Source organism: Pelodiscus sinensis, chromosome 14 (assembly GCF_052426305.1).
Source record: "Pelodiscus sinensis isolate ZL-2025 chromosome 14, ASM5242630v1, whole genome shotgun sequence".
In the NCBI taxonomy this organism is placed as follows: domain Eukaryota; kingdom Metazoa; phylum Chordata; order Testudines; family Trionychidae; genus Pelodiscus; species Pelodiscus sinensis.
In genome coordinates this window covers 21,596,024-21,717,117 of record NC_143065.1, presented here as the reverse complement: position 1 = coordinate 21,717,117, position 121,094 = coordinate 21,596,024, and the positions used below count along the sequence as shown (strand labels likewise).

The 121,094-nt window shown below is 42.8% G+C and overlaps 2 protein-coding genes across 5 annotated transcripts; both read left to right on the top strand.

Moving 5' to 3' along the window:
- Positions 1 to 2,828: 2,828 nt before the first annotated feature.
- LOC102444907 (tropomodulin-3) lies at positions 2,829 to 56,787 on the top strand. Of its 3 annotated transcripts, XM_089782030.1 has the most exons (11): positions 2,841 to 2,977; positions 22,320 to 22,508; positions 24,166 to 24,322; positions 37,927 to 38,049; positions 38,938 to 39,027; positions 42,521 to 42,651; positions 43,485 to 43,592; positions 45,347 to 45,490; positions 48,030 to 48,174; positions 51,313 to 51,451; positions 53,515 to 56,787. In XM_089782030.1, the coding sequence occupies exons 2-10, from the start codon at positions 22,383 to 22,385 to the stop codon at positions 51,366 to 51,368; spliced, it is 1,080 nt and encodes a 359-aa protein (XP_089638156.1). In that variant the 5' UTR covers positions 2,841 to 2,977; positions 22,320 to 22,382; the 3' UTR covers positions 51,369 to 51,451; positions 53,515 to 56,787. The 3 variants fall into 3 exon arrangements, with proteins under 3 accessions (XP_075753365.1, XP_089638156.1, XP_075753364.1); XM_075897250.2 differs by lacking the exon at positions 51,313 to 51,451 and having other exon boundaries at positions 2,829 to 2,969; XM_075897249.2 differs by lacking the exon at positions 51,313 to 51,451 and having other exon boundaries at positions 2,842 to 2,977.
- Positions 56,788 to 72,715: 15,928 nt separating this feature from the next.
- Positions 72,716 to 104,513, top strand: LEO1 (LEO1 component of Paf1/RNA polymerase II complex). 2 transcript variants are annotated; one of them, XR_012895763.2, is made up of 13 exons: positions 72,716 to 72,903; positions 75,935 to 76,729; positions 77,235 to 77,339; positions 78,091 to 78,185; positions 79,585 to 79,730; positions 83,485 to 83,569; positions 83,693 to 83,787; positions 84,063 to 84,197; positions 85,562 to 85,697; positions 88,484 to 88,670; positions 89,286 to 89,383; positions 101,929 to 102,096; positions 102,727 to 104,513. XR_012895763.2 is itself a non-coding variant. In XM_075897251.2 (12 exons), exons 1-12 carry the CDS (start codon positions 72,846 to 72,848, stop codon positions 102,025 to 102,027), a joined length of 2,034 nt encoding a protein of 677 aa, XP_075753366.2. In that variant the 5' UTR covers positions 72,717 to 72,845; the 3' UTR covers positions 102,028 to 102,182. The 2 variants fall into 2 exon arrangements, 1 of the variants encoding a protein (XP_075753366.2); XM_075897251.2 differs by lacking the exon at positions 102,727 to 104,513 and having other exon boundaries at positions 72,717 to 72,903; positions 101,929 to 102,182.
- Positions 104,514 to 121,094: the final 16,581 nt, after the last annotated feature.

The window sequence follows — 121,094 nt, the reverse complement described above, 5'->3', positions numbered from 1 at the left end:
TAGTGACAGATGGCAGAACAAGGAGCAATGGTCTCAAGTTGTGGTGGGAGAGATCCAGGTTGGATATTAGGAAAAACTATTTCACTAGGAAGGTGGTGATGCACTGGAATGGATTACTTAAGGAAGTAGTGGAGTCTCCATCCCTAGAGGTGTTTAAGTCTCGGCTTGACAAAGACCTGACCGGGTTGATTTAGTTGGGATTGGTCCTGCCTAGAGCAGGGGGCTGGACTTGATGACCTTCCGAGGTCTCTTCCAGCTCTATGGTTCTATGATTCTATGATTTTAATCCCTATACAAATCAGTGCAACTTTTCTACCATTCACAAAAAGATAACGGACTACTGTTTTTCTACATTTTGTTCCTCCAGTTTCCCGAGCAACGCTGGGTAACTCCAGCTAGTTTAAAATAAGCTATTGCAAAATAGATTTGAAATAAGAAACACAATTTGCGCTATGCAAATTGTTTATCTTATTTCAAGTTTCGGGTGCTGTGCAGATGCACCCTAAGTTCGTTATTAACTGCATAGCTGTGGAGCAACCTATTTAGTGCTGTGCTGGTGCTCAGGGAACCCACCCAGCGGAGAGGCTGGATGACTCCAGCCCTGACTCAGACCTGTTGTGGCCTGGGCACCTGAACTCAATCATGGCCAGGCTGCTTTTCCCCTGGCTCAGACACAGCCACGGCTAGGGCATCTCTCCTCCGCCCCAAATTCACCATAGTCTGGGCCTCCCACAGCCTATCACAGGACTCCAGCCCCCGAGCTGCCACAATGGGGAGAGGTGCTTTCCCTCCACCAGCCCAAGTGCTGCTGTGGAGAGAGAGAGCTTGGGGGAGTCTCTTCTCCTGACATAACCCTGGAGCAGCCTCCTGCACCCAAAACCTGTCATCAATGACCCTATCCCAGAGTCTGCACCTAACCCTCTGCTGCATCCCGCTGAACCCCTCAACCCCAGCTGCACCACAGAGCCTGCACCCACAGTGAAAGTAACTTAAATTTCTCACAGATACTGTTCTATCACAGCAGGAGTTGTGATACCTATCCCTGTGATACCTGGGATGGAGTAGGCAGGGTTCAGGGCACAGAGTTAGGGTGTGGGAGGCTGCAGGAGTTAGGCTTGTGGTATAAGAGGGGCTCAGGGCAGGGGGTTGGGATGTGTGGGAGGGTGCAGAAGGCAGGGCAGGAGGCTGGTGATGAGGAGGCAAAGTATGTGGGTAGCTCTGGGGCTGGGTTACTTTACCTGGCTGGGGCCATGCACTCACACAGCTGTGGCTGGACTATCACATAAAAAGTCATATGTGGGGCCTGCAGCTCAACAGGCTAAGATGGAAATTTCTATCCTAGTTGTACACAGTCTGGTAACCTTGTACCCTGCAAACACAAACAGCAACTGGGCCTTGTCAACTTTAACCTATGCCTTGAGCTGGGAGACTACTAAGCGGTAAACAAATCTGACCTCGGTCTCAGCTCATAAGGGTGATAAGAATGGTGTTGAGTCAGTATGCACTCACCCGGTAAACAACTTTAGTATAATTAGTGTAGGGAGTCCCTTGCCTGGTGAGTCTCACGAGGGACCTAGATCTTGGAGGGTGCCCTGGATTCCCCCAGCTGGAGCCACTTCCACTCTGGCCTGGTACAAGGTGACAGGAATGGGATTCCCCACAGATTGAAAGGGTGTAAGCATTTCTAAGTGCCTGTTATTCTCTTATGCATGGCTCTGCCTTTGCTTATTGATGTGTCACTTTGCAGTAGCTGTGTAACCATTTGGCAGTATTAAGCCTGTAATAGTAGTGACATAGTGAGATTAATAAAAGCAACTATCCCTAATCAACTCTGTTGTGAAGTGAATCCATAATCCTGTTTGGCTGTGCCCCTGTGAATTGACATGGATGAGGAGCCAGGGCCATATATGGGCTACCGCAGACAGATGGGGGCCAGGCCCAGGTCACCACAGCCAGATGGGGGCCATCTCCAGCCCCTCCCATGGGAGATAGAGGCCGGATCATGAGGCCTACCCTAGATAGGGGCCAGGGACAGGTCACCACAGCTAGATCAGGGCTGGGCCCAGATCAGGTCTATAGCAGCTCGACGGAGGCCCGGCTGGGCCATTGCAGTCGCATGGGGTCTGGGCCAGGATCACCATGGCTGGACAGGGGCCAGTTCCACCCCCCACTACGGCAGGAGCAGGGCTGGAGCCAGGCCACCGCAGACAGATGGGGGCCACTGCAAGCTCTTCGCAGTAGCCCAGATGGAAGTGTGTTCATGCCTCCCCTACAGCGCACCCACAGCTGACCCCTTTAACCTGCCTGCCTCCTGGCTGCTGTTGCCAGCGCCAGCCAGCCTGCAGCAGAGCAGAGTGCCTCAGCTGGCTCAAGCACCCCAGTTGGTTCTTGCTAGAGTGCAGCTGGTTCTTACCAGAACAGCGCACCAGGGCACATAGCTTTACTTTCATCTGTGCCTGCACCTTATTCTGCTCCATCCCTGAGCTCATCTCAAGTTCCAAACCCCTCAACCCCACCCCCACTGCTTGAATTTTATAAGTGCCAATACGAAGGTGCAGTGTTGCACATCACCTCCATACTGGTGCACATAACAAAATTCATTCTGCACATGGCAGGGGGGAAGACTGGTTGGCAAACCTAATTTTTGCATTTATCTCCCACATTTCCACTGTGAAAGTTTCCAACTATGGTTCTACAGGGACATCTTTTCGAGTGTAGACAAGGCCTGAGCGTGTCCACACGGTGATGGAGGGGAGGAGGCTGCATCGCTTTCACGCGACGTGTAGAATGCAAAGGGAGACAACGTCCGGCTGCCCCGAACGGCGAGTCCGCACCCTTAGGACTACAACTCCCGTGATGCTTGGGGCTGCCCTGGGCTCAGAGAGAGGGCGCGCAGGCGCAATGACCGGGTGGCGGAGCCTGAGGAAGCAGCTTCGCTGAGGAGCGGCGGAGGACGCTGGGTGCCTGCGGTGCCGGGGTGAGTCTGTGGGGCAGGTGGCGGCGGGCGCGGGTTGTTTGTGGGCTGGGCCCGGCCCTGGTGGGGAGGGGCCCAGCTGGGGGCAGCGGACAGAGCCCCCCGGCGCTGGAGACGCGGGGTGGGCAGCGCCGAGCCTCGGGCGCGGCTCTCGGGCGGGAGCGGCGCGCCCCGCAGGCCGGGGCAGGAGGAGCGTCTCGGGGCGTCCCCACAGGCGGGGGAAGGGTTAGGTCGGGCGGGGGAGCTGCCCCTTCGCTGGGCTCCGGCAGCGTCACCGCTCCACGCCCCGGGGAACTTCCTCCTTCCTTTGTCAGTGCGCCCAGCCCCGCGGGGAGTCCCTGCCGCGCTGCCTTATCTGCCCCCCGGCTCCTCCGCCTGCCCCGGCCACTGGATTTCCTCTGGCGCTGGCAGCGCAGCAACGTGCCCGCTCTCTCCTCCTCCCGCCCCTGCCCAGCCCTCTGCGGCTCGCCTTGTAACTTGCTCTTGTTCGAACATGCAGCCTTGAGGAGCCCGGGGTTGTGCTGTGTGCTCGTTTCTGAAGCCACTCGGGCCCTCTCCTGGCCTCGGATGTCTTCAGGCACGGCCCCCTGGTCTGCTGCTTTCAGATCTGCTGCTGAGTTCTGTTAGCTAGTGGGAAATAAACGTCCTGTCTGCAAAGTTTCTCCAGGTTGATAAGTTTCTAGCGAGGTAGCCAGCACCGTTAGCCTTGTTTCGGTGAAAACAACAAGGAGTCTGAAGGCACCTAAAAGACTAACAAATAGTCTTTAAGATGCCACTAGATTCCTTGATGTTTCATGTTGATTATCAAATACTCAATAAACCAGGATATGTGCAAAACTGACGGGGGGGGGGGGGGCGGGAATCATGAAGTTCCTGTGTCATTCACACCTGCATTTTGGAAGTGTATTGCTTTTGTGTACTAGTCTTGGATGCATGTGTGTGTTACTTACAAATGTAATAAAATAATCATTACAGGTCAAAACATTAGGCTTGTGCTTGGTGTAATATTTTCCTGAGATGTAAAGAAGGCCTTGAAATGACTTTTGTGAGAGAAGTTTGTGGGGTGACTTTTAAATTTTTTTTCTTTAGAAAAATTTGAGTCCTGTTTAGCTTAACTCCTTTTTCATGGTGCTCTGAAATCTTGGTGTTTTAAAATATCTATTTAGCTTAGTAGCATTTTGAAGAAAGTAAGCCTTGGTTAAAAAATTAGGCCTCCTCCATCCCTTCAAGTCAATCATTGGAAGCTAAACAATGTCTTGAGCCACTTGTCCACCAAAACTATGGAAAGGGCATATCACAATTTTTAAAAATACTCTTTAGATTATATTTAATATATGTGAGTACCAGTACTGAAGTTAGCTTTCTTATTGTTTTGAAGACCTGAATTCAAACACTTATTTTTCTGCCTTCCCAAATAGCAGGTATGTGTTACCCTTCTGTCAGTAGTCCGACTGATGGTATAAAATCATTACAATTTACACACCCATAGTACAGAGGTTCCAGTATCTAGGAACACCTGTAGTACGAAGGAGGAAGCAGCTCTGCCCGTTGTTGCCATCTCCCAGTTGAAGGAATAGTATGGTGCAGAGCTGCTTCTATAGTCGGGGGGGAGGGGGAGGCAGAGGCAGAGTGGGACAGTGCCCAGGGGTGTTGGGGGATGCAGCACCGCATCTGCCCCAGAAGCAGTGTGTCAGGTTAGCACCTTACCCCCTCAAGCTCAGACTCTGCAGTTTTCCCCTAAAGACCTGGCAAAATCTTAAATCTGGTATACTGTAGTATTTCCTTGGGTTGCCAGATTAAAGAGGTTTAAGTGTTCTTGATAAAAGTTGGCCTGCAGAATCAGAACTTTCCAAACTTGTTTTGTACATGTTCTATGATTTAAAAACTACGCTTATAGTTACTTTTTAGAAGGCTGTTTTCCAGTGAATGCTTTTCTGGAATACTCATGACTAACAAAAGGTTAGGTACTATGTAGAGTGTCAATGTAAGTCTTCCTGCAACGAAAACTTAGTCTCATGAGGCTGTGTTCAAACAGGAAATAGGTCCATTATAAAGGTATGTTTACATCAAGACAAACTTGAATGACAAGGCTCAGTGGGCCCCTTTGCTGTGTAAATGTACATATGTGTTTCTGTATGCTCTAATATTCTCATGAACAAAATTTACTGTGTTGGCTTCCAAAAGATAAAATGTGACCTTTAATATATACTGAAACATGCTATTAAGTTTGTTAGAAAAAAATAATTCTAGAGGAAGGCAAAAATAAATATTTAAGATTTTTTTTTTAAACAATTGTCGTGTGGCAAAGTTTGATGATATTTGGGTAATCCTAGAATGTCATTTAAAGCTGGAAAAGAGAGAGTAAAAAATTCAGGTAGTAGTATTCAAACAGCTGTGTTTACAATACCTTGTTGCAATAGAAACGAGAAAAGAGTATCTGGGGAAACAAACATTATTCTAGAAGAGGTAATTTCACAATGATATGCCTTAGAGCAAATTTACTTGAATGCTGTTAATGTATCTTATACCATTACATTTTGCGAACTGTGTATATAGATTTTTGATATACGGAAGCCTTAATGGGATGGATAATTTGGCATGAGCTAGTCCTTTAGAATTTGAAAGGCATCGTCTTTTGCTTTTCATTCTGTTGTTGGGCTACTAAGCATGTAGGATGAATTTTAAATAGTTTGGTAACTGCTAAAACTTGTCTTGATATTCTAGATGAAAAGATAAAAAGGGAGCTTCTTAAAATGAATTTCCTTCCCTCCCTCCTTTTTTTTTTTTTCAGGCTGTGTGTGAATTGTCAACACTAAATAAAAAGGAAAATACAATATAATGTCTGTCTGGAGAATGAAAACTAAAGCATAGTGTCTTTTCTGTTTTTGTTAGAGGATAACATTGCTTCTGAAAATGCTACAGTATATGAGCAGGAAGTCTTTAAGTGTGTTACACACCTGTAACCTTAGCATGGGATTTCTGTCACAGGTGCTCCTACCTTCACAGGGCAGTTGGTAGCTGCAGGATTTTAGGTAGTTTTGTGTCAGGGCTTTTAAGGAAAAATTTCTGGTATGCTTATCTTTCTATTCCCCAGTTCAATGTCTGGCATTTATCTATGATCATACCTTTGCCCTTTGGCTAACAAAGGCTTACAAATCTGGAAATTTGTAGTGGGTTGTGCTGAAGAGCACAGCTCCTTCACTTGCTTTCTCCAGAAGCTGTGTGTGTGTCATTTCTATAGTGTTTTCAGCCCAATAAAGGAAACCCAGACTACGTCTAGACTGCCCCCTCTTGTGCAATAAAATGCTAATGAGGCAAAGCATGGAATATCGCCACGTCTCATTTGCATAGATAATGAGTCTCTGTTTTTGCACAAGAGGCTTTTGCGCAAAAAGGAGCCGTCTAGATGAAGTTGTGTAGACGGCTCCTTCCTGCTCAAAAGCCTCTTGCGCAAAAAAGACCCCAATTAATTATGCAAATGAGGCACGGTGATATTCTACGCTTTGCCTCATTTGCGTATTTTTTGCACTAGAGGGGGCAGTCTAGACATAGCCCCAGTGTTCTTGAAGCAGTCTTCTGTGGGACTTTTCATATCTGTAATGCTATCTGCTAGGTTATTTTGCTGTTCCGTCCTATTTATATGATTCTATGGAATGGGTGATTGCATTTTTAAGAAATAAGCGTCCAGGTATAGGATCTTATTGGACAAAATTATCTGAATTATGTAAAACAACCCAGTACTGTGCTCACTTGACATCTTTATTAATGCTGTGTATTTATGGACTGAAAACACAAGCACAAAGGCTACGTCTAGACTGGCATGATTTTCCAGAAATGCTTTTAACGGAAAACATTTCCGTTAAAAGCATTTTCGGAAAAGCACGTCTAGTTTGGCCACGGACGCTTTTCCGCAAAAAAGCCCCGATCACCATTTTCACGATTGGGGCTTTTTTGCGGAAAACAAATCTCAGCTGTTTACACTGGCCATTTTGTGCAAAAGTTTTGCCCAAACGGGACTTTTGCCCAAACGGAAACAGCATAGTATTTCCTCAAAAAGCACTGATTTCTTACAGTAGGAAGTCAGTGCTTTTGCGGAAATTCAAGCGGCCAGTGTAGACAGCTGGCAAGTTTTTCTGGAAAAGCGGCTGATCTTCCGGAAAAACTGGCCAGTCTAGACACAGCCAAAAAGTAAAAAGTGTTATGCTGAAGAGCCAGTAGCTCTTATTAATGCACAGAAATAAATAGCAGCTGTTGGGCAATACAGATGGTTCCAAATGTAATCTTTGGTGGAAATTAATGTGCCACAGGACTACTTGTTAGTAAAATTACAGACTGACATGGCTACCCCTCAGAGTTTTTGTAACATCTGAGTTTGCGATTACATGTGAGGGATTCCATTTGCTTACAAAGGTATCTGTTAGTTTGAACAAAGATGTATATACTCTTGCCTGAGGTCATTTGACAGGATCGATGGCATAATGTGTGTAAGTTTCATTATAAGGTGAATTGCATTTTCTTCAACTATGTCAAAATTTTGAATGAGAAAAACCCCAACTTGCACTGTAGACAAACTAGAGTGCTATAATCCAATCTGGGAATCCATCTAATGCAGGGCTACTCAACACATGGCCCATTTGTTTGCAGCCCGTAGTGTGGCTTGGGTTTACACGGCTCAAGACGCGGCCCTCAGGTGGGAGCCAAAACAAAAAAAATAGCCATTATAATGGTTTTCTGTTGACATGTGTTTTAATAGTTAAATTCCTGGACTATTATTTCCTATTAAAAGTGCAGTCATATGGGTGGAAATCAAGTAAATATTGCATTTTATTAATATAAGCAGAATTGACCTTAAATGGGGGCCTGTGTGTTGTGTAGTCTTGCCTTAATCTTTGTATTCGTGCCGGTCAGTGTGAAAGAAGCTATTTGCATGTACAGGCAGTCCCCGAGTTACGCGGATCCGACTTATGTCGGATCCGTAGTTACGAACGGGGCTTTTCTCGCCGCGGAGGACTGGAGCGGCGGGACGCCCAGATGAGCCGCGGTCCTGCTGCCCGTGTCCTCCAGGGCGAGAAAAGCTGCTCCCCATCTCCCTGGTCTGCTGGTCAGCAAAGCCTCAGAGGACGCCCACAGCGGGACAGCCGTGGCATGTCTGGGCTGTCCCGCTGCAGGCGTCCTCCGCGACTTTGCTCCGCGTCTCCCTGGTCTGCTGGGGGGGAGGGGTGCAGCTAGTGCCGCCTCACCCCCAGCAGACCAGGCTTTTCTGCCCACGACGCCTGGGGTAGAGCAGCTGGGGCGCTGCTGGGTTGGTCCCACAGCACTGCTCCTCGGCACTACTGGACCAACCCGGCAACACCCCAGCTGTTCTGCCCCAGGTGTCCTGATTCAGCCACTGCTGGTCAGTTTCAGCAGCGGCTGAATCAGGACACTTGGGGCAGAGCAGCTTGGGTGCTGCTGGGTTGCTCCAGTAGCGCCGAGGAGCGGTGCTACTGGAGCAACCCAGCAGTTATGCCCCGGGCGTCCCCAAGTCAGCCGCTGCTGAAACTGACCAGCGGCTGATTACAGGAAGCCTGAGGCAGAGTTGCTCTGCCCCCGGCTTTCTGGAATCAGCCGCTGATCAGTTTCAGCAGCAGCTGACTTGGGGACGCCTGGGGTTCTTAAGTTGAATCTGTATGTAAGTCAGAACTGGCATCCAGATTCAGCCGCTGTTGAAACTGATCAGTTTCAGCAGCTGCTGAATCTGGATGCCGGTTCCGACTTGCATACAGATTCAACTTAGGGACTGTAGGTTTGTTCTTATCTTGTACATAACCCGGGGACTGCCTGTATATGCAACCACATTTAAGTTGCAGCCCTCGGCATGTGTTGTGAGTATCATTGAGCCCCCAGGGCTTCCAAATTTGAGTAGCCCTGATCTAATGGATATATATCTCTTCAGACCTTTAAGTGATTCTGGATTGGACTGGCAATGAAGAGAAAATGATTGCCATTTTGGGGCAGGGCACGTGAAAAACATTGGTTGACAGTTTAATTCTTAGTAATAGTAAGTGGTTCTATCACAATCATATATTTACCATAACTCTCCAAAAAATGGCATTCTGGATGATTCAGCTGAAAGGCTAAGGCTTGAATGGCTCTAAGTAATAGTACATAGTACTATTAATGAGGGATCACACAACGAGAATCTTCAACTAAGAATGTGCTGGAATTCATATTGCCCTTATGTCACTTTAAAATAGACTTCTTGTTTCTTCTAGTTTTGCAAATGAAGAAGTTAATAAATTTTGTTTAAAGAGTTAATGTGGCGTTCATAAATGGTTATGCGTATTCGGTATTCCTATGTGTTGAGAGTTAAAGTTGCTGGTATTGTAAGATTTCCATGGGGAAAAACTTTAGATTAGGCTCCATTAAGCAGCTGGAAATTATTTCAGTCTCTGATTGATGGTGGAATGCTGATAAACTCTGCATGTGAACCTCCCTCTTCCTGGCAATTTAGATTGTCCAGGGGCTGATTTGGAAGAAGACTCTGGAGTAAAGTGAACTCTGCAAGCTTGCTGGCCAAATCCAGCCCTGTTTGTTTTTGTGTTACTTCTTCTATTTTAAAATCTGAGCTTAAAAAAAATAGTGGACTTCAGTAAAGCTTCAGATTTAATTTTCAACTCACCCTCACAAAACTCTGATTAGTTTCTCAGGGCCCTAATATTTTTCTATCTTTAAAGGTACTGGAAGTAAATTTCTCTTGTTTTTCTTTGAAGGAAAAACAAAATATAAGGTCTTGTTAAGCATTTTGTTCCAATCCACACTTAACGAGAATACACTTGAAGAATAATTCACATGTTGATGTGAAAGTGGCTGAAAGTCCTTCAGAGGTTGATGACTCCACTAATTAAAGTAGTATAACAAGAATATTTCTCTCCAGTACTTATTTCTGTTGTTGCTCATCAATCTCCAGGGCTAGATTAAGGCATAGGCATGCCATCAGGTGCCCCAACCTATGGGGGGCACCTGATGGCAGTTGTAAGAGGTGCGCAGCGCCCCTTATAGCTGCCATCAGGCGCTGTGCACCCGGCGCCCGGATTGTGAGCTGCAGCGGCTCCCAGCAGCCACCCGGGGTGGGGGCTGCGTTAACCCCCTCAGCGCCGGCCAGCAGCGCCCTTCCCCACTCGACTGCAGGGCCCTGCACGGCTAGGCTTGGCCCGGCCCGCCCCAGGCTGAGCGCCAGTGGCGGTAGTTGGGCCGGGCCGGGCATGTAAGTCCTGCCGCCACCAGTTCCGCGTGCCCTCCACCACATGCTAGCACGGGAGTGGGGCCGCGCATGTGCCCTCCCCCAACCCAGGGCACAATTAAACTGTCTCGCCGGGGCCAGGGCCACATTATGACTTTCGTGGGCCCTAGGCACTTTTGCCTTCGTGGGCCTCTCCCACCATAATAATATCAATATTAAAAATTATTTTTGATACAACATTAAATACTTCAACATTTTATTATTTTCTGTTTTAGGCAAAATTTAGTAGATTTTCGTGGGCCCTAAAAGTTTTGTTTTATTTCTGATGTGGGAAAAAAAATTAAAACATTTCCTTCAACCCTAAAAGTTCTTTTTTTTTTTTTTTTTCTTCTGATTTTAAAAGAAATTAAAACATTTTCGTGGACCTCTAAAAGTATTGTGGGCCCTAGGCACTGTGCCTAATGGATAAGTCGGCCCTGCCCAGGGCGCCGGAATGGCTCTGTCCGGCCTTGTCAATCTCCAAGGCAGTAGCAGAGTGGCCTGATTCTTCTCTCTTTCGCTCCTGTCCATAATGTTCTAACCAGTTTCACATTTTAACTCTCCTAATGCTTAGTAAATCTATGTGCAGCAGAGGAGACATTGAGAGTTGTCTAAATTGAGACTAGGACAAGCAGTATATTAATTCACATTTGAAATGTAATACTTTTAGTGATGAATGCTAAAAATTATTTTTAAATGAAAGATTTAATTTGTCAAAAATCATGCTTTGTTCCTTCTCCTCCTTCTCCACTGCCACCTCCAACTTAAGTTTCCTACTTGACTGGCAAACGGGAGAATAAATTACTCAAGTCCAGCCTGTTCTGTCTAGTATCTTAGTTATATACTTTTGGGATAGTGACCTTGCAGACTTCTACGTGCAAAGTTTAAGCTGTAAATTATAAAGTTAGATCCCTAGATAACAGGGGAACTTTGAGATGTGATCTGGAATGATTAATTTTAATAACAATGGCATTAACATCACTGTAGTTCAGAGCTTTTGTGAAAATGAAGTTATTTACTGTAGTAAGTTTGGATGCTGCTGTGCAGAAAAGGGCACTATGTGCCCCAAAGAGCTTATAGTCTAAATACTTCTGTGATGGAGTGGGAATTTTTTGTAATATGTTGATTGAATATGGTGTGTATTTCAGTTTTCCCTATATTCTATATTATTAACTAGATGTCAGGAAAAGATTGTGTACTCTTCAGAGGTACAGGTGTGACAATGGATTCCCAGGAACAAGAACAAAGGACTGGAGATGTGGGTGGGGGCTTGTGTGTGGGCTGCTGGAACTAAGGCAAAAGAGAGGCTCTGAGCTGACTAAGATGGTACCATGTTTAACTTTCTGTTCTCCTTGCTAACTAAGGACTTTCTACACTGTTCCAGACAGCTAATTAGCTTTACTGCTTTTACAATGGCAGCTAAGAGTTGCTGAAGTTGGGGGTGCATTGCTCCCTTTGGCTGTTCATGCATTCTTGTTAGTCTTTAAAGTGCTACATAGTCCTGTTTTTTGTTTTGGCTGTTCAGTCTGCTTTAACTCTGCTGCCATCAGTGTACGTGCCCAGGCTGAGAAGAGTGGATGGGCAGGGGAAAGTTATGGGCTCCTTCTGTTAAGAAGGTGGTGGAACCCAAGTGGTTTTTCCTAGTGAAAGAGTGAGACCCTAAGGGGCTCTGGAACTCTGAAGGGATTCTCTCAGGGACTGTTCCAGAGCCCTAGACTTAGGGCTCTGTGACACCTTCTCACAAAATTCTGTAGTGAATCAAATAGGAATATTAGATAGCGTGTAATTGAATAGTGGTGTAACTGCATCAAATTTTAGTGGTTATACAACTATTTGATAGTTGCTGGGGGTGGAGCCAGCAGCCAGTGTGCTCCCAGCCCCACTCCCAGGGAGCCCCCTGTTATCCCGCACTGCTGCCTCTCTATCAGAAGCAGCAGTGTGGGGTGGCAGCAGCCCCTGTCTCTGGGGAGCTAGGACGCCCATGGACAGAGGCTGTTGCCACGGAGCGGTCTCTGTTCATAGTGAGCCCAGCTCCACTGTAGACAGACCCCCACCTAGCACTGGCTCCTGCATGCCCCTGCCCTGCTGCCTTTGTAGGGAGAGGGGAGGGGGGCAGGCAGGAGGGTCCATGGAGCTGGCACGTGAGAGAGCTGACTTAAAAGCTGGCTCCCATCTGCCCCCTCCCTTACCTTCCGTGTTGCTGCCTCTCTGTCAGAGGCAGCAGCGTGGATGGGGGCCTCTGGCTTCTGACCCCCTCCACATGGGGGAATGTGTATAGTAAACAGGATTGACCAGTAAACCCAGGCTTATCGGTTAATGGTGTAGTCCTCTATATGTTGACATCCCTAGAATCAAATAGCACATAAACACCTTTTCAAAAACTAGTTGGTTGTATTGAACAATGGAAAGCAAATGAGTGCTTTTAAAAGTAAATGTCTATATGTAGAAAAAAGCTTTTTCTGCCACACGACAGAATGACATCATCAGCATATATGATGCCATCAGTGTACATATCCAGGCTGAGAAGAGTGGATGGACAGGGGAAGCTAAGATGGTCCCCTCTCTTACTCAGGGGACAGCATGTGAAGTCAGCGACTCTCTCCCACAAAACCATCTTGTTAGTCTTTAAAGTGCTACATTGTCCTGCATTTTGCCACAAACCCAGACAGCGAGACTGGGCAGGGGAAGATGAGGTTTTGACACAACTCCAGGACATGCTGGGTGGCCCCATATGGAAAAGAGGTGGGTGGCTGGTCCCTTCCCCACTGATACCCCAGGTGGGCGGGGCATGTTTGACTGTGTCTCCCCTTGCCCCTCCCCCCGACCTGGGACATCCGTTCTCTGTTGGGTTCCGTGCCAGAAGCCCTCTCTTGGATCCTGCTGATACCTGTGTGCAGCAGTCCCCTGCCCCGAGCTCAGTTCGTCCCGCTCCCTCTGGCCTGGATTTGTAGCTGGGTTGGAGTCTTATCTGGGCCTTGGAGAATCTATCTGAGCCAGCCAGCAAACCAGCACCCCCTGCTGGCTGGACCACCATCGGTCTGCTCAGGCAGCCACTCAGCGTCGTTCTTCCTCTCACAGAAATAGCACTGGCAGGAGGGGAGGGGCAGGAGCAGGAAGAGTGTGGCGTGGGGGGAGAACTGAATGGTGATTGAAGGGTACAAGCAGGCAGGATGAGCCGTGAGCATTTGGATAGAGAGGCCTGTCCAGAGGTGTAGTGGGCCAGGAGCGGAGAAGGGTCCAAGTGACTTGGGGCCATGGAGAGTGCAGCCAGGTTTTGCTCTTGGCTGTAAATTACAACGCGGGAAGGGTGTCTGTAATTGTGTGTGTGTAATGATGTCATCAGTTAACTGTGCAGAATGTTTATTGAATTGAGCGGCACTATAAAATGTCTATAGACAGAGTATTATTCGATGTAATGAATGAAGACCGGGTGGAGAGTAGAAGAGGGAGAAATTGTCATCTTAATTTAATGGAGGAAGAATGAAGAGAGCAGCAGAGAGAATAATGAATGTGGTAGCAAAGGCATAGAGAACAAGTTTTGGCAAGAAAGTGTGTGGAAAACTTGGGTGAAGAACATGTGTAGTATGAATGGAAATGACGTAGTGTAGAAAACTTGAGTGAAGATCAAGTGGCTGAATGGCATGCTTCTGACAGATGGGGCAGTCAGACTGTTAATCGAGTGTAGACAAAATTTATTCCTTGGCTCAGTGTCTACTTCACTCAAAACCATTGAGATTTTTTTATATTGGTGACATATAGACAAGCATCACATAGCTGCTGTCATGGCAGTACGGTATGGCTACCCCTCTTACTGATTAATTGAAGGAGTTACAGCAATTATTCTTCCGAGCATGTGCTCTTGGCATGCATTTTTGCAGTAGTATTGATGTGTATGACAATGCTTATGCTTTCACATCATTTAATGCCAAGAACGCTGATATTACAAGAAGGAACTGTACGCCATGTGGGTCATAGGGGAAGCTTCACTTCAAGCTACTACATCTTGTTTGTTGCCTGTGTCTGATTTCAAGGTACGTCAGATCTATTTTTGATAATGACGAGGCCTCTAATTACCAGTTATGAAGCAGGAAATTCAGGACATAACAAACTTCATAATGGCCACAAATCCATATATGAGAGCCTACAAACGTAGTTAGAGATACCAGGCTTTCTGGCCGCAAAAGCGGCCAGTGAGAGGGGGGTTGGCAAGTGTAGCAAGCGGGGTGTGCAGCCCCCTACTAGCTCCTTAATGTAGTTATTGAAGAGCTCTCATTTAGCAGAAATAACCGAATAGAGATGTTCTTTGGCCTGTCGTAAGAGTACTGGAAACCCTGCCAGCTTTTTGGAGCTGAATATGTTTTGTATAGATACAGATTTTCTTTTGCAGACCACATTCTTCTGCAGGCCATTATGATGGTGAGGAACTCCTTTTCTTAATTTTTCCACAGTACCTAACATGGAGTCCTAGTCCATGAGTAGTATAAACAATTAATTGTCACAACAATCAGTGTTACAGTCTTGGTAATCTTTTATTGAAGATGCCTTTTATTAAAATTAAAGCATTCTTTTAAAACTTGTCTAATACTGCTCCATAGATATTTACATAACCTCAGAACAGTTTTAAATGCTAGCTTCATCCCAAATCTTAGGCGGACTCTTACTTGTCTTAAGCAAGAGTGTGTCACTTAACATGCTGAGAGAGATTCATGATTCTACTCAAGTGTTCTACTTCCCCATTTTATTTTAGTATGTTTTTTAAGTGTATTTTATTCCAAATCCTGTATGCTAGTAGGTGCAACTATGATACTAAATCTGCAGTAGGTTGGGCAGGTGTTCTCCCACTGTGTTCTTTAATGGGTCTCTGTAGTGTTCTACAAATGGATGAAAAGTTTTACATCTCTTCCGTATGCTGAAAACCTTTTGGTCTCTCAGATGACCTACTCACTTGTGAACATTGATTGATTCAGTGATATACTAGCAATAGAGCCATCAGGCTAGCTAGAACAGTTTCTGAGATCCATATAATGATTATATAGCATCTTATATAAGACAGTGGGGTCCATGGACTGCAAGTAGAATCTTGAGACCTACTATATATTTGAGAAAGTTTGTGTGTTTTTGGCTGTTCCTCTGTCCATCTGGGAGTCTGTTAGTTCAAGAACTCCTCCTAAATGGTAAGTGCTAGAACCACCAAATTTGGTGTGCAGCTTCCTCGTAACTAAAAGTAAAGTAAGGATTTGGTTGTGTCAGGACAATGGGATGTGTGTGGAATGTGATTTTTCTCATCAAATGGAAAGGGAGGAGTGTGATAGCAGGGACACTTATACTCCAGAAAGACTGCAGGGAGCAGCCAGACAGCACTCTCTCCTCCCCTGATTTCTCCCCCCACCTCTCAGCCCTCTCCTGCCATGAAGGACCTAAACAACACCAGGTAAACCATCTCATATTACCAATATTTGTAATGATATGTGGGCATTCTGGAGTATGACTGTCCAGCTTACTTTCTCCAGGTGTAAGAATTAAACATAGTAGATAGTAGGGAATTACGAGAGACTGCTTGCAAGTATCACAAAGCCTAGAAGTGGATCACATTGTTTTGGTGGAGGAGTTAGTTACTGAGCAATGAGCACATCAGGATATTGTTTAATGGATTTGAATCAATGAGAGCATTGTAGAATATTTCAAATTATAAATTTCTTGTGATATTTGAGTAAACTTGGCACTCTGAACATGCAGCTTGTTGGCTGACAATGCTGTGGAATTAGTTGCAGGAAATGTTTTCTTTTAAGATATAATAGTTAATGGCTTAAATTGAAAGCAAGGGGGAAAGCTTTCCTGTTACAGAGACAGAAGTTTATATGCATATTGTGTGAGTTCTAAGGATGTTAAGTAACGGTTAATTTACTAGTCAAGTAGTCGATGGAATTTCCATTGACTACTTGACTAGTCAATAGGCATTTCCGCATTCCTCCTTTGAAAGATACAAGAGCCCCAGAAAGGCCCTTTCTGGGGCTCTTGTACCTTTCAAAGGGATAAGGCAGAACTCTGTGTGCAGCCCGAGACCAGTGGGAAGTCCCACCGACTCTGGGCTGCACACAGGTGCCAGCTTTGAAATGTACAAGAGTCCCCAGTGGGGCCTCTTGTGCGTTTCAAAGTGGCAGCTCCGCATAGACTCGGTAGGGGACTCAGAGTCCCCTGTTGTCCCTGGGCTCCATGCTGTGCTGCTGATTTGAAATGCCACACAGAGCCTGGGATCAGTGGCGGAGTCCCAGGTTCCGCTGGGCATTTCCCCAGAACCCAGGGTTAGTGGGGGAGTCCCCAGCTGATCCTGGGTTCCATGGAAATGCCGCAGGGAACCCCGGGGTTAGCAGAATAATCCCTAGCTGACCCCAGGCTCCATGTGTGGCAGCACCACACGTCTGATCCCGGCTCAGCTGTGCGGTGCTGTCCCTTTCAGATGCCAAGGCAGTGTTTCAAAGGGACAGCACTGCACAGCTTATCCTGGGCTCAGCTGTGCAGCGCTGCCACTTTGAAGTCCCCTTTTTCCGCCACCTCTATCTGATAAAGGCAGCAAGGGGAGGAGGCGGATCAACTAGTCGACTGACTATCTGATAAGCATTTGCTTATCGGATAGTCGACTAGTCCTTAACATCCCTAGTGAGTTCCACTATAGTTGCATTTATTTACTCTGCAAATACTATGAATCCTTTACAAAACATTTCATAAATATCATAAGGCTATGACAGTGGAAGCAGTCTGTGGTAGAATATGGATGTTAAATTTAAATTGATTAATAAAATAGTTGATGGTATTTCCATTAACTATTTGATTAGTCTATAAGGGCACCTCTGCCTTTGAACTGTAGCAGAGCCCTACTGGGCTCTTGCTACAGTTCAGAAGTGGAAGCCTCACAGGGAGCTGAGGGCTGGCCCCACACTCCCTGCTGCACATGAGCCTTTGAAAGGAAAGCCCCTGTGCTCCCTGCAGGGCTTCTCCTTTTGAAATAACTGTGGATAACATCAACTTAGGTTAATTTTGCATTACCATTTTTAAGCACATACAGACATAAACCTGTACTTTCATAGAAATATAGGGCTGGCAAGTTACCTCAAGAAATCCATTCCCTCCTCCTACACTGAGGCAGGACCAAGTAAACTTAGATGACAGGTGCTTGATTCAACCTACTCTTAAAAACCTCCACAACCTCCTTTGTTAAGCCTATTCCAGAGCTTAACTACCCTTACGTTTTTCCAAATATCAAACATAAATCTCCCTGTGGCAGATGAAGATCATTTATTTCTTGTCCTACCTTCAGTGAACTTGGAGAACAATTGATCATGGTTATCTTTAGAATAGCTCTTAATGCATTTGAAGACTGTTACTAGCAATCCCCCTCTTCACCTGTAGTCTTTTCTCAAGACTAAACATTCCCTGGTTTTTTTTAACCTTTCCTTGTAGGTCAGAATTTCTAACCATTTACCATTAGCTATGTCTATACTACATGGATGTTTTGGAAAAAGGTACACAAATTTTGCCCCCCCCCCTTTTTTTTATAGTTCTTTCAGAAGAGGCTTTTCCAAAATTTGGCCCATCTACACTGGGACAATTTTAATTTTAATAAAGCGAGATCACTCAGAGTAGTTGTCGTAAGTATTTAAAGCAGCATGTATCTTTGTTTCATTAGACTAGGTTGGTAGCAATCAAAAAGAAAATCTGACTTAACAGAACTTGCTTGTAGTACTATTGTGGACTATTCTCTAAATATATGAAACGTACATTGAAATTTTAGCTTACATTCCCATTGTTTGCTTAGTCTGTGAGTGAAAAACAGCATACTAACAGCGACACTTGCAGTGATCAAATAGTCAGCAGGAGACTTCCCTTACTGTAGACCAGTGGTCACCAACTGTGACAGGTCACCAACCTGTCAAAGGCACCAAAGGTAAATCTTTGAGCCTTTGACAGGTGATCCTGACTGGTTTGGCCAAGAGGATATCAAGTGCCAGCACTTCAGCTGCCTCTCCCTCCACTGCTGCTCATCTCCTGCCCTTTGCCTCATAGCTGCCTTTCTCCCTGGGGAGCCTCCTGTTTGCTGTGCAGGGCAGAAGAGGGAGAAGAAGGGGCACTGATGTCTGGGTGCCCCCTCCCACTCTGTATCCTTTCTCCACAGAGAAGAGATGGGGCACACCAGGACGTGGGAGGGAGTTGCTAGCTGCTTTAGGGAGTGCTCCAGGGCTAGAGTGGGGGTGAGCCTGCCTTAGTCCCACTGCATCACCACCCAGCAGCCACCTGAGGTAAGCAGTGCCCAGCTGGAGCCCACATCTTGAAACCCTACCCCAGTCATGAACCCCTTCCTCTCCCCAAGCACCCCTGTATCCAAACATGGTCCCAGAATCTGCACCTAGAACCCCCTTCTACATCCCAACCGCCTGCCCCAAGAACAGATCAGAGCCCCTCGCATACTCCAGAACCCTTAATCCAAGACCAAAGCCTGTACTCAACCCTCTGCCCCAGCCTGAGGAAAGTGAGTGAGTGGGGCAGGACCTCAGAGAAGGAGAGGAAAGGAGGAGGGGCAAGGGTATTTATATTTGAGGTAGATCTTGGATTGCACTTAAATTCAAAAAGTGATCTCGTGCTTAAAAAGGTTGGAGACCCCTGCTATAGACAAATGAGATGGAGTTCAGTAAACAGAGCTGTAGACTAGCCAGGAGAGTGGTTTGTTTTTTGTTTTTTTAATGTTGGTTAGTATCGTGTGGGGAAACAATGACATATTGGCCTGCCAAAGATCATGTGGCCTGGAAATGACTTTAATTGCAGAAATGAAATAATGAATGCAGTGTGTTATGCAAGCTCCTGCAACAACACTTTGTGCTTGCATTGGATAAATAAAACCAACATTGACAGGTTGACTCTGGTCACTTGCACAACTTGTTCATAGATCATTCCTACTAGAAGCAGCAGTGGGGTTCATGTTGGGCCAGTGGGTTTTGGTCCTATTCCCAAAGTCTGCTATGGTAGTGGTTCTCAACTAGGGGTCCAGTGCTCCCTTTGGGGATGCAAGCAAGTTTCAGGGGGTCCACCAATTAGGGCCAGCATTAGACTCCCTGTGGCTCTTGGCAGAAAGCTGAAGCCCCACTGCATGGGACTGAAGCTCAAGTTCCTGAAACCCACCACCCAGGGCGGAAGACAAAGCCTGAATAGCTTAACTTCCAGGGGTCCCTCTGGCATGAGGCCCTGGGCAATTGCTCTGCTTTTTGGTTGCTACCTTAATGCCTATCTTCCCTGGCTTTGATATGCAGAAAAGTAGTTGTTGTATCACAGAGTTTTTATAGGGTGTTGCGGGGAGGAAAGAGAAAGGTTGAGAACCCCTGTACTATCAACTCTATTGGAAAAAAATCAAGTAGAATGCCCCTTTCCTTCCACCTTCAGTTGTGTGTGCGTGCGCACAGCTGGAACCAAGAATTTGGCCAAAAGATAGCAACATCCAGGGCATCCTTTTAGTTTATTTCCCTTTAAAAATGTTTTAATTTTACCCCTTTTATATTCCTTAATGCCCTGAAAAAAACTTGGACTCCAGAATATGTGGGTATGTCTACTTTAGAATGCTACAGGGACCCTGTTGCTGCACTGTTGTCATGTATACACTTAGTACAGAGGTAGAAAGGGTTCATCTGTCACTGTGGTTCAGCTGAGCTGTGGGGCTGTGGTGGGGAGCTGGGGACCAGTGTTTAGCTCAGCTGAGCTGCAGCAGGTGGGAGGAAGTCTGATGGGTGGCAAAGGATGGAGCCAGAGGTGGGGGAGGAGGAAGAGGGGAATGACCATCCCGATTGGCAAAATCCCTCATCCAGGACCAGTTCAATCCTGAGGATGCCATACCAGGGAGGTGCAACCTGTAGGCTCCCACCCAACCTAGCAGTATTTACATTGAGGAGTAGGTTGGCTTTATATTGCATAAGGTATGAAATTTTCACAGCCCCGAGGGATATAGTTAAGATGACCTCATTTTGTCATGTAGACCAGACATATCTCATAAACAAGTTTTATATTTATATTTCATAAACTATGGTTCCTTATTGTATGAGGTACTCAGTAACTCTCACTAGTTAGAATGGACAGGTCTGTAGCCTGTTCAAAAAACCTCATGTTTTCAGAATATGAATAGAGAATGTCATCTCTTGTATGTAATTTGTTCAGATTATGTACTACAGGCAGTCCCCGGGTTACATCCAAGATAGGGACTATAGGTTTGTTCTTAAGTTAAATTTGTATGTAAGTCGGAACTGGCTCCAGATTCAGCCGCTGCTGCTGAAACTGACCAGGGGCTGACTTCAGGAAGCTGGAGGCAGAATTGCACTGCCCCCAGCTTCCTGGAGTCAGCCACTGATCAGTTTCAACAGCGGCTGAATCTCGAGCCTGGGACAGAACATCTGGGCTGCCAGGTAAGTCCCTGCAGGACCAACCCGGCAGCACCCCAGCTGCTCTACCCCAGGGTCCACAACAAAAGCCTGGTCTGCTGGGGGGGGGCGGGGCGCACTAGCTGCGCGCCCCCCCCCCCCCCCAGCAGACCAGGGACACAGGGAGCAAAGCCGCAGCGGCGGCGGGGTGCCACGCCTCTGAGGCTTTGCTCTGTCAAAGCCTCAGAGGCACGGGACCCCGCCGCCGCTGCGGCTTTGCTCCCGGTGCCTCTGGTTTGCTGGGGACCGTCTCCAGCAGACCAGGGACACGGGGAGCAAAGCCGCAGCGACGGCGGAGTCCCGCGCCTCCCCAGCTTTGCCAGAGCAAAGCCTCAGAGGCGCGGGACCCCTCCACCTCCCCAGCTTTGCTCCAGGTGTCCCTGGTCTGCTGGAGACGGTCCCCAGCAGACCAGGGGCACCCGGAGCAGCTTTTCTCGCCCCGGAGGTCGAGGTGGCGGGACCGCTGCGCTCTGGGCGGTCCCGCTGCCTGCGAGCTCCGGGGCGAGAGAGCCCTGTTCGTAAGTGCGGATCCGACATAAGTCGGATCCACGTAACTCGGGGACTGCCTGTATATTAAAGAACATTTTTAACTGTTTTGCTGGACAGATATTTTTTTGTTTTTTACTTACTCTATTTAAACCGTTTACATTTATTTTTAACTAGGGCTTGTATTCATTCCATGGGATTTTTTTTTAATTCACAGATAACACATACTTGAATCAAAATGAAATGAGACAGTTTGTCACCGGGCCTAAATTGGCCTCTGTCAAGTTATAGGAAGTACAAAAGCTGACCCAGGGAATGCTTAATTCCTGATTCTCTCAGTCTCTGGCCTCTGGCAGACACCCAGGAAGTAAATATTGAATGGGCATCTCATGATCCAGCTACTAGTATTTAGGAACTTAAAAAGAAAAAGTTGCTAAGCATTTTGACTATGTATTTGTCTTTAATCTGACAGTCCAATGTTACTTGTCATATATAACTCGCTCAGCAGAAGCAGATGACCAATTTCCTTTGCTGTTATTGCTGACTCATCTCCTTGTTTATTACCCAATTAGTTTGCAATTTTGTGTCCTTTATATAATGCCTCTTCTAATCAAGCTGTAAATATGTCCTTGAACAAAAAAAAATAAAAGATTTAGGTCATTCCTAATGACCTACTGAACACTTTTTTGACTTTAGTTGCTTGCAAAAATTTGTCAACAGGTGGGGCTTAAACTAGAGAAATACTGTTTATAACTATTTTTGCTTTTTCCCTAATCCTTTAGTACTGTAGCTTTCAGTGTCCTATCAATGTCAATGGAATAAGTAAAATTGACACTATCAAATTTATAAGCTGAAACTTGATTTTTTCCGTGATGCAAAGTGGTTTGCTCTGGGGGTTTAGAGATCTCTTTTAAATGGATGCCGATAGCCTAGCCATGCTTAGATAGCACGGTGATGGATGTTGTATTAAAAACTTGAGAGCACTTATGATATGACCTATTGTAGAATAACAAAAATTGATCTGTTCATATGACAAAAGGGAAAATCTTTTCCTGAGGACTTGCACACATGGAAGCTTGAAAATGTGTAGTGATTTTTGAAACTGTCCTTATTTGCGCCTTTCTTTTTAAAATTCTTTTTATAGCTCGATTTAAGAACAGAAGTCAGCCTCTATTAGAAATCTGAAAAGCTTTCTACTATTCAAACCATGACACTTCCATTCCGAAAAGATTTGGACAAGTACAAGGATCTTGATGAGGATGAAATTCTTGGCAAGCTGTCAGAAGAAGAGCTAAAACAACTGGAAACTGTTCTGGATGACCTTGATCCTGAGGTGGGTATTGGGCAGACAACAGCCCTTTTTGGTGGTACTGGTTAGAAACTATGCTAACAAACTAGTGCCTTTTTACTTCATTTTGTACGTACAGAAGTTTTCTAATCTAGTAAAGACACAAAACTAACAATAAAAGAAATCTTATCTCAAAGCTGTTTTTCTTCTTTGCAACTTGAAAACAACCACTATAAAGCAAAATGACCATGAAGGTCTTTTTGGGAATGATTTGTAATTATAGAAAAAAAATACAGTTGGTAGTGTTCCTGAAGGAAATTTTTTGTTTGAACGTATTTCTACCTTTATTATCCCGTTTGCAACATTTATTGATCACAGTCTTTTTCTGTTGCATGTTCTGATGTAATATGATGAGGGAAAGAGAAGGGGACTTCTGCCTCCCATTCCTGTTCTTTAGCTAGATATGGGTTCTAGTCCCAGTTATCAGTTTAGGTTTAAACTTGATATAATCTCTGTAGTCTTATGACACTGTCCATATTATAACACACTATATAGCAGAATATTCTTGTGAGATACTAGTAGTTAAATATATTAGGGATGTTAAATATCGGTTAATTGAGTAGTCGAATAACCTCATGAATTCTTATCGGTTACTCGACTATTCTATAGTCCCTAGGGGTGGGGCTGGCAGCCAGTGCTCTCCAGCCGCACTCCAAAGGAGCCCTCTGCCACTCTGCACTGCTGCCTCTGTATCAGAAGCAGTAGTGCGGGGTGCCAGGCAGGAGCAAGTCCAATTTAAAAACCAGCTCCCCTTGCAGAATGGCTGTCTGTACAGAGACGGGGCTGTCTGGCACAAGCCGGAACTGAGCCGGGATGCCTGCCCACTTGGCTCCTAATACACTTAAAATGCAGAGCTGCAGCGGGGGTAGATCTGGCGTGAGCCGGGCTGCTGGTCAGCCTTCTAAAAAATTTACTATTGGGGAGAGAAAAGGGGAAATGCATGTACTCTATAGCATTAACTGATAAGCTTTCTCAGCTATACTATTACATCCCTAAAATATATATGGTTGCTTACCTCTCACTTTGGTGATGTGCATAATTTTTAACCTTGGGAAAACTGTCAAAATAAGCTTTTAAGAAATGTCCATCAGAAATCTCCCTTTCTTATGTACTGCTTTCTAGCCACATTTTTTTCCTCCACTTTTCCTATGACTTTTCTATATTAGCAGTTGCAGTAGATCTCGAGTAAGATTAAATCTTCTGCACAAAAGTGCCTTCCATGTTGGTTGCTAACTGAGTTAGCTAGAATAGACCATTGTCTTATGAATTTGGAAAGGTCTCATCCTAACTGAGCATCCAACATGTAAGTAGGGTGAGTGTATTTTTACACTTCTCCATGCAAGTGAAGGGGGCATTAATATTGAAAAGGAAATGTGAAATAACTACTGTATGGGTCTAGTACTACAAGCTCTGGTACTTCTCAAGCTTAATTGTTTCAGTAATTTATTTGTGTTTTTAATGCACAATATACAACCTGCTGTATGTAGATTTGGCCTCCAAAAGTATATTAGGCGGAGGTTCAAGATTATCTAAAAAGTACAATAGAATGAATTTGATTTTCAAAAATACTGATTTGAAGCTGGCAACTGTATATATCAGGACCCTCTTCAACTATGTTATAATTCTTCCTTTTGTTTTGTAGAATGCACTTTTGCCAGCAGGCTTCCGACAAAAGGATCAGACTACTAAAAAGTCCGCAGGCCCTTTTAACAGAGAGCAACTCCTTGCTTATTTGGAGAAGCAAGCACTGGAACATAAAGACAGGGAGGATTTTGTTCCTTTTACAGGGGAAAAGAAAGGTAAGAATGTCTTTAGCCAGCATGTTGACATTCATTCAGGAATGTACTTTACTGTTGTAATGTGTGGGCTGTTTTGTCATGCTGGCTATTCCATCAAAAGAAGAAACTCCCCTCAGCCAGTTTATTTGAAGTGTCATTCTCCCTGTCAATAGCTGGAAATGTTGCTGTTGCTTACACAACTGGTGTGCAAGTAATTGCTTCTGGCCGATTCTATTAATAATTTGATATTGCATTAGAACATGACAAAAGAGTTCCATTGAAACAACATGATGTAGTGGTTTAAGCACAGTATCGGGAGTCAGGAAGTCCTGAATTCATGTTCCAGGTCTCCCACGGAACTGCTGGGAACAGCTCTCTGCTTCCCCATCTTTAATACAGGAATGCTTAATAACCACAAAAGGGTGTCCTCATTAGCTATTGTTTGTATAGTGGTCTGAAAATGTGTACCGTATTTTCCGGCGTATAAGACGACTTTTTATGCTAAAAAACATCCCCCAAAAATCGGAGGTCGTCTTATACACCGGGGCTTTTCTCGCCCCGGAGGACACAGACTGCGGGACCTCGCAGTCCCGCCTCCCGTGTACTCCAGGGTGAGAAAAGCTGCTCCGCGTCTCCCTGGTCTGCAGACCAGGAAGACGCGGAGCAAAGCCGCGGAGGGGCTCCGGTAGCGGGGCAGCCCAAGCGCGGCACCCTGCCACCGCTTCGGCTTTGCTCCCGGTGCCTCTGGTCTGCTGGGGACCGTCTCCAGCAGACCAGGGACACCGGGAGCAAAGCCGGGGAGGTATGTCCTGTGGTTGTTGGTAAGAATCATCTTGAGGTTAGGTGGTTGTCTATAGGAGACTATGGGTCTGTCTCCCAGAGCCTCTTGGAGTATGGTATCCTGTTCCAGTATAGGCTGTAGTTTATTGATAATGTGTTGGACAGGTTTAAAATTGGAAAATTAAAATGGAAAATTAGACACCACTCTCTACAGAAAACCCACTGATTCACACAGTTACCTACATGCTTCCAGCTCCCATCCAGAACACACCATACGATCCATCGTCTATAGCCAAGCCCTTCGATACAACCGCATCTGCTCTAATCCCACTGACAGAGACCAGAAGCTTCAGGATCTCTACCAAGCATTTATAAATCTCAACTACCCACCCGGAGAAATAAAAAAGCAAATTGAAAGAGCCAGATGAATACCTAGAAACCATCTACTTCAAGATAGACCCAAGAAAACCAACAATAGAACACCACTTGTCATCACCTACAACCCCCAACTTAAACCTGTTCAACACATTATCAATAAACTACAGCCTATACTCTAATATCATTAACTCACAGACACTTACCTTCCTCCCGCCCCCCCCCCCCCCGCATCCCCCTTCTGTTCTGAAATGTGATTTGTCCTTTTCATATGTGTTCATTTTTTTAATTGTATCCTTTGGTATATATGGTTGTGACTATTTTCTTCCACTATTTGATCTGAGGAAGTGGGTCTGGCCCACGAAAGCTCATCATCTAATAAATCATCTTGTTAGTCTTTAAAGTGCTACATAGTCCTGCATTTTGCTTCAGCTACACCAGACTAACATGGCTACATTTCTATTACTATACTTCACTACACTTTCTAGTGTCTTTACTAGACCCACTAAATTGACCCCCGGGGGATTGATTGCCTCAGCACTGATCTCTCAGTAAGCATAGATCTGTGCTGATTCTTCTGGTTCAAGGTGGAGTGCCAGGGTCAACTGGAGAGTGATCTGCAGTCAATTTAGCAGATCTTCACTAGACTCACTAAATTGATGCCTCCCTCCCCTTTCAGTTCATCAATTGCCAGGACATCAATCCAGCTGTAGTGTAGGCATAGCCTTGGGCTTGATCTATCAACTTACGTCAGTATAGCTACATCACTTGGGATGTGGAAAATCTATACCTTTGAGCCACATCATTGTACTAACCTAATTCCTGGTGTAGGTATTATCTTCACCATGTGCACAATAAGTGTAGGCAAGCCCTCAGAGCAATTTAGAACTTGAGTGAAGTTAGTCTGAATAAATGGAAATTAGGTGTGGGGTGGGGAGGAATGGAAATCTTGCTTTGCTGTTTAGTTAGCCCAGCTTAACAATATTTCCTGCTCATCTTTTGACAAATCATCTTTGTTTAATGTGAAGAAATTCTGATCTGAGCTGCTTCTGTTTTCCTATGTGCTATTTTGCAGGGACAGAGAATTTACTACCAAATACAATAAAATAGAAACAGGTCTGAGCCTTATGTCTAACTCTACACTGTTACATTTTTCCTTAATTATGTGGGAAATCTATGTAGCTCTGTCTCCCAAAAATACAAACCACATCTATCCTATTTTTATATACATCTCCTTTACCTTTGCCAATAAGCTGTCTTGATCATGGGAAGTTTTACAAAAAGCCTATTTTCTATGGGATGCTTATTTTGATGATGCCACCTTGTGCTGTAATCTTAGTGGCTCTTGTAGGTTAAGCAGAGAACATGTGGCCACTCAATGAAATGGTATTGGTGAACCAATCTTGAGTCAGTTCTGAACTGATTTTCAGCATGATTTTATGGGTGTGTCTTGTGATCCTGAGAATTTGAGATTATTCAAGTAGTACACAGTGCGATATGTTAAATACTATAGCTACACACAAACTCTGGTAACTTTTACATGCTGCTTGCCTAAATTCCCCTGTTGTTGGAATTGAATATGGCTCTCTCCTTCTCTTGTATCTGAAATAATTTATGGTTGTGCACGTCTAAACAACTGTGTGATTAACCCCAGGGTTGCTACGTGTTACTATCATGTTATGATTCCTCTACATCTTAGGATCTGTAATTACCTCACTTTCTTGTGAAAGTCAGCTTGAAATTGAATTGTAAAATATTGTGAGTACAGAGAAAAACAGAGCTATAGATGTGTGGTGGATAACAAATCTCATGTAAAATGAGGACAGTATACTCCTTCCAGAGCTTGGCTTTGTTTCTAAAAGCATGCTATCAAATGTACATCACTTCTGAAAAAAAACCAACTTTGTTTCTGACCAGTTTTAAGACCTTTAGTCACATACTGTTCTGATTAAGTTTTGAAACATACAGTAAGCCATTGTTGCCTGAAGAAAAATTATTCAGGCAAAAGATTGATGTAATACATTCTTCTTTCATGAAATGTCACTTTAAAAAGCAGCACAAATTTGAGAGAAATTATCTGTGTGTTTCCCTCCTAAAAGGGCCTTTTGGGAAAACCAGAAGGCTGGTAGTGAGGGGATCTGGGTTTTGTTCCTGGCTCTGAAACTAGTACGTCTTTGGACAAGTCACTTAACCTCTCATTGCCTGCTTCCCTAACTATGAAATTGTGATACTTGCCTACCCTCATGAGGTAATGTGAAGATTAATTTATTAATTCTTGTAGCCCCTCTGAAATCCTCATGTAGAAGCTGCTGTGGTTTTACAAAATATTAACTAAATATTAATTAAATTAGATTTTGCGTCTCAAAGCATTACACTGTTCTAGTCCTTCTCTCCCACCCCTTCCTTCTGCATTGCATTCTTATGATGGCTTCTTCACCTTGTGGATTGGCTGTTCATAAAACATTGTTTCTGCTTTAACATAACAGTAAATGGACTAAAAACTCTATTATTATTATTTATCTGGATTGATCCAGATCATTTGGCTTATTTTAATTTAAAATGAGTGTTGGCAACAAGAGTTATCTTGCAGGAAATTCCCCCAATTGAAGTTATACCCAATTTTGCCTTTTGGACAAATGGCTGGTTTTCAGTAGAAATTTTAGGGAACCATTATGTGAAATGATAGAATAACGAGAATTGATAAGGCACGGTTGTTGGAAGGTCAAGGTATATGACTAAAGATGCTTTGAGGTTAAGAGGAGATGAAAATTTAACAAAATGATACATGGTTAAGTGCTTTTGTACATGAAAGCATCTGCATTTACGTAAAAGCATGAGAAAATAGATTTATGCAGCTATGAATTGAAAAACTGCATAAGTGTCTTTCAGAATTTTATTCTAATGAATTTTATTCTAATGAACAATAAGTAGTAAGTATTGTTTCTGAATGCCCATGGATCTGTGAGGAAGAGATTTATCACCAGTATTTTACAAAACTGGCATTCATTTATGCTCAAAAGACAAGTAAAAGAGAACACTGACAAGCCAAAGCTTTTTTCCATTATGAAAATCAAAGAAAATGGTGGATAGTCTTGAACATTGTTTTGATATATTTAATCTTGGCGGACATGAAGATATGTTCAGTTTTATAGCCCTTATTTTTCTTTGTTCTGCAAAGGAACGGGCAGAAGATAAATACTATTCAATTGTCTTCAGTTCCCAACAGATGCTTTCATCCCTGGATTAGTAGACAACAAAATTGATTTGGAGCCCAATTTTCTTGATTTGCAGTTAGTGGTAATGGACAAATTTCAATGAGTTGATAATGTTTGGTGCCTTAGAGGATTGGCACTTAATGAGTGCACAAATGATAACATTTATAAACTGTTTTAATGTGGTGCACACATTTGAGTATTGATCAATACACTAGTTTAAAAAAACAGAGCAAATATAACATGTCTGGTTTTTGGCTAAGATCAAGTGTAGTCCCCTAAAACCAGGGCAATACACACTCCCTGTGTTCTATGGGTATTTCAAAAAAAAAACACCTGTTGTAATTCTCTCCCTTTCCCTCCCATCATCCACCAGAATTTGTATATGCACTTCACAAGCCAAATATGGCACTACTTGTATATTCTGGGAGATGTGGGCTTATTGTATGCGTGGGTCTCTCCCATGGGGTACATGAGGTAATGTGGCATAAAGGCATGTAATTAGCGCACTGGGCTTGGGCGTCACATTACTGAAATGTAAATTATGTACCTACCCTTCCCCCAAGCCAGAAATCTGTATACTATACTATATACTCCATTGCTGTTAAACTTGTGCTTTAAACTTGCTCACAAACATTCACTTAATAAACTTTGTCAATCTGTTCTATCAGTTTGTAAACTAGAGTATTTGCCATCATGCACACAATTATAGTACATAAAATATGATTAGGTGGCTTGGAGAAGTCTATTAAGATTGAGTTACAACTGATCCTATATGCAATAGAAGGAAACAAAGTAGATTTATTAAGACAACTTTTTATTTAATATTTTTTCAGTGTTGTTCAAGTACTAACAATTTCTGTCTACTGCCTTTTTATATAATATTATTTATTAAATACAGTACTGAAGTATCCTTCTGAGTTCCAAATAAGCGAAGTCTGTCACATTTTGTCATGTGATCAAATCTTTAAAAAACAAAATGTTCCCAAACAGTAAAAGAAATGGTTTTCATAGCCCTCGTAGCTTGTGCAGATGTGTCCTTTTAAAAGTGCTTGTGTTGGTATGTGTATAAAGAAAAAATATCCCCAAAGCTCTCTTGGCAACAGTCCTCTAGTGAGATCATTGTTTCCGAAGACAGAGGTCTTATCCATGAAGTAACTGAACAAGGCACTAAATCGTTTTGAAGTATTTGTTCATTACCTGAACAAAATATAAAGCTGCTTTCACATATTGAGTGTACATGTGAACAGACATGATTACTGATCTTGGCAAGATGAGATTGTTGAAAACATTCTCATAAAGGCTTATACTTGATTTACACCCAAAACTGTTTTTACCACAGTTAAGCCAGATGGAGTGGACTGGACCTAATGCTGAAGCATAAGGAAGAAGCCTGAGGCCTCAAGTAAAGGGCGTGAGGAGTACTGCAGATTTACATTGTTTTTGACCAGTCCAACCTGGCACATCTTTATTTATAAAAAGAGATTTTGTTTTTCACAAACATGTCCCTACTTTCCTATTCCTCCCCTGCTGTAGTAGGGCTCAAGTGGGGTACAGGAGGCATAGAGGGTCATCTTCACCCTCTGCTAGAGTGAATGCCATCATGTGAATCACAAGAGCCAAAGTTTGGGAGGTATAAGGGGAGAATTACAACACTGCATTAAAGGCAGCTAAACTTCCTTTCCTTCTGTTACTCTCCATGTAATTGCTGCAGGGATATAGACATTCATGAAAGTTCAATAAAACCTGTTACTCTGTTAAAGAAATGGTCTAAACCAATGGTTTTCAAACTTTTTTTCCTTACGCCCCAGTTGAAGAAAATTTTTGGTGCTCATGACCCAGCATAATTATATCTTTAAAGTGCAGGGTCTAGAGGGGCAAGAATGATGGGACTGGGGTGCAGGAGAGGACTACAAGTGAGGGGGTCACTCAGGGCTGGGGAAAGGGGTTGATGCTTGTGATTGGGCATGAGCTTATGTCTAGTGGTTCCTGGTCAGTGGTGTAGTAGCCTCTCCTGGCACCACAGACCACGCTGTGCTCCGGAAGCGGTCAGCAGCTGGTCTGGCTCCTCGGCAGAGCCACACAAGCAGCTCTGCACATTCCTCTTGCCTGCAGGCACAGATTTCCCCCCCTCCCCCCCGCTCCACAGTTCCTGTTGGTTAGTGGGAGTGTGGAACTAGTGCTCAGGGTGGGGGCAGTACACGGAGCCCCATGCCACCCTGACTAAGAGCCAGACCTGCTACTGTCCATTTCTGGGATACAGAGTAGTCCCCAATGCCAAGACAGGCAGGAAGCCTGCCTTAGCACTCCTGCTAGTCGCTGTGTCACCCTAATGTTGGGTTATGACCCATAGTTTGAAAACCACTGGTCTAAACTATGGAAGTCTAAGAAACCATGACTTAAGCGATAAGCAAACTAACCAAAGACTGGCCACACACAGGCAAGGGTGCTGGAATAGGGGGAATCAAGAGGCCAAACCTGCATCCCCCCACTTCTTACTGGTTGTGAGGGCCAGTGAGGGGGAAGAGGTGGATCATTGGTGAAGAGTGTCTCAGAGTTGGGGCCTTGGAGAGAGGGGAAGGAGTGGCACAGGGGTGGTGCCATGGCTTGGGCACCTGTTGTGGGACACCTTTAGGGCACTTCCATTGTTCCTGCATGCAGGTGCAATTTCTAGGTTTGTTCTTAAACCTAGTAACAAAAGCCGTTGTTTGTACCTTCATTTAAAAACTTTAATGAAGCATGTTTTCTGAACTTAATAGACACAGAAATGTACATTCACCCCCCCACAAAGCTATTCCATCTCACAAACCTTTATCTGCTTTTCACCCATTTAGGTCAAATCCCTGATTTCTACCTTAAAAAGTAGATGGGAGCGCTGACTTCCAGAGTTTTGTGATAGAACCCAATGGGAAGATTGACAGAGGAACAGTCTATACTGGCAGGTTTCAGAATGTGCAGAATTAAACTTAAATAGTTTTGTAAGCTCGTTTCATATCACCTTACAGCAGGGGTGTCCAAACTTTTTTCAAAGAGGGCCAGATTTGAAGAAGTGAACATGCGTGAGGGCCGTCCCCGCACTCTCAGCCCCAAGGCGGAGGGCCCGCAGGGTCGGAGGCGGGCGGAGAGTGCAGGGCACGCTGGGGGCAGGGCGAACCCGCAGCCGAGCGGGGGAGCGGGGCTGCGGACGTGCCCTACAGGGCAGGCTCTAGGACCGCGGAGGCCATGGGCAGCGGTGGCGGCGCGGCCGGAAGCGGTGCGCTGGGCGCGCCAGTTCAAAAGAGTGCCGGGGAGCCAGGAGAGGAAGCGGGGGCCGTATTAAATCGGAACACGGGCCGCAATTGGCCCGCGGGCCGGACTTTGGACATGCCTGCCTTACATCTATACCATTATGGACTTTTGCACTGATAAAACTGGTTCCAGAATTGAATGAAGCCGTGGCTAGGGATTTAAAATTTTGATTAATCAGCTAATTGGGTAGTTGACTCCACGACTAGTCGCTTACATCTCTAGTCCTGACATGCCCTGGAGATTGTGGGTTTTAGCAGGAAATCATACAGCTCACAGTAAAAACGCACTTAATGAAGGGGGAGAAATTAACAGGAAACCTGCTGACTCTGCAGATCAAATGTGACATGTTTATGCATGCAGACTTCTTTAATAGGCTTGCAGTTGCTTATAAAACAAAATCTTCCTTTTTTTCAGTTTTCACATTTTTCCTTTCTGTATTCTGAAATTCTGAGCCTTATTTACCAATCTGTCAAAGTTATCAAGTTGTGTAATATTAATAAATATTTATGTGAAACAACTGCAAGAGTAGGTATCAGATGCTCTACAAAATCTAGCATATCCTACCCTGGAGGCTCCAGAGGTTACTTAAAGTGTGAACAGGTAAGTGACGCTTGTTTCCATATATCAACATTTATTAGTAGACCAGTACTAACAAACAGTCATTTTGGTTCTCACCATGTGATTCTGACAAAAATCAAATCAGGGGTTTTCCAATATCTAATATCCCTAATCCCCCAAATCTCCTATTCATTCAAAGATTCTGTTCAATATGAATCAGGAATATAACATCACTTTTTGTTGATTGCTCTGTGGGCATCAAGGATCACATGACATCTGTTAGGAGCCAGGAGGAGTGTGTTGCCAATTTCCATCGTGATTATATTCAGTACAGCAATGTAACATGGGTTTGCTTTCTGCTTTCAGATGGGCACAGAACTTACCCTATTGCTCAACTCTCTAAAATGAAGATACTTATGAAAATGCTTCATGATACTGGCATTACAGGTTGGACCTCCCTAATCCAGCACCCTCAGGACCTGATTGGTCCCAGATGAGGGATTTTGCCAGTCCACTGTAGGTCATATTCTCTTCTCCCCCCCCCCCTTCATCCCCAATGTTATCAGCCCTCCAGCCCTTGCCCCACCGCAGGCCCACCCTGCTCTATCAGTCTCCATCCCCCCCTTGCCTGCCATGCTGTGCAGCCCTGCTGGGACGTTCCAGGCAGCCCCACCAGCCAGCCCTGCTGTGGCACTGGCAGCCCCGGAGGGGGGTTCCGGGCCTGGCGAGCAGCCCTGCTGGGGCATGCCTGCCTCCTAGCTCTGTTGGGCAGCCCTGCTGGCCTGCCAGCCCACAGAGCGCTCCACTGGTACTCTCTGGTCCTGGAATATGCATGGTCCTCCTGGATGCTTACAGAGGCTCAACCTGTAGATTGTGTTTTACACCAACTGCAGGTCAGTGGAGGAGAAGCAAAAATAGACAGACTGCTCTTTAACATGTTGCTGTTGTGGTGTATGAATGCATTGTAGAGAGCACAGGAAACAACCATTATTGTCTGTGGCAGTTTTATTGCTGCCCATGTAGTCTGTGGGTTCAGTAATCATGCATTAGATTCTGAACTTTAAAATCAAGATTTTTTTTTTAAATCCCAAAATTCAAAACAAAATTGCCCTAATAATTCCTATGACATTATGTGGTATTTAAAAATTCTAACCATAGCTTTCAACTCAAACAAATTACAAATATTTGAGGAAAATATCTCAGATGTTTGGCTTGTTGACCTAGCTAGCCTGCTGGTGGTGCCCAAAGTGCTGTCATAGTGAAACTGGGACTAGCTAGCATGATTGAGGAATCTGAAAAAAATAACAGATTGAATTAGGCACATATTGCTGATGTAGAATTGAGATTTTTACGGTGGACCATCTAAAACGTATAATCACTGTTTGCAGAAAGGAATTTAGCAGAAAGGCTCCCAATCTTTTTCAGCATATGGACCCCTTTGCAATCTATTAACATTTTACAGACCCCCAAACAATATAGCTGTGCCTGCAGCTTGCATGTCCCTCAGCCCGCGCTACTTCCCAAGCTGTATCCCTCAGCCCGCTTGGGAAACAGCTCTGCCTATCCGCTCCCAACTTTCTGCAAACCCCTAAAGCACTTCTCATCCTAAAGCAATGAAGATACACCTTTAAGATGGAAGGTGGCAACTGTTAAATGCATCATAGCGACTCTACACAAGAGTTTACAACTAGTGAAGAACCATAGTATTTAATCCTGCCAGCAAAGAATATTTTGCAATAGGCAGAATTTAGGCAATTAATCAGCATCTTTTGTCATTCATAAGTGCTTAATTCTCATTTCCTCCTCCCTTGCCTTCAACAACACAAGTTTTGCTACAGCAGATCTGAATGCTGCTTTGTCAGCAGGAGCACTCTCCTGCTGACAAAGCAAAAGCCACGCATGGGGGCTAAAAGTAATCTGTGGACAGAAAATGGCTGTGTTGACGCAGTCTATTGCTAAAAGCTGCATTGTGTAGACGTAGCCTTAGTAATCCAAATAGGAATGTGGCCAAGACATTAGAGCTTTCTCTCTCCTCTTTCTGTGATATGAGGAAAATTCCAAAATTATTATTTCTGTTTTATCGGCAAGGAGTCCTGTGGCACCTTCTAGACTAACCGAAGTGTTGGAGCATAAGCTTTCGTGGGCAAAGACCTACTTCAGACCAAAGCTTATGCTCCAACACTTCGGTTAGTCTAGAAGGTGCCACAGGACTCCTCGCCGCTTTTGCAGATTCAGACTAACACGGCTACCCCTCTGATACTCGATTTCTGTTTTATGTCTCTCCTGGAAAAACTACAGCAGCACACTGCCCCCGTTCATTTTGCTTAGACATTGATTTGTGACTCGGGTGGAAGAATGCCACCAGCTCACTTATGCTACCGTGTTATGGTAAAGAGCCACACATTTAAATTCATAACTTTGCTTGTCACGAAAAATAATGGACTGAATAGAGAGATGCTAGAGTTATGGCATATTACAATAGACTGGGAATGGCTCATTACAATAAATTTTCCACTTCAGGTAAATTCACTTTCTTATCCACATCAACCCTGATGAAATAGCTTTGATGTAACACTCTTGTCTCTGTATCCCTGTTTCTTTCTCTGTTTCTTTTTCTTTCACTTCATCTGATGTAGTGAGTTGTAGCTTATGAAAACTTATACCATAGTAAAATTGTTAGTCTTTAGAATATCACCGGACTCCTTGTTGTTTTTGCTGAAACAGAAGTGTCTACCTCTGAAACCTTACAACAGTCTGCAACCCACTATCAGCTTACCTCCCTGCCCCCTTCCTTTTCTGCTTGTGACTGGAGATGTTAATGGGCCACTTCACCTTGAATGATCCCTTGAAATATGTGTGAACTACTTATGCTGAACAATTGATTCCAAATTGTAGCTAAAAGGTTAATTTTTGTCAGTTATTTTTAGTAAAAGTCACACAGGGGTCATGGGCAATAAACAAATTTATAGAGCAGTGACCAACATGTCCCTGACTATTATGAAAACAGTCGTGGGAGAGAGGGGGGGAAGGCAGAATTATGGGAAAAAGAAAAATGATAGTCCATGCTCCATGGGAAGGGGGGGAAACTGATAGCCCCAGCCCCACTGCTGGGGAGAGGGAGAACTAGGGTGCACATCCCTTGCCAAAGTGGCTGAGAGGGAACAAAAGCTGCTGTTCTGGCTGAAGCTGCAGAATGGGGATGCACTGGCAGTTTCTGGCTGAAGCTGAGAGGTAGGTGAAGCCACAGGATTGGGACGCATGGCTGCTGCTGATAGCTGAAGTCAGTCATGGAGGTCCATGTCCTCCACGACCAAATTATAACCTTAAAAAAACAGTCCCACATAATCAACCCTCCTTTGCGCTGAAAGGAGGGGAATGGGTGGTCAGAACTTGCTGTATTCTACCAGTTTTTTCCACATTATGATGGTTAATGGTTTTTTTTCCATTAATATTTCGGTGGTAAGGAAATATACTCTTGCTAAGTTGTAAAAATAAAGTTTTATATAAATGTTAGAGATGTCCACTCTAGGATTAGTTTTTAAGAATGATTTCAGGTTGGTTAGAAGGAAAAAAATGTCACTGAAGACATAAATCACTATATGTGTTCAAGTTATGTTTGTTTCCTTTTTCATTTAGCTCCAGAAAATTAAATGAACGTCTATATTAAATATTGGCGAGTTGCATTAGGTATATTAATGAGCACTTTAGCCTTTGCACCCTCAAATGTCATGTTCCAAAGAGACTCATTCCTTTTAGGTGTGTGTTTTTTGCTCGGTGTTCTGAAACTGATTAATTCAGTGAAAAGCAATTCAGGCTTAATTTAATGAATGAACAGGTTTGTTTTTTAGTTTGTTTTTTGGTAAAAGCAAAAACAAAGATTTCCAGCATTTTAAGAAAAATTGTGTTTTAACTATGAAAATATTAACTGGCGTTTAGAACTGTACAGTGACAATTTGTGGGTGAGAGCCAACTTCCTTCCAACAAAAAAATGGCTTTTAGATATTATCCTAGTGAATATAAATGACAGCTGCAAGTTGGAGGTAACTTTGTTCAGCACTATCCCATCTTATTTTTTTCTGTCTTGCTATGTATGCAGGAAACAGTGGGAATGACCATACTCTGCTGTTGACTGTACAAAGTAAACAAACTGAAAAATGAGTGTCTTGCACAATTAGTCATTTTAGGTGTAACTTGAAACAAGAGTAGAAAGGCTCAACATAGAAATTCCTTTTCATTTAAAATTGAATGTCTGTTTAAGCATGAACTCTTATAATATATTGTGTGTTTTCCGTAAAGAAACCTTATGGCTGTTAAAGAATATCAACTTTTGCTTACAGTATCCATTTGTGCCTGCTGTCCTGGTTGTCGGGAACTGAGCCCCTTACTTGTCTCTCTAATGTGATAAGCACTGGGTGCCCATAACTCCATCAGAAATCAAGTCCTAAAACTTTGATAAATGTTAGATAAATGTTAGAATAAGATTTGCTGCATTCTTTGATTTCTTAGTTTGACTTGTCAATTACTGATATATTCAAAATGCTGTGTGTACTACCCAGAGTACTAGTTATATTGCATGTCCTCTAAAAATAACTTCTGCCATCTTCTGTCTGCAATAACTGAGAGACTGCGCTATCAGTAGTTGCTTATTTTAACTCCAGTGTATTTTCATTGACTGTTCTACAATGCCTACCTCGGCTTAGAAAAGAGCATCCTTGGGTATGCAAATATCTAACAAATATAGTTTGCCTTTTCTTTCTTCGGAAGCTATTCACGTACATTGCACTTGGTTTGGATAGCTTTTTTTCATTTTAAAGCCCTTCATCCAAAACTGGAAGCAGAATGTATATCACTAAAAATGAAAATGAAAACATTTTAATCCGAATCCTCAAAGAATTGTTTGGTATCTCTCCAACCTGAGGAGTCCAGGTTAGAACTCTTCCAGTAGTGGTGTCTCGTAGTGCAGTTAGTGACCTCAGTCACTGTAAATCCTGAAGCACAGAAAAGTGCATGTAGAGAAAATTTAATATAAATGGATATGTTTACAAAATATTTATCTTGCTTTAAGAGATTAATATTGAGGGTTGGAATACCATATTTCTTACAGACTACTTACCAGATCTTCACATTTGTACTTTCTTCAATGCACACCCTCTTTTTCACCTCCAACCCTCTAAAAACAAATTAGGCAGAAATTAATTCCACCATACTTGACAAAACCAGTCCCTTTGCTATTAGCATTTTTGGATTTGGTGGGCTGATTTCAGTCTCCTAGCTAGTGGTGGTTCATGGTTGGGGGGGATGTTCCAGCTGGAGAGCTAAACCTGTATTTGTATATATGTAATACAGTGAGGTGAGTGAAACTGAATATATAATACAAAGGAATTTCAGACTCTTTATTTCCTTTCTACACAGGGAAAATATTTATCCCCAAGCAGAAGCCTGTACAGTCTTTCATAGAAGAAAAAGTCTCTCTTGATCCAGAACTGGAGGAAGCTTTAACAAGTGCTACAGATACAGAACTGTGTGATCTTGCAGGTTAGTTTTTAAAGCATGGGTGTGTTTGTGCATATTCATAAATACATTGTAATTCTGTAGTAACTATTACTATATCTTTGTCACCTGAAAACTGGTAAAGCCTGAAGGTCTAGTTGTTTTAGAAAGTGAACCATCTCACGTTACACATTTTTGGAGGTTTGCAGAAAAAGCATTGTACAAATTATCTCCCCCATACAAAATTATTCACCATTTTATTGTTCTTGGATGTAAATAAGTAAGAAATGTGTTAAGAGCTCCCCTAAACGGGCTGCCCTTTTTTTTATTATTATTGTTTAAGTAAATGTGTGCTACATCCCTTCCTCAACTGTAGAGATGTGACATTGCGTGCCTTGTAAAACTAGCTTCAGACTGACAAAGCAGCAAAGGGTATGGTTTACACAGGTTGAAACTCTGTAATCCAGGCTTCCCTACTCCAGCAACTCCGTGGGTGCTCTGTGGCTGTAGAACTCCTGGAAGAAAAAACAGCAGGCTGAGGTAGGAGCATTGCCAGACTGGGAAAGACTGAAGCCCCGGACACTGGAGCAGCGGTGACCTGGTGTCCCAGGGGCCAGGGATGAAGCTGGCATTGATGTCCTCTGGTCTGGCAGATTCCCTGGCTTGGGACTGGTGGATTGTGGAATATGGTTTAAACTGCACACTTGACTCTGGGTCATGGTGTCTATTGGTGGGGTTTTGATGATGGTTTTGGAAAAGGGCAGGCTAAATAGAACATTAATTACTTTAATGTTATTAGAATTAGTACACAAATGGTGAATGCTTTTCATTAAACAACTGACATTTTCCAGCCAGATGCAATTATTCATCTCTCAAATATTCTTCAACGTCTGAATTTAAAGAGCAGGGAACAGTAAAATTCTTCTCTTACAGCTATCCTGGGAATGCACAACTTGATACCCAACTCTCAGTTCTGTGATGTAGTAGGAAGCAGTAATGGTGTCAGCAATGAAAGCTTCACAGGTGAGTATAGTCCAGATCCAAATGAAAGCCTGTGTACAATTTCAAGTGTCCAGTCATTTTGCTACTGCAACATGAACTATGTAATATGTTACATTTATATTCTTGATACAGAAAAAGCATTTAATTTTGACTAGGAAACTAAGATTTTTACATCAAATAATAAATTAGATGAGCTGTGGAAAGAGTGGAAATTAATAAAAAGAGATTAAATATATTCACTTTATATAATAGGAGAATGAGTGAACATGGGTGTTTGTGATTGAGTCTGGGTTTTAATATTTCTTCTTTGAGTGCTTGTTCATGGCGATTCCAATCAGGTGTATGCACACCATGTGCATGAGCATCAGAAACTTTTTCCCCCTAGCAACTCCCATTGGGTTGGCTGTGGAGACCCCTAGAATAGCACTGCCATATCAGGGCACATATACCACTGCTGACCCAACCCCTCCCTCAGTTCCTTCTTATCTGTTGCGGCATTAGAACTTTCAAGCCTCTAGTCCCTAGCAGTTGATTGTTGATTTTCATTTTTTCTTCCTAATGGTATTTTTCTTTAAAGAATTCATAGGAGGTGGGCAGTTGCCCACAGAGAGTTAGCCCCTCTGGGCTCTGGGGCATGCCTAATGTCCTAGGGTTTACGTCGTGCACCAAGTAGAAACAGCCTGTGCCCAACAACTATCCACATGGTACATGTCTCTGTTGCTTAGGTGAAGAACATCACACTGAAAAGTGTGAAATCTTTATTGGTTTTAAGCCCTGTACAAGAAAAGACCAGTAGTACCAACTCCAGCAGCTTCTCATGGAGGCAGCATTGAGACCTCCCCAGACAGAGAAGATGGAACCAGGTGCAAGCCTGATGCAGAGTGCCCTGGCCTCTGTGTGCGAGACCACACCAAAAGCAGGTGCTGCTTAAGACTCTTGGTGCCATAGCCCACTGGCTCTGATTGACTTCGCTGACACTGCATAGACTTCAAGAGAGCAGAGGCAGATCACCCCACAAGACATGACCGTGGCAAGACCCGGCACAGCGCAGGCAAACCCCCATGTGTGAGGCCTAGGACTTGCCATCAACTCTGGCCCCAGAAGCGGTGCCTACCTTAACACTTGTAATAGATGCCTCGGGCCTGGAGTGGGGCTCCCACTTGGGGAACCTAAGGACCCAGGGTTTATGGTCCTCTATGGACGTGGCTGTTGACATCAATCTGAAGGAGCTAAGGGCAGTCAGACTGGCCTGCCTGGTATTCTACCTTCAGATGGAGGTTCTCTACATGTTGGTGTGCACAGAAAATACAACCCTGATGTTTATATTAACAAGCAAGGGAGTACAGCGTGTCTCACCTTTTGCCTCGAAGCCCAAAAAAAGGCACAAGATCCACTTGGAGGCTCAGTGCCCCCCGGCCTGCAGAATACGCTTGTAGATGCCTTCAGCAGGACCTTTGTGGTCCACAAGTGGTCGGTCAGAAGAGATGTTTTACACTCAATTTTCTGCGGGTGGGAGACTCCCTGTCTAGACCTATTTACCACATGGAAGAAGAATTGCAAAGACTTCCGCTTCTTCCAGAATCGCAGTCCAGGTTCCACAGTGAATGCATTTGCAATCCATTGGGGGAGGAGGCAACTATTGTATGTATTTCCCCCAATCCTCCTACTGCATCAGGTTCTGCTCAAGGCACACCTGGACAAGGCGTGCATGATCCTACTTGTGCCGGCATGGCCATGTCAGAATTGCTTCTCCATCCTTCTCACCCTGTCAGTGGAGGCCCCAATACCCTTTCCCCTGTACCCAGACCTCCTCGTACAACACCAGGGGCATCTCAGACACCCAGACCTGCACTCACTCAATCTCATGGCATGGAAGCTGGATGGCTCAATCCATTAGAGCTTCAATGCACAACCCAAGTTTGGGAAGTTCTTTTGAGAAGCAGAAAACCCTCTACTAGGAGAGCGTGCTTGGCCAAGTGGAGGGGATTTTCCTTCTGGTACACAGAGCAGGATGCTTCCCCAAGGAAGGCACCCATTCCAGTGGTACTTGATTACCTGTTGCACTTATGAATACAGGGCCTACCACCCTCCTCTGTTAAGGTCCATTTAGTGTCTGTGTCCGCTTTCCACCGAGAGTGCTCCCAATGTTCCCTTTTTTTCACCCAATGGTAACCCATTTTAGGAAAAGGCTGGAAGGGTTGTAGCCATACTCACCTGTATCCGCATGAGAGATTAACTTAGTGCTCAATTTATGGGACCCTCTTTGAATCAATGGCTGAGTGTTCATTGCTTAGTCTGTCCATGAAGGTGGCTTTCCTGGTGGCCATCATGTTGGCAAAGAGGGTATCCAAACTATGAGCTCTTTGATCGGAGCCCCCATACACGGTGTTCCACAAGGACCAAGTGCAGCTGACCTTTTTACCAAAGGTGGTCTCCCAATTCCACCTTGGTCAAGGTATCTTCTTCTCGGTTTTCTACCCAAAACTGCACTCTAGCACTAGGCAATGGGTGTTACACACATTAGATGTGAGAAGGACCCTAGCTTTCTACATAGCCCGCATGAGACCATTTAAAAAAAATGCACTCAGTTCGTAGCAATAGCAGAGCGGATGAAAAGAGATCCAGTCTCCGCGAAGTGTATATCTTCATGGATAGTATGGTGCATACACACCTGGTATGATCTGGCAGGGGTGGTGCCCTCTCCAGTGATGGATCATTGGACTAGGGCACATGCCTCGTCCACTGCGTTTGTAGCACAGGTTCCACTCCAAGAAATATGTAGGGTGGCTGTGTGGTCCTCCATACATACATACATTGATGGCACACTATGCCATTGATAGGCTGTCTAGGGAGGATGCAGCTGTCGGTAGAGCAGTGCTCCATCTGTGATTCCTAACTAACCTCACCTCAATGGGGTAGTGGCTTGGGAGTCACCTGTTTGCAATCGCTGTGAACTAGTACTCAAAGAAGAAAAGACTGTTTCCTGTTCTTGTAACTGGTGTTCTTCGAGATGTGTTGTTCATGTCCATTCCAATACCCACCCTCCTTCCCCACTGTTGAAACCGAGGGAGGGATAGGGTCAGCGGTAGTATAAAAGCACTGATAGTGGTATAAAACCACTCTAGGCATATCCACAGCTTACTCTACGGGAGCTGCTAAGGGAAAAATTTTCCAGTGTTCATACACATGGTGCACATACACCTGATTGGAATGGACGTGAGCAACACATCTTGAACACCAGTTAGGAGAACAGGTAACTGTTTCTTTTGTAATCCAATTCCCCCTTTTTTTTTTTTTTTTTGAACAGCTGTGGATGTGACCAAAGGAGTTATTTTTAAAAAGTTGCTGAGTGAAAGCATGGCTGGAAAAGGACAGCATCATTTTTTTTTTTTTTTTTTGCTTTTTGGCAGGATGGGCAGAGGACAAGTTGACTAGATGTGGCAGATGACTAGATGTAATAACTTAATATATCTGATGGGTTCTCTTGATTCGTGTTCCTCCTCTTATATTTCAGATATTGTAAAAGGTGAAAGGATTATACCAGTTTTAGATGAACCACCAAATCCCACAAATGTGGAGGAGAGTTTGCAAAGAATTAAAGTTAATGACTCTCGCCTTGGTGAAGTTAATCTGAACAATATCAAGGTAACTGTTGGGAAACTACAATAAGTGCATTTTTTCTCACCTAAAAATAACTTTTCAGTGTGTCTTTTGTACAGGTTAAACCTCTGTGGTCTGGCAACATCAGTTGTCTGGCAAGACCACGGATGTCGCTAGACTAGAGAGTCCCAGTCATAGAAGTTCCTGGCAGCTGGGAGCTCAGCCGGCAGGCAGCCTGGAGGGAGGAAACCCACCCAGGCAGCGGCTAGCAGCCAGAGCAGGGCCAGGCAGGGAGCTCCACCAGCTGGGGGGACAGAGCCCCTGTAAGGTGGGGGACATGGATTCGCTGTCAGACGGGGGCAGAGAAGACCCTGCCAGCTGGGAGCGTGGAGCTACCACTGGCCAGACCCTGCTGTCTGGGGAAGTGGAGCCATCACTGGCATGGGGGCAAGGAAGCCTCTGTCAGTTGGGAGTGCAGAACTGCTGCCAGCCAGGGGCAGGGAGACCCTGCAGCCAGAGAAGCAGAGCCCACTGGCTGCTGGAGGAAGGGAACCCCATGGACCAGAGCGAGGCGGCAGCTGAGAAGCCCCACTTTTTACAGATAACTATTCTAGTCTAAATCTAATGTGGCACAGGTTTGAGTACAGTAAAGACATTGTATAGGATAGGTGATTTGAACAGACAGAGTCGAGGATACAGTTTTGCCCTTCATCCACATCCAACCCTGTGCTGTGGGACTTGGTTATTGATATCAGTAAGGTAGACCTGGTATCCCATTATATTTCTATGTAGAATAGGGAGGAGCTTAGTAGAGAAAAAATCACTATAATGTATAAAGTGTAATGTTCAAAAAGTGCACATTTCATCTTTAATTCAAGAACATCCCAATTCCAACGCTGAAAGAATTTGCCAAGGCTTTGGAAACCAACACTCATGTGAAGAATTTCAGCCTTGCAGCCACTAGAAGTAATGACCCTGTTGCTGTTGTAAGTAAGCTCCTCTTTTGGGTTTGGAAGTGGGTTAATTTGAACTGAAAGCTGTTTAAACACCCTTGTAATCCAGATCATGAAAACAGGATGTAAGGGTTAAAAATGAAGTTAAAGAAGCTTTCTGAAAACACTTACTGGAGGACAAGGTGGGTGAGGCAATATATTTTATTGGACCAACTTCTTTAAAAGATAATGCCTCACCCACCTTGCCTCTCTAATATCCTGGACAGACCTAGCTACAGTAACACTGTTTTAAAACTACTAGGTGAATGGGAAGTGGTTCTTCAACTATTTCATTTTAGACCACTTTGAGAGAGAAAGCATGGAGACCTCCTCCCTTCCAAAAAAAAAAAAAGTCTACTGCTGAATAGTTGTCAGTTTCATTCCATCAGTTTCATTTCCTGTATATACCACAGGTTCAAGAACCATTTTATTAAGATGTCTTAGTTCAGGACAACTATACTTTTCCTTGGTCCACCAAGAACTCCCACTCTACGCTTCAGGTTGGCTGCCATCAATCTTGCATTTTCTTCAGGCACTAATAATAAAGTAATTATCCACAGTTATAAGGTACCATACAGCACTTCCAATGCAAGCCTTTTATTTTTAAGGTAAAAACAGTACAGAAAAAAATGTTAAAAAAAAATAAGCTGTAGGTAAGCTTACCAAGATCATTCCCTCCAACATGGCCTTTTGTAGGAGCAGTTCTTCAGAAATTCATCAAAGGGGTTTCCTTGTGGTTTCAAAGTTCATCACAGCTTCAACTCAGAACAAGCATACAAGTCTTATGGGGCCCCAGTCAGCCCAGTCATTCCAGCTCTTCACTAAGGATTTGGGACCCTCATGGACCAAGCAGTTCTGTCCGTTTACTGGACCAAGAAAGCCTGTCCTTGCTATTTGTCCAAATCCTCTTTTTTTTTGTGTGTGGTCTATCCAGTCCCTGGACAATCCAGTTTGAACTAGTTATATGCCTATTTCTGGGAGGAGGTAGCTTCAAAGGACTGATAACTGGAGGGATTACCTTAGCACCCCTTCTTAGAGGAATTGCATACAATTACATCATAACACATACACATCTGCATTTTTAATACAATGGGCTCCAAAGCTCCTAATACACGAAGGTTTAACTTAATGTAATGTTTTGACCTAAATGAAATTCTGTTCCAATTTTTTCTACTTGAAATGTTGTCAAAATAGATGCATTCCTATGGAAAGTTTAATTTTGACAAAATGGCATTTTCCAACCAGCCATCATTTTGTGTACTTCATTGACAGTTGGTGGCTAAAAGCAAGTCTCTTATATTTTACTGTCTGATCAAATGGACAGAAATTATTGGTATTTTGGAAGTCAAATCTGGCTATACATCACCAAAAACTAATTTCACAGGCAAACAAGAAGTCAATTAGTTACCTTTTTAATTTTTACTATTGTATGCTGTGAAGGGTTTTCTGCAAAGGCTTATAAAGTGGATTTGGGCCAGTGTGCTAATTAAAGACAATTTACATTCTATGAAGGTTTTTAGTTTGCAGCAATGTAAGACGCAGGCAGTTTCCTAATTGTGTACTACAGAAATGAAACTTTTTTGCATTAGAAAAGTCTGTCAAATTACATTAAGCATCTATAAAGTGTTGCCAATTTTGGGCCACATTCACAGATGTTATAAATTTGATAGAGCGCTGTCTGGTCCTGTTTAAGTTTATGGTAGTATAATTTGCTCTTTCATTTTAATTATTTTTTTCCTGATTTCAAGGCTTTTGCAGACATGCTGAGAGTGAACAAAACATTGAAAAGTCTAAATATAGAATCCAATTTCATCACCGGAGTTGGCATTCTGACAATGATCGATGCTCTAAAAGAGAATGAAACCCTAACAGAGGTCAAAATCGATAACCAGGTGAGGCTATAATAGAATTATAGCGGAATTACTGTATTCTCATTCTAACTAATTGAACAAACAGATCCACCTTTGAGAAAACAGTTGCTGATTAGTGACAATTTCAAAAATAATAAAAACAAACCAATTTTGTACCTAAATAAATTTGAATGTTAATCTTTTCCCAATCTTTCCTATCCTGGTCACTTACTTCCATTAAAAAAAAAAAGCAGACAAAATGCCTCTTGGGACATGATGGGCTGCTTTTTTTGTCACTTATTCATTATTTTTTGTCATTCAGATAATTTCCCCAGCAAGCAGGAAGAGATGAACTCACGAAAAATAAATCTTCCATTGCTATTTAGTGCATATAATGATAAAGGATGGGGAAAGAGGAAAAATAGAATGTAGACATTAATTTATGTACAATTTTTAAAAAACTGTCTGGAGGTCAGGGCTAGCTAGGTAGAAATCTCCCTGATCACCCAAAATAAAAAGATTAAAGGGAGGCGGGGAATTAGCAATACTTAAAGTAGCTGAGAGATGCTTTTTAAACATAGATGAAATGGAAGAAGTCTGGCATGATCATGGCACACAGCTTCCCTTTCTACATTCCAGTGGGGCTGGTCAAGGTACTTCAGATGGCCATCTCACTGGAGCCAAAGCCTATTTTTTAACATGTATTAACTGGTCAGGGTAAACACTAGAGGCTGGAGTAGTTTGAATCTGTGATTTTCTCTGACCAGCTAAGACTTGTTAAAGTGGTTTTTCTTTCTGTGTTTTTTTTTTTTTTAACCAGACCTTTTTATCCTCCTCTGAGAGGTCCTTGGATATCAGAGCAAGAGATGGGGCTTATTCCTTTTCTGAGGCACAATTTCCTAGGAACTCTTAACCTCTCCAAAACAGGTTACCCAAGAAGGTTCTGGAATCCCTATCATTGGTAATCTTTTAAGAACAGGTTAGATAGAATAGTAATGTATCTGTGTTAGTCTGGTCTAGCTGAAACAAAAAACAGGAATATGTAGCACTTTAAAGACTAACAAGATGGTTTATTAGGTGATGAGCTTTCGTGGGCCAGACCCACTTCCTCAGATTAAATTGTGGAAGAAAATTGGCATGACCATATGTACCAAAGGATACAAACAAAAAAATGAACACATATGAAAAGAACAAATCAAATTTCAGAACAGAAGGGGGATGAGGCGGGGAGGTAAATGTCTGTGAGCTAATGATATTAGAGGTGATAATTGGGGAAGCTATCTTTGTAATGGGTAAGGTAATTAGCGTCCTTGTCAAGACCTATGTGTAAAGTGTCAAATTTAAGCATGAATGACAGTTCAGAGAATCCCTAGGGTTGCCTTATGACTGGTAGACCAGTACTTGGTGCCTTCTGCCTTTTTTTTTTTCTCTCCCTCAACAAACAATCTGGGAACCCTATGTGGTCCTGAAAGCTATCGGTTTTCATTTGTGTGGCCCTTAGTAGGCTTCAAGTTTGACATCCCTGGACTAGATGATCTGTTGAGGCCTCTTCTGGCTTTACATGTCTATGATTTCTGTATTGTTCTATTCATTTAAGAATATACTTCCTTTTCAGGTAACTGCTGAGCTTGACATCCTCAAGTGAGGATCATGGAAAATTGTGGTTAACTGCCCTGTAGATTCCATTGCTTTGAATAAAAAGAACCAAATATTTTTAAATATTTTAGTTTAGAATGTGTTGATGGACTTGTAAACAAGCTTGTATAACTAATAAGCAATATAAAGACTTTAACCATGAAATCTATTCTTCAGTTCCTATATGAAGAGTTTTAGTCCAGAACTGTCCATGTGCCTACGCGGTCTTATAATTTAAATGTTATTACAGCAGAAAAACATAATTTGATATATGCCTTTTTATTTTCATTAAGATGCAAAAACAAAGTCTTTTTTGCTGCTTAAAATTTTGTTGGCATTCTTTCTTGCCAGATTTGCTTAGCATTCTACATAAACAATGAGAGATTCTGACAGAATTTGTTAAATATTGTTAATAATTATGCTCTTACTCAGTGGTGGCAAAGGGAGAAAACTTGCTTTTAATGGGTGAGACTATATAAAACCCTTTAACTGAATTTTCATGCTGATTTAAGTAAGGGATTTTTTAATGTTCCAGTTTACCTTTAAAATGTTAGTCCAGCAGGTCCAGAAATGTCTCTGGCCATTAGTATCAAGCAGACTTGATAGTATTCTGGGGCTGTCCTATTTGCTGTGCTCTAGGATGCACAGTACCTTTTAGGAAACCCAAGAGTGTGGGGAAACTTGCAAGAGTGCTACCATTAGAGACATCAGATAGGCCACACACAATAAAATATACAGGGAACCAACAATGGGGAGGAGGAAAAAAGCATATAACTGAAAGGTATGAAGATGGGTGTTTCAAAGGTTCAATATAATATTCCGGTAGGTAACCACGTGACATTGGTGCCAGGTTAATTTTTGATGATTGGTGCTTTTAAAATAGAAACCAGCCAGTACTCTGAATTTGTCATGTCTTTCAAATCAGTGTTGTAATGTTTGTTAACAGAGGCAGCAGTTGGGAACAGCTGTAGAAATGGAAATTGCCAAAATGCTTGAGGAGAACACAAATATCCTTAAATTTGGATACCATTTCACACAACAGGGACCACGAACCAGGGCAGCTGCAGCTATCACAAAAAACAATGATTTGGGTAAGACCTCTCTGTAGACTGTTCAATGGCACAGCTAATGTTTTTGCTTTGTGTTTTAATTGTGAGATGAAACATGATTAGTGCTCTTTCAGTTTTCTCCTTTACATGAGTCCTATTCTACTTTTTTTCCCCTCTTTTAATTTCCTTCTTTTATTCAATTTTCACAGATTTTTCCATGTTGCCAAGCTAGAGTCTAGAATTCTTCAGTACCCTTTAAAATAGCTGTTGAGAACCTGCAACCTGCTGCTTCATTTCATCTGGCATGCAGCATATCTCCCCACGGTGGGCTGGAAGTCCCAAGCCTTTTTCCCCTCTCACCCATCCCCGGCTGGAGCAGTGAGTGCTTGCTCATCAGCATGTCCCTGAAGGCCCCCAGGCAGAAGGGTAATCAGGGAAATGCCATGTGCTGCTCCCCACTCCCAGACTGGCTCTGCAGCTTCCATTTACTGGGAATTACAGCCAATAGGATCTGTGGGGGCAGTGCTTGTTGGTTATGCGCAGCTTGCCTATGAGCCTGACCTGGCAGATGCTTCTGGGAGCAGAGCAGAAGCAGGAAAGGTGGGGAGCCTGCCTAGCCTTGCTGTGTCATTGACCAGTAGACATCTGAGGTAAGCATCACCTTCCTGCTTCTTAATCCCCTGCTTCAGGTTGGAACCCCCTCGCAAGCTCAATTCCCTTCCAGATCCTGCACCCTCACCCCAACCCTGAGCCCCTTTCTGAACCCAAACTCCCTCCCAGAGCCCACACCCCATGACATACCCCAGTCCTGAGCCTGTTCTACACTCCAAACCCCTGGACCTCAGCCAAGAGCCCCTTCTTGCACCCTGAACCCCTCATTTCAACCCCTGCCCCAGAGCCCATAATGCCAGCCCAGAGCCCTCATGCACTCCTGCACCTTCCACCCCTCATTTCTGGCCCCAAACCAGAATCTAGGGAGAAGCCCCAATATGGTGCACACTCTCCCCCACAGGTCTCTATGTGGCCCATGACACGTGCGTGTGCGTTTGCGTGTGCGTGTGTGTGTGTGCGCGCGTGCGTGCGCGTGTGTGAGAGAGAGAGAGGATGGAGATATATATATATATATATATCTATATATCTCCATCCCTGATTGGGGGGGGGGGGGGAAGGATCCTACCACTCCCCTGCTCTAAAACTAGAAAGAATAATAAAGAGATGGGAAATAACGAGCAGACTATGCCTAATAAGTTTCAATATAGATCTGGCTTTGACTTGCATAAGATTCAGTATTTCTTTTAAAAGGATACATTAAAATTATGAATTTTTAAAATAGTCAAATTACCTTGTCTCTTAGTAGATGTTAATTCCCGGATTCCAAAAGGATTAAGAATATTTGGTGGTTTTGCTTTGATGTACAGAAAGGAAAAATCTACCAGAATCTTGTTACTGTATCATCCCAATCAATTGACTTGATATAATGGATAGTTGCTTAAATTCAAGTGAAGGGCATATCCCTTATCTTGCAGCCAGTGTGAGATGGGAGGCCAGCCAGTCCACCTGCTGATTAGTACTCCAATGGAGAGACTAAATTAATCCACACTGCCAGTACACAGTACCACAGATGCAGCTAACTGAAATAATGAGGCAACTTGAAGCCTAGTTATGAGTGTAACTAGAAGATTTACTCAGCGTTGCTTGGGTCCTTAACTCAAATACGATTTTTGTTTTTCTTCATATAAATCATTGTTCTGGGATTGGGGCTTGGGACGAGGGTTCAGCACGTAGGCTGCCCTGGGAAGAGAGGATTGCCCGAGCTCTGTCACCACAGCAGCTTGGGATCAGATGCAGCTGCAGTGGGCACAGCGGGGGCAGAGGTGTATGACCCCAGCTGGGTGACAGACAAACTTTGTGAAATATGTAGTAGATAGCTGTCCCTTTCTCCATCCTTGCCCCCTGCTGGCCCAGTGTGGTTATAGCTGTTCCAGTTCCCATCTCTGCCCCCCCACTCCAGTCATTTTACAGGCAGTCCCCGGGTTACGTACAAGATAGGGACTGTAGGTTTGTTCTTAGGTTGAATCTGTATGTAAGTCGGAACTGGCATCCAGATTCAGCTGCTGCTGAAACTGACCAGCGGCTGACTACAGGAAGCCCGAGGCAGAGTTGCCCTGCCCCGGGCTTCCTGGAATCAGCCGCTGGTCAGTTTCAACAGGCTGAATCTGGATGCCAGTTCTTACATACAGATTCAGCTTAAGAACCCCAGGCGTCCCCAAGTCAGCTGCTGCTGAAACTGATCAGCAGCTGATTCCAGGAAGCCCCGGGCAGAGCAACTCTGCTTCGGGCTTCCTGTAGTCAGTGCTGGTCAGTTTCAGCAGTGGCTGACTTGGGGACACCTGGGGCAGAGCAGCTTGGGTGCTGCTGGGTTGCTCCAGTAGCGCCGCTCCTCCCCAGCAGACCAGGGAGACGTGGAGCAGCTTTTCTCGCCCCGGAGGATGGGGGCGGTGGGACTGCAGCGCATCTGGCGTCCCGCCGCTCCAGTCCTCCGGGGCGAGAAAAGCCCCGTTCGTAACTGCGGATCCAACATAAGTCTGCCTGTAGTTCATTAAGCCTTCAGCTAAATAACAATAGTTAATTTCTCCATATTAAACAGTTAGGTTTTTAAAGTTGGTTTTTTTCCCCTCACTATGTTGTTCCTTTTTCTGGTTACGCATAGATATACCCACTCTGTGGTGTAAGAGGGGCATCTCTTCAGGACTGGAAGCAAAGCAGGTGCTTGCCAGAATAGTTTCCAAGGGACCAAAGAAGCTTAGTGGATGGAACCTGTTGAAAGCAGAGGGCTGAGGTTTGAGCAGCTGTTGACAGGTCAAAAGGTTCTCATTGACGAAAGCTCTTTGTGGGGAAGATGAGAGCTGTGAAAATCCAGGGAGAGAGGAACAGGAGGAAAGAAATTGTCATTTGAAGGGAATAGGAAGCCACCTGACATACTACATAACTACCTCTGAAATGGCCTACATTTGAGAACAATTGACTCGATCTTTTCTCTTGCATCATCATATTTCAAGCACTTCTCTGCTTGTTGTGACCTTTCCTGTTTTGACCTGTTCTGATTTTAGCATTTAATTGCTGAAAATCTATTTCTATGTTTTTCTATTGATATCTTGCCTTTTTTTCTTGCTTTCTTAGTCTGGAGTATACGAATAAAATTTTCTGCAAATGCCTTTTCATCTCTCCAGCCCTGACGCTACAGAGACAGGTTATTGTGAATACCCAGTTGGGTATTGAGCACTGAAATGGAAATGTTTAGTCTCGCATCACTGTCTTTGTACGTTTCTCCTGACAAATTGTTTACAACTTTTCTCCCCTTGCTTCTCTCATGCTGTCCTGCACCCCTGTGCTTGTTTGCCCAAGACCCTGTGCCAGTTTATTTCTAACTGTGTGATTGGATTACAGTGAGAAGGCCCAGTAGATAAAGTATGAACCACTTTATCTACTTTTGCAATCAAACTTAAAAAAAAATTAGTGAGTGAGAGAGTCTAAGCATGTAACTGTTTAAAGATCTGTAGGTTACTACTCATTTGAGAAGTAACATTTTAGGCTTTGATGGTAGGTGTCTATAAGACTTGTCAACTCCAAATCAGAGCATCAGTGGAGTATCATTTCTAGCAGTGAAAAACAATTATCCCACTCTGATTGTACAAAATAGCATTAAAATTTTAAAGTCCGTTTATTTGAACAAAGCAGAAGACAGGCAACTTAATTTATGTAGAACTAACAGATACTTAATCACATGATATAGCAATATAAATTATAAATGTATTTAAACTACTGTTAATATTGGGTTTGTTTTTTGCAAATATATAGTAACTTCTAATTTAAAAAATGTGGAAACATCTTATCTAACTTGAGGCTTTTAAACTCGTAATCCACTTTCAAATTTCTGTATGTGCTCAGAAAAGAAGTTAATTTGCACGTGAAAGAGACCACAAGAAAAACTCATTATTTTACTTGTACATTAAACATGAAGTGTACTCCAGTCATTCAGTCACTATTACATATTCTTTTAATTGTAAACAGCATGTGAGTTTCAGTAACTTTATTCACCAATCTTTGGTTCATTCCTTCTGTAATTTAGTCTTTTAAGAGATCTGAAAATGTATTCATTCTAATAATAGAAGATTATCATATTATAATATTAACACATGTTCAGTGCAATTTTTTACTATTACTTAAAGTGTTCTGAAGCTTTTTGTATATTCCTAATTAACTATAATTAAGCACAGTGATAGAGAATGGTATATATGAAGTCAAGAATAACTGTTAAATCTGTTCACCAAATTTCAACTCATATGACATCATATATTCTTTAATTCTTGCCATATAAATCTTAAATTCTTCATGAGTACAGGCAGTCCCCGGGTTACGTACAAGATAAGGACTATAGGTTTGTTCTTAAGTTGAATTTATACGTAACTCGGAACTGGCTCCAGATTCAGCCGCTGCTGCTGAAACTGACCAGGGGCTGACTACAGGAAGCCCGAGGCAGAGTTGCTCTGCCCCCAGCTTCCTGGAATCAGCCACTGATCAGTTTCAACAGCGGCTGATTCTGGAGCCTGGGACAGAACAGCTGGGGCGCTGCCGAGTAGGTCCCCCCAGGACCAACCCGGCAGCACCCCAGCTGCTCTTCCCCAGGCATCCACAACAAAAGCCTGGTCTGCTGGGGGGGGGGGGGGCTGCGCCCCCCCCCCTCCCCCCAGCAGACCAGGGAGACCCGGAGCAAAGCCGCAGAGGCGGCGGGGTCCCGTGCCTCTGCGGCTTTGCTCCTGTCTCCCTGCTGTGCTGGGAGGCAGTCCCCCCCAGCACAGCAGGGAGACCCGAGCAAAGCCGCACAGGCAGCGGAACCCCGCTGCCCGTGCGGCTTTGCTCCTTTGCCCCGGAGCAAAGCCGCACAGGTGGCGGGGTCCCCCGCCTCTGCGGCTTTGCTCCTGTTTCCCTGCTGTGCTGGGGAGTCCCCTCCAGCACACCAGGGAGACCCGGAGCAGCTTTTCTCACCCGGAGGACGCGGTGGCGGGACCGCTGCGCTCTGGGCGGTCCCGCTGCCCGCGACGTCCGGGGCGAGAAAAGCCCCATTCGTAAGTGCGGATCCGACATAAGTCAGATCCGCGTAAGTCGGGGACTGCCTGTATTGGAATAAGTTACTCAGTTACTAATGAGCACATTTGAAATTATGAACAGAATTAAATGTTAATTAACTGCTTTTCTTGGAATTAAATGGTTAAAAAGTTAATGACTATTAATTGTCCCATTAGCTATTACGATATTGTGCAGATTCTTAAGACAGTCATTACAGTTTTTATAATTGTATTTTCTCTTTCCTTATGAACACAGTTCGCAAGAGAAGGGTTGAAGGAGACTACCACTAAACTTTGTGGCTGCTAGAATTGTATTGTGTGAAGATTTCAAAAGTCCTCAAGGCTCATTGTGGACGTTGGCAATCTCAGACTTCATTTACCTGGGTAGAAGGGAAAAGACTGGAAACCCCATTCCTTTTTAGTAAAGTTATATTTAGATCTGTATGATATGCATCACATTTTTCAGTTTGAGACATAGTAACAGCACCAGACTGCAAAATCAGTTTGAGAACTTTTTTGTATTTCAAGACTTTAGGTATACTTTCCACTAAAATAATGTAAATTGTGAAATGAGTGTAATTCTTGTCTATATTCAAAGAATGACTCATGAAGGGATCAGTGAGCAAACAGTGGAGTATGTTTCTGATAGGAAAGCTGGGGATGTTTATTTAAATGGAGGGATTTATATATTTTTGGGAACAATGTTTCAGAGAAAAGGGATTCTTCACACAGAACAATTGGACTCTTATTTTGTAGCTATTACTTGAGCTCTCTTGTTCACATACACTGAACATAAATCTTTCACAGCTGTCAGTTGCAGTTCTTCCTTTTTAATTTTTTTGTTGATTGGTTAATATGCTTTCTTGATACTTCAATAAAGCTTAAAAGTCATCTCTTTTTTTATGTAAACAGGAATTGAATAAGGGCTCCATTATATTTTGGAGAGCTAATTAAAATACGAGGATGAGTGTCCTGAAAAATCTACATCTGTACTAAACTAAACAAAAAAAAAGAGAAAAAGCGTCCAAAGTAGCTTACCTTTCTGAATAGTTAGAGACAGTACTTTGTTCTGATGTCTCTTAACTGGACTTCAGATTGATTTGGTATGTTCATCAGCATTGTTTATATTCTTGTATAAAAATTTGTATCTAAATACCTTAAGTGACATAGGTGTTTTCTAGCAGTAGTGGACATGCATTCTTTAAGAAATGCTGGTAGTGTGCATAGGAAAAGCAGTTTCATGCATTTTAAATCAGGCTCCTGTGGCAGCTTGCAACTAAGAAATCCTGTTTTAAAGCTAGTAAACTGAAAATAGCTGTCAACCATACTTTCTGTGAAATAGTGACCACTGTGTTAGATGGATCTTTACCTTCCACTGTGAAAAAAGGTCCTCTTGTCCCATCATCACAACAAACTTTACAGAAACTTAAAAAAGGTAGTGTTTAATCCGCAGGGGGTACATTCTTGCTGTTATTTCGAGCCATTTGTTTTAAAAAGAAATATTTAGAGCTCTGTTTCTAGGAAAACAAATTAGTGAACAAAAGTCACTTCTGTTTCTGTACATAACAGCATAGACTCTTAGGTTTTATTTGTGCTACTTTTGAATTGCACTATACTTGATTACACAGTATTGACCATTAGACCATAGCAGAACATGTTCCAAGGAATTGGACAGTTTATTTACAGTAACTTTTATAATTCAACTAATGTAACTTTCCAGTGTCCATAAAATGAACATAATTACAGTATATTTTTGTAAAAGCCATATAGGTGATGTGGAGAAAAAATGGGATTTTTGCATCATGTTTAAGTAGAGTCTTAATTGTAAAACTTGTTCTTTAGAAAGGTCCCCTATTGTGTCTATTTCTGTGTTACTCCAAATCACATTTTAGGTCTTTAGAAAGTACAGACTTCAGTCTGAAAATGAATTAAAATTGTACGGCAAATACAGTGCAACTTTTACACTATATATAGCACCTTCAATGAAGAGATAACTAAGTTTTATAAGGGTGGAAAAATGAATTACCATTTCAAAAGTGGAAATGTTGTGATTAATTCTGAATAAACATCAGTGTATTGTGGCCTAAAAGACATGGATGTAACCATGTGAAAATGAAAGGAAGTTGAAATGAATGTTATTGAAAAACCAAAGATTTCCTACTCTGCACATTTTTTAATAGACAGAAATGTGAATTGTTGGTCATAAGAGATTCCTTTTGCCTTAGTTTACAATATTTAATTTTTTACATAATTTAAGCAGTCTTTGTGAGAATGCTATCCTAAAGTTTAAGTTCTTGTACATGTACATGCAAACTCATTTTAAAAGCTAAATGTCTTTTCAAGAGATGGTGCTATAGAGGTGTGGCCAAAGCATGGTATACAATTGAGTTTTCTGAAGCTATTTTACGGTGCCTAATGTTTAAAACACCAGGTAATAATTTTGTGTCAAATCAGCAAAAAGCAGAAAAACCTTCTCTTCCTTCTGTTGTCTAAAGTGTGCATATTTACAAAATCTCATTTTTGTAATACCTGTTTTATCTGCATCTAGGCATATTAGCCGGTTGCTTTATACTTGTAATTGAAGATAGAGGAGGAAAGTGAAACGCAATGATGTGGGGGGAGAATTGGTAACGAAAAGCATTTCTTGTTCTCTATGCTACTTGTTTGAATTCTGTCCGGCTCATCAGTGGCGTAAGTGGAAATCAATGGTTGGTTGAAGACACTGTGGTCAGGAGTCCTGTCACAGTTGAAAGTTGTGCCAGATTCTTAATGGCATAGCACCAGTGAAATCAGTTTGATAGTTCTGTTATGAACGGCTGAGGGGCCACATGGCGGCAGCAACCTTAGCAAAGAAATCAGACAGAGTGAACATAGAGAATGAACCATTCAGGCTTGTTCCCTCCAACTTAGGTTTGAGATACATTTGGAAGACCAATATAAAGATGCTTTAATAATTGCTGCTTTTGTGTGTGGATAAATAAAGGAATCCAGTCTCCAGAACTGTCAAGTTACCGTAATCAAACTCAGCAAGCAAAGCTGACTTCTTGATTTATGGACTTCAAATATATAGTAAGCTCTTGGATATGATGAGCTCATATTTTATCAGTGGTATTTCTATAGCAATAAATGACTATAAAAAACAGGGTACTTTTCCAAAAAAGGTGGTGATTATGTGCTTTCTTTAGTCTAATTGATTCATAGTTAAATCACTTTGCTTTTTAAAATATGCATTAAATCTGGAAATCAAGTAACCACACACTTTGATAGTTTGGGGTTCCATTTTTAATATACAGAATCATAGACTAAATATGTACCCCAAACATTCTACAAATTATCTACTTACAATTATACTCTAGAAAAATGTCCTCATCATCTCCACAGCTTTTAAGTATGAATAATGCTGATTGTAAGCTATGAATTACAGAGTCTGTTAAATTTAAGTTTCTGTTGAGGAAACATGAACTGAGTATTTTAGCATATCAGCACTGTAGGCTGTCAAGTTGTATTACATTAAATTTTCTGAAACATATATTGCTTGCTTGTTTTTAACAGAGCATTATTTAGCAGAAAGACTAAGCTGGTGTACACTTTGTGCTCCTGCTTGTATTTTTGTATTTTGAGAATGTTTATGCCCAAGCAGCTCTTCTGGGAATCAACAGCTGTCATTGGCTAGGATTTAATTTTCCTGGGGGGGGGGGGGAGCCGTAAGCACATGGCAGAAAATAACTAATAGTATCAAACTGTTGTCAGTCCAGTTCCATGCACACAGCCATTTAAGCCTATAAACTAGATTTGTTTTAGCTTCTGCTCATTCTGGTTAAAAGGGGTTAAAAAACAAGCATGGTGTCATGCTAAGAGTCTACTATAGACTACCTACCCAGGCAGAAGAGGTGGATGAGGCTTTTTTATAAAATAACTAACAAAATCGTCCAAAGTGCAGGATTTGGTGGTGATGGGAAAATTCAGCTATCCAGACATATGTTGGAAAACTAACACAGCAGGGCACAGATTATCTAATAAGTTCTTGGACTGCTTTGGAGACAATTTTTTATTTCAGAAGATAGAGAGAACTACTGGGGGGAAGCTGTTCTAGATGTGATTTTAACAAATAGGGAGGAACTGGTTGAGAATTTGAAAGTGGAAGGCAGCTTGGGTGAAAGTGATCACGAAATCATAGAATTCATGATTCTAAGGCGTGATAAAAGGGAGAATAGCAAAATAGAGACAATGGATTTCAGAAAGGCAGATTTTAGTAAACTCAGAGCTAGTAGGTAAGGTCCCACAGGTAGCAAGGCTAAAAGGAAAAACAACTGAAGAGTTGGCTGTTTTTCAAAGGGACATTAAGGGCCCAAAAGCAAACAATACCACTGCATAGAAAAGATAGAAAGTATGGCAAGAGACCACCTTGGCTTAACCAGGAGATCTTACATGATCTAAAAATCAAGAAGGAGTTATATAAAAAGTGGAAACTAGGTCAAATTGCGAAGGCTGAATATAAGCAAATAACACAATTATACAGGGGCAAGATTAGAATGGTGAAGCACAAAACGAGCTCAGTCTAGCTAGTGACTATCACGGCTCACACATCGGACTCCAGGCAGAACTTCCCCCTTCAGTGTGACAGCCCCTTATCAGGGAACCCACTCCAGTATAATAGCAGTGTGACTCCTTTCTCAGGGAGTCCACTCCAGTGCGACAGCCCTTTCTCAGGGAGTCCTCTTTCCGCCACTCTGCCTTCAAGATGGTGCCTCTCAGGACCTGTCTCTGCCATGAGCCCCTAGGAGAGTCCACTTCCTCTGGACTTTCAGGGCCTCCTCTCCCAGAGGAAATAGTGCAACTCTGTTCTCCATACCAGAGCATCTCTCAGCCAGCACAAAACAGGAGGGTTCATTGAGCTTTGATTGCAGCAAAGGATCTCTCAGGCCTGTAGGCTTGCCACTCCCCCCCTCAGCCCAGCACATCTGAGTCTCCCCTGCAGCCAAGTGGGCTCTGCCTGCTCTCTCCCTGTTCTGTTCAGAACCCCCCTACAGCAGCCCCTCCCCTTTCCATTGTTTTCTATCCAGGTAAACAGGGTCACCTGGGCCCCTCTCTTCTTGCCTCTCCTCTCCATCCATTGTTCTCCCCTGGCTGAAACCAGCGGGGCATATCACCAAGGTCTCCTATCTGCAGCTCATTGTTCTCCCTCTGGCCAGAACCAGTTGTGTCATCCGAGCAAGGGTCTCCCAGTCATCAGTCTCTGGAGCTCCAGGTGTGTGCTGTTCCCTGCAACAACTCCTCCCTTTCCCCTTACCACATTAAACTAGTAACACCCAGGGACACTGAGTGCCCTCCTGCATGCAATCTCCCTACCTTTCAACACCCAAAACTCCCCCACTTCTTCACAGAGACATAGTGACAAGAAGACATTCTATACATATTAGAAGCAAGAAGAAGACCAAGGACAAGGTAGGTCCATTGTTCAGTGAAGAGGGGGAAACAATAACAGGAAATTTGGAAATGGCAGAGGTGCTTAATTACTTACGTGTTTTGGTTTTTGTCAAGAAGTTTGATGGTGATGGGATGCCTAACATAGTGAATGCAAGTGGGAATGGGGTGGGTTTAGAAGTTAAAATAAAAAAAGACAAGTTAAAAATCACTTAGAGAAGTTAGATGTCTTTGAGTGTGCATCTACACACTTCATTTAAATTTACATGGCTGCCATGCTGAGCCGATCAGCTGTTTGTCGGCTCAGCACGGTAGTCTGGACGCTCCTCGGTCGACATCAAAGGCATTTGTCGACCTCACAGGTAATGCCTTTGATGTCAATCGCGGAACGTCCAGACTACCGCGCTGAGCTGACAAACAGCTAATCGGCTCAGTGCGGCAGCCATGTAAATTTAAACGAAGCGGCGATTATTTAAATTGCCGCTTCATTTTCCTATGCCGGGTAGTCTAATCTACATGCCTCTGTCGCCAGAGGCATGTAGTCTAGACGTACCCTAAGAGTTTCTTCCCATGAGCAGAACGAATTTTGTGTTGTGCACCAGTACTGGGTTCATGTCGCTTGTTTGGATGTGCCACTGTGGCACTCAAGTTATTAATAAATATTTTATAAACCTCTACCCTTTCCCTCTGCTGCCATGTCTCCTCACCTTGCTCCATCAGCTCCCCTTGTGCCTGCTGCCTCCCAACCCCTCACCTTCCTCTGCTGTCCTGACTTGGACTCCTGCCCTTCTCACTGCTCTCATCCCTTCTGAGACCTGCCCCCCTCCACCAGCCCTTCTCTCCCCCCGTGCCCACTCCTCCAGTAGCCCCACTCTGATCATGTGAGCCACACCACCTCATCCCCTCTCCTAGCACCTTCCTCTACACATCTGCCCTGCCTCTCTCCTCTGATGCTGATCCCTCCCCTGCAGGTGTCTGCTCTTCTGCTTCACCCCGAGAATCCTCTGGCACCTGCACCTTCCCTTACCCCCGCACCCTCCTGGTGCCCCCCTTTGCCCTCTTTTTCCCTGATGCCCATCCCCTCACCACCCTCTGCCCCTGTTCCTCACATACCTCTGTGCCCTCACACGACTTGCTCCATCCCTGGCTTCTTCATGCCCATCCCTTCTTTCAAGTCTTCTTCCAGCACCTCTCCCCTTTAGCCCCCAATGCCCTTACCCTCTCCTCTCCCAGCATCACCTTGTCCCACCTCCCACTGATACCTCCCCTCCTGCCCTTTTCCTCAGTCTCCACTTGGCTGCCTGGCTAGGGTTGCCAGATGGTTGAAACAAAAATACTGAACCCCCCCCCCCAAAACACACACACCACCACCACCACCACACTGGGAAAAAATTCTGTTGAAGGAAAAAAAGGGGGCCGGGGAGACCAAAGTTGTTGAGCAAAAAAAAAAAAAAAAAATTAAAATGGAACAGCATTAAAACAGCATGTCCTCTTTAAGAGTGAGTGCCGGGATATGAACAGGGGAGAAGTTGAGCACTAAGACCCAGGGGAAGCATTGCTTCCCCTACGTCTTTTGGCCAGCAGCCATTTTGTGCCGGCAGCCTTGGGGAACCAGGTAAGCATGGGGGCTGGAGTTGGGGGACTGGGGGTGGTGGGAGGCAGGGTGCTGAGTGTTTGTAGGGTTGCCAGGTGCCAGGCATTTTCGCCTCCTGGCTGGGGAAAAAATCAGAAGATACCGGACATCTCAGGTGTCTGGTATTCTCTGAAATTTTTTTTTAACCAGACAGGAAGCGAAAATGCTAGACTGGGTGAATACTGGACACCTGGCAACCCTACACCTGGCATTTGTCTCTCCTCCACCCTGTACCTTGGTACCTTCCCCTTTCTTCTCCTGACCTGCCCCCTTCCCCTCAGTACAAGCCCCTTCCTCTCCCACCCCTTCCCCCATTTTCCTCCAAACCCCCACCCTACCTTACCTTCTTCCTTCCAGTTTGCTGTGCTGGAGTCCGTGATCGGGCCCCAGCTGCTTCCAGAGCTCCTGACCACTTGCCGGGCCTGGAGCTGGGTCGCACGGTTTTAAAGTCCTGGGCTGAGAGGTCATGCCACGCCCAGGCATCTCCCTCTCAGCTATTGCGCAGCGTTTCAGCACGCCGCGCATGCACTCAGGGGTCAGGGAGGACATTCTGGGGCCGGGGGGGGGGGGGGAGAAGGATGCGTGGGAGGGGAGGCCAGGGCTGGGGCCTGCTCCAGGCAGGGCTGCGGGAGAGACCCAGCTCCAAATATTGGTGGAGCAGGACCCCCAGCTCTGATATTCCTGGAGCATGGGCACCACGAGCCCATATAACTCACCGCCTATGAATATGATTACAGAAATTACACCAAACTGAGCAAGTTTGTTGCAGACATCCTTGAGGCTGAGGAAACAGTACAAAGCACTGACGCCTGAGGGTCACACGACTGCAAGAACGGCATTGCAGGCCGCCTTAGATGCCACTGAAATAGCTGCACGTTCTACAGCAACAGCAGTAGTAACAAGGAGGGCATCATGGTTTAGCTCCACTCCATTCCCCCAGGGAGATTCAATCTACAGTAGATGATCTACCTTTCAACAACCAGAAGTTGTTTGCAGCTAACACCAACAAAATTCTCCACTCTGTGAAAGATTCCAGAGTGATGCTTCAGTCTTTGGGGATCCCCAACCAAGTACCAAGAAGAAGGCACTATAGTTATCAGCCCTACCCAAGACCTAGATACCCCCATATACACGACACTACAATAGACAAGACCAGCAGCAATAGAACAAAGGCAGAGGCAGAAATCAATGACGATGCCCTTCCTCTATTCCCAACAGTCACACTAGTCCAACAAGCAAGGTTGGTCATCAGAGCGAGGGTCTGGAGAGCCTCTCTCCTATTCCCACCCCATCGACGCAAGCAAATCTCTTCCAGCATCCATTATTGCCTTCTTCAACAACTGGCAACGTATAATCCTTGATTGATGGCTCCTGCAGATAATCGATAAAGGCTACCTTATTCCCTGTGTGTCCATACCACCTTTCCCTGTTCTTTTTCAGGGACCACTATCACGCAATCCTTCTTCAACAAGAAGTAGAGCATCTCATACACATAGGGGTGATTGAACCAGTCCCCACACAGTTTAGGGCAGTGATAGAAATGTAGCCATGTTAGTCTGGGGTAGCTGAAACAAAATGCAGGACAATGTAGCACTTTAAAGACTAACAAGATGGTTTATTAGATGATGAGCTTTCGTGGGCCAGACCCACTTCCTCAGATCCAATAGTGGAAGAAAATAGTCACAACCATATATACAAAAGGATACAATTAAAAAAATGAACACATATGGCAGGGATCTCCAACCTTTTTAGGCACAAGATCACTTTGAATTTAAGTGCAATTCAAGATCTATCTCAAACCGAAATACGCTTGCCCTGCCTCTTTTGTGCCCCTTCTCCAAGATCCCTCCCCCATCCTCCCTCACTTTCACCAGGCTGGGGCAGAGGGTTGGGGTGCAGGCTCTGGTCTTGGATTAAGGGATTTGGGGCTCTGAGCTGAGTTTGGCGGAAGACAGGGTGCCAGAGGGGGTTCTAGGTGCAGGCTCTGGGAGGGTGTTTGGATGCAGGAGTGCTTGGGGATAGGGCAGGGATCTGGGGTGCAGGAGGGGGTTCATGACTGGGGTAGGGTTTCAGGATGTGGGCTCCGACTGGGCCCTGCTTACCTCAGGTGGTTCCTGGGTGGTGGTGCAGTGGGGCTAAGGCAGGCTCACCCCTGCCCTGGCCCTGCACCACTCCCTAAAGTAGCCAGCAGACTCCATCCCAAGTCCTGTTGTGCCCCTTCTCTGCTCTGTGTAGATGGGATACAAGGTGGGAGAGGGGGCACATTGACATCAGCACCCCTCTTCTCCCTCTCCTGTCCTGCACAGCAAGCAGGAGGCTCCTAGTGCTGGGGAGAGGCAGCTCCAAGGCAAAGGGCAGGCAGTGAGTAGCAGGAAAGGGGAAGGGCAGCTGAAGTGCCTGCATTTGATAGCCTCATGGCCAAACCAGTCAAAATCACCTGTCAGAGGTTCCAAGATCTACCAGTAGATCCTGATCTACTGGTTGGTGACCACTGGTTTAGGGGGAAAGGGTTCTACTCCCATTACTTCTTGACTGAAAAAAAGGCCCATTCTAGGCCTTTGAGCCCTCAATAAATCCATTCAGAAACAAAAATTCAAGGTGGTAACACTTGCTACTATATTACTGGTGTAGAAACAGGATGATTGGTTCTCCTCCCTCGACTTGCAAGATGCATACTTTCACGTTGCCATCCACCCTACTCAAAGGTGTTTTGTTTTCTTTGTTTCGTTGTAGCACTACCAATACAAAGTGCTTCCATTTGGATTCTCTATGGCCTTGAGGGTCTTCCCAAAGTTGCTGGTGGTTGTCATAGCATACCCGAGGAAACAGAGTTATCGTATTTCCTTACCTAGATGACTGCCTCCTCAAACTTTGCTCACACAACGATACCTGCCGTTCTCTATCAGTCATGAGACACCTATTCCGACACCTGGGTTTTCAGGTAAACAAAAGGAAATCATGCTCTCTCCTATACAAAACATAGAGTTTATAGGCGCATGCCTTGATTTAACAATGGCCACTACATCCCTGCCTACAGACCATTTCTAAAAAATTGTGGCCTCGATAAATACCTTACAATCCAGCCCCTGCACTGCAGCACTTGAATGCCTTCAGCTGGTGGGGCACAAGGCAGTGTGTAACTTCGTAGTCTGCACGTGAGATGTTTACATAGCTAGCTATCCATCCTCGATCCAAATCCCTGACCCCTCCAGAAATAGCAAAGGAATCCTTACGCTTGTGGCTGAGCCTATGGAATCTTAGTTCTGGAGTCCCCTTCCACCCACCAGAAGCATCTGCCTCCATGACAACAGATGCCTCTCGTACAGGATGGTGCACTCACAATGACATACCTGCCAGGACCTGCAGTCCAGCACCGACAAGAACTTGCACATAAATATCCTAGAACTGCGGGCAGTCAGGAATGCATGCATCAAATTCCTCCCATTCATCACCAACTGGCACATCAGACTGTACATAGACAATGTAGCAGCAATGTTTTTACATTAATCGTCACAGCAGAGCCCGATCTCGAGCACTTTGCACAGAGGCCATAGCACTTATGAACTGGTGCCTGAAATACAACACCATTATCACCGCAGTGCATCTTCTAGGTGCCCTGACTACAACTGCAGTGGAGTTCTCCCTGTTGAATATCAGTGGCAAAGGAACCTGTACATATTGGCGGACATCTTCTGCCAGTGGGGTCACCCTACCAACAGCCAATGCCCCCTATTGTGTTCCAGGGTGGGAATAGGCAAGGGATCAGTGGGAGGTGCCTTCCTTAGCACATGGACATCTCACCTATTCTATGTGTTTCCTCCTATATCCCTATTGAACAGAGTAGTTCACAAGATAAGGAGGAAAAGGGCTCATCTCACACTTATAGCACCGACATGACCATGCCAGCCATGGTTTCCCTTCCTAGTGGCAACATCCTGCGCCCCACCGATCCACTTTCCTTGCGGGAGTGATCTTCTCACGATGGCCATTTGACCCTCCACTCTCTACACCTGAGGGCGTGGCTTCTGGATGGTTCTCTGACCTAGAGTTGACCTGCTCACAGCAAGTACCAACAGTCCTTTTACACAATAGGGTGCAGAGCATCCTCAAGACTTACCTTCAGAAATGGACAAGATTCTCAACGTGGTGTGCTCATCACCAGCTGGTTCCTTCAACATCCTCCTTACTTACCATCCTTGACCATCTTCTGCACCTTAACCAAATGGTCCTCGGAATAAGCTCAATTAAAGTTCACATTGTGGCTGTTACTACGTTCCACTCTAAGATAGATGACTCGTCCATATTTACTTATCCGCTCACCAAGAGTTTCTCAAAGGGCCTACAGGCATTTTATCCGGATATCATTTCACCAATGCAACCGGGAGACCTGCATTTAGTATTGAATGCTCTAACTAGGTCGCCCTTCAAACCAATGGTGACCATCTCATTATTACACTTGTCCATGAAAACTGTTTTTTACTCGTAGCTATTACCTCAGCCAGATAGCTAGCAGAGATCACAGCCCTAATTGTGGATCTCCCATACATGGCCCCTTCCCCCCCCTTTTTTTTTTTAAACGACAAGGTCACGTTGCGTATCCATCTTAAATACCTCCCCCTGAGTACACTTATCCTGCCACATCAACCGGACAATACACCTTCCCACCACCTTCCCCAAACCACACGCCAACTCTTTTGAGATAAAAATGTATGCTCCTGACCTGCACAGAGTGCTTTCCTTTTACCTACAGTGAACAAGACCATTCCGAGCATTTCCCAGACTATTTGTTTCAGTAGCAAACCGCAATAAGGGCCGTGCTGTCTCCTCATAGAAACTCTCCCATTGGATCTCAGATTGCATCAAACTTTGCTGCACACAGACGTGCTGCCTCCAGAGAGCATAAGGGCACACTCAACCAGAGCCGTGGCTACCTTGATAGCATTCCTCCGTAAAGTACCCATTAGAGACATCCGCGCAGCTGCCATGTGGTCCTCCAACCACACATTTGCAAAGCACTGCGCACTTACGCAAGGACTTTTTCCAACCTGAAACTAGCTAAGGCAGTTGTTTCCACCGCTTTTCTGCCAGATCCAAAGTCCCTACCTCCCTTGAGGGAAATTGCTTTGTAGTCACCTAATGTAAAGCACCCACAGGCACATCTCTCTCTCGAAGAGGCGATTACTTACCTCAATAGTAACTGACATTCTTCGAGATGAGTGTCCCTGTGGGTGCTCCACAACCCTCCCTCCCTCCCCTCTACTTCGGGATGCTGGCCTTCTCAACCCATCGTTTTGGGGTAGAGAAGGAACTGAGGTGAGGGAGGAGGGGCTTGCGCATGCACGATGCCTGCAGCCTAAAAGTGCATGACTGCTGGTGCGCAAGTGCATGGCCCCAGGGACACTGCTACAAAATCTCTGCTCTGAAGCTCAGCAGCAGTGCGCCGACCTAATGTGAAGCGCCCATGGGAAAACTCATCTCAAAGAACATCAGTTACTATTGAGGTACTTAAGCTTTTCTTCTGCTCTACTCTGCACTGATTAGGCCTCAGTTGGAGTTTTGTGTCCAGTTCTGGGCACCACATTTCAAGACAGATGTGGAAAAATTGGAGAAGGTCCAGAAAAGGGGAAAAAAATTATTGAAGGCCTAGAAAACATGAGCTATGATGGAAGACTGAAAGAACTGGGCTTGTTTAGGTTAGAAAAGAGAAGACTGCAGGGGGACATGATAGCAATTTTCAAGTATCAAAAAGGGTTACCGGGGGAGGGAGAAAAATTGTTCTCCTTGGCCTCTGATAATAGGACAAGAAGCAATAGGCTTAAATTGCAGCAAGGGAGGTTTAGGATGGATGTTAGGAAAAACTTGCTAACTGTCAAGGTGGTTAAACACTGGAATAAATTGTCTATGGAGGTTGTGGAATCTCCATCACTTGAGCTATTTAAGAGTAGGTTGGATAGACATCTATCCGGGATGATCTAGACAGTTCTTGGTCTTGCTGTGAGGGCAGGGAAATGGACTGGATGATCTTGTGGTCCCTTCCAATTCTAATATTCTGTGATTCTGTAGACTGAAGGTTCCTGGCAACACAAAATCTGCAGCCCTGCTTGAGAAAAAAAAAAGTTACCTCCCCTTTGGGGATCTGAGAACTGTGAGTTGTGCTAGCCAACAAATGGAGCTTGGCCTGGGACAGTAATGATCTAGAAACCCAAGACATGCAATATTTCCAATACATTCCTTAGAAAAAACTATTGGCAGTCTTCTGTGGATCTCCAGATGAGATAAAACTCCCTCTCCAGGACAGCTGCCCCCTTAGACATGTTGGAATCAGAATTTGCAAATCTGTAACCTTACCCCAGGAGTTATCTGCTAAAATACAGCCTCTGAAAGTCTAAATAATTAAGAAGCAACCTGTTCCATAAAACTCTAGTCTTGTATGGTACTCATGGGAACACTTAGGCAATCTTGGTTGGGGTCAGTTCATGAAAGCAAATTGGGTAATAAGCACATTAAGAATGGTTTATAGTGAAACAATTTATGTTCCAAAATTAGTACTTGGAAACATCTGTCTCTTTTCCAACCAAATTTCCTTTGAACTCTTGAGTCATATTAATAAACATATTACGTAATTTTGCCAAGTAAAAGGAAAAGCTGTCCTTGCATTTCTCCTGATACGCTGTAGTGGGAAATACTTCTCATGAGTTACATTTCTAATACTTTCCACTTCACCAGTGCACAGGCCTTGAGACATATACCAGACACCAAGTCAGGAACAGATTAGAAACATTGGGAGGAAAAGGGCTCTATTAACAAATTCTCCAGTGAGAGTGTCTGCTTCCCTACCTCCAGCCTTAAACAGCTGAAGGAGTCCTACTACAGGCCTGTCCTAAGCCTTGCTTGTGTGGAGTGTATTCTCTTATATCAACTACTTAATACATTCAAAGTCATCAACCACAAAATACAACTGTGTTAATCTCAAAAGTGCTACAGGACTACTCACAGTTTCCAGTGTTCCTCATGGGGCTATTATGAGAATTTGTTTAGAAGTGCTTTTCACCCTCAAGGATACTACAGAGTGCTAATGCATCCAGGAAGGGAAGGGGTCATGCAATGACTGGATGGCTACGTCTACACTGGCCCCTTTTCCGGAAGGAGCATGTAAATTTCACCAGTCGTCGTAGGGAAATCCGCGGGGGATTTAAATATCCCCCGCGGCATTTAAATAAAAATGTCCGCCGCTTTTTTCCGGCTTTTAAAAAAGCCGGAAAAGAGCGTCTACACTGGCCCCGATCCTCCGGAAAAAGTGCCCTTTTCCGGAGGGTCTTATTCCCACTTTGAAGTAGGAATAAGACCCTCCGGAAAAGGGCACTTTTTCCGGAGGATCGGGGCCAGTGTAGACGCTCTTTTCCGGCTTTTTTAAAAGCCGGAAAAAAGCGGCGGACATTTTTATTTAAATGCCGCGGGGGATATTTAAATCCCCCGCGGATTTCCCTACGACGACTGGTGAAATTTACATGCCCCTTCCGGAAAAGGGGCCAGTGTAGACGAGCCCGATGTGTTTTTTAAAAGCCCATCATAACAAACTGTTACATTGCTGTAGTGAGAGAGAAAAGGAATGAATAAAACTCTTGGGAAAATCTGGTGACTCTGAATGTTGCCAGTCACTGAAAGCTCCTCTTATGTCGCATGTGTTATGTAAGCCAGTAGAAGAAAAGCCAACCTATTTAAAAAAGTAACATTTCTAATAGCTCTGACAGTACTTTTTATCAGTAGATCTCAAAGCACTTCACAAAGGAGGTGTAGGTCATTATCCCCATTTAACAAACATGTAAATCATTTAAATGCCTGTGTGAACTTGAAGCCATATCTTCTCCCCAGCCTCTGATTTTCCCTGTAGAAATGTGATTGCACAGAGGCAGTTGTAAAACAGGCTAAAAACTTAAGTCCATATGGATTATCTATTCCTATTCTTTTCCATCATCATTTTAAATTTCCCACAGGGTTTCATGCTAGCAGTACTTGGGGAGGAGAGGGTAAGAAAAAAAAATTGGAGACAAATTAGTTACTTGGTGTTTTCAGTTTGTAAACTGAATCTGAAGGAGGAGTTCTCATGCCAAATTATTTGGTGGCCTCAGTGCAGCTCCCAACTCTTGCTGATGGCTATTCTGACAATGTTTCCTAAAATACTTCTATAACTTAGGAGAAAACAGATCAATATGGACAAATACATGTCTAAATCAGTGTAATTTAGTTGTGTAGTAGGAAGATGGTAAGAAGTAGAGCTCTCCATTCAGTGCTTGTGGACTGTGCTCCTATTTTGTGCTCTGTATATGTTATGGCATGAGAGCCCCTCATACGGTCAGGGAGCTGCCATGCCCTGCAGCAGCCTGAAGTCATTGAGCAGCTGCAGTAGCTAAAGCGACTGTAAACAGCAAGTGTGGCCCCTGGTGGGGAAAGCATTGATCCATCTCTGTCCTTGCCACCTGTGGACCTTCAGTGAGCGCCTGCTCTGGGGAAGATGGGCTGGAAACTGCAGAGTCCCAGGCTCCCTGTGCTCCGGCTACACAGGAACTGGGGGAGCTGCCCCAGGGAGCATCCTGACTACCAAACACTCTGCAGCTTCTTTCATTGGCAAGTGGTGCTTCCGGCCCCATGTGTCTCCAGAGGCACTGCTTGGAGCCCCTGAGGAGGCTGCCTGGTGCAGTACACCAATCTCTTCCCACAGCACAAGCACAAACACACATTAAAAATGTTCTATTTTAACTTCCATTTTTTTCTGGGTCCATAGCATACAAAAAGCTCAATGCTTTGCCATAGATTTTATGCTAATATTTTTGAAAGTTATTGGAAATACCAAAAACAGTGACAAAGAGCAAGTGCAAGAGCATGAATTGTTAAGGTGGATTTGTTAGGGTGGATACCAGGAAAAAATAAAATCCCCAAATACATCTTTTTTTCTGTCCCTTCCATTAATGCACATTTTGTGTATGTTTCCTCACATGCCAGTGTGTCTCCAATAATAAATTTTCAAATAGCACCTAAACTCATCATCTTGCTTTTGCTCTGATCAGAGAATTTTTCATACCCTAGGGCTGTGTCTACATTGGCAAGATTTTGCGCAAAATCTTGCCACCTATCTACACTGGCCGCGAGTACTTGCGCAAGAACACTGACGTTCTAATGTATAAAATCAGTGCTGCTTGCGCAAATACTCTGATGCTCCCGCTCAGGGATAAGCCCTCTTGTGCAACTGTTCTTGCACAAGAGGCCAGTGTAGACAGGCAACGTTAATTTCTTGCGCAAGAAAGCCCGATGACTAAGATGGCCATCGGAGCTTTCTTGCGCAAGAGAGCATCTACACTGGCACGGATGCTTTTGCGCAAAAGCACATCTCTTGCGCAAAGGCACATGCCAGTGTAGACACTCTCTTGTGCAAATACTTTAACGCAAAAACTCTTGCGTTAAAAGTATTTGCGTAAAATAGCCTAGAAGTTTATGGGAGAAACTTATAGCACAGCTGTTTGCAGTTACTATTGCTCCTTATTTGACAAATCATTTTAGCTGGGGATTAAAACACAAAAAGCTGTTTAATATTATGACTTGCTGTGATAAACCTGATAATATTATTAGTATGAAGATGGCACATGGGTCTTCATGTTCATAGTTGGTTAATTGCTATGGAGTTGGATCAAAAGGGATTTTTGAAGAAATGAAACAGGAAAAGTAAAACAATAGTCATTTATACAGCTGTGATGTAGAGAGCGATCAAAGGCAGCAATAGACTATAGTGGGTCTGAGGACCTAGAAAAAAAAAGATTGAGGGAGGCTGTCTATTACTGACTGAAAGACACAGAGTGAAGCTTGCTGTATGAACATCCAGCTACCCTCCAGGCTGGGACAGTGGTCTGGTGAGCTAAGCAAGGACAAGCTGACACATTAGAGTTGTGTTTAGGTGTTATCTTCTTTTTAAACCAGTGTACCTAAAGATAGTGTTCCTGTTGTCTAATAAATAGCCTGTTTTGAAGAGGCTGGCTCATATCACTACAAACATCTGCTGGTTGAAGTTCTCCCAAGGTTTCCAAGAGGTGTGTAAGCTCATTTGGGCTGGCAAGAGTAGTCCGGGTGAGAAACAGAGGTGCTGACACCAGTGCCCCACTTACAAACTTCCTCTTGAGCAGAATGGAGACTCAAGGCCTACCACAAAGGGTGCACTTGTAAGAAAAGATTGTATACGGGTCAGAGTGCCTGTACACACCCTGCAGATTTGTCATCTTCCAAAAGCTATTGAAAGTTAACCACCTGCTCTGTCCTTAACTCACCTTCACTCAGTTCAATCACAAACATGCTATTGCTGCTGTAAATAACAAGCCCTGCTTTATTCTGAGATTGTAGAACAGGTTTTTCATGTTTGCATGATAGAATTCTAAGGCTGCGTATCCTATCAGTGCTGGACAACTTGTATGTGATTCTAAAACAAACGTTAGACATCTGAATAAAAATGTACATTACCTTTAGGTTCAAAAGTGCATATGTGCAGTTTAATTCTAAGCATTTAAAAACCCAAGTATATTAACTCTTCAAGTGGCCCTTATATTGAAAATGATGGTAGGGAAATTTCTTATTTTGGAGTCCACAGTTCTTGCCCTCTCTGATAGGGTTGCCAACTCTTCTGGACCAGATGCCTTGCCACAAATGGCTTCTGGCCCGTCCCATGGGGAGAGTTGGCAATCCTGCTCTCTGGTGATAGCATAGTCTCTAGCAATATGCCACAAACTGACTAGTATATATTTTAATGCCAGCTGTGTTTTATACCATATGTCTGCTTTCAGTTAGATCACTCTTACCTCTGGCAAAAAGATTGTATTTAATTCCTATGCCAGACCTTGTACTAGCAAAATGCTAACACAGCATTTTGGGTAGGAGATGTTATGATGTTTCTTTTGCCTATTAAAATACAACTTAGGTCAGCGAGATTAGTCCTCCCAGGGGTCCAATCCTGTGCACACTTAATACAGTAGGCAGTTCTTATGAGTGTTTTTGCTGACATTATTTGAGCTACCTTACTGTTAAGCAATAAAGGATGGCCATATTTGCCTAATTACTCACTGCTCTACAAGTTTAAAGAAAGACACTAATGTAAATTGCTTTATGTACTACTTCTAACCAAAGATATTCAAAATTGAATTCTACTTTTAAATTAATGAAAATATGGCAGAGAATGAGCCTATAATACTCACTGCCAAAATTGAATTTTCTATGTAATTTTAGTATAGGCCAGACAATGTCACAGAATGATTGATTTTATAATCTTCACAAGTGACAGACTTGCTTGCTCATCTACCTGCACAGATGTGGCTAATAAAAATTAGAGAAGATATCTATTCTGTCATCTAACATTTCCTGCTGTTATTGCAAATTTTTTCATTTTACTAGAAATTCTGTGTATTCCAAGAGTTAGTGGCTTTAGAATTATATTCAGTAGCCTTAGAATCTGGTCCCTCACCACAACCCTCTGATTAAGAATCTCCACTTTCATTATAAGAAATGAATTTGTTTCTAGCCCTCAGGTTGTGAAGAAAAGCAGGAAACATGCACTGAATATCAACTGATGTGAGGCTATTTGCCTGAGCTGGCAAACTGCCCAAAACAATGCTGAGATGTCAGAACTCATTTTATTGGATTGTTGGCTCTGAAACCTAAAGCATCTGCAGGATATTGTACAATGAAAATGTGAACTGCAATGAAAAATGTAAGTAATTTAATGCCAAAGTAAAGGTCACATGGATGACTGGTATTCTGTATATTCATTATTTTGTTCACAACTTAACAAGATAAATGGAGCAAAATAGATGAAAAGCAGAATTTTTTAATATCTTTTTAAAAGGTTGACTGTCGCTGAGAAAAGCATACTGAGCTTTAGCAAAACACACAGATCATCCTTCCAGAACACGAAGTATCTTGGCAGCTTTGTTCCAAGTGATTTATTAGAGGATTAGCAAGTGTTGTGGGGGAATTTCAGCAGAACATTACATAAATGGGAAATGCCTCAGTAACAAAGCAAGAGACGAAAGTGGCCAGAAAATCTAAACCGAGCAGCCCGCCCGTGCGCTGCTGTCTGATCACACGTGTCCAGTCGGCTGGAAAATCCCAGAGCTTCGGTTACAGCCACAGGCGTGTGAGGACAAGGGGAGCGGATGCCTGAGCTTCGGCCATACGCCCTGACCCGCATTCGCAAGCCAGGAGGCGAGCGGGCCCCGTGAGGGATGCAAACGATTCATTCGGTCGGGGCTGGAGCAGCACCCTGCCTGCCTCGGGGACGCTGCCCCTTTAAGACCCCCCCCCCCCAACCAACCATCCACTGCCTGGGCGGGTCAGCACAGGCGACCCATCCCCCTCTCCGCTGAATCCCTACAGAGCCCGTCGCGCGTCACTGGCTGGCGTCGCGTGAGCCGACCCAGCGCCTGGCGTTGCGGCAGCGTCGGAAAGAAGGCGAGGCCTGCACTTTACGGCAGCGCCGTGTTCGCCGAGCCCGCGCCATGGCGGATATGGAGGATCTGTTCGGGAGCGATGCCGACTCCGAGCCCGAGCAGAAAGGTACCGGCGCGGGGCCGATCCTCCCCTCGTCTCCCCTATTTAACCAGCTCTGCTCCTTCCTCCGCGCTGCGCCCCTCACGGGTCGCCCCCCCCCCACCCCTGGGGCTTCCCCTCCCTTTGTCCGTTCCCGGGCTGGGGGCCCCTCTTGGCCTTGCCACTTGGTGTCACGTGATGGCCGGGCCGGGTGGGCTTTGCGCCCTGCCCCTTTGGGGCTGGATTTCTGCTTCCGCGGCGATTGTCCCCTGCCAGGCGCTGAGGCCTGCGAGAGGGGGAGTGTGTCTGGCCCCTGCTCTAGACCGGAAGGATTGTATTGCTAATAACAAGGCCTGCCAGGCAGTAAAATGCGATTATTTGTGCAATTCATAATATAATGTCATTTGTTTACATAGTTTGGATATTTTCTACGTTTTTAAATATACTGATTTGCATTTTAATACAATCCAGAGTGTACAGTGCTCACTGTATTTTGATCACAAATAGTTGCACAATGAAAAACAAAAGACAGTGTTTCTATTCACCTAATACACCTAAGCACTGTAGTGCAATCTCTTTATCATCAAACGTGAACTTACAAGTGTATGCACAAAAATAACTACAGTCAAACACAAAACAATGTAGAACTTTAGAGCCTAAAGTCCATTCAGTTCTACTACTTGTTCATCCCATTGCTCAGACAGATAAGTTGGTTACAATTTGTAGGAAATAATGCTGCCTGCTTCTTGTTTACTATGTAACCTGGAAGTGAGAACAGACGTTTACATAGCACTGTTGTTGCATCACAAGATAGTTACATGCCAGATGTGCTAAAGATTCATATAACCCTTTATGCTTCAACCAGCCATTCAAGAGTACATACTTCCATGCTGATTATGAGTTCTGCTCAATAATGATCCAAAGCAATGAAGTCTGATGCATGTTCCCTTTCATCATCTGAGTTGGATGCCACCAGCAGAAGGTGGATTTTTTTTTGATGATTTGGATTCTGTAGTTTTTGCATTGGAGTGTTTGCTATTTTAAGACTTATGAAAGTACGCTCAGATTTTGGCTGACACTTAAGATTCTTAAACCTTAAATCCAGTGCTATAGCTGTTTTTAGAAATCTCACATTGTTATCTTCCTTGCATTTTGTCAAATTTGCTGTGAAAGTGTTCTCAAAACAAACGTGTGAGGTCATCATCTGAGACTGTTATAACTTGAAATATATAGCAGAATGCTGGTAAAACAGATCAGGAGCCACAATTCTCCACCAAAGAGTTCAGTCACAAATTTAATTAATACTTTTTAAACAAACATAATCAACATGGAAGCATATCCTCTGTAATAGTGGAAGCACAAAGGGGCATACAAACATCATATCTGACACACAAACACCTTGCAACAAAAGTTACAAAAATGTCATGCGAACGCCTGGTCTCATTTTCAGGTGACATTGTAAACAAGAAGCAGGCAGCATTACTTTCTGCAAATTGTAACTAAACTTGTTTGCCTTAGGGATTGGCTGAACAAGAAGTAGGATTCAATGGACTTGTGGGCTCTAAAGCAGTGGTCTCAAACTTCTGGATCACGGGCCATCCCTGGCCAGAGTAGTTGCCTAATCTGACCTGGGGGGCCTGCCACTGCCATGGGGAGTGTTGGCGCACTGACCTTTGCTGCAGCCCTAGACCAGGTACCCCCAGTAATCCCCAAAGCTGTGTCATTGGGGACCAGGTGCCATGGGGGGAGGAGGGGAAGGACAGGGAAGAGATAGGGGTTGGGAAACAGGTACGGACAGGTCAACTTCCCCTGGCCTGCCCAGGCTCCTTCGTCATATAGGGCAACTGCTGTGGCCAGGGATGGCCTGCTATCTGGAAGTTTGAAATCCCATGCTCAGAAGTTTTACATTGTTTAGTTTTTTAGTCCAGATATGTAACAAAAAAAATCTAAATTTGTAAGTTAAGCTTCCATAATAAAGAGATTGCACTACAATACAATAATTCTATGAAGTGAATTGAAAACTACAATTTATTTTATTATTTTTACAGTGCAAATATTTGTAATAAAAGTAATATAGGACTGTATACTTTGTATTCTAAGTTTTAATAAAAAGCAATATATTTGAAAATGTAGAAGACATCCAAAATATTTGATAAATCTTCAACTGGTATTCTGTTATTTAACAGGGCAGTTACATTTTATTAGCCTTTTATTCTTTGAGTACTTGTATATTTAGTGATGTTGCATTTCATGAGTTTCTTGTTTGTTCCTTTTTATCTGGAAAAATAACCTGTTAAGACTGTACTTTCAGTGATCATTTCTATAACTTTCTCTTTTTATATTAGTGATGGTCACTATTTTTAACATAATTCACACCTCACAATTGTCATTAGAATTCCAAGAAAATGTTGAAATTATTTCTTTAAGGATATTGTCCAGATTGGCTTGTCTAAAATTTGAGCTTCTGCATGTTTTATAAGTCTTTGTCATTTTATGTAATTTACTCTTCAAAACAAATGCTAGATTTTTTTCATGAATAAAAATAAGTGCTACAAACCCAGCACTTATGAGCAGTTCTACTTTAACAAATCTGACTTTGGACATGTGTTCGGGAAGGACAAGCAAATTGGATTTGAAAACAATTTCCGTTTTGATCTCTTGAGATGTTATACACAGAATAAAATGTTAGTTAATCCCTTTTTATTCTTTTGAATTTATCTTTGATGTCTTGATTATTCATATAAATGTCTAATTTTTCTTTGGCTCCTAATAAACTCTTGGCTTAAATGATGACTTGTGGCAGTTAGGATCACAAATTAGTTATCTGTCCTTTTTAAAAAAAAAATTCTTTTAATGCCACATCTTAGTTAGCTACTCTTGTATTCTTATAATCATTTGCATAAGCCCATCCACTTTACTTTCATTATTTAAGTGCATCTCTCTTGTCTCCTCATTTTTTTCCCCATTGTGTTTTAAGAAGTGCTAATCTTTTTGGTGTCTCCTCATCTGGCATTCTGTCACCTTAATAATTTTTAAGTGGATAGTATTTATTTTGCAGATTCTGACTCTGGATCTGACTCTGACTCTGATCAGGAGAATGCTGGGTCAGGCAGTAATGTTTCTGGAAGTGAGAGTGACGGTGATGATGACAGAGAGGCAATAAAGCCCAGCAATAAAGAGTTATTTGGAGATGATAGTGAGGATGAGGGAGCATCCCACCATACTGGGAGTGACATTCGGTCTGAAAGGTCATACAATCACTCTGAAGCTTCGGGACATTCTGAACATGAAGATAATGACCAGTCAGATATTGATCAGCATAGTGGTTCAGAAGCTGCTGATGACGATGATGCCAGAGGACACGGATCAGACGAAGGTAGCCATCGCTCAGATGCTGATGGATCTGAAAAAGCACATTCGGAGGATGAAAAATGGGGCAAAGAGGACAAAAGTGATCAGTCAGATGATGATGAGAAGTTACAGAATTCTGATGATGATGAAAGGCCGCAAAACTCTGATGATGAAGAGAAGGTGCAGAACTCTGATGATGATGAAAGGCCTCAGGTTTCTGATGATGAGGAAAGACTACAAAACTCTGATGAGGAGAAAATGCAGAACTCAGATGATGAAGACAGGCTGCAGATCTCTGATGAGGAAAAGATCCAGAACTCCGATGATGAAAGGGCTCAGCATTCTGATGAAGAGAAGATGCAGAACTCTGAGGATGATGAAAGGGCTCAGCATTCTGATGAGGAGGAGAAGATGCAGAACTCTGGGGATGATGAAAGGGCCCAGCATTCTGATGAAGATCACAGGCGTTCCGATGATGAAGAGGAACAGGAACATAAATCTGGTAGGATTGAATACAGTGTTAATGATTTCACTATAAATAGACAAATGAAAATATTGTAATTGTTGACTGCCTTGGGTTCTTCTAGTGGTCTCCCAGTTGAGAAAATTAATCCTCATGTTGGGTGACCTTTTCTCAAAAAATTGATTCTAGTGTATTTTCATGAACAAAACCAAGTTGATTTTTTATTTAATCGTGATTTTGAATAGACTGAACTGTCACCATTACAACGAGGACCCAAAGTCATGAGTTTTCTTGTTGACCGGTCCATAACAATATCCCTTTGTTGTCCTGGCTTGAAATTATTTAGATTTGGTTACAAAATTAATTATCAATTTCAGTTGACTTTTAATGATAATAGAGTATTTTTAATAAAGCCTGATTCAGACTACATTAATTATTTTTTCATTGGTTGAATTAGTTTACTTATTAATACAAGCTATGGATAATGTGAGATGTAAAAAGATGCAGAATGAAACAGTTAATTTGAGGATCTACTCTTTGATAGAATCTGCAAGAGGCAGTGACAGTGAAGATGAAATTTTGCGAATGAAACGTAAAAAAACAATTACATCGGATTCAGAAATGGACAGTGATGTAGAAGGACAAAAAGGTAACTAGCTGTTTTTTTTCAAATCCCTTCTACTTTATCTGACATTAAGTGTCTGTCACAAAACCAGTTTAAAACTGTGTATTATTGGTATGAGAAGAAAACTAATGTTGGATTATCTGAGAGACGCAGATCATAACGTCTAAGGTGCCCAATAAATTGTAGCAATAGAGTTGTGTGGAGAAGCATGCACAATTCTAAGTCATCTGTACCCATTGCTATCAGCTGTTCACTTTCCTGGGCAACAATTGAATTTTATGAAAAAAATATAACATCATTGTATCCTAATTTCTTGTTGGAAGACTCTAGAAATTAGTGAATCTGTGATAGGAGACTCAGAGGATGTATGTTATCTGCCGCACTTCACTAGAATGGATGGAGGTATCAGATCTGCCTTTGTCTAATATGCTAAATTGGTTTTTACTTCATGATTGAAAGTTTAAATAATCTAATCTAAAATCTGTTCCTCTCAGTTGCTAAATTTTCACTCTTGGTCCTTATGATGTTATTGTTTCAGTAGTATTCCTGTCTTTATAGAGTTCTTCCAATGTAGATGTGACCTGAATTTGTAAGTTTAAAACATTTCTCTGTGGGAGAAGAGACAAAATCAACTTTTCAAGTCCTCTTTGAACTTTCTAGAGCAATGCACAAAATAGGAAATCTTTTTTTTCTCCTTTGCAGGTCCCTTTTAATGATGTCGTAGATGATATCCAGTGGTAGAATGTAACAATTTCTCTCTCGTATTCTATTCAAGGTCACAGGGATGCAATAGATCTATTTGGAGGTGCAGATGACATTTCTTCAGGGAGCGATGGGGAAGACAAGCCACCAACTCCAGGGCAACCTATTGTAAGACTTTTGACTAAAATTGCCTGCTGTGTCTTACACCTGTCCCAGTAGTCTAGTATAAAGTTTTAAATCCTAGAGGAGTGAGAGGATTATTCCAGGAGTGGGTGGGTATGATTCTGTGGCCTGCATTGTGCGGGGGATCAGACTAGATGATCATAATGATCCCTTCTGACCTTAAAGTCTATGAGTTTTAGCACATTTTAATGAAAGATTGACAGTTTAGTGAGAATTCATAAATGATTTGCACAAGCAGAAAGAATTACTATTAACAGTTCTTCCTGGTATATATGGCAATGCAAGATAGGCTGACATTTGTTTTTCTACTGTTGTAATTATGGATATATGTTTTGAGTACTTTCTGCTGATATCAGCACGTATAATATAGCACTATAACAATTCTTGATACTTGTAGTAGGGCCTGTTAGAAAAGTGTTTTTCTTTTGGCAATAGATGACTATGGATTCAAAGACCTTTACATCTAAAGGCCAGTTTTTATCTAGGCAAAATTGACATCATCTTCTTGTTTCCTGTAAGAGGCTGATTATTTGAATCAATCCCATGGCTTTTTGGTTTTTTTTTTTTTTTTTTTTTAAATGTTCATTCTCTCTGGTATCTTGAGCTAACATTCAAAACTGAAATCACTTGAGATGGCATGCTTGAGTACAGTGATAATTTTGTCTCAGTAGTATGTACTTTGTACAGTCCAATTACATGTTAGGTGGAAGGGGTGGGAAAGAGATTTTTTTCCATATGTTTCAGAGTAGGGATGTAATAGTGTAGTCAATTAACTGATAAGCAAAAGCTTATAGGTTAATGCTATAGACTACACACATTTCTTCTCTCTCCTCCCTGCCCCCGGCCAGTAAATTTTTTAGCAGACTGGCCAACAGCTCGGCTTAGTCCTGGCTTGCGACAGGTCCAGGACCTACACCTGCTGTGGCTCTGCATTTAAAGTGTATTATGAGCTAGACAGGCAGGCAGGCAGCCCAGCTCAGTCCTGGCTCACTCTGGGTCTGGGAGCTCAGACCCGCCCCAGACAAGGGCTGCTCTCACCCCTTTATCAGAGGCAATAGTACAGGGTGACAGGCAGCCAGTCTGTGAGGGGAGCTGGTTTTTAAACTGGCTCCCCTCGTAGACCAGCTCCTGCCTGGTATCCCACGCTGCTGCCTCGGATACAGAGGCAACAGCATGAAGTGGCAGGGGACTTCTTGGTTCCATCCCCAGGGACTATAGAATAGTCAACTAACCGATAAGAATTCATGAGGTTACTCGACTATCCAGTTAACTGATATTTAAAATCCGTATTTCAGAGCAAAAATTAAGAGGTCAGTGGAATATCCCAAAGAGTCGCCTTTTTCACCTAAATCATATAATATGGTTTTGCTACTCTGTCCATTAGGATGAGAATGGACTCAATCAGGAGCAGCCGGAGGAAGAACCTATTCCAGAAACACGAATAGAAGTAGAAATACCAAAAGTAAACACTGATTTAGGAAATGACTTATATTTTGTGAAGTTGCCCAACTTCCTCAGCGTGGAGCCCAGGTAATTATATTGGAGTCTGGAGTAAAGGTTTTTATTTCCCTGTATTGCTTTTGTTCTAGTAAATAACTCCTTTTATTTTGTACTAATTTGACCTTGTGAAATTTTTACTTGGTCTACCTTTAAAATTCATCTCATTCTTGTCTAAACCAATAAAAGAACTAGTGATCTTTTGTAGACTTGGCATACAACTCAAATGAGTAATTCTGTCCTTTTTAATATTTTGTAATTGCCTGTGCCTGCATTGCACCATCTCCTGAATTTATAGTGGTCTTCCTTTCTTCAGCACTGTGTTAGTTTTTGGTAAATGTTGATACTTTCATTCTGTGTTTTTAAAACAAATTATCTTTCTTTAAAATTTAATTCAGAGTACACAGACTATTCAGGGGACCTGAGTATTTCCTTACTACAGAAAATCTGTTTTTATTTTATTAATTTTATATGTATGACTTTTCTCTCAAGACATTGCTGTGTTTCAGATCTAAAAATCAAGTACTGAATATCATGTAAAAAGTCAACTAGAAAGATTTTAGGTCTCCTAGTGGTTATGTATCTTGTTTTTGAGATTAATACACAACAAAAAATGATATAGGTTTCAGTGGACTGACTTAACAATGCATTTATGTAACTTGCAAAGAATTGCTAGAATTGTCTATGCTTTTCATATTTTTAGCCTACTATGTACAGTAAAACTCCATTAGTCCAGCATCCAATGGTCCGGCACTCCTGATGGTCCAGCACCATCAGGAACCCGGAAGTGTTCGTGGCAGCCGGACAATTGGAGCTGTTCTGCGTCCGGCTTCCCCGATTCAGCCGCTGCTGAAACTGACCAGCAGCTGAATTGGGGAAGCCGGGCTGGTCCTGTAGCGTTGCCCGTTGGCACTACGAGACCAACCCCACAGCACCCCAGCTGCTCTGCCGCAGGCGTCCCCAATTCAGCCGCTGCTGAAACTGACCAGCAGCAGCTGAATTGGGGACGCCTGGGGCAGAACCGGACTATCGGAAGGGGGGGTTATGAGGGGTCTGGGGTGGCATCCCCCCACCCCACCCCAGACCCCCTCATAGCCCCGCCTCTGATAGTCCGGCATATTTGATAATCTGGCACCCCCTGGGTCCTAAAGGTGCCGGATTATCGGAAGTTTACTGTATCTTCACAAAATATCAGTTTTAAAAATACAGTGAATTGAAACAGTAGCATGTTCCTAATGAGTTCATAGTATTATAAAGACTGGTTTTTAAAAGATTATCAGTTGAGTTCAAAACAAGTAGTTTTCATATTTTTTCCAATTTGAGACCATTTAATCTAGCCAAATGTAATTGCTATTAAAATGTACTTTTGAATAATAGCAGCACTACTTTGGATTTTAAAACAAGTTTCACCTCATCTGTTTGCTAGGTGACTATTTTTTATCCATTGAAGCCAGAAAAAAATATTATGATTATTCAAAGCCAGAAGAAAGCATTATGATTATTCAGACTGATCATTTGTATAATACAGATCATAGAATTTTTTTCCAAATTTTATAAAAAAAATAAATAAATGTGTATAGCTTCTTATAGTACTGCTCCAACTGCACATCAACCAGTTATAAAAAAGTTTTGAGTTTTGCCTTTTTCTAAACATACCACTGATTTAGGATTTGTGTTACCGGACCTTATAAAAGGTATCACTATCCCTGTATAAGTTGGGTTGTTCCTGACCCATTCTAGTTTGGTGATTCTCCTGCTGCAGACCACTTTGAAAGAGAACTCTTCTTTTGGACCACTTCTATCCTGATGCATCATTGCTTGGTTTTCAAAATGTTGTGTGTCAGGATATACAGACTTGGAAAATATTCAGACAGATTACTGCAGCCATTGATGGCTTTCTCAAAGAGTAGAAAAGTGCATCTGACAACTTTGGTCACTTTTGCTGCTTCTCCTTCCATCACTCTTTGCAGCCATAATCCATAGCAGGTGCAAATGGAGATACTAATAAATGGAAACCAAGAGCTTGTTGACACTTGAAACACTACAACAGCATAAACAGCATTGCTGTTGCATTTCAATGTAGATGCTCTTTCTGCTAATGGGAGGGATTGTTCCCACTGGCATATGTAATCTACCTCCCTGAGGCAGTGGCTAGGTTGACAGAAGAGTTCTTCTGTAGAACTTGAATGGTCTACATGGGTACTTAGGTTGGCTGAATATCCCTGCTTGGTGGTAAGGATTTTTCGTACTCTTGACCAATATAAACAAACCTAATTTTCAAGCACACCAAGCTCAAATAGCAGTAGTTTAGAAGATTAACAGCTTTTCCCTTTTCACTTTCTGTTCCTTTACAACATCAGGGAGACGAGTTGAGGGATGAGACTCCTCCAGATATCAGACTGGGTGGGAAGAAAATTTTTTCTGCCTCTCCCTAGTGATGTTAGATAGTGATTAACTGAATAGTCATGTAACTGCATCAAATTTTATGGGTTACATGACTATTCGATAGTCCCTAGGGGCGGGGCCAGCAGCCAGTGCGCTCTGAGCCCCACTACTGGGGATCCTCCTGCCACCCCACGCTTCTAGCTCCCTGCGGACAGAGCTGGTGCTGGGGGAGAACCAGCTTTTAAGCCAACTTTCCCTCTCCTCCATCCTGCATCAGCTATTGCTTACCCCTCTCCCCCCTGCCTCTGGGAGGCAGAAGTCTGGGGCAGGTGACTCCATAGAACTGGCTGCCCCTCCCCGCCCCACGCTGCTGCCTCTGCTAGAGAGGCAGCAGCACTGGGGGAGGGGGAGGGGAGTAAGCTGCTCACGTGGGCCAATATGTGCGTGGGCAGTTTTGAAGGCAGGCTTCCCTCATGTACTGGCTCTTGCCTGCCCCCCTCACCCTCTTCGCAGCTGCCTCTCTATCAGGCTTATTGGTTAATCATGCAGGTGACTACACAGTTACATCCCCACCTCTCCCTTCTGTCAGATGGGTTAGTGTGGGACTGTGTGGGACAAACCTGACACCTGTTAGGCTCAGATGAAAGATGGTTCATCCAAATGTTGTTCTGGCAGGAATTTGTGCATCTGAACCTTGATAATTGACAAAGTCTTTATCATATTTTTAAAACTCACTTTACCATATCAAGTCCTAGAGCTTCTGGTGCACTGGCCGCACATGGTTTGTCAGGGTTAGCTGCTGGCGGACCACTAGACAGTTTAACTGAGCATCTGCAGGTATGGCTGCTTGTAGCTCCCAGTGCTGCAGTTTGCCATTCCCAACCAATAAGGGTTGCGGGAAGTTCCTACCAGAAGTGCCAATTGACTAAAACGGCAAACTGTGGCCACTGGTAGCTGTGGGGCTTTGTTCCTGCAGACACTCAGGTAAACAAACCACTTGGCAACCCTCCAGTGACTAATCCTGATAACCCGCAGGTCAGAGGTTTGCCACTTCTGTCCTAAAGTCAGGCTTGACCTCTTTGCCACAATGGGACACTGGGGGGAAGACATCACATTTGAGGTAGACTTTGTCTTTACAAAAAGCTATTTAGAGGTGTAAAATCTTAGAATTGGTTGCAGCTGATATTATTAGAGACTTTATATTGTCTGTGGTTTTAAACCTCTCCAGTTTATTACATGGTTACAGAAATAAATGCATATATACCATGGTAGTGATGTCTACAGTTATGTGTAATGTATAATTTAGCTGAATCGCAAATGCATTTTAGCAGTCCTAGATTAACCTGCATTTGCTTTTCTAGAGGATGGGTGAATAAAGAATACATTGTCTAATTTATTACAGACCATTTGATCCTCAGTATTATGAGGATGAATTTGAAGATGAGGAGATGCTTGATGAAGAGGGTAGAACAAGATTAAAACTAAAGGTATATCTGTAATTTTCTTTCTGCATTTCCCCTCTTCCCTGTTAGGTTCATTCAAACTACTGTACAAAACAAAAAACCTAGGAGATTCAAAGGCGATACATACTTACAGGCTTTCTGTTCCAGGTGGAAAATACTATACGTTGGCGGATGCGAAGAGATGAAGAAGGAAATGAGATTCGAGAAAGCAATGCACGGATAGTCAAGTGGTCAGATGGAAGGTTAGTTTAGGCTTGTCTGTATTTTCTAATCTAGACTAGGAAAACATAACTGTAAGATGTGCTTGCATAGAAAAGTGTGTGGGGGTGGCGTTTGAAGCTTTCACAATTGATAACTATTGTTTTCTCAGATCTTTGAGTGTAGGCTGTATTATTTAACTATTTCAATCTACATTGTACATAAAAAAGAGGAAAAGGTTTTCTCCACTTATGTATGAGGTAAATCCAGAATGAGTCACTAAATATCAAACTAAATGATATATACATCTTTTTTTCAGCATGTCACTGCATTTGGGCAATGAAGTATTTGATGTGTACAAGGCACCGTTACAGGGAGATCACAACCATCTGTTTATCCGACAAGGAACTGGTCTACAGGGCCAGGCTGTGTTCAAGACTAAATTAACTTTCAGGTAAACATACAGTTAATTAACAGAACATTAAGTCAAAGTACAACATTTTGGTATGAAATGTTTTGAGTATTGAAAGGTGGAGATGAATTGGTGAAGAAATGATTAATGAGTTTTTATTTTACTACACTTGGTATGGAAGAGGGTTTTTTTTTTTTTAATAAAAAATCCCCCCAAACTATTTTAATTTTTTTTTCTGGCTCTTGAAAACTGAGGCTGCTATGCACATAACTGTGGCTCAGTCATGAGTTTTATAGGCTACCATTTGACTTCAGTGGTGACCAGTGTTCCCTCTAATTTTTTTCCATCCATGTGCAAACTAAATTTTGTCATGTGCACCGAGGCACATGTATGTGCACCACTATAGAAAAACATGCTGCGAGCACCATAGGTGCTCTGCTAATCAGCTGGGCAGCCCCTGAATCTCTCTTGAGCAATCGCCCAAGCACTTGACTTACAGGAAACACTAGTGCTTACCACTGGTATTGGGATCTGAGTATCAGTTGTACAGAGACTTCCAAATTGTATGAGTTTATACTCTCGATGAAGAGTAAGACTAGCTTGAAGCTAGCTAGTTATGCTTGAAAGCTACAGTACATGTCTCTAAAAAGTGATCCTGAAGTGGCATCTTGGGGCAGCTGTCTGTGCCTCATTTTTTTACAAGCATAATTGAGATCGGAATATGGTCCTGCAATTGAGACTGAGTTAAAATTTCCATTGATAAGTGGCCCAGATACCAGCCAGCACCCTGTCCTTCCCCATAGCATAACTGTAATACTATATGAACAATAAAACAAGCTAAATACTGTTTCACTGTCACTGAATACTGTACAGAGGAAATTGAGCTGTTTAGTAAGAAGATGCCATTTTTCAATATTCACTTTCAGAGTAGATCTGAAGGTAATTAGGTCTGAGACCAAATCTCCAGGGTTGGAAGGCCAGTATGCTATTTATTACACTATCTAGACCACCTATATTTTTATCTGTAATTTTAATACTTAATTTACATTTTACTATGATAAATGGTGTAAATCAGGAGGGGTATTGATCTTGGAAAAAAGATCTCTACACAATACTTCACTGTTACGAAGATGGTGATAATGATCAGAAGCATAAATCTGAAGTAGAAGGAGGAATATGTCGGTGTAAAGAGGATGTGAAGGATTTCTTAGGGGAAGGGTGATTTTGTTAAATATTTTATTAGATAATTGTGTGTGTTGTACATATTATCTGTTGTGGGTTTTTTTTGGTTTTGCACAAATGAGTCTTTGATTTTCCCTGTTGTTTTTGTGGCATGTTTGTGATTGTTCTTGGATAGCAAAGGTATCCTTATAAGATGTATTTAACCTGTAGCAATTTTCTAACAGGCCTCACTCTACAGACAGCGCCACCCACAGGAAGATGACTTTGTCTCTTGCAGATAGATGTTCAAAGACCCAAAAAATTCGTATTTTGCCAATGGCTGGTCGTGATCCAGAATCTCAGCGCACAGAAATGATTAAGGTGTTAATTGTGATAAGGAATTTTATTGTTTTATGACGTAAATTTAGAACTAACTTTGTTCCTCTCAAATTGTAAATATTGTGACTTGCTTTTAGAAAAATGAATTAAGATTTACCCAGTATAGCTTAGTAATATATTCTACCAATGTAACATCCATTTTTATGATTGGTGGATATAGCCCCTGATACAGTGATTGCCTTATAAACTAAGAGCAGAAATTGTTAACAAGAATATTTCAGAAATAACAATTTAAAAACAAATATTAAGAATACAACAAATGAAGCTCTGGGAAGTAAAATTGAAAAAAAATTGTTTTTAAGATGAAAATAAGGTGATGTGTTTGTTTTTATAGCAGTTGCCAGATGATCCTGACACTTTACTCTACGTCATGTTTATCTGGCCTGTATACACTTAATTTGCACTTTCAAAATTATAGCCCAAATTAATCTCCCTTGTTCTACAGGGCCCAGCACAGTGGAGCCCCAGTCCTGACTGGAATGCCTAGCTATCTCTGTATTGTAATATGGAAATTATTGTGTATTTTTCAGTGGAAGTTTTTACTTGTTGACTTGTATAGGAACTTCCTCTATGCAAGAACAGGAAGAATGTGTTGCTTTGTCAGTTTTCTGTGCAGTTTTCCCTTCTTGATAAATAGCAATATTGCTATTCTCCACCCTTTTGGCTGAGAAGGCAAACAGACTTCCATGGCTTCTTTGATGTTTAGAAAGCAGAGGTGCCAATGTAAGGGTGAGTGTAGACTACATCCCTCTTTCAACTGAGGGATGTAAATTAGGCACTTCAAAACTGCAAACGAAGTCAGGATTTGAATTTCCCATGCTTCATTTGCATAATGGCATCATGGCACTATTTCGAAAGTAAAAAAAAAAAGTAAAAAAAAGAGAAGGCTTTTTCAAAAGATCCTGTAAACCTCAAAAAATGAGGTTTACAGGATCTTTCGAAAAAGGCTTCCATTTTCGAAAGAACCGCGTCTAGTCTGCGGTTTTACTTTCAAAATAGCGCTTTTTCGAAAGAGCATCATGATGCCATTATGCAAATGAAGTGCAGGAAATTCAAATCCTGGCTTCATTTGCAGTTTTGATGTGCCTAATTTACATCCCTCTGTCGAAAGAGGGATGTAGTCTAGATGTACCCAATGTGTTTAACCTGAAACAATTTTCTAACAGGCCTCACTCTACAGACAATGCCAGCCACAGGAAGATCACTTTGTCTTTTTTCAGATAGATGTTCGAACACCCAAATGCAGACATTTTTAATGTATATTCTGTGAAGTTGGTTGCCAACTATACAAGAATAGCAGCCAGTTGTATAATACTCACAGTAATGTTTGCCTGTATTTTGTGTCAGAATTAATTCCTATGTCTGCCATTCCTGGATTGGCATGCGAAGGGGACTAATCCTTCTATTGAGACAGAACAAATCAGCAAAGGGCTGATGGATAACCTTCCACATGAAATGCTGTGTTTCCTGTACAACATGCTAGAGCCAGTTGTAATTTCATTTTTAAAGAAACTAGCCCCTTTTATTTGCCTTCCCATATCTGCCTTTCACTATTCCAACTAATCTTTTGGCCTGAAAATTCCCATGCTTTAAACAGAGGAGCTAATGGTTGTGGAATTTTTGGAAATAAATCAGTCAAACTTCTTTATTTTATTAGTTTTTTACTTTTAACCAAAAGTAACCTTTTTGTATGTAAGTTATCTGTTTGTGCTGCAACTAGATTTCTCATGCACTGCAGGACCAGTACATAGGCACTGTGCAAAAGATTTCACTTCAGAGTATATGTTTATTAAAAGCTTGATTGAATATTGATTGGTTATGTGTCACTAGTGCCAGTAAGGATTACAATTGCTATCAAGGTGTAGCTGTCATAAAATAAACCTTGTGAATGGAGTATTTGCTGTAATCTATAGAAACAACCCTGCCAAACAATTCTGAGGTACTCCACAGGCAACTGTGAAGGAAGTGCTGGGCCCTCTACTGAAAAGTGAAGTTTTTTCCAATCCTTCAGTAGTGGGGGGAAAATTCGTAGTGTTTGCTGCAAACCATGGTCTCTGTGTTGCTTCTGAGATTCCATTATTGCTTTGGTGTTACCTCTGTAAATGTTATTTTAAATTTTAGTAAGAAAATAAAAATCTAGAGATTGAACATATTTATTCAAACATTAATTTAAGTATGTTGCTACAGATATAAATATTAGTTTTTCAAAATTTTGTATTCATTGACAATACAATGTTCCAGGAAAAGTAGTGCTAATTGAAAATAGCATTTTTGGCATAGTGCGATGAACAAATCAATGTTTATCACACATGTTCTGTATAGGAAAGGTAAAACAGACACAGCAATCCAGAAACAAGTAATGGTTAAATTTAAGTTGCTTTTTTTTCCCTGCATGTTATCTGATTGTAAATAATTTATATTTCATCATGGGTATGTTTTGTTGTCTCTATTTTTAAGCTGTTTAAATTCTTAGAATATTCCAAAATCTGATTTGCAATATTGGAAGCTAAGCCTTTGACTCTGGTCTGCATTAAAGAAAATAAATAAAGACGCTTAAAGCTATAAATGTTTCTATCAAGAGAAATGTCAAATATAAAAACGACTTGCCTGATTCTCCATAGTCCTGCCCTGTGTGTAGTCATTCGCATCAGTGCAAAGTGATCATCAAGCTATGTGAAATGACTATACTAGGTGTGCAGCATTGGAGAAAGATGCTCTCTGGGTGTAATTCTCCGTGGATCTTACATGCTGCTGCTTTTCCTGGTCAGAAAGAAGAGGAGAGATTAAGAGCTTCTATTCGTAGAGAATCCCAGCAGCGGAGAATGCGGGAGAAGCAGCACCAGCGGGGCCTTAGTGCAAATTATTTAGAACCTGATCGTTACGATGAGGAGGATGAAGGAGAAGAGGCAATCAGTCTGGCAGCTATTAAAAACCGCTACAAAGGTGGTATAAGAGGTACAAATAAAATCTGAATGTAACTTTTTTGTTAGTATCTGATGAGTGCAGTCTTATTCATATTGACCCATTTCACAGGATAGTCCTGATGAAATAACAGATTTCTCAGAGTAGTATATAATGAACACGGAAACTATAAAGAACGTTAAGTCTGTTTAATTATATTTTGTGAATTCATGTATAGTGTGTCACTATGGGTGTGTCTACACTGCACCAAAGTTTGAAATCAGATATGCAATTTGAGCTACGCAAATTGCGCATCTTATTTTGATGCTATTTCAGAATAGCGTATTTCATCATTTGGCGCTCTCTACACAGCACCAGATTTCAGAATAAAGCGCTGTTCCCAAACTTTCCTTACTCCTCGTAGAATGAAGTTTACAGGGAGGTTGGAAGAGCGAGCCCGAAATAATGTGCTTGCTCTTAACATTCAGGAGAGCTATTTCAAGGTACTCTGGTATCCCGAAATAGCGTTGCAGTGTAGACGTAGCCTAAGATGGTGAGATATTGGCACATTATTGTGTGAAATATAAGGAAATGGTATAGTTCAGGGTGGCTTGGAAGGGATTGGCATTTGCAGACCAGTCTTTACTAGGGTTAATTTCTCATTTTCAGAGGAACGTGCTAGAATCTATTCTTCAGACAGTGACGAGGGATCAGATGAAGACAGAACACAGAGACTACTCAAGGCAAAGAAACTAACTAGTGATGAGGTGAGAGAAGCATTTTACTATATGATGAAATTTGTATTCTTCTGAGTATTACTGTGAAAAACAAATTCTCCTCTCTCCTTGTGGGACTGGATATAACATATTTATCTAGTCAAGTTCTTGTAATATGAGATTTTTCAAGATTTTGTGGCCCCAAAGATTGAGGAACGGGGGGAAGCAGTGGAAGTGCCAGAATAGAACCCAAATATCAAGAGTCCCAGTCCAGTGCTCTATTGACCACTCTTTACTGTCCCCTTCCCTCCAGCTGCTCCCATAAACTTCTGACAAGACTGTTGGGGGAGAGCAGAAAACTGTTTTAAGGTGCCACTATTTGTAGATCACTGCTTTTTAAAGGGAAGAGTTAAATGCTGGTCTGTTATTAATCCTTTGATAAAAGGAGAGTCGGGGCACATATGGCTCATGTATAGACTTAGACATGAAGGGAAATATTGGCATCAGTGTTAAGGTTTCTGCCTCTTTTATTCCCCCTAAAATTCCCTGCCTCTAAACAATGTGATTCCATCTAATATTACACTTGCAGTCTCATAATTTATTTAGAGTCAAAATGCTGGATTCAAACCTAAAACATCTTGACCTAGTAAGAGTGCTACTGATACTTACATAATGCCCACCTTGACTTTGTGGATCAGAGAATATGTATTTCTAGCTAGGGCTGGCCTGACTATATAGGTGAGGGGTGGCTAACCAGTTAGAGACGAAGAGCCAAAATAGCTGTGGATAGAGTGCAAAGATCCACATTTTATAGATAGATAGCAATAAATATATCTAGTACACACAATGTAGTGATTAAAAATAACATTACAGGATATTTTGGACAAAAACCAATAAAAAAAACTAATCACTTAAAAAATTCACGTCCAGCCATAGATCTTTAGAGAACTTGACAAAAAACAAACATCAAATTTTAAAAAAACCCTTTAAAAATACACGAATATTCTCTCACAAATACATAAATATTCTCACAAAACAAGCATCCCCACCATATATTTTAAATTTAATACTGCTGCCCTATTAGGTCCTGTGAGTTTTTTAAAATTAAACTGAACTGAGAAGTAAATTAGCATAATTTGAAGTGCCTGTTTCACTCCGGCTTGTTGATCTCTGGTATGGTGTCCCCCCCCCCCCCCCCCATGGCTTTTTTTATAGTTCTAAAAATTCAGGTCTGTCCCAGACTGCAAATATGAGAGGTTCAAAAACAATAAGGAAGAGACTCATATCTCAGAATAATTTCTTCAGCCTGGCAAACAATAGCTTTTGAATTTTCTTTAAGGGAACACAATGTAAACCAGGTATATGCTGATTCTTTTTTTGCCCTGGAATTTAAATATGACATCTGTGTTGGCTGCCTTATTCTGCATCCATGAAGACTTTGAGTTTAAGGTGCTTCGCCTCCCCCAGAGCTAGGCACTCCCCAGCCCGCCCCCCACTCTAACCCAGTGCCTGGGTCTCACCGGAGCCGCCATCGCCACACACTTCTCCCTCCAGACGCTGTAGGCACGCAGCTCAGAACTAGCAAGAGCCGTGGGTTGGCCACCCCAAAAACCCAGCCAATGGGAGTGGCGAGAGAGAAGCCTGCAGGTGAATGCTTTCTTGTGCTGCTGTTCCCCCAGCCGGGGGGAGGAGAGAAGGGGAAATGGTAGCACACAGCACCTCTTCCTTCTCCCACCAGACAGAGCTGGCCGTGCAGGGGCGTTAGTGCCATCTCCCCTACTGCTCCCCCCTAATTATTGAGTGGGGGGTAAGGCAAAGTCATAGTTTGTGTAGGATGCCAAAAAACCCTTGGGTTGGCTCTGTCTTTAGCACACCTTTTATTAATGTTTTTTCAGGTTAGTTGCTTAGAGGAAAAGGTGATTTTTGCATTTGAATGAAATGTTGCTTAATTTTATGTTCCTATTTTCCTGTTGATATCCTTTAATGTAAATCACATTTTACAGTCTATACAGCAGCATAATCTGTGGAAATTAAAAATGAAAGACCTAGTAGGTCAATTTAAGATTTCTGCCTATAAAATATTTTCCAGGGATTTGTTCAGTTCTGATTTTGAACATGTCAAAACAGTTTCACTTGAGCTGATTTTACCATTTAAAATTCTTTCGAATATTGTTTCACATTTTTTTCAACTGAATTTCTTCTCATCAGTCCTTGTTTGTCCCTCTCATATACTCTAATAAATTATGTGACAAATAAAGTAGCTATGTCAGTGTAAATTCCTAGGCTCTCATATAAAACGTTGTATTTTTTCTTTAATAGTCTTTTTTAGACGTGTTGATTTATGCTCATTAAAGTGAAACAAATGCTACAATTCTGCAGTTTCACTTACTGAAACATCAAAATTACTCTTTGTATACAGTTTAGTTTGGAGTGTGGTTATTTGTGAGCTTATAATATGGAAAACCTTCCATGCATTGATAACTTTTGAAGGAATAAAAAATTAATTTGAATACAGGCAGTCCCCGAGTTACGCGGATCCGACTTTTGTCGGATCCGCAGTTACGAATGGGGATTTTGTCACCCTGGAGGACTGGAGCGGCGGGACGCCTGGTCCCGCCGCCCGCCTCCTCCGGGGCGAGAAAAGCTGCTCCCCATCTCCCTGGTCTGCTGGGGGAGCCAGCAGACCAGGGAGACGGGGAGCAAAGCGGCGGAGGACCCGGGCCAGACCCGCGGCGCTGATCTGGAAGCGCCACGGGTCCGGCCCCGGGTCCTCCGCCGCTTTGCTCAGCATCTCCCTGGTCTGCAGACCAGGGAGACGCTGAGCAAAGCGGCGGAGGACCCGGGGCCGGACTGTGACGCTGATCTGGAAGCGCCGCGGTCCGGGCCAGGTCTTCCACTGCTTTGCTCTGCGTCTCCCTGGTCTGCTGGGGGGGGACGCAGCCTGTGGTAGAACAGGTGGGGCGCTGCCAGTTGGTCCCACAGCACTGCTCCTTGGCGCTACTGGACCAACCCGGCAGCACCCCGGCTGCTCTGCCCCAGGAGTCCTGATTCAGCCGCTGCTCATCAGTTTCAGCAGCGGCTGAATCAGGACGCCTGGGGCAGAGCAGCTGGGGTGCTGCTGGGTTGGTCCAGTAGCGCCGAGGAGCGGCCGTGCTACTGGACCAACCCAGCAGCACCCGAGCTGCTCTGCCCCAGGCGTCCCCAAGTCAGCTGCTGCTGAAACTGACCAGCGGCTGACTACAGGAAGCCCAAGGCAGAGTTGCTCTGCCCCGGGCTTCCTGGAATCAGCTGCTGATCAGTTTCAGCCACTGTTGAATCTGGATGCCAGTTCCGACTTACATACAGATTCAACTTAAGAACAAACCTACAGTCCCTATCTTGTACGTAACCCGGGGACTGCCTGTATGTGTTTTGCACATATAGACAGTGTACCATGATGTGTATATATAGCTTGAATCGGTAAAATCCTCATCAGGAGTATTTTTGTTTCCCAATCTTGTCCAAACCCAATGGCTAAAACAGGGAAGTTGATTAGGATTCCATTTTGTGTTGCTGTGTCTGAGACTCTGCTTATGGGAATAGAGGCATTTGTATGAAATAACTAAAAAAGAACTGGGGTATGTGAAATAACTGAAAGCAAAGCACTGAAACTTTGTCTGTTAAAAATATTCCAATAGTGTGTATTTGTTAATTTATTGAGTAAATTTGGTGCTCAGGAAGGTGAGGCGCTGTAAAATCCTTGTCCTTAGTTACACATCATAGCTGTGTCTAGACTGGCAAGTTTTTCCGCAAAAGTAGCTGCTTTTGCGGAAAAACTTGCCAGCTGTCTACACTGGTCGCTTGATTTTCCGCAAGAACACTGATGATCTCATGTAAGATTGTCAGTGTTCTTGTGGAAATATTATGCTGCTCCCATTCAGGCAAAAGCCCTCTTGCGCAAATGCTTTTGCGCAAGAGGGCCAGTGTAGACAACGTGGTATTGTTTTGCGCAAAAAAGCCCCGATCACGAAAATGGCGATCGGGGCTTTCCTGCGCAAAACCACGTCTAGATTGGCACTGATGCTTTTCCGCAAAAAGTGGTTTTGCGGAAAAGCATCCGTGCCAATCCAGACGCTCTTTTCCGCAAATGCTTTTAATGGAAAAACTTATCCGTTAAAAGCATTTGCGGAAAATCATGCCAGTCTAGACGTAGCCACTCTGTATTGCAAGAAACCCTATTTAATTATGCTAGTGCCCTTACTCCTGTACTAGAATTCAGGCCTTTTTCTACCTTAAGCAGATGTTAGCAGTTGTTTCTTTTGTGATATGTGAACACCAAACTCATTTTCATTTAGAATCTCAGGTAGGCTTTGATTCTGGTTTCTCAGAAGTGGAAGAATGGTGAACTAATCTCCTGTGCTGTTTTAAGCTACATCACCATCCATTTTAAAACAATTTCATTGTAAGGCTGAAGTTTGTAACATTGCCACACGGGGGTGCTCAAGCACTTAAAATATGAGGTAATGGTGACTAGCAATGCACCCTCTGAATGTTTATCAACAGAGACTTGGAGGCATTTACTGATAAATATTTTCATAAAAAAGCACTACGCTCATCTCTCAAACAGGGTAATATCTTATTAATTTGCACCGTGCCGTCGGCTACCTAGTAAAATACACAAACAAAAAGTATTTTTTGATGCTGAAGTGCTTTGTGCAGCATCAAAACATCAAATTATCAAGAGGATAAAGCATATTTTTGAAGAGCAAGTAGTATTCCCATTGGTGTAACTTAGGGAAATTTTGTTGTACAATGAAGTGAGCATTTTCAAAATACAGTAAACTTCCGATAATCTGGCACCTTTAGGACCCAGGGGGTGCTGGATTATCAGATATGCCCGACTATCGAAAGTGGGGGCTATGAGAGGTCTGACTCCAGGAAGCTGGGGTAGAGCAGCTCTACCTCGGGCTTCCTGTAGTCAGCCGCTGGTCAGTTTCAGCAGTGGCTGAATCGGGGACAGCTGGGGTGCTGCTGGGTTGGTCCCGCAGCGCCGAGGGGCAGCGCTACGGGACCTACCCGGCAGCACTCCAGCTGCTCTGCTCCCAGCTTCCCCGATTCAGCCCCTGGTCAGTTTTAGCAGCGGCTGAATCAGGGAAGCTGGGGGCAGAGCAGCTCCAACGGTCTGGCTGCCCGGAGCACTTCCGGGTTCCTGATGGTGCCGGACCATCAGGAGTGCTGGACCATCGGAGTTTTACTGTAATTGTACTAGATAGATGTCTTTTCAGATGCCTAGAGCAAATAGGGACTTCACTGGGTTTCTAGATTATAACTATGTCATTGTGGATAAAAATTAAGCAGAAATGAGCCTTAATAGAATTCTTAAATCCAATGTTAGCTTTCACTGTTTTTTAAACAATTTTTAAAGAGCAATGACTCTTAAGTATAGTGGAAGAGAAGGCTAATGTTACTGCCTAGACTTGAAGATATCTATTTAAGTAAGAAATTCAGTTACTTACTACTTTGTTCATCATATCAAAATTGATTAGGCTCCAATGTAAAATGTCTGCCATGATAGAAAATTCATTTTTTTTAAACTGTTCATACCAAAGCAGTGAACGTCATAAGAACAAGGAAAACGCTCAGAACTGATCTTACAGGGAAATTAACTGGTAGTAACAATGTTATGTAGTTTTCTGTTGGACTCAATCCTGCATTTTTTTTTTTTTTTTTTTTTTTAGCCAGGCAAAAATTCTCTGGTTAAAATGAGTTTCGACTAGCTGAAGACTGCAAGGATAGATACTCTCATTTGTCTAGCTAGTACACTAAACTTACTCTCTATGGCAGTGTTTTTGTTGTTCTGTATCTTGTTAATTGTGGTGTTAAATATGTTCATAGGAAATTAAAATGAGATGATGTCTGGAGAGCTGACTTTAAACTGAATCAGATCTGAAATACTGAAAGTCAAAACCCAGCTTCCATTCAGCTTTATGTTAGGATACTAAAAAATTGGACATCCAACCTCTAGCAAGACATTATTTTGTCACTTAGCAAACAGACAAAAAGGAGATGTGAAATGACAAATCAGATAGCGTAACCATACTGTATATGGAACAGATATTATTTAAGACAGCCTGTAGGATAAACTAGGAAACAGGGAAAAATACGGGGAGTTGCTTTAGTAATCAAAATTCATGCTCTCTTTTCCAGTGTAAGATTTAAAAATACAGGTGGGACCTCCCTGGTCAGGCACCCTGGGGACCTGAGTGGTCCTGAACTAAGGAGTTTGCTGGGTGAGGGAAGATAAAGGCTTCTCTCTGGGCTGTGGGCAGCCTTGGAGCCTGGGCTTTCCTCCCCACTGCTGGCCCCATGCTGGGGCTCCCAGAGTCAGCTTCCAGCCGGTGCTGGCCCCTCTGTGCTAGGGTTCCTGGCCAGGCTGGGGCTTCTCACTGGCCCCGCTTGCACCTGGGATCCTGTCAGGGGGTTCTTCACACCCACCAGGGGCTGGGGATTCCTCCCTGCCGGCTGGTGCCAGCCCTGCTGCCGCTGGGGTTCCCACCTATGACTGGGGATTCCTGGCAGCCGCTGCAGAGGCTCTGCGGCGTGGGTGGGTAGTTTGAGCCCCAGGTTTGGACTCCCCACCCACTGCAGGACCAGCCCCTGCCAGCCCAGCAGAGGCTCCCCAGCACCCGTGGGACTCTCAGCTGGCTCATGCTCTCGCCTCCAGGGCTCTCTTGTCCAGCAACTTCCATTGTTCTGCCTTCCCAGACCACGGATGTTGCTGGATCAGAGAGTCCTGGATTTGGGAGGTTCGACCTGTACTTTTAATTTTTCATAAATAAATCCAATTTTTGCCTTGCAGTCCCATGCTCGAAGTCATTTTGCACATTTGATAGTACACATTTTTTACTTTTTAAAGAGAAATTAATTTAGAGAACTAAATGTTTACATATGTGCAGAGCTTTCATTTAATGTGCTTCAGAAGCTGGCATAATGGCAACTTTAAGCTTAATGGTGATTTACCATATTTCAGACAAAGAAATGTAGTGATTTACTCTTAGTAATTCTGTCTGATGGCTTAGAACATCTTGTTGCATGGTAACTTCTTATTTGTAAAGGTGTTTCCCTTCTGTATCCCCCGCGGTCTCTCCTCTTCCCCCAGCAGCCTCTATCCTTGAGGAGCTTGGACCCCTCAGACAGGGGCTGCTGTATCAGAGGCAGCAGCATAGGGTGACAGGCAGCCAGTCCACAAGGGGAACTGGTTTTAAAATTGGCTCCCTTTGTGGACTGGTTCCCACCTGGCACCCCAAGCGGCTGCCTCTGATACAGTAGTAAGGGGCAGGGGGCTTCCTGGGAGTGGGGCTGGCATTCACTGACTGCTAGCCGTACTCTGGTACTATAGAATAGTCGACTAACTGCTAAGAATTCATGTGGTTAGTCATTTGTTCTGTTACTCACTATCTAACATCCCTAGTCCGGTGGTATCTTAGAGATTAACACAATTATTAGGCCATAAACTGTTAGTCCCTAAGGTGCCACAAGACTCCTTGTTGCTTTTGCAGATACAGATTAACATGGCTAGCCCTCTGGAAATACTGTGTTTTAGCGACTGAACCCAAAGACTTGATAGATTTGAAAATTAATCAGTTTATAAAGTTAGATATTTATTTGTATGGTGTTAGCCTTGCGCCATAGGGACAAGCATTTAAATCTCCAGGTCAAATACATAAACATAAAGTAGGATCTATATAAAATATAAAGGACATTGTAAAATAAACATAGTAAGAAAATACTGTAGGAATCCCATAAATCAGTCACCTTACCTGTTAAATCCAAAGCTAGTTATTTCATGCGTATCAGATCCTAAACATATACAATAAATACATAGCACACTGAATCTATTATTCATGTAAATCACATGGTATTTGTACACAGTAGCCCTCACTTTGGTGTGGTAGGACTCACTCCGCTACAAATTATTTTAAAAAACTTTAATGTTTAGCAACTTAACCATTTTAGGCCTATAGTTAAAGGCAACATGGATAAATAATGTATCCGCAAACTGGATAATAAATCAGTCCAGTGGTCAGGAATAGCAAATCTTTGTATTATTATGAGTAGCAACTATTTATTTCACAGTAGATTGAAGAGACCTTGATCATTAATGAGCATAGTTTTTGATTTGACGAAAACTCGAAAAACGCACTTGCTATTGATGAACAGGATAACTGTGACCAGTAAATTAAAACAGGAGGGAAGTGAGTTAGTTTCATTGGTCCTGGCTAATACTTTCTTATCACTATCTTAGAAGCCCACCATATTCTTGTCAGTTTTAGGAGACAGGGACTTGGGCATTCTCTAAACAGAAGTTCTACTGATTTCACTTGTGTATACATTCTTTAATTGGTTTGAGTGCTTTGCATCAACTTTGCTTAGCTTGATTCCTTAGTCACTTAACATTTAAATTGATTCTGTAAGGTACTCTTAAACTGATAAAAGATGGTTTCCCCCAAGGAGGCTGTGCTGATTAACTGCATCTGTTTCTAAACAGATTTAGTTAAATTGATACACTTCCTTTGTGTTGGGTGGGATCTCTTCCTGTGCTTTTGTCCCACCTTCGCCCAACCCAACAGTGTCCAGTTCTTTATGGATCAAATCACAATTCAAATGATTTGAGCCTTCTTGTAACCATCTGTACTGAAGTTTTCCAGAATCTACTATAGCTGCATTATTTAAACAGGTATTTAAGTATTGGTTTTTGGCCATCAATAGTAATGATTTCCTTGCGAAACAGAAAAAAAAAACCTTGGAAAATAGTGCTACCTCTAATATTCCTCCACATTTTGGTTCATCATCCAAACTAATTAATTTAAAAGTGGACCAACCTGATTGTCACTCTCTACAGATTTGCAAGAGATGTCCTTATCTATCTCATAGTAGAATTTTTTTTATTTCAGTTCCTTATACTCTCTCATGTGCTGTTTAATTTAGACCTTTTATTAAAGGATCTCACCATTTTATAATCTCATTATGTGATTATCTATTTTATCTATCATGAAAATAAGACAGACAGGGTTGTCCCCTTCATAATTCATGATTCTTATGCAATCTCATTAATTTTGATGATGTGATTATACATTCTCTGATTTGCTAAAACACTTGGCATTTATTAAATTAGCACTATTTCCCAAGTATTTTGAAGAGACTTTTTATACAATATCTCAGTAAATACTGTAGTATTCCCATGTTATGGCTGGGTAAACAGTCTGAGAATTGTTACAACTTGCTCAAAGACAGTGTCAGGATTAGAGATAAGTTAGACCTTAGGCATAGTGTTTTGGTCCCAGACCTGTGGCCAGGCCATATTTTTGGGAAAGGACTGAATACAGTGGTCATCTTGCCATTTGCCATAAATTATAGTCTCTAATCCAGTGTTCAGCCTTCTGTTTTCCCCCATTGATTTGATCTTTTGATTTTTGTCCAGCTACATCTCTTATGAGACTTGAAGCTCTGTTTCAGAGTTTTTCTCAAAACGTTAGTTCTAACAGTATACTGCAGAGCGCGCACGCGTGTGTGTATAAAAATGTCCTGTGGGACAACAAAATGACTTCATCATGTCATTGGCATCCACATGTGGCCATTGCGACCCACCTCTGCCTTCAGCCATTTGTTGTGGTCAGCTCTGGCCCCTCTGCCATCCAAGCCCAACCCCTACCCTCCCCAGGTCACGCCGCGTCCCCTCTGCCATCCAACCCTGACCCTTCCTCCCAAAAACCCCTCACTCCTTCTGCTGAGACCCTGCACCCCAGCCTGCTACTGCCAGACAGCTGCCCCCAGAGAGGGGGTTGGCGAGCACAGCAAGCAGGGGGCACAGCCCCCTAGTCTTTTTTAATAAACATTTCCATGCAGTTATTTTGAAGTGCTTTCTCCTTTTGCTCATTGGGTATGTGTTAAGAATAGAAACTAATTTATAGACCGCACATGATAAAATCATAATATCATTTCTCTGGGTGGCTGCAAAATTGTCAAGACAAAATTTCAAACATGCTGGTTGTTTGTTGCTGTTCTCTGGTGGGTATATTGGCTAGGGATGTTAAGTTTCAATCAGCTAATCGAGAAGTCAATGGAATTTCCATCGACTACTTTATTAGTCGATAAGGGATGGGGTGGGACGCTCACTATCCTGCACCTCTGCCTTTTAAATGTAGTAAGAGCCGTGGGTGGCTCTTATTACATTTAAAAGGCAGAGGCACAGCAGGGACTCAAGTGGGGACTGCCAGGCTCTGCCTACATTTAAAAGGCAGAAGGGCAGTAGTCGGGACCCAGCATGAGTGGGGACTGCTTCATCCCTGCTCTTGCTGTTTCTCCTGCTGTGCCTGTGCCTCTGCCTCTCCTGCCCCTCTGCGGAGACGGTGCTGGGTGGGACCGGTTTTTAAACTGGCTCTTGCTCCCCCTCCTCCCGCTACCTCTGATACAGACACAGCAATGGGGGGAAGTGACTAGTTGAGTAGTGACTTGACTAGTCTCTTACAACCCTAATATTGGCTAGGGATGTTAGATAGGGTGTAATTGAATAGTTGTGTAACCGTGTCAAAATTTAGCTGTTATATGACTATTCAGTTGTCCTTGGGAGCAAAGTGGTAGCCAGGGAGCTTCGGGCCCCACTCCTGAGGAGCCTTCTACCATCTTGTGCTACAGCAGCCCCTGGCTGCAGGGAGCTTGGACCCCTATGGACAGGGGCTACTGCTGCAGGAGCAGCAGGAGTGAGCTCAGGCCCACTGCTGACAGAGGCTGCTTCGCGTGGCAGCTTCTGCTCCCCCACCCTCCGCCCTGCTTGTACCTCTGGTAGAGGCAGCCGCATGGGGGGGGGGGGGGGGGAAGGGAGGGAAGGGGGAGAGGCAGAGGCAGCTCCGTGCAGCTGGTGCTTTTAAGCTGGCTCCGCCCAGCACCAGTTCCTTCCCCTCCTGTTGGCTTCTCTCTGCCCCCCTCACCCTCTGTGCTGCTTCCTCTCTATCAAGGCAGCAGCATTGGGGTGGGGGGCAGGTAGATCCAGTGCTCATGGGGAACCAGCATCAGCTTCTGCCCCCCCCCCCACTCCCTTTGCTGCCTCTGATACAGAGGCAGCAAAGTGGAGGGGGGCAGAATGTGTGTAGTTGACAGGATTAATTGATAAGCCCAGGCGTAGTTCTCTACACACTGACATTCCTAATATTGGCTGTTGAGAGATGGAGAGAACAGTCGGTCAGCTATTAGTGTATAACTTCCCCTGCAGTATTAAGGCTGGTAGTTACAAATGCCTAGCAGAAATTGCTCTCCCTGTCTAACTGCAAGACTAAAACTTTCACCTAGAGAAGAGCAAATTTCTCAGTGTACCCCTTGAAATGGGAGGTAGACCAATGACACACCTTTCTTATATCAGGATATTTGTGGGACTCCATGGCCGTGCTCAGACTTTTTTTTGTTGGTGTTTTCTACTGCTGTCTATGGCATTGTGGTGTATTAATGGCAAGCTCTGCTAATGAGCAATAGTTTATTCTACAGCCATTGTAGATAGGGATGTTAAATTTCAATTAATTGACTAATCAAATAGTCGATGCAATTTGCATCGACTATTTGATTAGTCGATAGAGCACCACTGCCTTTGAAGTGTAGCAACAGCTGTATGCCCCCACTGGCCCCGTGCTCCCCACAGCGTTTCAAAGCGGCAGCACCGCATGGAGCCTAGGATCAGCTGGGGACTCCCCCGCTGGCCCCAGGCTTCATGCGGCGATGTTACTTAGAAACTCCCTTTCCTCTCCCCCCGACTCCTGCTGCCTCTTTCTGATATAGGCGGGGCGGCAGAGGGGGGCGGGAGGGAGGGAGAAGTCAACTAGTCAACTAGCCTGTCGACTATCCGATAAGCATTTGCTTATTGGATAGTTAACTAGTTGTTCACATCCCTAATTGTAGAGAAACACTTTGCCATGAATTATCAGTAGCCTTTGTAGTCACGTAACAGGGTCATGTGACCTGTCTATGTGAGAGGAGTCCCAGGGCCATTTGTTTTGGCATTATTGTTAGCACTTTCTGAGGAAATAAGTTTTTGGTGTGCATCTTAAAATACCCAGTGTATAACTTTAGGTGCTGCTTTGTAATGTATATGTTTAATTTTTAAATGTGGAAAATGAAATTCAGCACACCAAGAGCCCATGTTATGCGTGACTACTTTTTTGCCTGGCCCAGGTTTGGTCCAGAAAGCAGTGTAATTGCACAAATGCAAGATAGCTGCATCTTCAGTATGATCCTGTAAGATTGGCAGGGCTCACCAAGCGGCGGCGAGCTTTGCTTGCCAGCCACACGGAAGCGCACGCTGCACATGCGCAGAGCGCGCTGCGTGGCCCCACCGGGCTTAAATCTACTCTCCACGTGCCTAATTAGATTGCCTAATTTGTCGAGCCCTGAAGATTGGAGAGTGTGGTGGGGGGATTGGGTGTGATGTCAGGAGTACTCTGAGTACTATATAAAAATAAATCATAAGTCTCAGTCCCCCAGAAGGGGACCAAAAGTTTTGCTTTTCCTTATCAAATTAAACTCAGTGAATTTTTCCTATTAGCTTAAAATATGTTGTGTTTTGCCCTCAGGAAGGTGAACCTTCTGGAAAGAGGAAAGCAGAGGATGATGACAAAGCAAGTAAAAAGCACAAAAAATATGTGATCAGCGATGAAGAGGAAGATGATTAAAACTGGGGAAAGATGAAAGCTGATGACTTTTTGTGTATATATATTGTACAGTTCTTTTACAGCAATGATGTAAGTAAACATAATGAGGTTATTTTGATAAAGAAAACTTCCACTGAGATCTGTAAGTCAGGTGTGAATAAATTTTTTTGAATTGACTTTTAAAAAGCTATTTCAATTTGATGGGTATGTTTGTGTGCCCCAACACTCTCTACACTGGGGTGCTTAATACATTTCCTGGTATAATACATTTCCATTTTTAGAATATTATGATAACCAATTCTTTTATTTTTTTGCATTATGGATAGTAAAGACGTATGCTGGCATATTTTGATGAATTATTTTAAGGCAGGTCTAGTAATCTATTAAAATACTGTAATTGTAAGCAGGATTTATCCCTGGACGTAAAATCTATACATTGAAACATTGAGATTTTGTGAATTAATGGATATAGCAAAAATCTCTTTTATGAGAGCAAAAAGTCCATTCATTGGTATGGTGGAGGAGAGATACCATTTTAATAGAATTCCTACATGTTTATATGTAGAGGTTAATGTTTTCTAAACTTTAGATCTAACTACAAGTTAGAAGGCACAAGAGTGAAAAGACAATAATGTATGTTGGACAAAATAGTTGTTTTGTTCTGTAAGCTCGTATGGTCTTTGGGTAAGTTAGTGATTATTGTTCATGCCTGTTTTTTAGAGGGAGCGAGCTGCATGTAGCTATGAAACAGGAGAATGGGTGCCTTGGATGGAGCAATTAAAGACTTCAGGTGTTAATCATGACCTCTAAATACCTTTTTCCTTTCTTTTTTTAACCACACAATACCAATTATTGAGCCACAAAACGATACAAACAGAAGGACCATCTAGAAGTTTTATCACTTCAGTTTTATAATTGGGTACTTCAGAACAGTTGCCTGTTATTAGGGTAGCTGATTGCTGTACAGCAGGGCTACTCAACATGTGGTCCGCAGGACACATACAGCCCACGGCCTGTTTGTTTGTGACCCATGCTTCAGTTTGAGTTTACACAGGGTTCAACATGCAGCCCACAAGTGGGATACTTTGAACATGACCTCCACTGAGAACACGCTCCACAATGGCGAGGCATCTTCCAGGCGGAGTGAGCATTGAAAGGCTCAAATGGACGGGCAGGCTGGTACAGACGGGTACAGGGTGTCAGTGTTTCTAGCCCCCAGGGAAGAGGTGCTGGGAGCACCGAGGCATTGTGTGAAAGAATCTATTTGCATTTATTTGCATGTATATGCAACCGCACTTAAGTTGTGGCCCTCGGCATGTGCTGTGAGTATCATTGTGGCCCCCGGGGCTTCCAAAGTTGAGAAGCCCTGCTGTACTGAATGTGATTTTCCTAGTGTATAAAATGATGGTAGATATTATCTATGTGTGTTACTTTTTCTTAATTGACTTGTCATGGAGTCTGGTAAATGTTGAATGTGATTGGAAGAGAAAACACGGGGGAAAAGGACTTGCTTAAATCCTTTCTGAACCAAAATCCATTAAATAATAAACCTCTCATAGCAGCAGGCAATCTTTTTATTACATAAATCCACCTAGTTAAAGAAGGCAAAGAGAATCTGTTAGGCCGCATCTACACTGCAACGCTATTTTGGGATACTGGAATATCCTGAAATAGCTATCCTGCGTCTTCTCAGCAAGCCCATTATTTCAGGCTCACTGTTCTAACGTCTCTGTAAATCTCATTCCATGAGGAGTAAGGGACATTTTAGAATAGTGGGTTATTTCAAAATTTGATGCTGTGCTGAGAGAGCTTATTTCGTAATTTGGCAATTTCAAAATGAGATCAAAATAAGATACGCAATTTGCAAGGCTCAAATTGCATATCTTATTTTGAACTCCGGTGCAGTATAGACGTAGCCTTAGTAATTTGCATCTTATTCAGTGAGATTCTGAGTTGGTATATAAAGCAATAGAAGGAAGAAGGTACTGTCTAAGTAACATTGTGCTTCTTGAAATAATTCGATGCCGTCTTAACCAGTCTAGCACTCTGAAAGGCTTCTGTCACTTTGAGTGTTCAGTGCTTTTGCTTCTTAAGTTAAAAAGACATACTAAAATGTTACTTTACATGCCAGCTTTTGAGCATTTAAGACAGAGTAATCCCTTTACTTTGTAATTGCAGTGCTACTTATGAGTTAATATGTTCCCTTAGGATTTTTCAGAATGAGACATCTTTACATCTGCTATAATTTTGACCTGGTAATCCTTTTAGCTGTATGACCTCAGCAGAGAGATTGAGTTTCTCCATCAAGTTACCTAGCTTTCACTTGTTCCTTTCTCAAAATAGAAGCCAGCTGTAAAGAAGCAGGGGCTTAATTACATAATATAGATGTAACATATGTTATCCCTGCACTGTCATAAAACTTCCCAATACGCTTTCTCAATCGAGTGCCATTTCACTGATGTAATTTTGTCTTACATTTACATTAAATTGGTAGTAACTCCTTAAAAGTGTGAATTTCTTTATTCAGTCACAGTCTAAATCACAGACGAAATGTTGACAAGGCTTTTCGTTGTAATGTGGTCGACTTCAGTTTCCAAAAGTGCTCTTTCTTATGGTTTATTGTATTTTAAATATAGGGATTTTTTAACAATAAATCTCATAACCTTACTTTCTATTGCTTTTTCATGCATTTCTCCTTTATAGACTTTAAGCTTCATTATCTCTGTTCTGCTTAGATTTTAATATCCACTTGTAATTAAGGCACTTTTATTATGTTAATCTTGTTCAGAATGGTCATTAGTTGTAAGTCTTCTGTTAGCTTATGTGGAGGCAATCTTTTCCCATTCTTGCCTCTTATTTGGGAATAATCGGAGAGGAAGAGTTTTTCATTATCATAAAGGAAATGTTCTGATATTTGCTATGCAGACAGTGCTGAGATCATGTGGTTTTTTGCATGTAGGACCATGTGACTTTAATACCTAATGTTGCCTAGTGATGCCCTTCGACTTGAGCCATTTTTTTTATACTTGTTCAGACTTGAGAGGCTTACAGAAAAGTTGCAGACCATTATTGGTCATTAGCCTAAGTCTTCATTGCTTTAAAATTCCTGGACATTCTGGACAGTTATGTAAGCCAAGTTAACAGAAAACAATGTAAAATCAGTTCGTTACTAAAATGCTCTACCAGAAAGTTACAGGTTTTAATTTGCCTTTAAAAATAATTTAAAAAAAAAACCCAAACTGTGATGGGGCTGATATTTTGCAGCAAGCCTGTCTTTCAATCTCATGGGGCCACATAGGGACAAATAGTCATCAAAAGCAGAGGCTTATATTTTCTTGTATTATAAATTAATGTTTAAATGTAGGGATGGAAAATTAAAGGCATTTTACCACTAAAGGTAATTTCCTTCCATGTCTCTTGGATATGGGTCAAAATTCCATGGATGAGATGGCATTAATGTTGTTATTAAGGCTATTAGATTACCTGACTTCATTTTATAACTTGGCATGGTAAATATAAAATATCTTGTTATTTAAGGCCATGGGACTACAGTACTATGTTAGTGAAGTATTCTATGTCCAATGTTGACTGAATCAGATTAAATATATATTTAGTTTCACACTTTTCCTGCTCCTCTGTCAAATTTCATTTCAGAATTTTAATTGTTGTGTTTAGGAAAGCCATTTAAATAATCCTGGATAAAGCAGAATATTTTCAGGGTTTTTTTTTTGTCTGCTACTATGTAAAGAGATGAGGAAAACAGTCTTCCACCGAAGGGCTACTTCTGTAATAGAAAAACTTAGTAATCCGTAAATTCAGGCTATTTGGAGGTCTAGGGAAAATTGCTGGTGGATGGGGAATGCATGCCTTTATTTTCAATAAGTATAAAAATTTTATAATTTAAAGCTTTTTGCACCTGAAAACTAAAGGTTGGAATTTAAGTCTTTAATGCATTTGTATTAATGCATGGAAATCCCAAAGGACTGGCATGTCTGAGACTGAAAATCCTTCTGTAGCAACTACTCTACTCTGAACACAAGTGTTCGGTTTTTTTCCCCATCACTTATTCAGCAAACAACTGGATTTTTATTTGAACAAAAGGCATATAAGGTGATGATCTCATTTAAATTGTGTGAACTTGCTTATCTCCCTCTTCTATTTTTATAGATTATAACAACGTGCTATTTGGGTCACGTTACACTTTATATGAAGAGAGGTGTATCTTCAGAGAAGGGAATGAGGGACCAAGCCAAAAGGGCAGGGCTCCAACATTTATTTTTTCACAACATTGCCAGGAAAAAATGCCAAAAATGAAGTTGTGTAACTCTAAAACTGATCCTAGGCAGTTCTTGCTTGCACGTTCCCCTATTTGTAGCTGATAATGCTGTAGAAAGTCTTTGTTTTCTTATAAACAGGCCAATCCTTATTAGTTTAAGGGACATGGTTGACCTCCCACATTTGCCATTGTTAAATGGAAGAAAAATTCCATGCAGTTTTCTTGGAGAAGGCCTTATTTTTATACATATAATTAGCATAGTGGCCAAAAAGCCCTTCCCTTATACTCCATATTTACATGCTTATAAATTTATGAAATTTACATCTTGGACTGATATTTTCCATGCTCAAGTCTTTGCTGATAGTGAACTTTTGGATGGCGTAGGGAAACAGGCAGGTTTTTTTTCCCCCCATTTGGACAAAAGGAGGAATTTGTGCAGAACACTGGCAGCCTTTGTTGGAGTATTATGGATGATTAAAATACTGTTTCTGCACATGTCCTGTCTTCTGGAAAGTGAAATTAGATTCCAAATGAGCAATAGTAACAATAATTGAGTAGTTTCAGTCAGCATGCCAACTTCTATTTGTAATTCTTCCCAGGGATTCTGTGAACAAACTTTTGGCTACACTTGCTATTGTTTAATTTCTATGAAGAGAGAACCATTTCTTTGAAGAACAATGGAACTTCGGTGTAATAAATGTATGATATTATAGTATTGCATTGAACTAGAAATCTTGGCCTAAATGTTTGACAGACTGAGTCCATTGGTAGCACAAACATAGACGCAAACTTAGATGTGTCTCTAAAGAAGTGAACATTACTGGAGAAAAGTCATTATATTTTAAATGTCACAGATGAAACTTCAGTCATTCTGTAAACTATATTTCAAGTTGTAATGGGCATAAAAATCGACTTTGAGATTATAGTTTTAAAAAAATACCATTAGCCTTTTTCTAGTCAAGACATGTATGAAAGCTTTTGTGAAAATCTAATAGTGGGACACATTTTAGTGGTTTAGGTTTGAGTGGATAGCACCTTCAATGGACAGTGTCACAATTTTGAGGTCAGTCTCAGAAAATAGGAGCTGAGGAAGCATCTTTCTGTTATTGCTAATGGATTCACTGATGGACTCTTTGAGGTGTCTAGTACGTGTGGGTAAGGATGTGTGCCAACCCAAGGTACAGTTTTGTAGTGAACTACCATAATATATATGTGATATTCCTAACTCCTTGAACTTATGGCATTGTTTAGTATGTAGGTGGTATCCTGGAACAAAATGTGGGTACATCTTATCTTATGAGCTTGTAAAACATATTACACCGTCTAGTGAAATTTTATGGCAGTGTTGTATAAGGCTCAAAAATGTGATTTTATTTTATTTTATTTTTTTGTATGTAAACACCAACTTAACCTTGATTTGTTACTGTGTGCCTAGGCAAAGCTATAAAAATGATAGGTTTGCTTTAGATAACAGGATATATAAGTTATTTTGAAACATAGAAGAAAAGAGTTTATCCTCTTATGTGTGATCTAAGGATAGAACTAAGGATATGTGGAAGATAGAAAAACCAATAGTCCTTTCAGTGGAAAATATGGAAATGCTAACCCTTGTAAGCTGAAGTGTGTTGGTACAAATCAATGCTTTCCATTTGCCTTTTCTCTAAATCTGTGAAAGCAAATGGATCTTCATTTCAGCTTCAGTTTTCTGTGTGTGTATTATCACTTACGCTGCTTATTATCATATTCTCATTAATAGGCAACAGATTTAAATGAACAAAAGGTAGTATGTTTCACCCAATGCACAATCAACATGTGGAACTCTTTGCCATAGGATGTTGTGAAGGCCAAGACTTTAACAAGGTTCAATAAATTAATGGAAGATAGGTCTATCAGTGGCCATTAGCCAGAAGGGGCATGGATGATGATCCTAGCCTTGGTTTTGTCTCAAGCTGGGAATGGGCAACAGGGCATGGATCAGAACCTGTTCTGTCCATTCTCTTGGAAGTACCTGGCATTGGCTGAGGTCGGAATAAAGGTTACTGGGCCTTTATAAATAAAGGACCATTGGTCTGATCCATTATGGCCATTTTTATGTTCTTATCTAAAGGCAACCCTATCAGAAATCCTGACCAGACAGAGAAACTAGAATGTAAGATGCATGTCTGCGTTCTCAGCAAGTTATGGTATTCCGATCTGGGCAAATGTAAGGTAAACACTTAAAGTTAAATTAAGCATTTGTATGATCTGATTCATCCTGAAAAACAGATAAATTACACCATGAACACAATTCTGGGTACCACTACAGCCCATTAACACAGTCCTGAATGTTCTATAGAATATAGAGGTGCAACCTGTAGTTACTAAACAGGCACTCTCTGGTACAGCAATATTCATGGTCCAACAGGACCACAGATGTTCCAGAATCAGAGTCCCGACGTGCTTCAGTGGGACCGGCAGCCTGGCACGATGCAGGGGAGGGGGGAAGCGGGAACAGGAGCTTGGTGTGCGGCCCAGCTGGGCTTTCTGGGGAGCCGGAAAGCTGCTGGGGGAGGGGGAAACCTGGTGCATGGGTCAGCTGGGTAGAGGGAGCCAGGAAGCCCAGAGTGCAGCTCAGCTGGTGGAGGGGAACAGAAGCCAGTGGGGAAGATGGCAGAATAGGCAGTGGGGCTGGCAGCAGGAGGGCCAGAAATGACCTCCCTTGGTGCTTCAAAATCCCTTATCCTGGACCAGTTGGGTCCCCAGGGTGCCAGACCAGGGAGGTCCAACCTGTAGCTGTAAATAGAGAAGTGTATTTTGGCAGTTATTGAAATCTACAGAGCTCAGATATTGAGTTGTAACCCACATGGGGGCAATGAGACACATTCTCCTATAGTCTATACTATTTATTTGCTATTTTAATAATGGGCATAATTAATTTATATATAGAAAAATAATAAAATAGTTAAGGTTGAAGCAGGTGTTAAGAAATAAAATCAGATATCCTTTGCAGGCCAGTAAAGGATTTTCTCCCATTCGTGGACAGTACTGCTCTATGTTGGCAGTATGTGATCCAGCATTTTTCATACGTCTAGTAGTCATTGCTTCAATAACAACAATACTTTTCTATCCATCTATGTTAGTGGTGCTGCTGTGACTAGTGTGTGCAGGGCCATAGAGGTAGCACTGTCCAAGACAGCCACTTGTGGGTTTCTGCTCTGGGAATGGAATAGGGGTGAGAGTGTAGCAGGTGATGCTGTCAGTACCGAAAAAGAGGTTTACAGTGGTTGGTGACAACTTGCACATCATCTCTCTGGCCAAAGGCTAGTGTTGACTAATATTTTAATGGATTGGGTTTGCTCTCCAAACAGAAAGCTTGGAACTGTTGCACTCACAAGTCAGTTGAGAAGAAGTTATTCCCTTTGTGAAATAAATTATACAGGTATTCCCAGGGGATAGATTAACAACTGCCAGGCTCCCTTGAAGTTAAATGCCTAAGAGTGAAGCTCTTAAACTCTCACGTACGCCATGCTTTCTTAGAGAATGCTGTATGAATGTAGAGTTAATTGCTGTAATTATATTCTCATGTTAGGCATGCAACTTCATGCCCATTTTTCCAGAATCTCTTGCCATTGTGTTGCAGATAATGAAAACTGACCAATTGCATGGTTTTAGGTTAAATATGTACACCATGTAGATAATATAAGTGTGAACTTAGCTGAATAATCAACAGGCTGACCAACATCTTTAAGCATTTTGTTTTTGCAGTGTTAGTCCAGCACCTTCATGTTCTAAAAGACAGTTATGGAAAATCTCCCTTGCTTGAGTGAGAAATCCTGTGTCCCATCCCGACTAATGTTTTGCTGATGCATTTATTTTCCGGCAGTGGCTTTTGTTACTGGGACCTTGGCCTTCCAACCTCAGTGAAGTCACTTAAATTATGAGGAGGAGAAGGCAGAAGTGTGAATGGTGTTCTCTCCTCCACCCCCACACACCTTGCTGCCTCGATTAGAGGCAAGGTGGGGAGGGACGGGGGACGGGATGAGAACTGGTGCTGAGGCGAGCCAGCTTAAAAGCTAGTTCCCCTTGATACTGTCTCCACGGGGCTGGGGTAGGGGAGGCAAAGCCACAGTGCAAGTCCCAGCCTATGTTGGGTCCGTACTGCAGCGACTCTGCCTTTTAAATGTAGTAAGAGCCGCCTGGCTCTTACTACATTTAAAAGGCAGAGGTGCAGCCAGTGGCCTCTTACTGTATTTAAACTGAAGATCCACAGCTGCCCCTTATCAACTAAGGCTGTGTCCAGACTCAAGGGTTTTTTCAAAAAAAGTAGACCTTTTTTTGTAAAAACTTCACCTGCATCTAGACTACAGCCGTGTTCTTTCAAAATTAAATCGAAAGAACGCGGCTTTTCTTTCGACGGCGGAAAACCTCATTTCACGAGGAAGAACGTCTTTTTTCGAAAGTGCTCTTTCAAAAAAAGGCGTTCTTGAATGCAAACAGGGCTTTTTCGAAAGAGAGCATCCAGACTGCCTGGGTGCTTTCTTTCGAAAAAGCGGCTTGCTTTTTCGAAAGTACTGCTTGCAGTCTAGACGCTCTTTTTCAAAAGAGGCTTGAAGTCTAGACGTAGCCTGTGTGTGTACTCCATACAAATTGTACGGAGTACATGATTAGTCATTTATTCAATATTTAACTCCTTAATTTGACCCAGATAAGTGTGATTGTGTTCCCCGAGTGATTGGTAATGTTAGCTACCAGTATGGTGTGAGGTGTAAGCCCTCTTTGTTTCATGCTGAAATACTTGATGTGAGACTTGAGTTATTTGGTGATTAAACATTTTAGAATGCATGTGAGGCTAACCATTTCTCACAGAGGCCTTTTGCTCCCTTGGCTCCTATGTAGTACAACTTGCTTTAATCATAGTTCACTATTCTCCCTCACAGCCGCTGTAGTAGTGTTCTGAGAGGTAGGACAACATGAGCTGCTCTAAAAACGATTTGATCTGAGAACAAATGGCTATTTTTTCAAGTTTACTTAACATATTTTTGGATTCACTACATGCTGAACATGTAAATGCATACAGTTGCACCTTGATACTACAGCAGTACATGCATTAGAAATATTTACAGGTATAAATAGCAGAGACTTCACCGCCTAGATGTTCAGCACAGACAACAAATGTTTTCCATATGATATCATATTATATAAATGTGTCTCATGCATACAAACTTCACCATCCAGATGCATATAATATGACATGAAACATCACTTTTGCAATTTAAACCACAGTATGTTAAATGTTGTACAGTAGATATAACACCAAGTCTCTGTGATGGGGGTACAAAGAACTTTCAGAGTTAAAAGGAAAAATCCATCTGGGTTGTAAACACCCCTTTTTCCATACCTCCTACACTTTGTGAAAATAAACTCCTCTACCTGTGTTATCTCTCTGTCCTCTCGCCCATCAGGGTAAAGGAGTAGTGAAGGTCGGTGAGTTCAAAGAACCAAACCAAAAGCCTTCATAAAATACTTTTGTAAAAGAGTCAGGAATAATTGGGAGTTGCTTTAGTTGACTTTTTTTCATTTCTGTAGTTGGTACATGATGGAAGGAGCATTTGACCTGTGACCCTGCTAATGTAGGGCTTGGTTGATTATCCTGGTTTTACTGAACATCAAAAACCAAAATGCCCAATAGAGAGGGGGGGAACTTGAATTTAATGAACAAGTTTTGATACGTGCTTGGTAAGCCCTTTTTGGTCCAACCTTTATCTGTGTTTTGTCTTGGTTTCCCAAAATATCTTACTTCGTCGGATTTTCTAAGGTTACATTTATTTTCATTGAAACTTTTCTGTTCATGTAGAAAACAGTAATTAATGCAAAATTAATGCAACAAGTTGCTTTTAAAAACCTCCTGGTTAATGTTGGTTTTTTTCCCCTTTTGAATGAATTGTAATGTGGGAAGTCAAGTAGGACAGTTCCCTTCTCTCCCGCTATTAATGCTGATTTAACAATCAGAAGATAAAACTGAGATGCTAAATTTCTGAAATACTGTGTTTTTGGATCCCATTGATTTCACCTGCAGTTGCAAATTGTCAGTGCTTCTCATACCTTGAGGCTTAAGTGGAACTTAAATTATGCATAGCCTCTTGTACTGGCCCTTTGTACAAGGATGAATTTCATAGGCAGTATTTGTAAGCATGACGGAATAAGGGTGTATTCGTTGCTACACAGAAAAAATGAGGTCATTTGGTTTTGGGGTGGGACACATGAAATGTCTTTACACTTTTGACCTGACCCAGGTTAATGGTGTTGGCAGGGTTTTATGGGCAAAAGCTGAGATTACTGCCTTGGGCTGCTTGCAGCTAGTCCATGCCATTGTTAACCGGCTTCAGAAAGGAACAGGGCAGATTAATTTAGCTATAACCACTCGAGAAACAGATCTTGCAGTCATTGTGGAAAGTTCTCTGAAAACATCCACTTAATGTTCAGCGGCAGTCAAAAAAGCAAACAATGTTAGGAATCACAAAAAACAGGATAGAGAATAAGACAGAGACCTCTGTATAAATCTTATTGCCTCTGTATAAATCCATGGTATCCATCTTGAATGCTGCATATAGGTGTGGTCACCTCATCTCAAAAAAGATATATTGGCATTTGAAAAGGTTCAGAAAAGTGTAACAAAAATATTCAGGGGTTTGAAATGGGTCCCATATGAAGAGAGACTAAAAAGACTGGGACTTTTCAGCTTAGAAAAGAGGAGACTAAGGGGGGATATCATGGAGGTCCATAAAATCAATACATGTATGGAGAAAGTGAATAAGGAAAAGTTATTTACTTATTCCTATGACATAAGAACTATGGGGTCACCAAATGAAATTAATACGTAGCAGGTTTAAAACAAACAAAGGGAAGTATTTCTTCATTCAGAGCACAGTCAACCTGTGGAATCCTTGCCAGAGAAAGTCGTGAAGACTGGGACTTTAATGAAGTTTAAAAAAGAACTAAATAAATTCATGAAGATCAGGTCCAGCAATACTTATTAACCAGCATCAGTAAGGAATAGCTCCTGTTTGTCAGGAGCTAGAAATGGATGACAGGAGAGAGGGATCACTTGATGACTACCTGTTCTGTTCATTCCCTCTGGGGCATCTGGCATTGGCCACTGTTGGGAGACACAATACTGGGCTAGATGGACCTTTGGACTGTCCCAGTATGGCCATTCTTATTAGGAGAAGCTTTTAACACAGCTTGTCTTTGTACAGCTTTTTGGTTCTTGTGACCAGTCTCTATAGCAGGAAGCTATGCAGCTTTTGTTAAACCGTTTATATGTGACTTTATTATTGTATGTTAGAATAGTTTCTGCAATAGCAGCAGAGCTAAGCGGTGTGAAATCTGCTGTTGTCAGATACCAAGCTGGTGCTGTGCCAGCTTGTTCATGCATTCGGGAGCTGTTCCTGCAGCTGAACAGCAGCTGGCAGCTTTCCTGCCTTGTCATGTGTGCTACAGCATTCTCTGACTGCCCAGCGTACTGATTCATAAGAGCAAAATAATATGCAGGGTTTATTAAGGACACGGTTGATATATTGATATGATCATGGGGTACAGAGAAATCACTTTCTACATGCAGCTCTTGAGCTGGGAGTCAAATGTTCAAGCTATATGTGAAGGAAATGTATATTGTGATTAAGAGCTCTGGAAACAATATATTAGACTCTCTACTGAAACAATGATTGTCAAATGTCATCTTTGAACGAGCTGGGTAGACAGTGGGTTTCAGCCAACATTTAACAGGGGGATCACACAAGATGTATTTCCTGTAATGGATGTCAAAGTGCTGGGGAACCTAATGTGTGGAGTGGGGAGGTGAAGAAATGAGAAATCTCTATATATATTTGTTTTTCCATTTTAGTACAAACCAGCCTCTGTTCTTCTGCACTTTTGTTGGGAATATTTACACTTTGTTCTGAAAAAATTGGAGTATGCAGCATTGGGAGTGACCCACTGTTTATAATTGAAGATGGCCAGTGGGTGAGGGAAAAGAGATGTAAGGTTCTTGGGGGTTCAGGAATATTCTCTTCTTGGAATATGTGACAGTTTGGTTTTTGTGAGTTCCCCTCCCCCTAAGTTTTACCCTGTTGTCTATAGTGAACTACAGTACTTTCCATAACAGGATATGTCCTACAAACCCGCCTTCCATGCTAGACCTGTCAAACTGTTTCTGAATGTTTGTTACTTACAAAGTTAGCTCCTTTTTTATCTATTGAATCATTCCTGAATCAGTCTTTTTCTCAAAATCTATTTATTCATAAGCATTTGTTGAAGAGTTTGGATGACTAACTTCCAACCTGTAGTTTTAGAAGTTCCAGCTTTGGCTGTTCGATGCTCAGGATGTGTGGTAGTTGCCTAAATCAGATGGCATGGTTTCCACTCCCAGTTTAGGTGACTGAAACATTTTTAAGCAGGAGAATAATGAATAGGAAATAACACTCATTCAGTATGTATTTGTGGATGAATTAATCATTTGTATTACATTCATGAAACTTCAGAGACACTTTCACAAACACCAAACAGTTGTCCAGACACTTACAAATAATTAATCTTATCATGAGTCATAGTGGAAAATAAATGCTGACTTGGGAATATTTTTGTGAACAAAACTGCTGTTGCCTAACCTCTTCTCCTCAAACCCCCAGCACCTATGCATGCTTTTATAAAATAGAAGGATATTGCTGCACTCTGCCTTTAGCCTTATGTTTCTCGACACCTGGTAAGTGCACTGCTAGCTGGCTAACATATACCATGTTAACGGTTCCCGGAAGTCACAGATAGATCTGTTCAGCTTTAGAACTCTTTACATTATCCAGTGCAGTTTCTTCCTTGCCTCGGTTTTCTTTGGTGTGTGTGCATTTCTTTGACATTTGATTCCCCCAAATTTATAATGGGATTAAAACTGTTGTCGGCCTTTTCACACTAGGTATTAGCTTTTGGTCTAAGTGTGTATTCACCAAAGGGTTTGATCACATCAGTTCATTCCCGAATCATAACAACATAGAAATGTAGGGCTGGAAGATAGTCCATCCTCCCTCTCTGAGGAAGAACTGAGTAAACCTAAAGCATTTCTGATACGTGTTTGCCCAACCTGTTCTGGTAATCCTCCAATGTCAGGGATTCCACAGCCTCCTTGGAAACCTGCTCCAGTGTACAACTACCTTTATAGTTCAAAGGTTTTTCCTAATATCTAACCTGAATCTCCCTTGCTGCACACTAAGCCAGTTACTTTGTCTGTCTTCAACTGTTTCCCCTCTTTCCATTTTTTCCTAACCTTTTTTCCTTCCACCGTGTCCCACCCATCCTGGCCTCAATAGGTCAAGGGTTAACATGATCCCGAGTCTCACTATTAATGCCTGTCATTAAGGGTGTGTCTATACTGCTGGCTTTTGCCAGCAGAGTATGCAAATGAAGTGCTGATTAGCATTTTGTCACACTTCATTTGCATAATCTATGCGAGCCGTTTTTGCACAAGGGGGTTGACTAGATTATGCAAATGAAGCGTGACAAAATGCTAATCAGTGCTTCTTTGCATACTCTCTGCCGGCAAAAGCCAGCAGTGTAGACAGCCTAACTGCTTGTATTTAGAGTGGCAGCCTTTTGCAACGTGGACTATGATCCTTTCCTTGCTCTTCTGCTAGTCTAGCCTGTTCTCTTTCATTTTGATTTATAACCGTACATAAGGGTAAGTTAATGGAAAAAACCTGGAAGGGACAGATTGTGTATGCATGGACAGCAGCATTCAGGAAGAGTATGCATTTAGCTGCTTAGGTTTCCATATACGGATTGCATAAGGGCTTAGAGGAGCAAGTGGGGCATGTGTTTAATTTAGTAAATGTCCTTTCTAACCCATGACAATGTTGCTTGCTCTCTATGGAGAATATGCCCTCAAGGGGCCCATTGACTCAACAAAAATAGTGGTGGTCATCAACGCTGATCACATACTCCAAAAGTAATCCATCAAATAAATTATTCAGTGAAAGTTGCTGTTGCTCATCACATAACAAATCGGACCAGTTTTGCTGGCTGCTATTATTTAGAAACTTGCTGAAGAGGGGACTTTAAGATTGGCTTCTCTTAAATAACAGCTGTGGCAGAATGCTAGATGCCTTGCCTGAACACCAGCCAGCAGAGTTAAATCTCCAGGTACATCTCTCTCAGATGTACAGAGTGGAACAGCAGGTTGAGAGCACCAGAATAGTGTCTGCCTGGCTGTCACAGTAGATAGGAGCTGGTAGAGGCAGGGCATCCCAACCAGTCGATTAGCGATAAGGTTGTAGCCAAAGACAGGGAGGGTTGGGTGCACCTTTGTCTTTTCCATTTGTTATGAATGGCTCACACTTGCTTCAGAGGCATGGAGAGGAAAGCTTTCATGATGAAATAGTGTTTTGTTGTTGCTGGTCAAGCAAGCCCACAGAAGAAGAGCCACGTGTTTGCCTATCAAAGTGAAGCAGTTATATCAAAGGACTCTCTGTAGCAATACACTTAAGAGTCAAACACTTGTGTTCTCTTTCACTATGTGCAAAGGCTCTAGTTGACTTCATAAAGAGCAGGCCTAGGCACATAGAAAGAAAGGCAGACCTGAATCCTCTCCTGCCTTGGCCATATGTAGTCATTTGCATCTGCAAAATGAATACAGAATGCGTTCATTCTGAGCTAACTGCAATTTACACTTGTGTCATCCAGAGGTAAATGTCAATACAAGGTGCATGCAGTGTTGCTGCAGTGGAAGTCCCAGGATATTAGAGAGACAAGGAGGGTGAGGTAATATCTTTTTTTTGGGTCAACTTCTATTGGTAAGTGGGACGAGCTTTCAAGCCATGCAGAGCTCTTCTTCAGACCTGGGGAAGGTATCACCATTATATACAAGCAGGGCTCGACAAATAATACAATCTATATGCCCGTGGCGAGTAGATTGCAACCCGGAAGAGCCAGGTTCGGGCGATCTGTGCGTGCACAGACAGCCGGACAGCGCGGCTGGCGAGCAGGGTTTGCCGCGGTTCAGTAAGCCCTGAATACAAGGCAGAACAGATTGTTTAGCATAAGTTGTTAGCATGTATGTCAAGGTGAAGTGGCCCATTAATGCACCTCCAGTCATAGGAGAGAAAGAAGGGATAGAAGTGAAAAGGCAGGTAGGGGAGGAGACTTGGTGAGTTATAGATTCTTGTAATAAGTCGTAAATCAGTGTTTCTGTTTAATCCCTGATTTTTAGTGTCTACCAAAGTTAGGAATTTAAGCGTTCAGGCTCATCTTTTGAAAGTGGTGGGTGGGTTTTCCTTGAGGAACCGGACTGTTGGCTCAGATATAGAGTGAGCACTTTGTGAAAGGTGTTCTCCCATGTGTGTTGTTGTGTGTTCGTCTTTTATCATTTGCCTGTGCAACGTCATTGGAAACCATGATTGTGTGGTTTCACTCACATAGATATTACTGCAGGGCTACTCAACTTTGGAAGCCTTGGAGGCCACAGTATTCACAGCACATGCCTAGGGCTGCAACATAAGTGTGGTTGCATATACATGCAAATGTATGCAAATAGCTTCTTTCACATTGATGGGCACGAATACAAAGATTAAGGCAACACTACACAACACACAGGCCCTAATTAAGTCCATTCTGCTGATATTAATAAAATGCAAAATATATCTGATTTCCACCCACACAGCACTTTTAATGAGCAATGACAGTCCAGGAATGTAACTACTAAAACACATATTAAAAGAAGACCATTATATTGACTACTTTTTTGTTTTGGTTCCCACCCGGGGGCTGCGTGTTGAGCCTCATGTAAACCCAAACCACATTGCAGGCTGCATGTTGGGTAGCTCTGCATTAATTAATCATTTAGGCTGAATCTGCATTTGCTGGCTGGCTAAGTTAAAGCAGGCCTTAGTTAGATCCAGCCTACCTGATTTGTGCAGCTTTCTGGGTATCTGTAGATTGGATGTGGGACGCGAACCCGAAGTTAATTTGGAAGATCCAAAGGAAATTTTGCAGAGAATCTGCACAGATGTCAGTCTTCCCTGTGTATCACTGGCTCGGAAGTTTTGTGTCTGAAAACCTTGATCATGTATGTTGAATTGCAGGGACCCAGTGTACATTTGTGTACTTGAAAATCCCTTATCTGCCATTCACCCTTGTGATAAGGACTGGGTTTTCCATAGTAGCAGCATTTGGCCTTCTATGGTGCTGAAGTCACAGAGTGCTCACAGATACATAATGTCCTATACTGGGTTCTTCTTAGTGCTCCTGAGTATTTACCTAAGAGGCAGTTAAACAATGGCGTAGACATATTCTCAGTTTTTAAATCCTTAAAATAGAACTCTTTGTCTCAAACACGATTTCTGCTGAATAGACAAAAGGATTAGGCATGGCCCATGTGATTGTGATGTAGGATTAACTTTTTGGATTGGGCCCTGGTAGAAGCTGCTGAGTAGTTTTCCCCACTCCTTTTTTAGCACCTGAGTAATTTATTCTCTAAAGTGGATAAAATAACCCAGCTGTGGCTTTGCTAGTCTGGAGAAGCAGTGTTAAAAGCAAAGCCAGGCATTTCATTGCCTTTCTTAAAGCATCTCTGTGTCGTGAATGAAAACCTGCCACGTCCCCACCCTGATCTTCGAACAGTACTGATAGCATGACCAAATGATATTGAGATGCCAGACCAAATAGGTTAGTTACAGGTAACCTAATCCCGCAATAGTGAAAGGGAACGGACTTGAAAATGAGAAGGTCATGCTGAATTGCTTCTCTGGTTTCCCAGCCTTTTGAAAAGGAGTTTTAACCTCAGAGGTTGAGTCCCAGTGTGCATCCTTTTTAGCAACCAAAGCTAAAATTAAGACACACTGGTAAATATTTATAGTAGACAGTGTCAGATTCTAATCCTCACCAGGTCCTATTGCTCTCACTTCTCTCATTGCTCCACTCTGTGCTCTGAAATGGCTAGGTGCCTTTCCTTCACAGAAGGGAGAAAGAATAATAGAACTGTAAATAGAATCAGCTGTAGTTAGGTCACTGCTTCAGAGTGTTTGTGAAGTTTCACTCCTGACTAAAGCTGAATCAAAAACAAGCTGACAGGGAAACGAAAAGCTAGTGGAAGGTAATCCCTGTCGAAGGGATACCTGCATTGTGCAGTGAGTTATTATTGTAGCAGCAATCAGGTTTAAATCCTTGTGCGTGCCATTCATTTTGGTAACAGATGCAGGCTTTGTACAGCTAATTATGCAGTTGTGCCAGAGCTTTCCTCCAAGGGGTCTGGGTCCTGGGCTCCTACGTAGCAATGCTTACTTTCCCCCTGCATGAAAAAACAAAGCTGCAAGATATAAACATTCAAAATGAATTGTTAGTTTATGTGTACGTTAGTTGGCTCCGAAACATACTGAACAAACTCTACTAATCTTTCATTTGTGTCAGGTGACTGTACAGAGAAAAACAGGGCTTTCTCACTGTTGACTTTTGGGGGCATTTTGCTTTGATGATGGTAAGGAAGCTGAAAGAACAAAAATCTGCTCCTTTCCCGTAGTAGCACAAGGCATGTGCTGCTTCTGTAACAGGCAACAGCAATTCTGAGAGCATGTGGAAAGGTGGCTGCATATGGGAAGAGAGCACAGAAAACCAAGGGGTCACAATTTCATTGGCATAGAAAAGCAGTAGGGAAAATTTGCCATCTCTTGGGCTGGAAGGATGGTTCATGTAATTACTTTGCTGTATCCAAATGAAAACCAGAAACCATCTGTTAAGTGGTGTGATCCTTCCCTGGACAGTGGAGGGGAAACGAAGTTGGGCACGTCTAGGGTCAGGAATGCATAAGGAGGGAGCAGCAGCTTTTGACCGTGCCCCATTAGTAGATCCAGCAGAAGCCCTGTCCTTCTGTACATTGAGGTTCAGGGTAGGTGGAGCTATTGTCCAAGCAGAACAAAGAGGAGGACACTGCCAGTTACCTCATTTTATTTTTCCACATGGGGTTTTTACACACAAGAGGATGCAAGTTTCTCGCTAAAGCCTCATGTCTGGGGGAAACTGACTCACTTCTGATTGTACAGGTCGGACCTCCTTATCTGGCATCCTTAGGACCTTAGTGGTCCTGAACAATGGAGTTTGCTGGTCAATGGGAGGTCCAGGCTCCATACCAAGCTCTAGGCTCTGCTTGTGGGGTGTGGGGCTGTGCTCCCTGCCGTTCCCCACCGTGCCAGGCCCCAGCAGTGGCTGTGCCCTCCCCCCTTTGCCATGGCGCTGGACCAGGCTGCGCATCCCGCTGCCTCCAGCCCCAGCAGTGGCTGTGCCCTTCCCCCTTTGCCACGGCGCTGGTTCAGGCTGCGTGCCCCGCTGACTCCAGCCCCAGCTGGGGTTGAGCTCCCCACCACCAGCCCTGGCCAGGAGGGCACTCCTGCACTGCACCAGCCCTGACTGAGGCTGTGCTGCTCTCACAGACCCAACTGAGGCTGTGCGGCTGCTTGCTCAGCCCTGGCCAGGGCTATGCTTTCCCCCGCACTGGGGCTGAGCCCCCCCACTGCCAGCTGAGCCTGGGCTATGATTCTGAATCTGGCCAGCCAGACTTCTCTGGGCTGGAGCATGGATGTTGCCAGACCAGAGAGTCATGGATTTTAGAGGCTCAACCTTAATAAGCTAAATACATGAACAAAAGATGATGTGGGGCCTCTCGTCCTGGTATAAATCAGAAGCAACTCCCCTTTAATCAATGGTATTTAATTGGTTGTGCGAGACTGGAGCAAGGCGTGTGTCAGGCCTGTCATTTGTCCTGTTGGTCCTGTGCTACTCTAGTTGGGCTTCTGTACCC

Excerpts from the sequence above, each read along its gene's own strand:
- LEO1 (XM_075897251.2), top strand. The coding sequence starts at position 72,846 with ATGGCGGATATGGAGGATCTGTTCGGGAGCGATGCCGACTCCGAGCCC. Across the intron at positions 79,731-83,484 it reads TTCCTCAGCGTGGAGCCCAG|ACCATTTGATCCTCAGTATT; the intron begins GTAATTATATTG and ends AATTTATTACAG. Across the intron at positions 83,788-84,062 it reads GTCAAGTGGTCAGATGGAAG|CATGTCACTGCATTTGGGCA; the intron begins GTTAGTTTAGGC and ends TCTTTTTTTCAG.
- LOC102444907 (XM_089782030.1), top strand. The coding sequence starts at position 22,383 with ATGACACTTCCATTCCGAAAAGATTTGGACAAGTACAAGGATCTTGAT. Across the intron at positions 45,491-48,029 it reads AGGTCAAAATCGATAACCAG|AGGCAGCAGTTGGGAACAGC; the intron begins GTGAGGCTATAA and ends GTTTGTTAACAG. Across the intron at positions 48,175-51,312 it reads CACAAAAAACAATGATTTGG|TCTGGAGTATACGAATAAAA; the intron begins GTAAGACCTCTC and ends TTGCTTTCTTAG.